Source organism: Mustela nivalis (genome assembly GCF_964662115.1).
Source record: "Mustela nivalis genome assembly, chromosome: 4".
In the NCBI taxonomy this organism is placed as follows: Eukaryota; Metazoa; Chordata; class Mammalia; order Carnivora; family Mustelidae; genus Mustela; species Mustela nivalis.
The window spans coordinates 100621380-100765558 of record NC_139023.1 but is presented as its reverse complement, the minus strand read 5'-3'; the positions used below and the strand labels follow the sequence as shown (position 1 = coordinate 100765558).

Genomic DNA, 144179 nt, shown 5'->3' with positions numbered 1-144179 from the left:
TTAAGTAATGTGCAATAAACACAGAGGTGCATATACTTTTTCAAATTAATGTTTTCGTTTTTTATGAGTAAATACCTATAATGGAACTACTGAATCATATGATAATTATATTTTTAAGTTTTTGAGGAAACTTTATACTGTTTTCCACAGTGACTGCACCAGTTTGCATTTCTACCAACACTGTGTGAAGGTTCCTTTTTCTCCACATCCTTGCCAACACTTACTAGTTCTTTTTTTGTTGTTGTTTGTCTTGTTTTGTTTTTTCTTTTGTTTTATAATAACCATTCTGACCATATAAAGTAAAATCGTATTGTGGTTTTAATTTGCATTTCCCTGATGATTAGATGATGTCAAGCTTGGTTTGTTGTGAGTGTGTGTGTGTGTGTGTGTGTGTGTGTGGTTGTGGTTGTGGTTGTTGTTGATTGTTTTTTAAGTGTGTGTGTCTGCTGGTCATCTGTATGTATTCTTTGGAAAAATATCTATTTGCATCCTCTGCCCACTTTAAATTGGAATTCTGGGGGCTTTTTGGTGTTGAGTTGTATAAGATATTTCATATTTTGGATATTAGCTCTTTATTGGATTTATCATTTGCAAATATCTTCTCTTATTTAGTAGGTTGCCTAGCTGTTATCCTTTAAATAGAAGGCCAATATAAAAATATTCCCAGAATGTTATCATGCAAAGAACCACTTTAAAACCTTTGGTGTGGGGGCGCCTGGGTGGCTCAGTGGGTTAAGCCGCTGCCTTTGGCTCAGGTCATGATCTCAGGGTCCTGGGATCGAGTCCTGCATGGGGCTCTTTGCTCAGCAGGGAGCCTGCTTCCTCCTCTCTCTCTCTCTGCCTGCCTCTCCAACTACTTGTGATTTCTCTCTGTCAAATAAATAAATAAAATCTAAAAAAAAAAAAAAAAAAAACCTTTGGTGTGGCCACTTTCTATTAGGAAGAGAAATAAACCCAGGAGGTCACTATGACATGTGTGAGAGGTATAATGAGCATTAATCACACACACACACACACACACACACACACACACACACATATCCAAAAGGAAAAAAAAAAAGAAGAAGAAGAAAGAAAAATAACTTATGTAACACAGAATATTTAAAAACCAGACAATTCTGTCTGATTAGCAGGGAGAGGGGTTGACAAAAAAAGATAGGAGCTTAGTTGTTTAGATGGAAGATATAAGTCATGAGAAGTTTAAATAATTGGTAAGAAAAAAATGGGTCTTACTAAGTTTGGGTAACCAATAGTGAAATTAAAAACAACAAACACATGATTTTTAAACCAACAGAAATAAGAAAACGCAATCTGCACAATGGAAATAGTAACCCTCAAGAAAGAATGAAAAAAAGAAAGAAGAAAGTAACAAGCAAAAGCAAAAAAAAAAAAAAAAAAAAGGAACATAAGTGAAAGTATGATGCTACAAATTAATTTCATTACAAGGTTACAAAATGCAGTACAAGAAATCTAAATGAAACATCAAAATAAAAATCCAAGATTGTTCAATAGGATCTAGGAAAACAAGTTTAGCAATATCTTGTCAATCAAGATTGTCAATCTTATCTATATCTATATCTATCTCTCTATATATATATGTTTTAAAGATTTTATTTATATATTTGAAAGAGGGTGAGAGCTAAAGAGAGAGAGAGCACACACAGAGGGAGAGGGAGAAAAGGGAAGAGATTCCCCGATGAGCAAGGCTTATTCTCAGGACCCTGGATCATGACCTAAGCTGAAGGCAGACGCTTAACTGACTGAGCCACCCAGGTGCCCCAGAGGATATACTTAAATCAGAAGAAAATATAAGCTAAAGAAAAGGAGAAATATGTACTGAGCAAAAGAAATATGTGGCAGCAATTATGTCAGACAAAATGGAATTTAAAGTGAAAACCATTACTGTGGGAAAAGAAGTCTGTAATGGTAAAATAGTAATAATCCTAGTGATACTAATGATAAAGAATACATATAAAATGATTATCATATATCAGGCTGTTCTAACCACTTCACATACACATTTAATTCTCATAACTACCCAACATTACAGGTACTCTTATTAACCAAATTTAAGAGAGGAGAAAAGTGAGGCCCAGAGAGGTTCAGTAACTTGTTCACAAGCGGAAAGTTATTAAAACCAGAATAAAACTCTGGCACCGTGGTTTCAGATTACATAATATTATCTATTAAATATACTAATCATGAACACATATGTAAGCAAAAACACAGAAGATTTAAGTAATAAGTAAAGCTATTGAATATATAGAGAGAGAACTTCACTTTCACCAATAAAATGTGTGTTCTTAAGTTTTCATACTTTATTTAAAACCATCTCCCTCATTTTTTCTCCAGCTCTCACATTTCTTCTGACCTGTATATTTAGCTTATGAGTCAACATCTCAAACTTATTTTGTTGAAATTTATTATTACTCCCAAACCTACCTTACCCATCCTATATTTCTTTTTTCTCTCACACTTTGCATCTGATTTAGCAGAAAATCCTGTTTGCATTGCCTTAAAACTATGTCCACAATCCAACTACATTTCACAACTTTTACTGCAATATCCATGATGCAATTCATCTTGACTGATTACCTTGATTATTGCTATAGTCTCCAAATCTTCTCCTTCCTTCCATCCTTAAGCCCACTAAATAGCCAGTGCTTAATATGAGAATCAGATCACTCCTGTGTCCCAAAACTTCTGTTGACTTTTAACTCTGTCAGAATTAAAGTTAAAGTATTTACAATGGTCTAAAAGACTTATCATTTGGTCTCCACTACTACACATTCCTTGAAGAGTCTGGGTACATTTCTACCACAGGACATTACATGGGCTCTTTCTCCCTGGAATGATATTTTTCCAGTTATCCCAATGATTAGTTCTCTCATCTCCTTTCATTTTCCACTCAATGTCATCTTTTCACTGAAGCAAACCTTGATTATTCTATTTAAAATTGAAATCCAGAGTGCCTGCCTGGCTCAGTTAATAGAACATAAGATTCTTGGCCTCCAGACGGTAAGTTCGAGCCCTACATTGGGTCTGGAGTTTACTTAAAAATAAAATCTTAAGAAAATAAACTTGAAATCCTACCCCACTTGTTATTCCCAATCTACTTTACCAAACTGTTTTTTTTTTCTATAACATTTCTCTCTGTCTTTTATTTATTAGCTATTGTTAATTATTTTTCTCTTCCTGTTAGAATGTAAACTCCATGAAGAAAGAGATTTTGTCTGCTTTGTTTGCTAATTTTTCCTAACTACTTAAAAAGGCCAGACACAGAGTATTTATTAAATATTTGTTTCATGACTAAACATGAAGCCATCAAAAATTAAATTTTGGCAATGTCATATAGAAGCCTAGTTATGTTTAAAAGAATGAATATTATACTGTATGTGTTCTCTGATCACAAAACAATAAAATTAGAAATTAATAATTCAAAAGAACTTTAAAAAAATCCCTAATGTCTGTAAAAAGCTAAGTAATGTACTATGAAAAAAAAATCTTTGAGTTAAAGAACAAATCTTTAGGGAAACTATAAAATGGTAAGAATTGAACAAAAATGAAAAGACCCTGAAAGTTATTATACACAGCTAAAGCAGAATTTGGAAAGACTATCGTACATAAAGACTATACTATAATTAGTCATAAAGCAAGCAATATTGAAATATTGCTAATTTCATTTCAAAAAAGAGCAGCAGAACAAGGTCAATGAAACAAGAAGAATACAATAAAATTAAAGTCAAGAATCATTTAAATAAATAGAGAAGAATACCAAAATGAAAGATTGATAAAAGATCAAAACTTTAGCAAAATTTATTTAATATAAAAATGGAAGATGCAAAGTAAAAATACACCAGGAAAGGGGAAAGTAATCTCAGCTACAACAGAGATTTAAAGCTACAGAAAACTTCCCTTAACTGACTGAGCCACCCAGGAACCCTGGAAAACTTTCCTAAAGAAAGAAATGAATTTAGGTACATAAGATCAGAAATATGATATTGATGTCCATCATCACAATTACTTTTTAGCATAATATGAAAGATTCTCACCAACTGCTACGGTCTGAATGTTTGCAAAAAATTGAAATCTGAATGTCCAATGTGGTATTAGTGGTGGTATTAGTAGTAGTGATGGTATTAGTAAGGAGAACCTTTGGGAAGTGAAATAGGTCATAAGGGCAGAACCCTTCATGAATGACATTTAATGCCTTTAGGAAAGAGATCTCAGAAAGCTCCCTTGCTTCCTACTGTTCTGTGAAGACACAGTGAGAATTCTGCAACCCAGAAGAGAACCCTTACCTGACCATGCTGGTGCCCTGGTTTTGGACCTCCCCCCTCCATATGCAATAAATGTCTGCTGTTGATAAGTCACGCTGTTTGTGGTACTTTGTAATGGCAGCCCAAATGGACCAAAACACCAAGCAGGGAGAGGGGTATGAAAATCATAAGCGAAGAGGAAAAAAAAATCTATGTAGATAACTCAATAAATAATTCATTAATGATAATTAGAAATTTCACCTGGATGAAAGTTAAACTTAGGAACTCAATGACATTATCAGCAATAAACAGCTAGAAAAGAAATTTAAAAATGGTGTTCCATTTATGAGAGATATTTAAAAGTGTATCACTTTTATTAAAAATAACAAAATTATAAAATAATACACAAAAGTTTTCAGAGCAAAACATTAAAAAATCTTAAAGAAGTGAAATTTTTAGAATGTTTAAAATAATTAGTCATGAAGGAAACGCAAAAAACCACAAAGAGATACCAGTTCACATTCACTAGGATGGTTATAAGAAAGAAAATAGGAAATAACAAGTGTTGGAGAAGATATGGAAAAGTTGGACTCACCATACCTTGCTAGTGGGAATGTAAAATGGTACAGCTGTTATGTAAGAAATGTTGACAGTTCCTCAAACAGTTAAATATAGAATTACCATATGACCCATCAATTCTATTTCTCCAAGATAGAAAGTGAAAGAATTGAAAGCAGGTACTCAAATACTTGTACATGACTATTCATAGCAGTGCTATGCATAATAGCCAAAAGGTGGGGAGAAAATGTCCATCAACAGATGAGTAGATACAAAAAATGTAGTATATCCACACCACAGAATATCATTCAGCCATAAAAAGGAACGAAGTACTTATATATGCTATGATATAAACGAACTGTGAAAACATTATGTTAAGTGAGAGAAGACAGACACATAATATCACATACTGTAGCATTCTGTTTATATGAAACATCCAGAATAAGTAGATCCATAGAGACGGGAGCAGATTAGTGGTTGCTCAGAGTTGGGGACAGGCAAGAATAGAAAGTGACTGCTTGATGAGTGTGAGGTTTTGTTTTTGGGTGATAGAAATACTTGAAAATTGATAGAGGTGGTCCTTACACTACACTGTGGATGTACAATCATCACTGAAATGTGTGTTTCAGCATGAAATTTTACATTAGGTGACTTACACCTCACTAAAACAATTTTTTAAAATAATATATAAGTAAAAAAATAAATATTAAAGGACTGAAATATTTCCAAATACATGGAAATATGAACCATGTTTATGAATGCAAAACTTTACCTTGAAAATGTCAATTATCTACAAATTGTCCATAAGTTCTACTCCACAGCATAACCAATTAATATCTCAACAAACTTTTTTATGGAAGATGCAAATAACAAGGAAAGGAAAATTATTAACAGCTATTAAGACATATTATAAAGCCATAGTAATAATTTCCAGCTTCCACCCAGAATGCAGAAAGATGGAGAAAACTTCACTCCCACTCTGATAAGAAAACCCCAGAATATCTACAAAATCATTATTGTCTTTTCACTCCTCAGTGAGCTGGGATTGCAGGGTGATCTATTTGCTCCTCCTCTGAAAAATAACAGGTGCCCTAACCCGTCTGAGCATATGAAAAAGATAGCACTGCCATACAAACAGCAGGAAGAATTCACAATCTACAAATTGCTAAAGGCCAAATGTGGGCAAGTGTGAAGGTATAAGATCCTGGGGCTACTATGAAGGGCAAGTTGGAAGCTGCAGGTACAGCAGAGTGTGCTTGAATTTGTAGGCTCTTCTGCACAGACTTCAAGTGGACACTCCTAAGAAAAACTGAAAGCTGGTCTGGAAAGCAAGAAAGCTCCTGTCAGTAGTGCAGGGTTGAGGAAGAGTCATGGTTCCGCTATAAGAAAGACACTAAATGTGCCAGAACTTTCTCATCCACAGAGCCCAAGACACAATGTTGCCAAATGGTAATTCTCCCCCGTGTGATCTCTACAGTCATTGTAATCCCAATAAAAATTCCAGAAATTTTATAAATTGAAACTTTTTCTAAAATATAAGCAGAAAGGCAAAGCAGCTAGAAAATCCAAATACATTTTGAAAAAAGGAGGGAAATGGACACACAATATGTGATTTCAAGACTTACTCGAAAACTACATTAATCAAGGCAGGGTAGTATCTGCAGATGTAGAGTCATAGAGAACTGTGGAACACAATAAAGAATCCAGAAACAGACCCACCATATGTTCAATTGTTCAGAGGTACAGAGGAAATTTAATGAACAAGGACAGTCTCTTCAACCAATAGCACTGGAACACTTAGATTTCTCTGTATGCAGAAAAATAAGTCTTGATCCATACCTTACAACATATACAAAAATTAATTTAAAATAGACTGTGGTTCTCATTGTAAAACTCAAAACTATAAAATATAAAAAAAAATCTTTGTGACTTTGAGATAGGCAAACATTTGTCACATACCTCTCCAAAAGCACTATTGATAAAAGCCAAATTTGATATTTCAGACTTCTTCAAAATTAAACATTTCTGCTTTTCTAGGAACCTTACAAGGAAAATAACTGTCAAGCTATCAACTGACTGAAAATTCTTGTAGAACGTGTATCTGAAAACCCACCTGTGTCCAGACTGTATGAATAACTCTCAAAACAGTAAGTAAACAAACAACCCAACAAAAAATAGAAGCAAATAGTTTCAACAGTCTTCACAAAGAAGATACAAGGATAGCAAGGAAACACATGAGAAAATGCTCAATAACATGAGTCATAATGGAAAAGGAAATTAAGATCACAATCAGTACCAGTATTTGCCCACTGAAAGACAAGAACAAAGAAAAGACCCAAAGCCAAGAACAAAAAGATAAAGAAACGCCAAAAAGAAAACTACTGGTATCAGTTGCTGGAGACAACACAGAGCCCCTGGAAGTTTCATATAGTGCTTGTTGAAGATGTACGTTATCAGGGCTCTAGAAAACAGTTCCATAGGCTATTATTCACTTAAACATATAACCCAGCAATCCTGTTCATGCAAAAACCTGTATGTGAATATTTATCATAGTTTATTCAAGAGCACCAAAAATGAAAAATGGCGTAAACATTCTTTAACCAGTGAATGCATAAATGAAGTGTGGGGTATCCAAAGGATGGCACGCTACTCAGCAGTGAAAACGAGCGAGCCACTGATATGCACAACTTGGATGATCTCAAATGAATTATGCTAACTGTAAGAAGTTATTCTCAAAAGGCTACATGATGTAGGATTCCATTTATGTGACATTCTGGAAAAGGCATCCTGGAGGGACACAAAATGGATCAGTGGTTGCCGGAGTCCGCATTGGGAGTATATATTGACTTCATAGGAATTACAAGGATATTTGGGGTAGGGAGTGAGAAAGTTATTTTCTCTGTCTTGTCTGTGGTGGCAGTTATGTTGACTCATGTATTTGTCAAAAACCATAGAACCCTACTTATGAGGATGAATTTCACTACTGGTAAATTATACCCTTATACACCTGACAAAACTGCAATGTAATAAAGCCACAACACTGAAAATATAATGAAACTAGCATAAAAATAGAAAACAGACACAGCCACTGGCAATGGAACTCTAGTGAGAGTTCGGAAAGAGATGCATGTGAGAACTTAGACAATGAGTTTTCACTACAGTACAACAGGAAATAGATGATGTTGGGAAAACTTTATCATCTAGGAAAAAACATGGCTCAATCCCTACTACACACCAGACACAAAAGTGGATTTCATGTAGTTTATAGCCTAAATGGAAAAGGTAAGACCATAGGCTAAAAGAAGAAAGAAGAAAATATTAGTCTGTGTCTTTGTGATTCAAGGTTAGGGAAGTCTTCTTGCATAAGATCTCAAAAGAGAAACCCTAAGGTGAAATCTGGATTTTACCACATAGAATTCATTGTTTTGGAATGGTACTTGGGAAATCCAGACGGCTAAAAGGTTCTTTAGAGAAAGAACACAACTCATTATCAGAGATCGAAAATGCAAATTAATAAACACTTGAAAAGCTCATGTTAAAATATTAATGAGTGAGAAATCAGGAAGACAAGAATTCCCTCCGTAAGCTGGAATAGCCGTTTTAGAACACAGTTGGCAGTTCTTTTGTGAAATGAAATATTGGCATATTGTAGACCAAGAAATCACAGGAGAATGGATGTTTCATAGTTTCGGACAGGTGGAAAATTTGAGTGGGCTTACTGCAGTAGAGCTTGGCACACTGGAGAGATGGAGACAATTTATGCCTCTGCGGTACAAAAATATGTAGAATGTGGTAGAGTAAATGCTCTTAAATACGATCCACCAGTGAGGAACTTGAGGATAGATGAACAAAAGTCACTTAACCTCCGTTTGTCCACATTTAAAAAGGAAGTAAGAATACATACACAACAGAGTTACTGAGAAGATAATGAGTTAATATTGTATCTTAGTCCATTTGGTCTGTTATAACAACAAATGTATTTCTCACAGTTTGGAGGCTGAAAGTCTGAGATCAGATCGCTAGCATGGTAGGGTTCTGGTGAGGGCCTTTTTTAGGGTCTCAGACTACTAGCTCTCCTTGTAGCCAGTCCCTCAATGCAGAGAGCAGGGAGAGGAAACAAGCTCTCTTGTGACTCTTATATGGCTCTAGTCTCATTAGGGGGCTCTACCCTCATGATTTCACTTAATCCTGGTCACCACCTAAAAGCCTCATCTACTAATACCATCACACTTCCCATATGAATTTTGCGAGGACATAATATATTCAGCCAATAGCATACAGTAGACAGACATCCAGACTTTAAGACAGTACCTAACAAAATTATAAATACCCAATAAATATTAGCTACCACTATTTTTAATATTGCATACAACAGTATGTCAAAAACAATTTTTTAAATTGTTAAGTGAAAAAAGTAAAAACAGAGTTAAAAAGGTTAAAAGAGAGAAAGCTGCACAATTCCTACCACTGTTAAGTCGGTGGATTCTGTAATTTGAGATAAAGCATTTCAAAGCTGATCCCCGCACCCCCCCCCACCCCCTTCTGGGATCTTTCTACCAACATCTCAATAAACCTTGAAGAATTGAAATGCCTTATTTCTCATCAGTAACAAAACCTTGGTGACTTTTTTTTTTTTTTAAAGATCTTATTTATTTATTTAAGAGAAAGAGAGAGAACACAAGCAGGTGAGGTGGCAGAGGGGGAGGGAGAAGTAGACATCCCCCTGAGCAGAGAGCCTGACATGCGGCTGATCCCAGGACCCTTAGATCATGGCCTGAGCTGAAGGCAGACACTTAATGACTGATCCACCCAGGCGCCCCCCAAAACATGAAGATTTTACAGTGAAATTTAACTGCATTGTCCTTTGCATGTTCACTGAACCACACTTTTCCTTCCTAGGCATTCCTCCCCTGTCCCTGTGCAGAGCTGAACTGTACACAAGCACCATTGCCCTCTGCTGGACGAACGTTTAGTGTCCCATGAAAAGTAGGGTCTAATTTTCCAGAGCTCTAAAGTTAAGCTCATGTGTTATGATTAACTCATAAAATAGTATCAGCGTTACTTAATGTAGCCTCTAAATAGAACTGGGCACTGGATTACACAGCAACATTTTTTCCCCTTTATTTTAGTTCAGAAAGTGTTAAAGTATTTCAACGGAATACGTTCAAGGAGATAGTTGAGTTTTCTGTTTCAGTTGTCCAGGCAATTACACAGTGAGTTTCACTTTGTTTGATGACTTCTTGGGATGTTGGTTTGTTTCTTTAATTTAGCAGAAAGTTTTGAGGTTGCTTTTTCCAAAAATAATATCTGCATTAATTCTGTCTTTGAAATCTGAATTCATGCTTCTCATTGCATATATATTAATATCCTATGCTCTTTATCCTCTCTTTAAATCAGTTTCTGACATTGAAACTCGACCAAAGATGGCAATTGGCTTCCTGGGAAAAAATGAATTCCAGGGAATGATGTTTTCATTGTTCCGGAGCTACTTCGATCTTAAATTTTCTTTTGGTTAGTGTCAGCTCAGCTAAAGTTGCCAAATTCTCTCTTAATATAATCATATCTGTATCAAATAACAAATTAATAAACCACTTTAAAGGTAAAGAATTATGATTTTTAAAATGATAAAGTTAGGAGTCTCATAAAGTTTAAATTTTCTTACTTTTTGTTTGTTTGTTTGTTTGTTGACAATGGACAATTCTTGTTTTTCTTAACATTCAAGAAAATTGAAAGCCTGGAAATAGCTTCCAGAATTTAACCCCCTAAAATATTTAATTTGAATTAACTATACAATTTTCCATAGACATTGCTTGTTAGCTTGTTAACTTATTTTGTTGTATCTTTAAACGAATTTTAAGAGCTGTAGATCATGAGTTTTTTTAATCTCCGCATCACATATTAAGATCATCACCCCTCTTCCACACACTTAACTGAAATGTCACGTGCCAATGACATTTCTCAACACAGTTGTTTTAGTTCTATTAAAAACTAATTGTAATTAAAATAGACAGTTCTAAGCCTCCAGCCTTGCGGATGAGTCAGAAGATGAGTAATGATCTGTGGTAGGGAAGGTTCTTTTTCCACCAAATCTTCTACTCTGACTCCTATGCTCCTATATGCCCACGAAGAAACTCTTAACTAAGACAAAGACAGAAATGGTCAGACAGGCCCTGGAAGGGAATTAAATGACAGCACGCTGATTTGCAAGAATAGAGTAAGGAAAAAGAAAGAGACTATCCAGGGGTGAGATGTAGGGAAACAGTTGTGGGAATGACCCACATGAAACTTTAAACAACTTCCCACACTGGCTTTCAAAACCCATGGCCTTTCTTTGAATCTACTTGATAGATAGCTCTTAAAGGTAGTTTATATGAAGTTCTATCTAGCAAAAGGAATGTGATTTTGGAGAATCTAGATTTCATCCCATTATGGGAATAACATTTAAAGTTTACCGTTTACCTGTTAGTGGGTTCTGAGACTACCTCAATAAACATGTAAAGCTTTACTGACAGACAGGACACAATAGCTGTGCTAAAATTGCTGGAAACTGGCTTTGTATAGCTTTAAAGAAGGGCAGTAAAAGTCATATTTGATGAGATATTTTTGTTGCTGGTTTGGTGAACCTCTTAGCCATCTTGTTCGACATTGTTTGGGATTTGGAAGGCTAGGACACTAGGGACAGCATCTGAATACAAGTGCTTGAGGCGGGCATTTTAGACCTTCTAGTTAATAATTTGAAAGCTTGCATCACTGATGAAGGCATGATCTTTGTAGAGAGTATTCTGAGGTCAAATATTTCCCCAAAAACCTTTGGCAAAAATCTCTGAGACTAGGGGAGGTAGTTTGTGGGGGAAGAAATGGAGATGTTACTAGAAGTCAGACATAAGGCTCAAGAAGGCAGGTGGCCACAGAGAATTCAGTGTTATAACACACATCCTCAACATGAACAACAGACGCCTAATATTAAAATTTACTGACTCATATGACACATTCTATTGGAGGTTAGATTTGCTTCTCAAGTCCATAAGACAAATACAAGGTTTCTAACTCATTACATTTTCCAACTATAATTGAAACCCAGTCTAAACATTTTTGTACTTTATTTCTTGGCAGCAAGTTTTCTATTTTTAAAACCATTATAATTAAGACTAGATCTCATTCTTTTTCCCATATGCCATGAATTTATTTGATTTTTGAGATTATTTGCCATTCATACTTAGGCTTTCTGGCATTTTCACCCATTCTTTTTCACTCCAGCTGCTCAGTGTGAAGTCTGAGTCAGGGTCACCCTGCTCCACAGGGCAACTAAATGTCTAAGTCTCTGCTTTTTGCCAGATTCAGATTGGGTGGGAAAATAAATCCACAAGTGTCTCTGGCATCTAAACAAAGCCTCCAGCATTCAGTAGTTGATGCTGGTCACATTTGTTAAGCTGGGAAATATATTTTCCAGAATGTCCTCTCTGCATGGATCCAGGTTAAACATTTGAATAAAATCTAGAAATAAATAAGAAATGAAGCAGATCTCTTTGCACTCAGATGTCTTTGTGGGGGCGGACTTAGGGATGCCCCTCAGAACTGGTTTATCCTCGCTGTCCTCTGCTGTATGTTCAGATCTTCTCTACATCAAGTCCTGCTGACCAGCAGTGGGCTCAGGACCACTACCAGGCACTTGGCCGGGATTCCGTAGAAGAGGAGCTACACCAAAAGAAGAGCTTCCCATAGGCTTTGCCATAAATTCCCCCCTTGCCTGGACTAGTGTGAGCAGCTGGGTACACCTGGCTTCTAGAGTACCTGGTCTATGTTCCAGAACTTCATTTTCCAACTCCTCCCACAACCAACTAAATATGATAATTATAATGAATTTTCTTTTTTTTTTTTAATTTAAAAAATTTTCTAAAAATTTTTATTAACATATAATGTATTATTATCCCCAGGGGTACAGGTCTGTGAATTGCCAGGTTTACACGTCACAGCACTCACCATAGCACATACCTTCTCCAATGTCCATAATCCAACCACCCTCTCCCTACCCCCCTACCCCCGCCCCCTACAACCGTCAGTTTGTTTTGTGAGATTAAAAGTCTCTTACAGTTTGTCTCCCTCCCGATCCCATCTTGTCTCATTATAATGAATTTTCTATAACACTCACTGTTTTTCTGCTACCTCCACTGAACACTAACAAACGAAATGGGAACTTACCATCTTAATTTTTTTGAAAAATTGGCTCACATTGTCATAACACTTTTCTCATTCTCTCTTCTTTTTCTTCAGTGTTTCAGGTTAGTCTTTATGAGACTTTAATACTAAAAGGGCCACTGAAACTACCACCACCACAAAAAAACTTTTGTGAAGCTTATTCCTATTATGTGATGATTAAAATTTTCTTTACAAAAAGCTTTGTCAGGGCTCTATTCATAGGTCCAAATGAAGCCTTAACTAACTAGTATGAATGAGTTATTGATGGAGAAAACAGTGACCAAGACAAATATGATCACTACTCATGAAATTTGAAACCTAATGACTAATTACAAGTGAATAAATAGTGAATAAAATGCAAAGTAAAAGTGTTATTACAGGGAAGATATAGAGGTAAAGTAGCATCCTAGACCAGGATGGAAGGGTCAAAAATACTTCCTAGGAGAAATGTGATCTATCTTGAGATATATATATTCCAGGGAAAAGAAACAGAATGTTCAGTAGCCCAAGATAAAAGGGAAATGGCACCTTTCTTAAGGAAGTAAAAATGTTTACTATGCTTAGAACACAGTCTGGGTGGCAAAAAGTAACAAAACAAGAAACAAGAGGTAAACAGGGAACTTTCAAGCTGTATTTTTCTAAGAGAATAGGGACTGATTAGAGGACATAAGTCAAGGAAGTCATATAACTGTATTTTGTTGTGGAAATATTGCGCTGTACATGAAGAAGTAAATTAGAATAAAGGACAGATTAACTAAGAATGAAAATAAATACCATAATCAGCCAGGCAATAATCCTGTGAATGATGGCCCCAAACTAACAACTATTCTAACAGATAACTAATAGGTAGAGAATTTATGAGATTTTGTGATTCACTGAATATAGGGGGAAATAGCAGTGAATGATGGTTTCTTGCTTGGGCAAACAGAGGGATGGTGGTGCCATTCACTGTGGTAAGAAACATAAGAGATCATCGGGTGTTTGCAAAGGAGGTAGAAAGATAATGAGTACAGCTTTCTTTAAATCAAGCTGGAGATCCTGTGGAATATCCAAGTTGTATTATCTTAAAGATAAAGGGCATAAAAAGAGATCTTGGTAGTAGATAGAGGCTTTGTGTTTGTGGTGAACAAGTGCTGTTTTGGCATCCATTCTCCCCAGCAATGGAATCTCATTTCTCTGAGAAATCACCACCACTCCACTCGTCATCTATGTTATTCAAAAAGACTAATAGCATTTACAGGTTCTGAGGGTGAACATGTGAACCATACCTGAATAATTATAATGACTGTTGTGGAATGGCTGAAGGCCTTAACTGATCCAACAAAAGTCAGTTCAGAACTTGTAATAAAACTATGGACAAAGAACGTTTCATTTTCTACTTAACTGCTATTCCAGAAAGAGATATATATCTGAAGCTCTTGGTGAAGAATTTTTTCCCAGATTTGGGAAAGTCTACCTATAGAAGAAATCAGAGCTTAAAAATAGAATCTTGATAGAAAGGACAAGTGATTTCTCCTCCTGCAACCTTCTCCTTCCAGGTTAATAGTAATTCCATCATTCTGGATTGTTCAGTTCAGAAACCGTTGTGTCAATCTCAACTCCCCTTTCTCTCAGATGCTACCTTTAGTTTTTCAGCAAGTTGTCTTGGCTCTACCTTCAAAATGTAGAGGATCAAATTACCTATTTTTAAAAATATGCTCTTGTGGATCGTTGGCCTCCCAGGCTACCCTCTGCAACATGATTTTACTACTTTTTCCATAAACTCATAGAATTATTTTCTGACTGGCCTTTGACTTGTTTTGGCCAAGAGAATGTAGCAGAGGTGACTGATAGGTCCATGGCTAGCTTTCACAGGTTTCGCACACTCATGCTCTGTCTCTGAAACCCTGCCACCACCACATGAACAAGCCCAGGTCAGCCTGGTGGAGAATAAAACAACATGAAGAGGGGAGGTCAGACATCCCAGCTGAGACCGTCAAAGGTCAACCAACAGCCAAAGGCCAACCAACAGTCAGCCAACCTTCCAAAATGTGGGATGCCAAGATCAACTAAGCTATCCAGCAGCTAACCACAGATGAGTGGGTGGGCTCAGTGGAGACCCCACCTAAAGATGAATAAGTGATAATTAATACTTATGGTTTTGAGCCCAGAGTTTTGGGGTGATACATTCATCAACTGGTCTTCCTGATTCCAACTTTGCTTCCTTTATATTAACCACCAGAATAATTTTGTTAAAACATAAGTTAGATCATCATGCTCATCTCTTCAAAACACAAGTCAGATTTCATTCAAATTAAAGGGCTAAAATCTTCACAAAGGTCCAAAGGTGCTACATGGTCTGCCCACTAGTTACGTCTCTACCTCTGACTGTCTTCATCACTCCCTTTTCTGTGGCTATCCTGTTACTCCCTGAAAGGTCTCACAACCTCTAGACTTACTCTGAGTATTTGCATTTGCCATTCACTCTGCCTAGGATGCTCTTTCTCCTGCTTCACATGGCTCACTCCTTTAGCTCCTTCAGAAGATCTTGACTCAAATGTTACTTTCTCAGTGAGATTTTGCCCTGACCAACTACTGAAAATAGTAGCCTTACTCTATCCTAGCCCTTCCTGTCTCCCTCCATGCCTTATTTTTCTCCTTAGCATTTACTAGCATCTAACATACAATATATTTTGGATGCTTTTCAAATTACTATATTGTTAACCACACTGTGTCAGAGATTGCTGTCTATCTGTTCACTTTTCTATCCCTGCTCCTTAAATTCTACTTGGCTTATAGTAGATCTTCAATAAAAGCTTTCTAAGTGAATAGATACACTGAACACATTTACAGTAGCTATGCCTAGGCTTTTTGGTTATTTTGGTCAATAAATAACCTTTCTTTTGGAAATTCAATTGGTTTTATTCGAATTTCTGTCACTAGTCTCTGAATGAGCCCTGATCAATCAGGAGTTACTGTCAAGAGGACAGAATCTGAAACCAAAGAATAGGACAAGATTTCCTGGGAGAGTCTGTAAAATATGAAGGAAAGAGGATCTAGATTCCCAAAAAAACATCAAGGTTTCCAAGCAGAAAGATAACAGAGTAGGAATCTGCACAGGAAATTAATATCAAAATCAAGAAAAGAGAAAATTTCAATAAGAGGGCATACAAAAGAGTGCCAAATGTTTTACCAACAGACCAAATAAAATACAAATTGGAGAAGCTGACTGGATTGTCATCTTGTACTCTCTTGCTTAGTGTGTAATGTTTTTGTGTATGAATATCGTCTAGGAGCTCTTTTTCCTCTCTATGATAGAATTGCTTTTGTAATATTTTTTTCTGACTGCCTGCACTCTTCTCACACTGGGATTGAACCCCTCCAAGAAATTTCTGAACTTTGCATCATTTTCTCATAGATAATCCATTTGGATTGGAACTCCATTGGAATGGTACAATTATAGAGACTAGAATCACTTCACCATAACTGACCTTGCATTTCTTTTCCTTTATTTTTGGAGCTTGATTCATGGAGAAGGATCATTCACCACCACCCCCCAAGTCACTTACAATGAATTTGGGAAGAGGATTTTTTTCCCCCTCTTTAGTAATTTTAGAAACCATGGAGACCACATGAGGACTCTATAAATGAACACTACAAATTAAAACAAAGAAAAAAAAACAGTGCAAAAAAAAAAAAAAAAACCCCACCAAATCACTTTATAATGTAAAGTGTTCACTTTTAAAGATGAGCAGCTGGGATTTCCATATCAGGCAATCAGAGCTAAACCCCTGTGTATTAACGCACTAATGCATCCTAAAAATTTTTAAAAAGTGTTTTACAATGGGGTTGTACATGTTCTCTCACTCTGTCTGGAGTCTTCAGGTGCACAATTTCTAATAAAGATGACTGTGGTTCACTCTTTCTCCTACCCAAGGGAATAGTTCTGCTGAATAAAATTTCTCAGCTTATTCATCACTTCTCCTCGAGGACTCTGATATGAAGGCTGCACATGAAATCATTCCATCTTTCCAAGTGATAAATTTTATGTTTCTTTATGTTCCCCAAAGACAGTATTAGGTTTTGGGAAGCACTCCTTCCAAACCCAAGTGCCCTGGAATCACAGGTCAGAATGAGAATAGGGTCTTGGCCACTACTTCTCCAGAGGTGACCACCAGAGTTCCTTCCACTCATTCAGAGATGAAGCCTGTCAGTACGAAGGGAAAGATGTGTCCCAATAGCCCTGAGTCTTTTTGACACAACAAAGACTGCCAGTTGGACCAAAGCTGTCCATTAGTTACATACTGGGAACTATAGTTCTCTGGGAATAGTGCCAAGACCACCAGACTCATTAACTCACAACTTTTTACCATCACATCATCAGAATGAATTCCCATCCCTCTGGTCAATATTGGATTCCAACCAATGTGAGTCAGGTGAAAGGTTACTAACTTAAAAATTATTTTGATTTTTTTTCTCTCCCTCCAATCCCTTCCTTTCATTCCAGTAATTAACTTGTATTTATCACTTCTTAATGGACTTTTGTATATCGCTGTATATAATAGGATTCCAGGGCATTGGTTGACAAATATCTGCTTATCTTTATATGGTTATAATTATTTAAGTTGAGAAATTTTAAGCCCATTTTGGAGAAGCTAGTTTATAGAAAAACTTTACAAATAAAACTAAAAAGTAACTTTAAAATCTGAGTCTCATGCTTCAAGTTTATACATAAAAATTTCTGAATCCCCCTGTAGGATAACTAAAGGTCTTGCCTTTCTGAAACACTAAAACGTAAATAGAAACTGTGACTTTGTTGCCTTGGCTAATTAGAGAAGTGCCAATAGAGAATAATTATACAGGGTGAGAATGTAAAATCAAATTCAAGGACAAATTAAATTCAATATAAGTCATCTATGCCTGCATGAATAATAATATATCTCGAAGTATTTTTGCTGCAAAATATTGTCAAATTATTATGCAGTATCCCACAAACTACCTCATTCTCCCTAAAAAATGTATCCTCTCCTCCATAAATTCAGCATAGATAATGAGCATCTTTAACAGGCAAGGGTTTTGATAGCAATTTTCATAAGTACTTACTGAGAACCTCTATTTTGTGTTGGAAATACAAATAGAAAACAACTTGTGTTTTCCTTTTAAATGAATGTCATTCCCCCACCCCCACCCCCCAGTGTTGCTGAGCTAAACCCTGCTGGTGAATTGAAAGGAATAGAGAAGACATAATGGGGGAAAATGTACTAATGCTTTCAGATTTTAAGGTCTGAATAAACTCAGAATATCCCATTTTTAACAGTACTACCACCTAAAGTAGCTGCCCAAAATACCGAAATCAACCTACAGCAACAAAAATGTGTCAATTCACAAGAAAAGTGAATATGTATTTTTTGCCTGATGTTTATAGAGGTTCACAATGGGTTTTTTGTTTGTTTGACTGTTTAGATTTGTCTTACAGATCAAGGAATGTGTTTGAGATTTTCCAGACAGTGCAGCACTTTTCCAGTCTTTGACCTCTCTTTTTTGAAGCAAGAAAATTGCCTCCACATTACTATCAAACATGGAGAAGGATTGTCTCTGTGCCAATAGAAATAGTTGCTCAGCAAAGGTCATACCCACCCACCTAAGAACCACTGTGACAGTATCTGGAAGGGTGCTCACTCAGGGCTGGGGAAGTACTGACCCATCCTCCCCTTAGCCAAATCTTTGGCCTATTCCCAGAGTATGCTTTCTTACCTGAAGAAACAGGCCTGGTGTTTTCCAGGCAGAACACTTCACAGGGAGTTGGGACTTCTGGATTCTATTCCTACCTACACCATTAGATGTTGCATGGAGTAACCTCCATGTGAGCTTCTCTGTGATGATGTCTAGATGGTTACTCATGCTTGGGGAAGTGGTAGGATGCATGTTTAATGTTTGCTCCAAGCATCTGGCCTGAAAGGGGTTGTGTGCTCTTTGAGAGAGGAATGTTAGTACATGATGTCATTGCTTCCAACATATGCTCAGATGTTAAAAAAGAAAAAAAAAAAAAAGCGGGGGGGGGGATAACTAAAGCAATATTATTTCTTAAGGCAAGGATAGAAGGAAGGACACACGGTAAGTAGGTGGCAGGTTGTGTTCCTTCCATAAAGCACAACTTTTGCATCATATCACTCTGACAAGTGGAATTTAAGGGATAGTTCCAGGAAGGTGTGATGCACACTGGAAATGTTTGATGAAAGTACATAGGGAAGTGATTGGGGACCTGGAAATATGGACTTGATTTGAACCCTTGGATGAAAATCCTCTTTTCTGGGTTGTTTCCATGACTTGTAATATTACAGTGATGACATTTGCATTCTCCAGCCCAGGATTAGCTAGAGAGGAAGTAAAGGCTCAGTTCAGTTGTTTTAGTGAGCACATAAACCATGACATCTCCTGGAAGATAAATCTAATTAAAGGATAGTAAACCCTAAGTCCATTTGCCTCTCAACATGGGTAACAGAATTATACACAATTGTGACATTTGCCTGGATAGAGAGGAAATTTTTCTTCATCGTCATCTGCATCCTGGTTTTTGAGTTGAAAGAAGTCATAATTTTCAGATGGCGATGTCAGATCCGTTCCCACAACAGAGATTAGACAATACCACAAACACAGATTTATGGTTTCATGGGAGAAATCTCCTGTTTTCAAACATTTATCTTTAACAATGGGCTACTGGCAGGAAGAGAGAGCCACCAGTTGCACGCGAAAGATACAATGTTTTGTTGCCAGTGATGAACAATACACAGACACAGATCGTAGTTGCTTCTGTTGCACCTGACCCCACTCAGGAACTCCATCTCTTGGCCATATTGAACATTAGCCATTAAATGTTGAACACCCATGAGATAGATGGCATCACAGTCCATTTGCATAAGAGAATTATCAAATATTCATAATAGTTAACAACAAAAATACATTACTTTGTATTTCTATCAAGGAAGTGTCTATATTCAAGGAATGAAGGACTTTTTAAAATCCATATTTAAGTTATGGAAATGGAAGCAAAAACATTACTTCACTTTCTCCCCCCATAAAAAAAAGATGAGATTTGACTAAAACATTAGAGCCCCTTCAAGATTTAAATTATTCCATTCCATGATTTTTTTTTTAACTTGGTAAAAGTTACAGGTTTCCTAGTGTCATCACACTGAACTTAGTAATTTCAGAATCAATTACTTTAAAAAACTACTGTCCCCATTTCAGTCTTTTATGGTGAGTTAGTGCTTTTCTGTGTGTATTTGTTTGTTTAGATACTATGCTGTTCCAAAAGGACTTGAGGGCATTTGTGAAAATGTACACAGTGAAGATGAATTGATAAAAGATGTCTGATAAAAGTAAGGCAAAAAGGAAATAAGGGATGACATTAGAGTGAGGATAGCATTAACACTTTCATAAAAGTTCCCATGTTTCCTGAAGCTGATATATATGGATCTCATCTTTCCAAAAAGCCAAAAGGAAGTGGGAAAATGGCACCACTTGTAAGATTTTAGTTTCTCTAGAGCAGTAGTTCTCACAATAATGCTGAGTTTACCTGAGGATCCTTTAGACCCTCAGGGAGCTGTGAAGTGAGACTATTTTCATAATAAGACAAAAACATCATTTGCTTTTTCAACTTTGTTCTCTCAAGATTGCACGGTAAAGTTTTCCAGAGATTGCATGACCATGACTCTGATGGCTCCATTGCTCTGAAGGTTAAGGGAATGCGTGCTTGTGTGTGCTTAAAAAAAAAAAAATGGCTTTACTTCCTAACATCGTTAGGTATGGATAGATACAGCTCACATAAGCAAAAGCATTTGGAGGGTCCTCTTTCATTGTTCAGAGTATGAAAGTGTCCCGAGAACTGCTGTTCTAAAATACAAACAGGACTCTTTGTTTCCACTTTCCGTATATTAAAACCTGAAACTTTCTTTCATAGAAGGTTGATATTATTTATTCTTCTTGATTATGTACCAATGAACAACTTTCAGGTGATGTAGGATATATTATAGTCATCAGGAGAGCAGTAGATCTTACTGTTCAAAGCTCCTTTATTTTTTTTTTTTAAGATTTATTTATTTATTTATTTATTTGACAGACAGAGATCACAAGTAGGCAGAGAGGAAGGCAGAGAGAGGCGGAGAAGTAGGCTCCCTGCTGAGCAGAGAGCCTGATGTGGGACTCGATCCCAGGACCCTGAGATCATGACCTGAGCCGAAGTCAGAGGCCTTAACCCACTGAGCCACCCAGGCGCCCCTCAAAGCTCCTTTGAAGAACTGATAAACACCGTGAGCCTTCTCAACCACACATAACAGACACACAACATTTTACAAAGAATTTTGTAATATTTTTGGACACCCTGAAGTCTGTCTTATTGATATCATGGGGGTCTAAGGAGTTCTGTACAAAGACAGAGAAAGAAACTCAGAGTGGTTTCCCATGATTGACTTCTTTAAATTGTTTTAATATATAGTTTTAAGGTTAATTTGGGTGATAAGACAAAGAGAAGCTTAATGAATAGCCGTTTTTTTCTCCCCGCTCTGTGTCTTGTCAGCTCTCTTTCCCCCACAGCATAAATTAAGTTGAAGTATTTCTAGTTATACTCGAACTCAGTCCACAGCAGAATATTGTTTCTTGTCACACTAATGCATGGGAGGTTTTGCAGGCTTACCTTTTCTTCCTTAGGTCTTAAAAATGATAACCTTTATCATATAACATACATCCATTTCCTTCAAATATTCTGATGAAGTCAACACAGGAATGTTAAAGTCTCATAGATTTTAAAAACTTGGCTTCATGCAGATAGGTAAGCTGACATAGAGCCTCTCAGGAAGACCACTTAGTTAAAAATACAGTTTCTGAATTCACTAAGGTGTATTTATTGAGTACCTTCTGTAAGACAGACCTGGGTACTGCAGGGGTTGTTTGAATACAGTATGACATTTGGCTGGGACTCAACTAATGTATAGGACATAATTCATAAATGGATAAGCATTATATATGTGGGAGATAGGGTAACATGATCAAAAAGAATGGTTAAAAAGAATTTTCTAAATGCAGAAATCTTGGTGGTTATAGAATTTACTGGTTGTATTGCTGGTCCAAATACCTTCATCTGGTCCATTGGATTGCCATAAAGAATAGTACCTGATGCATAAGGTTATTATGAGAATTAAATTCAGTAATGCATACAAAGCACAGAGAAAAGTGTGTGTCGTATAACAAGTGCTCAGTACATGTTATTACAAAAAGTGCTGTGGGATGTGATGCAATGAAAAATGCAATATGATTTCGGAGAAGGCTAGGATCACCAGGGGTCAGAAGGGTCTAAGGGAGAGTTCATGAAAGAGGTAAGACTTCAGCTGTGGGGCTACTAAGTGAAGTAGGGAGCTATAAAGTTCTTGATGCACAATAAATTTAAAATCTAATGGAGGGGAGAAGATCAGCCCCAATACGTATAAGCACAAGTGTCAGAAACATGGAAAGAATGCTGGGGTCTCTAGAGATATACATAGAAGTGCTAAAACACAGACGAGTGAAAAGGATAAAGAGTGGGCGTGAGTTATTAAAATGAGTGGAATGGAGCTAAGTATATTGCACTACTTATGGGACCAGATTTTTCCATTCATCCCTCCCAAATTAAATTTCACTTTTCTCCTAGGAATCTTTTGTGGTTAACGGTTCCAAAGGGAGGATTTGTCTTTTATTTATTTTTGACAAAAACACACCTTAGGCACACAGAAATACATGCACATACACACCTACACCCCCAAATGAAGCATGTTTATCTGCCCTTTAAGGTATTTGTGGTTTTGTCACTTCCTTGAAAGAGTTAAAAATAAATAAATAAAAGCTTAGGAAATAAATTTTGGAAAAGCCTCACAAATACATGTTAATGGAAACAGATATTTCTATGCAAAAATTTCAAGGATATTCTAAAGTAATGACTTTGCAATTTGTTCAAATGGTCATGATGACATATCTGGCTTTGTTAGTGCAGTTTTCCTGATTAAGAACCCCCATTACTCTAATTAAAATAACACCATCCAGTTTTAATACTGCACAATAAGTCTTCTACCTCTTAATCTCAGGGCTGAAGCAGCATTCACAGTCTGAACCATGGAGAGGTCAAGTGATATTAGTTCACTTGCAACTACAATTTATGGATTCACCGGTGGAGTCACCTGAAGGGTAGTGGTACTGGAGAGTTTAAAAAAAAAAATAGGTAGAGGATCCAGAAGAAAGAATAAGATACTTGTGGGCATACGTGCTAGATCCTCTCAAAATGGAGACCTTCACGTTCTAAAGAGAAGACCTTTTTGAAGAGATAGCATTTGATGGATCTCTTTGAATCCAGTGCTGGTGAGGGGTATATATGGGAACTATATACAAAATATATACTATATACAAAAGGACTGAAGAAAGGGTGACTTTGATGGGAACAGCCTTGGTGAGCTCAAGGAACAGAAAGAAAATAATCTCATCTAAAGTAGAGTGACAGAAAGGAGAAAGATAGAAGACTGGTCAAGAAGGTAAGCAGAGTCCAGATCACGTTGGATATAGAGGCTATTCTGGGAGACATAGTATAATGTAATGGGAGATGAGGTATTTGTAGCAGAGGAACATGTGACATTTCTCTTTTTTCTAAAAATACAAGAAGAAAAGCCCAACTGCAATATATCTATACATATACCATATATCTATACATATAGCAATGGATGCTCAAAACACGAGAGAGAGGTGGGAACCAAAAAGAGCTGGAGGTCTGAGAACTCTAGCTCCACTTAGCTCTAGGCAATCACTGATGCCAGAAATGCAGGCCCAGCATTTTCCTTTATTTCCTGGTATTTTATTTTGTTTTGTTTGCTTTTCAGGAGAATCTAGAAATCCAGATTTTCATGTAAGAACTTTCCATTTTCTCAATGTTAGCAAATAGTACAAATTCGCCTAAAATTAGGATACAAGCCATCACACTAAATTCAAGTGTTTAGTAGACAGCACTAAACATATATGAAAGCTGGACGAAGGCCTGGACTTGATAATTTACCATATATTTTTTTAAGATTTTATTTATTTATTTGACAGACAGAGATCACAAGTAGGCAGAGAAGCAGGCAGAGAGAGAGAGAGAGAGAGAGAAGCAGGCTCCCTGCTGAGCAGAGAGCCCGATGCGGGCTCCATCCCAGGACCCTGGGATCACGACCTGAGCTGAAGGCAGAGGCTTTAACCCACTGAGCCACCCAGGCGCCCTAATAATTTACCATCTTTATGATGTTACATCTCGACTTTCAAAGACTGTGAAGGAGAAGAGCGAAAAGGAAAAGCAGATTATACCTAGGTGGTATCAAGTGAGGGTCCTGACAGGAAACAGATGGCAGACAGAGATAAATCATTGAGGAGAGACTGATGAGGGTGAATTTATAATGGTGTAGGCAGTGTTAGGGAAAAGCAACAAGGGACGTTGATGTACTCAGGGCTAGGTTCAATAGGAGTTAGAATTTCAATGCAGGAAGGAATCATCCATGAAACCTGGAGAGGAGTCAGAGAAAGGTGCTCATCCCCTTCTATGGCATTTGGTGAAAGAATACAGCCACTATAAGACTATGCCATATCAGGGAAGAGCCAAAAGCCCTGTATTCTCACTATCAGATCCTCTCCAAGTGTCTTCCTTAGCCAAACTCAACAAGGAGTTACAGATTTAGGGAGACTTACTCATGCAGCTGATATCAGTCAATCTCCTGGGACACAAGAGGACAAAAGAAAACCATTCGTCAGGTATCATTTGTTTTTAAAGTGATTTAAAATATATTACAATTTAGTAATTATATCATTCTAATAAGCAACAAACATCTTTCTAACTTAGGACATTTTTATGGAAACCATTTACAAAATAAAAGTTGTGTGTGTTGGGGGGGGTTAAATGTATTTATTTATTTATTTATTTGAGAGAGAGAAAGAATACATAGGGAAGGATAGAGGGAAAGAATCTTCAAGCCAACTCCCTATTGAGCATAGAGCCCAAGATAGGACTGGAACTCACGACCCTGAGATCACGACCTGAGCCAAAATCAAGGGTCAGATGCTTAACTGACTGAGTCACCAGGTGCCCTTGTGGCTTTCTTTTTTAAACAGCAAATTATGGTCATTATACATAGTCTTTTTTTTAACCTCACGCTGATACAGTATTTATTTGTAAACTTTATAAACTATTATAGATAGATAGATAGATAGATAGATGATATACATATATATATATATATATATTCTTCTTGTTAGCAATGTCCAAAATACTAACTGGGCAAGTTTGTTCCCTGGGAAGAAATCAGTGAGAAGTATCTTTTGGGGAGACAGTGATATATTGTTAGCCCTAATTCCAGCACCAACTACTCTTTTCAGGGAAACAGGAGAATGGCTTTAGGATGTACTCAGTATGTCTTAGAGTGAAGAAATGTTTACAAAAGCTAGCCTACCCTCAGTTCTGATGCTCATGAGCGCTGTGTCAGTAGGCGAACCACAGAATCCCCATAATCATAAGAGGGTTGGTTATTTCCAATGGAGCCAGCATATGCTAATCATAAGAGTACAGACTCCTTCCTCAGAGAGTCAGGATCTCAAATCCTGACTCTAGCCCTCTTGGCTGTAAAGGGGTTGCTCTGAAGAATGACATGAGATGAACTGGAGGCACTGCTAAGCCAGTACCTGGTCCATAGTAAACATTCAAGAGAGACAAGAGTTACAAGCATATTATAAGGAAAAAAGTATCACACAGAATGGCATTCTGAGGCAATGTAAAAAATGCCAATTATTACCATGACTATTGTCTATATCCTATGGGAGAGTCCATATGAACATTCTTTGCCAATTATGATGAAATAAGAGCTGGGTTCTTGGTAGATGACCTGAAGAATAAAAGAGAGATGTTGAACTATCATAATACTCCATTTGGATAGTCCCTAAGTCATTGGCTTTTCTGTGAAGTTCCCATCCCTAACAGCCAGTTTTCGCCCAATGAATCCTCCTCTTTAAATGCTTCTCAGCCATCAGAAAGGATGAAATCTTATCATTTACATTGACATGGATGGAACTGAAGGGTATTATGCTAAACAAAATAAGTCAATCAGAGAAAGACAATTGTCATATGGTTTCACTCCTATGTGGAATATAAGAAACAACACAGAGGATCATAAAGGAAGGGAGGGAAAACTGAATTGAAAGAAATCAGAGAGGGAGACAAACTGTGAGAGATTCTTAACTGTAGGAAACATACAGGGTTGCTGGAGGGAAAGTGATTGGGGAGATGGGGTAACTGGGTGATGGGCTGAAGAAGGACGAGATGGGATGAGCACTGGGTGTTATATACAACTGATGAATTATTGAACTCTACATCTGAAACTAAGGATGTAGGCTAATTGAATTTAAATTAAAAAATAAAATAAAATAAAGAAATGTTTCCTTTGATTTATTTCAAGCCTACCAAAACAAAAGTTTCTTCAAAGAAAGTTCACATTCCCCTACTCTCTGAATGTTTCCTTGAATCGCCTCTGCCTCTCCTCCCAGATGGTCAACCTTTTCAGTCTATCCCACTCTTAACACTAGCAGGTTTTTCTTGAGATTGTTTTCCCCTGTTAAATAGTAGATAGCTATTCTGTTCTGAAGCCCTCATACTGTTTTTGAGCAACTTTACACACATCAAAGAAAGAAATTCCAACCACCTTTAAGTTATATTTATTGTTTTTATATTAAGGAAAGTTGTGGCAGCCTCCTCACATTTCTCCATAGCTAAGAATGATTTTTAACAGCCCCAAACTGAAGTCAAATGGTATAGTAGGGAGTATACTCTCCATGGAGAATTCAAGGTCCCTTGATACATGTAAAAATGAGTTTTGCTGTGTATTCCTCTCAGGCATTGTAAAAGGTAGCATCACTATATTTGCATCTTGGAAAGTTATAAGATGTGAATGTGTGTTAAATAGCTTGAAGGTTACTGTGAAATTTCCATAGACATTGCTTGGTTTTCCTGTTCTATAATAAGCTTTAAGTACGGCATACAATCAGAGAAAGAATAAATGGTCATTGCAGCAGACAAGAGTGCAGAGGTAAGGAGTTATAAGGTAGGAAAAGAAATGGAGGATAAAATTATCTCAATTTCATGGTCTGCCTGAAAAGCTTAAGTGGGACTTTGAGTATTTTATATGCATTAGTTGATCTGATGTTCTCCATCTGTTACTAGCCCCTGGAGGCTGACTGGCCATTAAACACAGAATGATGACTGGTGTAGCAGGTGCAGTGAAGTGGGAAGTTGTGGAGCAAATAAAACAAGTCCATGGCATCTATAAGAAATGTTGACCCCCAGGAAATTTTAAAAGGTTCTGCATTGCGGTATTCATGACGTATGTGTGAGAGGTATGATGGCAAGTGTATTTCTCATGAAACTACTTCAATTACTTGCATATTGTTTTTTTCTTTTGAATTCCCAGGTTCTACACTATACAATTACTTAAAACTCAAAGAGAACTATGACTTCCTTTGACAAATTGCCCTCTACTGCAACTCATTGGCTCAAAGTCAATGGGAGTGTAGCCTGCGCTACACCCTTTGCTTAAATAATTTTCTAAACCTACTGCTGTGAGTCAGCCATTCTCTTCCGGTAAGTTTTCCTTGACACTGTTTGACATCTGTATCAAATTGAAGTTTCTTATTAGCACCTTTCAGGATTTCTAGCATTCCACTTGATGCATCTCTCTCCTACATTCAGTTTTAAAACTCTCTGCCCATTCTCCATGCTCTGGTCCCTATTTATTCTCTTTCCTATGTCTTCCTACCACCCTCTCATTCTTCTGTTTGTCTGCAACTGCTTTTCTTAGTGCATTCAACAACTTCTCTCTTTTTGTTGATTCAGTTTCTCCTTTATATAATTTATTTCTCAAGCTCTCAAGATGGCTGGTGAGAAATTTGCAAAGGGCAATTTTCTAAAGAGTTGTCAACATTCTATGAGGACAATTCTTCCTTCAGATACTAAATACAAAGGTGCTGTACTGGAAAGAGCTCTTTCACCTTTTTTTTTTGTTCTTTTCTTAACAATTTCACAATGATCTTCATCCTCGGGCTAAGCTAGAGAGGCTCTGCTGTTCACGAAACCTGCATCCAGTCCACTGGCAAATCCAGCTAGCTCTACCTCCAACACACCCTAAAAGAACTGTCTCTCATGACCTCCAACTTACCTCACAAATCTAAGCCACCAGTGGCTCTTGCCTGGATGCTGTCTTCTTTCCTCTACACAGTGGCCTCTGTGAACCTTTGAAAACCTGTTAGTCCATGCTACTCCTCTGCTCAAAATCCCTCACTACCTCCATCTCTCTTTCAAAATAAAAGTAGTTATAAAGATCAATAAGGTTCTACACAATCTGACCCAACACTTCCTCTGACCTCATCTTCTCTCTCTCCCCTTTTACCCACCCCATCCAAGTCTTCTACTCAACTTCTTCCCAGTGTCAGATGTTTGCTCATGTCCTTTTTCCTGTGCTGCTAAATTTCCAGATATTCCCAACCCCCCACTTTACTCAATTTCCTACTCAAATTTGCCTTCTCTAAGAGATCTCCCCTAACCACAGAATCTGTTTCTTTATCCTGCTTCAATTTTCTTCATAGGGCTCATCTTCTGTCTCTTATAGAATTTATATAATTTTTATTTATTTTCTCTCCCAGGCATTGCCCTAAAAAATAACTGAAATGTAAAAACAATGAAAGGATGAACTTTTTTGTTTTGGTTTTCTCCTTCTATCCACCATGCCTACAAATCTGCCGGGCACATAGAAGGCATTCTCGGTGAGTATGGGTTGATTGAAGGAATGTAAGTTGGGAGTGTCTTCTGTGCCTCGGTGCACCATTTGTTAAAATAATTTTCAGGAGCATCGATAGCAGTTTTATTTCAAGAATGTGTTGATTTGCTTTTACAGCTTGAATAAATGCAGGGATGAGGAAATAAGTAATGCGTGAAGTAGTGGGAGCTGTCACTATGGCACACCCCTAAAAAAGATCAACTTACAAGATATTATGGAGGCCATACCACCAGACCAAACATATTCTCAAGCACTGGTGATTCTTTGAATAAGTTAGGTGGGTAAACAAAGAAGCCTCAATGAAGCTAATACCTAATGGTGAGTTTCTAATTTGACCAGTTTTACATGAAGGCAATAATGCCTCAAATACCACTCACTCTCTAAAAGTAGAAAAAATACACAGATGGAGTCTCCTGTCAGCCTACCTTATGGTAAAATATAGTGCTATATCTTATATCTTGGTGGATGTTTTTCCCAAGTAAGTTTAAGTACATAGGTCCTGGGTTCCAGAACTGATTTGGATTAGTTGACAATTTTTTTTTTTATTAGTTGACATTTTATTTAATTTATTTTTTATTTTCAGCATAACAGTATTCATTATTTTTGCACCACACCCAGTGACCCATGCAATCCGTGCCCTCTATAATACCCACCACCTGGTACCCCGACCTCCTACCCCCTGCCCCTTCAAAACCCTCAGATTGTTTTTCAGAGTCCATAGTCTCTCATGGTTCACCTCCCCCTCCAATTTCCCCCAACTCCTCTCTCCTCTCCAACTCCCCAGATCCTCCATGTTATTTGTTATGCTCCACAAATAAGTGAAACCATATGATAATTGACTCTCTCTGCTTGACTTATTTCACTCAGCATCATCTCTTCCAGTCCCATCCATGTTGCTACAAAAGTTGGGTATTCATCCTTTCTGATGGAGGCATAATACTCCATAGTGTATATGGACCACATCTTCCTTATCCATTCGTCCGTTGAAGGGCATCTTGGTTCTTTCCACAGTTTGGCAACCGTGGCCATTGCTGGTATAAACATTGGGGTACAGATGGCCTTTCTTTTCACTACATCTGTATCTTTGGGGTAAATACCCAGGAGTGCAATGGCAGGGTCATAGGGAAGTTCTATTTTTAATTTCTTGAGGAACAAGCAATAACAAATAGTTTTTTTGTTCTTGTTGTTTTTCTTTGTTTCTGTCTATCTTCTTTCACTCAGATTCCAACACCTTTGCTATGGTTTTTGACAACACCTTTTCATAGATTTGTTAACAGTGTATTGCCTGGTATATCTGTTCTAAGAGCTAGAGATTACCTTATTTTCTCAATGTGGTGACATCTTTGACTTAATTATATGTATCCAAAAATTGGTTGCACAATATTAAAAATTAATTCTCTCAGTGGAGATGGCTTAGTCAGTTGACTCCTGATTCAGGTCATGATCTCAGGGGACTGGAATCTAGTCTGAGGTGGGTTCAGTGCTCAGGGAGAAGTCTGTTTCTTCTCATGCCTGTCCCCCAACTCATGCTAGCACTCTTCTCTCTCCCTCTCTCTCACATAAATAAGTAAATAAAACATTTTTAAAAATTCAGGTCTCTCATTCCAGTGAGATACTGTCCTGGCCATAGCTGCTAAAAGAGTCCTACTCTACACTGTCATTAATAAACCCTCTGGCTAAGACAGGGCAGAATACATCACGTTGAGGAAGAAAAACTTTAGCCATTAACTTGAAGATTTTGAGTTTCAGTTTCTTTGGGCTCCTTATTCTAAAGAGAAAGATAACAAATATAGACTAAATTCTCTGGACTTCAACTTATTTTGACATTAGCATTCAAGAGGATTTAAATTTCATACATTAATTTCTCCTAGGTATTTTTTAATGGTACAGGATTTATATTCAAAAGTCTTTGAGTTGTTGGAATTTTATGATTGCAGTACTTTTTACACATTTTATTATCAGATACCCAATATGTCATTCAATCTCACTGCAGAACCACTGATAGATTGGATAATATGATGGGCATAATCTGAGATGCTAAAAAGAAAGAAGAGTTATTTTCCAACCCTGAGTATAGTGTGGTCTTGGAGTCAATTGAATTAATGAATTTTCTTCATCCATCTTGCCATCTCCTGGGGATAAAAATCTAAACTTTCCACTTCTGGTCCTAAGAGTATCCATAAAGAAGTAACCAGCAGTGGGGGAATGACCTCATCAGGTGTTGCTTTAGTAGGGAGCTGATCTATGGTGGTATGTTCACCATGGACAAATGGCTATGTACAATGTGTTGAAAATATAAAGATCTGGGGAATGATGTGGGGGAGAGTTTTTTTCTTTTCTAGTTCTTAACATTAGTTGAATGTGGAGTGTATAATAATCTTTGTCTCTACCCTTCACTCACTCCTTTCATGTGCTGTGAATTATCCAGTTTTACAGCATTTCAAATGAAATTCTTAAAGGAGAAAGGCATAGTACTCTTCTTTCCCCACCCTTCTTTGGTATAAATTGCCAGAAGAAAGTGTGTCACTCTGTTCTGCCCATCCGTGCAGTAAATTTTACCAGAGCAGCTCCCACAGATAGACATGATGTTGTCTGGTGTTGTCTGAGAATAGGCAACTTTCTAATATCTTGTTCTGGAACCTGGCCCTTTCTAGTATCCTCTGGCTTATGCTACACACCATACTCTCTGATAATTTTATCAGCCCAAGGAAATCCGTCATCTGCCTTTCTTTCTTAACTTTTTTTCCTCAAATGTCCTGAATTTGGGGGGGTGGAGAAAAGTGTTATTGATTGTTTCCCCCTCAAATCCTAGGGCTGTGATAAGGCATTGTGTTTCTTGGCTAAAAGGAAGTCAAGACAATTTGTAAGTTTTCAGAGCATCTCCCTGAGCTCAGTGGAAAAGAAAAATATTACCCATATGACTGTTATAGGCTAAAAATACACTGTAGTTAGGAAATACAAATGTTCTCAATTTGAGGAAATGAATAACTATTTAAGAATAACTATTTAAGTGCCTAATTAGAATAATGTGGAAGTTATTTCAGCAATACTTGAGGTATCTTCAACTCTGACCTCCAGCTATGGGACTGTTTGAGCTTCATTATGCTGCCATAGCTACACTTAATCCATCCCACTGTCACAGAACGTTTATTTCCCACATTTCCAGCCCATTAAGATCTCTAATACAACATGGCCTTCTACAACCACTCCCAGTCTCAAAATTGGTCAGTTTTGTTTATCAAAGACTCCTGACATCTCTGTATTTAGGAAGCAGAGGAAAGACTTTGCCAGGTAGCAGCTGTGAGTTTACTTAGGGCCAGGTAATTCAGTCTGTATCCATGTAGAAGTAAAGATATTCTACGGCTTCATTGTGCCATTGGGGAATGAACCAATATGCTAAGCATCTTGGTATCTCTGGGGAGATTTTAATCAGGCTAGAAGATTATAGGAAATAAGCTAGGTGGCTTCAAGTGTTTTGAAGAAGTTTGTGGAGAGTCCTTGTTCCATGATGTTCCAGAACACAAAGTAGGAATAAATGGGTAGAAAGCACAGCCCAGAATATTTTAGTTTAATGAAATAGTACCTTTCTAGCAATTATATCTGTCCTGCCATGAATAAACTGCCTTTAGTGATAATAAACTGTCTTGGGTCATCTCATGGTGATGTCATCCAAAGGATTCCTACCCCAACTGTCAAATCAGATTATTCATTTGAACTCTGAGAATCTATGATTTTGTGAAAGTTTTTCTCAAAAGCAAACCACAAGGAAATTTGAATTCCATTTTTGAAGGAGAAAATTTTAATATATTTTATCTTATTATACATTTTACCTAAATTACAAAGTCAATAGCCGCAAATATATTCTGCTACAAAGCTTTCTGTAAGAAATATCTCTATAAGAAAATACATCTCATTAACATTTCCTGTAAATAAATTACTTCAAATAATAATTTTGGGATGTACATAGGGAACTAATGCAAAAAACAGATTGTAAATGTGATTGCTATATAGGAAATGTTTGACTGAAATGTTCCATTTTCATGTTGCCAAGCTTATAGAAACCTGTTTGCACAGACTTTGGTTCTTGGATAGATTAGCTTATAATTTTTGTTTCAGCAGACATGTGGAAAAATGTGAATCTTAATCACCCTTGTAAATGTGTATGGGAAGCTGAAATTCTTAATAGACATGCAGGCTCAGATTTAATCTCTACTGGGAAAACTTGAATTTGAAACTGCAGAAGGGGTTTAAGTAAGAGAAAATTAAGGAGTGACTTGCAGTCTATAAAAGAAAAGGTCAAAAGTAATAACTATAAGATAACTTTTTGCTTTATGCTCTAGACATAGATATTTAGAACTGAGCAAACTAAGAAAAGGTAATAAAATTGTTTCAAAGAATTTGGAACTGTGGTTTCTACGGGTTAGCAATATGTAGATTTTACAAGTTATTCCATTTATAGTCTTTACTTTCAATGGCTGCGGAAAACAGAAATGGTATGTTTGGCAAAAAACAAAAACAAAAACAAAAAAAGAAAAACCCAGATATTAAAAAGAGAGATTGGTACAGAAATTTCAGATGGTGCCATTGGCAAGTTAGAAGTTGATGGAGGACAATAGAACCTTAAGATACTACCTGCCCTGCGAGTCTATTTCATGAGACTTCCTCATACTACTTTAGGACCTCAAAAAATATAAAATAAATATTTTGAGGTCAACTAGTGACCTACACAGAACTCATCTGCATAGTAAATATTGTGGTAGCACATCCCATGGAAAACTTCCATTTAGGCTGTGCAGCCTTGGGATTCCATTATGAATAATCAGTTTGTGCTTCAGATACATGATTGACATGTTGCCAAAACCTGGGCACTTGACCAAGTTTTGTCCATTTTCTTTGTGTCCTTCAAGTGCAGCACAAATGTAGATCAGTTTCTGCTTTCAGCTTTTCCTGACTGTACTACATGTGTAAAGAATAAATGGGTTTACCAATCTAATTCTATCAAACACACGGAATGCCAAAGCTTCAAAAAATAACAATCTGTTAGTGTTAATTATGTATCTTGGACATCTTAAATTTTTTTGCAATCTGTGAAATTCAACTCTTTACTATTCACAATTAATTGGGATACTTTGGAAAATAAAATATACTCAAGGTTGGAATCACATACAATCAAGAAAATGTACAATGCCATTCCTTTAGAATGTGAATGGACTGTTTTGTCTTATACTGGTTCTTGGGAATTACCAGTGAAAAACAACTTTTAAAAAATGTAAATAAACAGTTGAAAGCAAAATAAATTTGGTTTTTCCTAAAGGCATTCAAAAAAGCCTTGCAATTATTTTGAGATTATTTGGAAAATACTGACTGCCTTTTTTCTTGTCTACCAAGGCCTTTCACTGAGCCATATAAGTAGCATTCCAAACCAAAAGGTGATTCTGTGTTGCAAATTATCTATGTTCCAAGCTTTCATTTCCTATTTAACAACACTTTTTATGTTAGAGCCTATTGTATGCCAAGGGACTATTTTGTTAAACTATAACTTTGAATTAGAAATATGGCTTTTAGGTTATTTCTATAGGCAATCACCAATCTGAAGGAAACTGATCCTCCAGCACAACCTAAACTCTTGGAAAGTCATATGGTATTCGTCAGTAATTTTCAATATGTGCTTTTTTTTTTTCAGTAATAGCATTTTCACAAACGTGTACATTATTTACATAAACAAGTTGCATCATGGAAATGTATCAGTTGTACTACATTTGTTACCCCTTTCTTATCTGCTTATTCTCTTATCTTTTTTCTCTCTCTGTGATCTCTATATTCTTATCACTTTCCTTATTTGAGCCATTCTTCTGAGATCCAAATCCTATTTTCCACCATGCTATAATGCATTAAATACACAGATTCACAGTCTGCTAGGGATGATTTTGCTCAGAGGTGATCATATTTTCTGACACACGTGGAGTCTGGCTTTGGAAGAATATGTGGCATCTTTCCATACTTTACAGGACAGGCCCTTTGCACAGTCACACCGCTGGAAAATTTCCAGCCCATGAGAGCCCTTCTTGCGCTGTTTGGTACAGACTTCCCCCTGATGGAGCACTGGTTTGCAGATTTTGGTCCAGAAGTGGCGAGCGCAGCAAAACCCTTCGATGCAGTCTGATGATCGCAGGCAGGGGTCTCCTTCATGCCCTGCAGAGATGGTGACCAAAAGATATTATTATGACACTAGGAAAAAATCCTACTTTGCAATCAGAGGTACATACAATACTTTTACTTTTACTGTCTTCCATGAAGTTATCATTTATGATGGAAAGTCTCGGATTTCTATCACTTGACTCTCCCTCTAATCATGTCAATCCATTATTGTCTATTTTGATTAGTTGCCGTCTGAATATCAAGTTTCATGAAGAGCTAGGACTGTGCTTTGTCTTCTCTTTACTTTGGCATGGTCTGCTCTTACATATTTCTCCGATCATTTTTGTTTATGAGGTGAATGAAAAATAAATAAAGAGAACTACTTTCAAGGAAATTAACGTGATACCTTCTTGGAAGGTGTAAATAAACTGTTTCAAGGAGAATGCTGAAATTCTCAGTGACGCCTAAAAGCCTGCATCAGTGTCTAGCCAGGAGAACAGAAACTTAAGACGGAAGATGTTTAATGCAGAGAGTAGGCATGCAGGTGGTAGCAGGGCTACGAAGGACCAGAGGATGGTAAAGCAACAGAGCAGGAAGCCACTACCACATTCAGAATGGAGGATCCAAAGGTGAAGGTCATGTCAGCATCTGGGGCCAGGAATCGCTAGCTGGGACTGGAATCCCAAAGGCCCTCCGGACAGGGGGTCTAGTACCGTTCAGTCTCTAAAAAGTTGTGAGTCAGAGTAGAGTAGAGAAAGGGCAGGCAGCTCCAGAGTCAACCAAGAACCCATCATTTAAACATGTGGAAGAACAAATCTGGATATTTAATTCAGAAAAAATGGCCAAGTCAGCAAAGAGCAAACACACATCACAGCTGGGTTGATGTGTCACCTATATAAAGAAGGGATCAATAAACTTCTCTGTATTTTTGCCAGATTGTATATATTTAGGCTTTTTAGGCCATATGATCTGTCATTTCTCAATTCTGCTGTCACAAAAGCAGACATAAGTAATGCCTACATGAATCAGCAAGTCTGTATTCCAGCAAAACATTGTTTTACAAAAACAGGCAGTAGGACAGACTTGGCACACAGGCCATAATGTGTCAACCCTGGTCTAAAGGATTATCTGTCATCTCAGAAGGAACCAGTCCCACTGTGGGAAATGGACACGACCCACTAGCCATTGTCATAAGAGTTCTTCCTAGTTGCCATCAGAAAATTACACATAAAACTATATAAAATTATTAGTAAATTTGAAACTGTACTGTGACATAGCCATCTATTGGAATAAGGAAGGATACTCGTGTAGTGACAAATGCATGTGAATTTGGTGGAACAGAAATAGGAGACTGGGTAAAGACATAGGTCTTTAGGGAGCATAGACAAGGGATAATTGCAGAGGAGCTGTCAATCTTTTTTAGCACTATCCATGTCAACATTACTATTCCAGATCTGGCTAATAGGTCAGGTATTCTATAGCACACTAGCTCTGCAGAACATAAAAATGTGGGGAAATGTTTCTGTGGTCAAGAAGCATGGGGACATACGGTGTTTAAAAACCTTATCCAGTTTTCCTCATTGCTGGGTTTCTCAGAGCCCTCAATATACCAATTATATAAAGTTCCCAAACTGGGAGATGCATTATTACAAAACTCTTGAACACAGCACACTTTTATTTGCAGAATGTCTTAAAGGAGTGATATTCCACAGAATACACTTGAAAGAAGCCTCTTTTAAAGTTAGATGTATTTCATGCCTTCAATGTTTTACTATTAGTATATAATTTCATGCTTTCAAATTTTACTGTTAGTGATTAGGCTTCTCAAATATTTTGATGCAAGTAAAGAGATTTTATGACCATATAATCCTACTAGAAACCAATTATTTTTGATAAGTTGGTCTATAAATAGTGTATTACATGGTTGTTTAGTGAAATAAAATTTCTGTAAAGGTGATAAAAAGATTCAAAAGCTTAGGAATGTAATCATATGACTGCAAACATTTAAAGGGAGGACTGTTTAGAAAATGGCATGATTGATCAGGGGTGCTGCAGTTTTCATAATATATATTTCCTAACAATTTCACAGCTCTTAGAAACCTCCAGCATCCTAAAAATTAATAAATTAGTAAATTCAGTTAAAATCTTACCAACAAAGTAACTGGCTGTAATTGGTTTTTCTAAAACCAATGCAATGAATTATCAATATTTTAATTCTACTTCTCTTCAAACAAGAAAAAGTAAGCATAGAATTACAGATTTCCTACCTTTTATGTGTGACATCTTAGTGTGTGGTCTTCCTAGATTTTGCCATCCCAAGTCGTGGTTTGAGTAATGACCATGGTTTCGATCTCTATGTCGGGAGCCATCCAGAGCTGGGATGTGAGGGGTTAAGATGCTCTCAGTGACAGGGATGCAGATGCCTGGAGATAGCGAATAAGTGATTAGACTGATTCAATTCTATAAGTCCGATGCTTATACAGCCATTGTGCTGATGTGAGGTATGACGCTATCTCTTATCTATTTATCTATCTACCTGTCATCTATCTATCCTCTATTCATTCAGCTATTCTCTTATTTACATAAATAATATTGAATCATATTACATAACATGAAATAGAATTAAATCTCTGAACCTAAGTCAGGCTTCCTTAATTTGAATCTCGTCTCTCTCAAGACCAAGTGACTGTGGGCAAAAATAGGAATAAAAATACTTCATTAAGTTGTGAATACATGTGAAGTGTTTAAAATAATAACTTAGTATTAAATTAATATTAACTTTTTGTACTTTTAAAATGTCTGACCAGATATCCATCTGCAGGATTCCGTTTCCTTTGTTCATCAAAAATATAACCTTATTCTACATTGTAAACATCTCTAATGGCATGAGGTCTTCTTCCCTTCACCTGTCCCAGGTACTTTCAATAGGACTCTGCCCAGAGGTCAGGAGCATGTATACAGCCAGAAGTCTGATTATCTTGGTTTATATGACTATGTTTATGTTTCTGATCACCTTCTGTAATTTTTTAATGGTTTTATCCTGTGTTGTCCTTGAATCATTGATGAAATGATGATGTCATTTCACCATTATTGCTGAATTTTCTCCCTATAAATTCATTGAGACTGGGTGAAGTCATGTTTATGGAAAGGCTGAGGAACAGACTCCTGTGTCTCTGTTTGGAGGAACCACTTACTCCTTCACTATGAGTGTGGTGCAAGGTGGGGCCTTTAAAAGAAGACACCCTGAATATAAGAGTCAAGGTATGGACCTGGAAGGACTCACCACCGAATTGCTAAATCACAGCAGGTTCTTTGCTCTTCTTGCATGTATTAACTTAGATGCTCACATAAAACACTTCAGCATGGCAAATCCTAGATTGCCATAGAATATAAAATGTAGAAATAGAGCTCAGAGCCCAGGAAAACTAGAATTGGGGAGGTAATCCAAGTAACTATACACCTATGTAAACCATGATCCAATCCCTGCCAATTTGGAAAGGCTCCTTGCATTTCAGGGGTCTGGGTAAGGAGAAGGTAGTTGAATTAGCTAGACGTGCCTCCTACATAAAAAGAAAGAGGCCTGTTGACACGGAACTAGATCTTTACCATTATTGCAGCGGGTCCCGGGACAACACATGCCATCTCTATGGCAGCGCTTCTTTTTCCTTCGACACACCATGCAGGCCGAGGATCCTTGGTGGGGACTGTGGCAATATCTCCCAATTTCACATTCCTTATCACTGCTACAAGGGTAGGCCTGTCAGAAAATGCAACAACAACATCAAACACAAAGTAGATTAGATTCCGTCACACTATGAAAAGTCCGTGCAGAAAATTATGGTGGGAAATACATCACAGTATGTTTCTCGTCAAAGGAAATGTGCCATTGAGATCATGTCTGAGCACAGATCCTACATAGAGACATTTCCTTCATCAAGGACCCTATAAATATTGATTGTTGGTGGGGACAAAGATAAGAGTTGATGCCATTCCAGTATTTTTGAAGACACAACTTTGGAGCTGGGATTTATATTTTGTGTGAGTCCGTAGAGCTTTTAAGAGTAACTTTGGGGGCTCAGAAATAGTTGTAATTGTAATAATGACACTGATTTATGGTGTAAGTGAAACAGCTTCACTATTCCGTTTTTCCTCTACTAAATGGATGAGAAGAAGTTTAAATAAAACAACAAAGGACTGTGCTAGAAGCTAAAACACATCTCCTGCCTCATTAGGGAACAAATACATTAAGAGTGACTCTCCACAAATTCTACCCATGAGGATCATGGCAGAGAACCACTTCTAGAACTGTTTGAGGTAACTAGCTATTTGGCACAAAGAAATCAAGGAGCAGGATCCTTATTCCAAATGCAGGAGGTGAGCAGCAGTGGGGTTCTGAGTGGTAAGGGAAATGCTCAACTCCAATGGCATTGTGTTCTCAGGAAATGAAAAGGAAGGCTCTTTATATACAAAAAGAGCCCTAGGGCCTACAGCGCCTTCAATTTATACACAAAGGACCCAGTGTCTCCATTTCTTACCAAGTGAGGCTACTTAAACAGTACCCTAGATGATCTCCCAAAATAAAAATACATGCTCCACTTATGTACTCCTTGCCTCTTGGAAGTGTTCAGGACACTCAAAATGCCCCTGTCTGCAGAGACGGAGTTGAGAAATTGAACTGCCATGCCACACATCAAACTTCCTGATATTTTGAAGCATGTTGACAGGGAGACTTATTTATAAGTTGTTTTTCTTTTCTTTTTGTAGTTCTTTCCTGTTTTCAGAGTAATGGATTTTTTTTTTTAATTGAAAAATACAAAAAGTAAAAAGAAGCTATGTAGTTGTTTTTAAGCCTGCCTAAATGGTATGAATGCAAACCTATGGGCTAAAGTTCTCGTGACTCTCAAATAATTAGAGGGATTTGAGTGCTTTGCTTATGAAATGAGGTCTGGTGACCTAGGCCTGCATGCATTGTCTAATTCTTTTCCCTTTTTTTCTCCCTCTCTTAACTCTCTTCCTCCTGCCTCCCACCCTTCTACTATGTGTGGCTACATTCAGTGTCCCCATGTTTTTTGTTTCCATCAGATCTTCATCAGCTTAACAGAGGAAATAAATGTGAAGCTGATATGTAAGGTTGAAGACTACATATTCGACGGAGAGGAAAATACACTTTCAGCTTGATTACAAGAGGAAAATCACAAATTTCGAGTTGCAAGCGCTTTTGAAGGATTATATGGTGGTCATGTTTGATGCCTACATTACAATTGTAGCCAAATAAAGCTATAAAATGAATTTTCATATTATTGTCCCATTCTGGATCTCCATCATTAGGCTTAATGGAGAATCTGAATGAGGTTAAACTCAGAATATTGGTCCATTTTTCACGATTCCAAGACTGATGAAAACAAAACAAATGTCACTTCCCGCCTTGCCACACTCTTTCCCCCAAGCACTTTACTCCCTTCACAGTTAAACCCATTAATTTTAAGTGAAATACAATTCACATGTTTCTGATTCATTTACATTTATTTCATCAAATTGTTTTGCAAGAAACATTTGATGTCTTACAAGTTTTTTTTCTTGCTTCCTTAAAAATAGGTCATGCTCTTTCAATGGAAATACGCATGTGTTACCTAAAACATCATGAGCAATTTGCAACACAAACAACAAATCTTCAAGGGATTCTGAATACAGAATAATACTTAATTCCATCCCTAAAAAAAAAATAAAATAAAAACAATAGTCTATAAGGTAGCAAACACATTGTTTGCTAAAAATAGCAGTTCATTTTGCAGAAAATTGTAGAAGATACATCATTATTGTCCCATTCTCAGTTTGTGGGAAATGGGAAATGCTTGAAATGGAAAATATTTGATGCATGGCACACCTGGGTGGCTCAGTTGGTTGAGCATCCGACTCTTGGTTTCGGCCCAGGTCATGATCTTAGGGTCATGAAATTGAGCCCCACTATTTGTTCCACACTCAGCATGGAGTCTACTTTAGATTCTCTGCCCCTCCCTCTTCCTCTGTCCCTCCTCCCACTCTCTCTCTCTCTTTCTAAAATAAATAAATAAAATCTTTTTTTGTAAAAGGAAATATTCGATGCAGATGATATTGCAAAAAAGTCATATGTATGTATGTATGTCCTCTGAACGGGATCACAGTCAAATTCTCACAAGTATTTCCGAGGAAAGCTTAGTTGGTCTAAGAGATAAAATATGTTAGAGGAAATACAGTGTTATTATGATATTTTTGTAGTATTATTTTTGTAGTTTTATTTAAAGCCAATTTAAATAGAAATGACACAGGCAGAAAAAAATGCAGAATTTTATGTGATAAAAGATTATCGTTAATGTGATCTTGCACTTGAAATGCAATCCCAGGACATAATATTGAGAGCAATTCTTTGACTATTGAAATAAAATTTTAATAATCAAAATGCAAGTTTATATTATATGGCATCTAGTATGCTTATGAAACTCCTTGCTCCAATAAACAGCATTCAAATATGAATAAAGTAAATGATAAGACAAATTGATTGAAGCAGGTCTTTGGGAAAGCAAAGAAGACAGGAGCGTTCACCTTCTGAAATCGTGGTCTCCTAAACCAGATCTACTCAGCCATATAACTTCCTTTGGCATAACAATTAGCAATAAAACACAGAACATGGGAAAATATGGATCTAAACCATTAATAGCAGTTCTCATATTTTCAGCCTAATACATTATTTTTTAATAAAGAGCTTTAAATAAGACATTTTTGTCTCAAGGATGAGTTCTCTGCAGCTTGCTAGTTTCTTCCCACATTTTCCCCTTAAAATGTCTGGAAATGCTATCATAGCAGGCAAGAGAAGAGGGAGGTAGCCTGCAAAGGAGGGAGAGAGAGAGAAAGAGAGAATGGAGAGGAAGTACGTGGTTAAAGTAGTTATGGATGATTCTGAAGTAGTGAAGACCGTGGCATTAATAGGCCACTGAAGGGAATTATACACATTAATAAAAGTGCCATTCAGAAACTTTCCCATAGAAAAATCTTTATTTTCTGCTTACTTTAGCCTCAAAAGCTTGTTGCTTTTCCCATCTGATGAAGGTTTTATGGCATACAAAAAATAAATTTGAGTATCTTAGTGTAACTTTCCATTTAACGAAAGCAATAATATGCTTCCCTATTACTTATTTGTGTAAATTAGTAAGAAGACCAATTTTTTTACTTGCTATGGCAATTATTAATAGTGAATTTGCATGGTTCTCCATTGACTTGTCTAGATGAACAGTCTGAGGAAAGGTGACATTGGGCAGCATGAGCATCCAGAATACTTGCCTTGACGCAAAAATCATTCATGACTTAGCCTCAGTCACACTTAGGAGATGGGTTCATTTGAGATACCTAATAATAGCAGATGATGGGTCATGAATTAAGAATATATGAGAGCTGTCCATGATCAGGCCAAAAAACAAAGAAGTTTTGCCAACCCCTTTTCTAGGCTAAAAATAGAATGATTTCTGTAAATAGCAACACTAGTTAGACATGAACTAAAAAAAGAGTGAATGCATTGGACACAGCTTAAAAATAAAGTCCATCAAACATGAGCATTTCTTTTTAGTATAAAGGATTTTTTTTATATCCATTCCTCTGTACTAATGTTGAATCATTATTTAAATTTCTAGCAATGAAATAAAGAGAGCACAAGTAACTTCTGCAGATAAGTACTATGTGCTCAGAAGCAGAGAAGGTGGGGATTCAGGGTCCTGCCCTGGCTTTCTGGCCTCCCTACAAGGTATGGTGATGAAGAGAACTAAATCGTGACAGTCTGAACCACACATAGATAAGGGGTTTTCAGTGCTGACCTGTGTGCCAAATTCAGAGATGAGAAAAATAAACTTGGCCACTTCTCTCTCTAGAAGCCTCCAAATACCAACAACATGTCCTGGTGCAGCTGTTGGATACAGAGAATACTGGCGGACAACACGGGAAATACTGTAAACAACATTTTCTCGTTTCATTTCTCGACAACAGTTTTGTGCCCCTTAAACTCAATGTAATCAGAATTACAAGTAAAGGCCCATCATGCAATTAGTGATAATTAAATAATATTCTAAAGAATGAAATAAAATGAAATGTAACTCCATCTTATTTGAACTAATTGAGCCCCTCCATTTTTTTTTCAATTATTCTCAAAACTGCAGGGAGAAAAAGACCTGCTAATTTAAGATTAAGATTCGGGGTGAAATTTATTTTAATTTTTCAGGGCTGCCCATTGCTTTAAACATACAGATGTGATGATGACAGAATCAGACCCCTAAGAATAATGACACAGAAAAAAATTGTTTTAGGGATCTCAGCAGCACCAGCTACTGAACAAAACTTTGGTCACAGCACAAAACTTTGGTCACAACTAAAACCTTAGTGTAACTCCTGAGTTTTCAAAATAATGACCTTGTTCCTGTTTAATGATGAGGAGAAAAAAAGAGAGAGAGAGAGACATCACATAGTGTTCATGTGGGCTGGCCACCCATCCGGATTCTTGCAAGACCGTCCTAGTTTTGTTGTTATTGTTTTAATCGGGACAATCCTTTGTCCCCGCAAGCACTGTTTGTAACAATCGGAAGTTTTCTGGAGCCAGAAAAACATCATCAGCTGGGCAGGCAGAAGAAAGCCTGCAGGGGGACAACCCAGCTGTGGGAATGAAAAACATTCGGGGCGAGTGGATAGAAGGAGGTAGCAGCAAAGGGCTGGGGACTAGCATGTCTGGGGTCTCAAAGAAAACATAGCAGAAGGTTGACAATTATTGGGAAATTGACGCCATCAGACTGGCTTCCCCTAGGTCCTTAAAGAAAAGATTAACTTCTCTTGCTCTGACGTTCCATATGATAGTTCTCTGTTTCAATGTCTATGCAAGGTTTGCTATCCTTTAAGGTGGTGATTTCAGAGTCAAACCTTAAGACTGCAGCTTCCAGAGGTGTGGGGGCATAGAACTCAATCTGGCTAATGTGTGGTTGTATACTACATGCCAAAGGCTGTGCCATGGGATCTTTCTCTTTGTTCACAATTACCTATAGGGGATAAGGGTGTATCCTGGAGGATTCCTGAACATAAGGCCAGGATCCATTAAACTGGATGGGAGAAGTTCAGATAGTTCATGATGTTCCAGATATGTGCCATGGGTTCATTAAGGCGGTTGTTTGGTATTCATTCAATATCCAATAATTGTTTATTTATTGGATTTATTTATTGAACATTTATTTATTTATTTATTGAACACCAGCTGCAATCCAGACACAACCAGTTCTGTGATCTACAAACATTTTCCCTGAACCATCCCTAAAATAGTATATATCCTCTCATACATTTGACATGTAAAATTTTTCAGCATAATTTTAGTTTGTTTTATGAATATGTTTATAAGGTGAAATTCACAGTAATTTGACATGATTAAAAAAATAGCTTTTACCTACCTGATTGATTAATGCATACTGATTCTACAATAAGTCACAACACAGCCATGGATATTTTTCTTAGAAAAATTGGTTTTAGAAAACGTCTCGTTAACTCTTAAAATATACAAGTCATCACAACCCTGTATCCAGAATTTTCCAGCCAGGACAAAGCTTCACTTTTAATGACAAGACAAGGAAAGATGTGTTTAGGATATCCTAATCAACCTTTAAGAACATCTTTGTTAAAACCAAAACTGCAAATTTTACTTTAGTCTGTCATCTATAAAAGGTTTTATACTGCTGGTTAATGCAGTATATCAAGATTTGGAATGCATGACGATTTTGCCTTTCTTTCCACATAAAATGGCAAAAGACTTATTGTAAACACAGGCACATTCCCAGACAACTTTAAGAAAAAAAAAATCATGGGAGTTAAGGATATGGAAATTGATTTCCTGAAAACAATTCATGCTGTGCACACCATGGAAAACCTTTGAGTACCTTTTCCACATATTCATTTTAGGGCTAGGGTTGTTAGATATTTGGTTTTTGACATGGAAGTCCAGAGCTGAGAGAATTCTGCTCATGCTGCCTGGATCATAAGTTAGGAAAGATGGATCTCTGCCAGTGGTCCATTAACTTCCCCAGTGTATTCAGAGAGCCTCACTGAAATCCCAAGAAACAATAATTCTATGAAATCAAGGCAAGGTCCTCCCTAAATTGGTTTTTTCTGCTTTGTTCTCTGTATCTCATTAAGCTGCAAGGAGATTCCTGGGAATTCTCTACTTTGAACACAGAACACATTCTCATCTGTAACATGTACATTGTTGCTATTGATCATGGGGCAATGGGCAAAGCCAACTCTTTCCACACAGTCTCAGCATCTAGAGAAATCAACACCTTCTAGTTTGACTGATTTTTTTCCCCTTGTTTTTGACCCATTTTCCCCTCATTTGGAATAGACAGGACAAAAATACTTCTGTTCCATGTTCAAAAAGCAGCATCTTGGGAGTGTTTTTGCAGCAATTCTTGGAGCCCTTTATCCTCCACATATAATTATAAAAACTTTTATAATTTGGCTATTGGTGGAGTATAATTGCTCTAACCAAAGCAGAGGAAGAAGCCACACAATTTCAAGTTTTTGTTTTTGTTTTTGTTTTTTCAAAATCCAGGCTTGAATGTCTACGATATAAAATTTTCAGTGTAGCATTACACATTTTCCTGACCTCATGACCTTCAGAAAGGTAACGTGGTAGGAAGAATTTTGGAGTCATACTGCTGTTTGAATTATTCACTGTTTTAAGTTACTTAACAGAGTCTCAGTTTCCTCCTAAGTAGGACTGATATCATTCCTACCTTCCACAGCGTTTCCCTACTTACCTAATCTTTAAAATCTCACGGGGTTTCTTTAAAAACTATTTACTCACAGACTTCTTCTCACAGAGAATCTAATCTTCTTCTCACAGAGAACTGGATATGATCCAGGAGTCTGTATTATTAATAAAATACTGTCCTGGTGATCATAGATAAGGTAAGATAGGGAAACACTGCTCTATAGAATTACTGCAAAGATTAAGGATGCCTCTTGTATATATCTCATACAGAAAATGTCTGGTCCATATGAGATATGGACTCAATATTATCTTTCAGATAGACATGGTCTAAGTGGAAAATTGGTTCCCTGACACATGAATCTAAGTAAGAGATTCACTGACAACTATTTTCCGACAGCTTCATCTTTACTCCTACTATGTAGCCACTGTGCTTAGGAATAGGCTTGAGAATTTCTGAAACTATATGGAAAAATAAAGTAACAAATAACAAACACACCAGTGCACTTTGGGAGAAACACAGTGTAGCCTCAGAGCTGTCAACACACGCATTGTGGCTGGATTGTTTCGTATCCTCATGTGGTATACACCTGTGTCTTGTTGGCAATACACAGCTTTGCAGTTTTCTTTGCATCTTGTATCCTGTGGGTCTTACAAAACAAGTACTTTTCCTCCCCATATCAAGTATGATAAATAGAAGATGTGTGTTTTTATTTCCTATTTCTTGTAGAGCATCAAATTCCCTTTCTCATGAAAAATCATATTCAAAATTCAAATACTGAAGCCCGGGTAGTTATGAAAACTTAACATACTTTCAAATTGTTGTTTATGAAAGACCTTCCTTACAATTACAGAATAGTCTGTGTTAGTAACTATTTCTGAGCCCAAGTGTAAACACTTGGGAATTTTAGATGTTACATGAGTTTGAGCCATTTTTCACTTGTAATATCATGGTTTATAAATGAGAATAAAAATCCAGTGAAGATATAGGTTAATGAGTGTGTGAGTGCGTGTGTATATATGCACACACAAACATGTTTTTTTGTGTGTGTGTACAAAAGTTATCCAATGTATTACTTCAGAAAACCCAAGAAATGTATAGCAGAATTTACCCATGGGAAGGTAGGACAGAGAACTGAGAAAAGAGGAAAATTTTAGTTTCCATGTGAAGTCCTTTAAACATTTTCTAATTTGCACTAGATGCCTATATTATCTATAAAAATTATAATTTTTAAAAGAATTAATCTCATGAGATTCAGGGTAAAGTTTCTTATTCCTTGCTAATTTATGTTTCATAGTTTTTGTAGTAGGAAGGTTTGGAAGAACTTGGGTTTCCTAGAGGCAAAATTTCGTGCAAGAATATCAAGAATCCAGACTGAAGTTTCTTAATTAAAAATTTTGTGTTTTGTTTTATTGACATCACCTTATTAGCAGAATCAGACTCTTAGTATGTTTAAATTATATATAAACAATCCATTGTTCCAACAATTACTTAATTGAAGTATATTCAATTACTTAATTGAAGTAAAGTTATTCATTTAATATAGAACATCAAACTATATACTTCTCCAATCTCATTTAATTCTCTTCCATCTCCACTAGGAATTAGGCTAGACTAATAATCAAATGGTCACTTGCCACATTGTATTCTGATTTTGAGGAAACAGTTGATAGAAGCTAATAAAATTGAAAAGCTTATTCTTTTATGGTTGGGAAGATGGAAAAGTGACAACAAAATATAATCCTCAATATTCATTTGTGGTGAAAACACTCAGTTCTTAATTAAGAACTATTTTAAGCTCTGTATAAATATTGCTTGAAAATATAAAATGTTACCATTCAAATTTAGAGTCATGAACAAGAAGGCGGGCAGCATCATTTCCCTCAAGATGTGCTGGGAAGAGAAGCAAGGACTTGAGAAGAAGCATGGCCCAACGTGATTCTCCAGAGGGTTGGAGCAAGAGCTTTACTAAATCATGACAGACACAAAGATCATCTTGACTAAAAATATTTTGATTAAAAAAGTGGGATACCCAGGTGACTCAGTCAGTTAAGTATCTGCCTTCAGCTCAGATCATGATTCCAGAGTCCTGGGATTGCCCTGCATCAGACTCCGAGCTCAGCTGAAGTTTTCTCCTCCTTCTTCCTCTCTCTCTGCCCCCCTCCCCAATCCATGCACTTGCACATGCTCTCTCTCACTCACAAATAAATGAATAAAATCTTAAAAGAAATTATTGAAAAAGAAAGGGGAAAAAAGTAATGCAGAGGTGGTTCACAAATTTAACAAGAATACTGCCTAAATAACTCATCTATTTCTGTCTCTGCCATGTGGAAGAAAATGTGTGAAGTGTCTTGGACTGGAGTCATTAGGACATGACACACTAGTGACATATGGAAGGACTAAATACAAGTTACATGTGCAGCTGGGGGAAGGACTTTAACTCCTGAGCTTTGGATAAGCCAACTTATCTGCTACCAAAAGAAAGGAATGGAAGTCATTTAATCCATTATTTTCCCATCCCAATTCTTTCCCATTTCCCAGCTTGAGTCCTTCTCTAGTTATCTCAAGCTAATATTTATATAGCCTATAAAACAGGTTAAGAATCTGTACCCCATGCCCAGGTTTCATTTTGAGTTTTATGGCATGTTCAGTTAATGGGACAGGCCTCACATAGAAATTCACAAGAGGAACACACTAAATAGACTCATATCATCATTTCTGGGCTCCAAAGTTCAGGTCAAACTGTGTTGGAGAGAGCTGGAACCAGTCTCAGGTTCTCTAACAGAAGTGTTAAAGCATCTGGGGAGAATAGTTGCCTGGCTTCCTGATGGATGAAATTACAATAGCTAAGGCTACTCATTTATTTCAGATATTTGCAAGATGATTGGCTTCAAAAGCCCCAGCTTGGAGAGTACTTTTATTTTTAGGGTCTGATAATAGCAATTATGTGACCACATGTTGTTTATTAAAATAAAATGTTTTTCCAAAAAACAATCAATATCTCAATACACACGTGCTCTTACTTACCAGCCTTCCACCCCCATGAACTAATTTAAATTCTTACTGTGTGGAAGAAGGAAGAGAAGGTCAGCACAAAAGGACAGAGGAACTTATTCAAGCTAACAGCGTGGCATAAAGACATCACTCATTGGCGTATAATCTACTTCTATCGAAAAATTCTATTTAAATGCTTTGTTACAGGATTGGAAAGGGAGGAAATTATAAGCCAGATGACAGATTCTTTGGTTTGTGTGACCCTAGTGTTCAAATATCAGCCTCAGAAATGTGGTACATCTTGTGATGACATATTCAATGTGTTAGTAATCCCAAAGAAAACATATTGAAGACGTTGGTCCCCCACGCCACCCACATCCCATACATCTGCTTTGCTGTGGTGACCAGCACATTCTCCACAGTGCAAGGGAGGTCAGATGATTTGTAACTAGATGGAAAAAAAAATGAAATCCTGTCTCCAGTTTTAAGTCCCTTCCCCTCCATCCCTCTGTCCTTCTAGCCTGTGCAACGAGTATGCTCCTCTGTATTTCTGCTCCTTCCTTTGCTGGCCCATGTTCATTACTATGAATCCCCAGATGTACTGGCATTGGACGCTTTTTAACACCTCTGTGTCTGGCTCACATTCCATACTCTGTGGAAAATACAGGGCTTTAAAATGTGAGACAGGGGAGGGAGGGTGGGAAAGAGAAGTGGAAAACAACTAGGAAAGGGAGGACCACCCCCGCAACACACCTGGCCCCGAGGACTTGGGGGAGAGCTCTACCACCTCAGTACAACCCCAGGGCTATTGGATTGTCAGAAGTCTAGGTGAACAAATGGAATAGAAATCACTAGCCCAATGGCTAATAGAGTTTTTAGACAATTTTGCTAGGACTGATCTATAATACTATACTTTTCTTAAATTTTGTTTTCCCTCCCATACAATGCTAAAAAGTTTCCAGAACTATGTTTGGAATACTATCTGAAATCTGTCCTGTTTGTTTGTTTGTTTGTTTGAACTGAAGGAGGCAGCTGTGTCACAGTAAAGAAGAACAGAAGACATTTCTGTTCTTACCATGACATATGATTGCCATCTCCCTTCCCAGCACTTGCACTACACATGCCAGCTATATGGGGCTACTTGCGCATCCGTTAGCCATACTCCCTGAGGACTAGGCATTTGCACACATTTCCTTTTTTTATGCCAAGAATACCTTTCCTCCATTTACTTCACATCCAAATAAAACCAGCTCACTGTTCAGAGACTCTATTAAGTAACTTTACTTTGGGAAAACCTGGGCTGGCTCCTCACGTCCAGCTGATTTGGATGTTTCATTTTATCTGCTCCCTGTTAACACCTCATGCTTATCTATACCATGATATAGACTATGCTCTGTTCTTCCTCTGCCTTCTTTATATTCTTTGATTACAGAAATCATCTTTCACCTCTGTATCCTCAGTGGTCACACTGTGCCTCGAATAACAGCATTCTGCATTTTGCCTAGTAATGAATTAATGAATGAGGTTTTGTTGTAAAACTGTTTGGAAATTTGTACCACAAATTGATAAAAATGCTCATATAAGTATGCATCCACCAAACGATGGTAAAAAAAAAAAAAACTACAAAAACTTGGAAATTATATGGTGACTTTTTCGTATATATTTTGAAATGGATTTTTAAAAATCAGCTACATTCTACATAAACCACTTCTCATCTAGCACTGTATCCCTAAGGACATCAGATGTGTTTCAGAAGAAAGGAGGGTGGTTGATAAATAATTTTCCAGCCAGCGACTTGGCTTTCTATTTTATGTGAAGCCTCAGACTCACATTTTCAAGTACAATCAGACATCTTCTTTATATTACATTCCTGTAGATGATATTTTTCACATGTAAATTATCTAAAATGAAAAGTAGGCTCTTTCATTTCTAAGTGGTGTCAATGGTCTCTGCCAGAACGATCATGCTAACCTACTGGTCCTTCACAGCACTCACTCTGGATCTCACCGCTTCTAATTGTCCTCAAGCAATTGTTTAAGTCTATTGGTGGCTTGGAAACTATAACTCAGCACTTCTGAGGATCAGATAAAGCTGGTGACAATCCATCCTAGATGTTTCTTCCTAACTTTTCTTTGCCTTTCGCTCTTACTACTTTTCTCATTGGTGGATCATATTTGATAGTTTGCGTAGTGAACCCCACCTTAATGACATATTATTGCAAAGAAGCAAGAAGGTGAGAGAGTAGCTCATGACAGCTTCCTGTCAACATGTTGGAGGTACACAGGTGGAATGCTAAGTGGATTCCATCTCTTGATACACCTTAGTCACAGCACTATAGCAACCAGTATATAACAACGAAAGTAATTTTTCCAAGTGCGTGCCTCATGGAATGCCCCACCAAAGTATTTATTGGATTTCTGACTTGTTTATGATCTTAAACAAATTGAGGAAACAAGGTTCTCACCAGCCAAGTTAAATTAGTTAAGTCTCATGAGCATGTCAATTTTTACCAGAAATCATGGACAATGCCTCTAGACTTTAACCAAATTCATTTCAAATCATGTCTATAGTTCTTATACAAACCCATCCAGCTCCCTCCATTGTGTCCCACACATCAGAATTTTAGAGACACCTGTACACTTTTCACACCCACTCCCAAGTTTAAAAACTAAAAGGAATTTATGAAGGCCTTTATTCAGCCTAAGCTAGGTCTGTATTTGGTATTTGAAAAACCATGAGATGGGCCTATTCCCTGGACAAAGAGGTAAGAAATAAAAACTCTACTTTCTAGGTTACATTTTCTAGATTAGATGTTTTCTACATGGTTTGAGTCTAGGCAGGAATGTCACTGTGTATTTTACAAAGCTGAGTCTCTGTCTGACTCCTGTACAGTTTAGCTTCCCAGTCTCGAGAATAGAGTCATTGGATCCCCTTATTCCATAGAAAGAGGAAAGACACAGCCACACCTGGGCACAGCAGGTATCAGACAGGATGGATTATGGGCTGACTATAACATTTCCTGGGTTTAAATGAGATCACCAGGACTTCATTCACACAAGCAAGTCAAGTTGTTTCCACATTAACATTGGATGAAGTGATTTTTATTACAAAACCCAGTGCACTAGCCAGGCTCTTTCTGAGGGCAGATCAAAAGCATAAGGACTGGTCATGTGCTGCTTTTCATCTCCTCTCCTTGAGCACAGCACTGTCTAATACACACTGATCAAATTCTGCCTGGGATTTTAAAGAGGATGGTCTGGAAAAGTCAAGAATAAGCTCTTGAAGTAAGACTGCTCAACCCACCGTAACAAGGGTTGGAGCTATGGTTTTGTAAATGGTACATTGAAAACTGTTTACCACTTGCAAATGATGATTCCAAGAAACATTAACATGCCTTCCTTACAGAGACACATTAATAACTAACAGCAAATTTGCTAAAAAGTCCAGTTCTGCTTTCTGGAAACCTTCCAAAAAGAAATTACAGCTCTTTGAAACGCAGTTTCACAGAATGAATCAGTTAAAAGAGTAATCAGCCAGTTACTGATTATAGAATAATAATTAATATCAATATTTAACAATAATCATACATAGAGCTATTTGTCTTCAAAGTAGCAAACTCCTTAAGTATTAACAAATTAGTTCTCTCTGTCACAACTGCCAACATATGTTTGGAGAACTCTAGGGAGAATTTTATTTTACATTCTGTTCTGTTCTGATACTATCTGCAGGGCGATCTTTCCACGGTTAGATAAACATGTTTGGATGTACAGAGATGGGGTAATAATGCACATCTATGTCCTGCTGTCTGGCTAGTTCACTGCTGAGTCCTCAACCAATACCCGATCAAAGGCAAAAATGTGTTTCCAGTGATAGAGCTGTATGGTTTTCATTGAGGACAGACTTTGCCGAAAATAAGACAAAAATTGTCTGGGAATTTGGGTGCATAACCTGGGTGTGGTGAGGATGAGCTTTTCGCATTTCTCACTAAAGTTCAGTAACTCTCCACATAACCTCAGCCCAGCCGTGGAACCTTAAATCCATCGTCTGACCAGCCAAAAACACTCCTCCTGCGAACAGATGCCACAGTGGCTAGAGCTACTCTACAAACTGCACATATTTTCGTGAGACCCTAAAAATAACAGGCTCCTGGAAACTACAAATATTTTGCAGATGTGCTTTCCATCCAAATGATTTCACAAGTTGCCCAGGTACTTGATCGGTATGCCCCTTTATAAATGAATGAAGACCATTCTTCATTACAAATCACAAATTTTGATGGTAATCACCTCTTGATAAGTTCCAAAATTGTAAGCACTTGAGAATTCTATTAACTGGATATTTCATGATTATAAGGAAGTGTTGTTAATTTTTAGTTCTAATCATAGTATTGCACTTATTTTAAAAAAATATTTCTTTTCTCTTGGGGCACCTGAGGGGCTCAGTCAGTTAAGTGGCTGACTCTTGATTTTGGCTCAGGTAATGATCTCAGGGTCATGAAATCGAGTCCTGTTTTGGGCTCCACACTCAGCAGGGAGTCTGCTTGGGATTCTATCTCTCCTTGTCCTTCTACCCCTCCCTCTCCACCCCCACTTTCTTTCTCTCTAAAGTAAATTAAAAAAAAAATTAAAGTTCCTTTAAAGAAACAACTGAAATATTTGTGGATAAATAATATAATATATAGGATTTATTTTTAAATGCCTTGCAGAAGGTGGAGATGAGTTGGACAGTGAGGATGAAGTGAGATTATGCATGAGTTTAAAACGACTGGACTATAGGATAAGCACATGGGGAGAGTCATTCATACTATTCTCTCTACTTTTGTCGACATTTGAAATTTCTAGTAGGGAAAAAAACTTAGAATTCCTCTAAAGTAGGCAGAACTCTAAATCTAATCTTCACAGAGCAGCCAACTCCAGGCACCATCTGAAATCCCTTGGTTCCACAGAGAGCACAGACAGCATCCTGACAACATGGAGTCAAAATTCTCTCCTCCCGCTTCCAACTTCACCTTGGAGAGGCTGAAAAGGCAACCTCTGATAAGGCTGCATCAGGCTACCAAGACCCCCCGAGAGCGTGAATAAACTTCTGAGCTTCCCTGAACTGGACTATTCACAATTTACTAAGTGGAGGTGGCTCTGCATTCATTGTATTAATGAATGAGTGCTCCAGCTCTGAGGTTCCAGTCTCCAGAGTGAAAATTAACCCAGGAGTTCACAGGAAATCACTCATTCCAGGCCATTGCCATCCATTGAGTATTTACTACCGGGCTGCTAATGTAGGCACCTTAGGCGGTTAAAGATACATACGATGTGGTTCCTGCCCGTGAGAGAATCACAGAAGGCAGACACAAACCATTGCTCATGTAGCTGGTCACACCCAGGTGGTAATAATACATTCTCAGGCCATCTTTTCAGGGAGCACACAGGAACCCCATTATCTTAGAAAAAAAACGACAAAAGGAAAGACTCGGTATCAGACTGAGGGGACATTTTCTAAGTACCTAGAGTGTCTTAATTGTTTGGTTTTGATTTTGGAAGAACTCGAATTCTATGTATAACCTGGAGCTGTAGAATTGTATCTCTTGATACCAGCTACATGGGTTTCAGCTGGTGTTTCCCTCCACCTACCCCAAGTTCATCCCATGACAGCTGCTTTGAGAAGTATTATAAAGATAAAATGTTTTCTTTAATATGCCACATTATTTGGCAACCCTTGCTAAATGTCTAATTGAAACGACAGGGCTCTCTGTTTTTCAGGAAAAATAAAAGTAGCTAAGAATAGTTACTCTCTGAATAGCCTTCCCACAAACTCACATCTGTAGAGCACCTTCTGGTTGGCATGGAGCCTTCAAGCACATTTTCTCATCCGACAAGGGAGGTGAGTTGGGTAGGCAGTTCTTAAAAAAAAAATTACTGATGTGAAATTCACATATAATAAAGTTCACCATTTTTAGATGAATAATTCAGTGCCCTTTAGTACATTCACAGTGTTGGGCAACCACTACCTCCATCTAGTTCCAAAATATTTCCATCACTTCAAAATACACCCCTTCCTCCCCAAACCCAATAAGCAGTTTGGTTTGGCATCACTAACTTCTGCTTTACAAGGGAGGGGGGTTACTCAGATGCTGTTAAGTGACCTCCAGAGAGTAAACGCCTGGATACAGAACCCTGACATTCTAACGCTGTGCTCCTTACCAGAAAAGTGGTTCTCAAACTTCAGCCTACGTCAGAATTGCCTGGAGGATATGTTAGACCACAGATTGTAGCACTCCAACCCCAGAGTTTCTGATTCACTGAAGTCCGGGGTAAGGGCTGAGTTTTCGTTTCTACTAAGTTCCCAAGTGATGCTGATATTGCCTGTCCAGAGCCCACACTTTCAGAACGCTGTGCTACGCTGAGTTGCCTAGTGTCCTACTTTCTAATTTTAGATTTTGCTAATTTCAAACAGGGATGTTATATGTTTAAACAAAATAGGCTAATAAGAGGTATCTGCTTTCTCTGCTTCACAGGCTGGATGAACAGCAAAATTAAAACCTGTACTTGAAAGCACTCTGTCAGCTTAAAAATGACCACGTAGATTAGAATCTTATTGCTTGCGGAAAATCAGTCCTTTTTCTTAATTAGCAAAGCATATTATCTCTTCCAGCATGCCCAAGAAACTATGAAAACTGTGTGAAGTTTGTGCTTCCAAAATGCCAGAAGGAGAGGTACCTCCCATCACGGGTCAGACACAGCATGCCTGGTATAGAGTAGTTGTTCATTGTTGAAGTAATTAGTTTCAAAGGTGTGAATCAGTATCAAAAGTAAGAGGGCTTCCTTTAGGACGACTTGAGGCGCTTCTAAATACAGGGCTGTATAAGCGCCCAATGTTCTTGACACGTGGACAGAGCTTTATGCATAGGTTAATTCCTGTAAAAGTCAAGTTTCATGCCAATATCATAGTCTAACTGCACTGAAAGGTCTTACAGGCCCCGATTTGAGCACCCCCTCCTCTCCTGGGTCTCTGCATCATGAGTTGATGCCATCGTTTTAGCATCAACCCCAAACCACTTTCTTTGCCTGCCCCTCCCCCATGCGTGTACATGTGTACAGATGACAACTTGTAATACAGCCAACTTGTATTCCAACATCTGCCTACCAGATCTGTGCACGCTCTCCTGGTCACTTAGCTTGAGGTTGGGCGAGGGGGAGCATTGCAGGAGAGTAAACGGTAGAGCTGACAAGGTCTTGTTTCTAAAGTGCTGGGATCCTTTAATCTTCTTTCTTCCTTTGATGTCTGAGATTTCCTTCTTTATGCAGTGACACTGGGACTAAATGAAACACCAGGAAACCATTTACTAGTAAAGGGTGTGTGTTACAAACACCTGCAGAGCCCATGGTACCAGGTGACTTGAATTACCCACACATTTCTAGATCTCTGCTCTGTGGGTGGGTGGCTATTTTGACTCTTTTTAACTTTGGGGGAAAAGATGACAGCTCTGGTCACACTGCTACGACTTCTATTCATTTTCTGTCCGTACATCAAATAACAGTACAAACAATTGGGGGAGAGAGGGAGAAAGCCGCCTTTGTAGCTCCGATGAATAATAAGCAGTTGTACACGTAGAATCTCTGTACAAACAGTGTTTTGGCTCAAACAAAAGAGATAATATTGTGGTCCAAGTAGCTGAGGGCCAGGAAACTAAAATCTGGGTTCAAGTCCCAACCGTCATTGGTTAGCACATAGACTTTGCACATATCACTGTGCGCCCCTGGTTTGCCATCTGCAGGATGAAGGAAATCACCTTAAAAATTTTTTTTCTTTGTTTTTTGTTTTTAATAACCTAGCTGTTGCAACTAACAAAAAACTTACCCATTTCCCAGGGCAATTTGTCTTTAATCTCCTTTTTATTTTTTTCATTACAGAAATAATATGAGACCTCCTTTTATGGTTTGTTTGCACCTAGTAAAACTAGATATCGAAATAGAACATTTGATAAATGCATAACAGCATCATTGTTAACACAGCCTGGCATTACAAAAAACTTCTAATCATAGATGGTATTTACTGAGAATTTACTACACAGTGCTCTCTGTGCTAAGTGCTTTACAAGCAACAACAGCCACATGAGGATCCTGCAAAGCATAAACCATGGCTTGGATTGCAAAAACTTTGACAAATGGATTCCAAATTGGAATGTCAATGAAGTCCCAGTCGATACATATGTTTTGTGAAAATCCACATAGGAAGGGGTGACTGTCCAGATTTTCAAATAATGCTGCAAATGCTGCTCCATTTCTTCACAGCAGTCTTCCCCATATCAGTATGTGGCAAGTCTACAGCGCAGTGGTCAGGCTGAAAACCTTGGAGCCAGCTTGGATTCCTGTCTCTTACTCCTAACTTCAAATGTATCAGCAAATCCAGGCAGCTCTATCTTCAAAGAGTTTGTAGAACGCAACCCCCTTCTCGCCATCTGCACTGCTGCACTCTGCTCTGAGCCTCCCCTCTTATCCCTCCAAGCCAGAATTCCTTTACCCACCTCATTTCCAACACAGCAGCCCTAGTGGATTTGTTGGAATGGGAGCTAGATCCTGTCAAGTGCTGGGAATCACTGTCTGTGGGCTTTGCATCTCATTGGGCACAACAGCCCAAGCTCATTCTGTTTGACATGAGCTTGCCCTGCGCTTCTTTCTTGCTTCTCACCCCTTCCTTGGCTCACCCTGCTGCAGCTACACTGGTCTCCTTGCTATTATTCCCACACACCAGGCATCTTCCAACTTGGGGCCCAGAACTAGCTCTTTTCTTTGCCTGAAAGGCTTCTCCCCAGAAGCCGCATGTCAGACACCTTCCCAACCTTCAATCTTTGCTCAAACATCACCTTATTATTATTGAAGCCTTCCTGACACCCCACTCTACTGGTCTCTTGCCTCCTCTACCACTTTATTTTCCCCTATTGATAGCACTTCCTACCTGCTGGCATGCTATCTAGCCTTAATGTTTACTTGTTTATCATTTCTCCCCTCACTGAAATAGAAGCATGATAAAGGCAGGGATATTTTTCATTTGTTTTGTTTATGACTGCATCTCCAAGATCTAAGAGTATATCTGGCATAGGATAGATGCTTAATCAATGAAGAAATGGATATATTTTCTAAACACAGTTTTCTACATCTAGCATTAAAGAGGTCCTTTTCTCCTTCTCACTGCCTCTTTGAGGCCCCATAGACTCTCCCTCTCCCAGTTGCTTTTCCTTTCTTCTATAAAACTTTGCTCCCCCCACCAGAATAAATTGTGTTCCTGAGTTTGACTAGTGAGAGTTTTGTTAAAAAGAGATCATGTCATTTTTATTTCTTCCCACCCACTTGCAAATTTTCTTTCCCTTGAGAAAGAAAATCTATTAAAAAACGAATCTCTAACAACGTTCTTTCTTTCATTGGCAGATTTCTTGGAAGAATGCTTTCCACTTGTAGTCTCCTCTTTCTGGTTTCGTGAATCATCATTTAATCTGAAATCTGATGTTACCAGCATGCAGAAACTCATCAGTCCTGGGTATACTCACACCTTCTAACAGCTCAGTTCAAGGCAACGTTCTCTACTCTCTCTGGACCGGATCTGCCTTTATAAACTATCATTTTCTCCCGAGATTCTGTCACACACCAGTCTGGTTCTTCACCTTGTCTTGCCCGAGTCCTGTTCATCCTCTCACCTAACACAGTAATTCTAAACAGTCCTGGCCTCCGACTTTAACTGTTTGTTTAGGATCTTGTACTACAGAGCCCTGCCCACATCTACGGCTTCAGCTCTCTTGTGCAGATGGCATTCTATACCATAATGACTTGTGACTCCAGACATTTCCCATTCACTGCCTAACATATTCTGGATCTCTTCTGGCACCCTAAGTGTTGCGAATTTACATTTGCATTCACTAATATTCAATCGATACCATTTCTTCCTCATGACAATCCCATTTCTCCTTAAGCATCCTCCAAAAACTTAAAAGGAGTGGTTCAAAATGCTTAAAAGAAAAACAGAAAAATGGAAAAACCTGTGACTAAGAGAGTATGAGATGAGATAAAAGTGGGAGAGAAGGAAAGGGAAGCAGTGTTCAGAGCATTCTTTTTTTTTTTTTTTAAGATTTTATTTATTTATCTGACAGACAGAGATCACAAGTAGGCAGAGAGGCAGGCAGAGAGGAGGAAGCAGGTTCCCTGCTGAGCAGAGAGCCAGATGCAGGGTTCGATCCCAGGACCCTGAGATCATGACCTGAACCAAAGGCAGAGGCTTAACACACTGAGCCACCCAGGCGCTCCATGTTCAGATCATTTCTTAACAATAAAGTTAAACATGTTAAACTCTAACATTTTATTTTTAATCAAATATAGAAAAAAAAACATTAAAAAAGATCCTAATTCTAGGTGATGAAAGTCAGGGGTTTATTCTTTAAATTTTTAGGGTTTTAAAATATTCTCCAAAAATATTGGCTCTTAAATAGGTGATATATCTACCATTTGGGAAAATATTTGCATTAAATGGAAAATAATGTGGTCAAATATTTGCTTGTTTTTTTCTAAATGTCATTAAACAAAAATGCAAGTCTGGCAATAGCTACATGTTTGGTGTGGCACTGAATAAACAAGGAAACTAAATCTTGGATTTGGATATGAGCTTAGCAATTATTTAACTCACTATGAAGCTTTTACTCAGCATCTTTGACAAGTGGCCATTCAACCTTGGCTCTAGTGAGGAAATTATGACCTCGAGGGGCTGTCCATTCCACTTTGGAAACAAATCCCAAAACTGTTCTTCCCTGTATCAAGTAAAACTCTAATTCCCTTTCTGTTTCTGCTCAGTTTTTCTGGTTCTGCCTATTAAATCTACTCACTGCAAGTTTTACACCCTGATTAGTCCAGTGGTCTTATTTAACTTTCTGTAATTGTAACTTAAATCACAAGAAAGCCTCTATTTGGCTTTGATCAATGCCCTTATAGACAAGGACCTATTTCTATTTTAAATATTCTGGATGTCACCTAGTATGAGAGTACGTATAGCAGAAATCTAACCAAAGAAATTGGGAATTTAGTGAATTTTCCAACTTAAGAGATGAAGGTGAAGAACAATCATTATGACTCTGTTAACAACTTTTTGTAAACAATCAGATCCTGTGCCCTTATAAATGAAGAGTAATGATACCAGAACTCTTCATTTGTATTAAGGATATGACTTAAAATGGGCACTACTTCAATGTCAGTATGTTCTCGGTGAGTCCATAAAGTACACACAATCTTCTCAAAAATAAAAGAACCTCAAATCCTTCAAATATAATGATACCACATTTAATTTCATGAATAAAAATAAGTTAAAAGTTATTGGTCAACCACTTCTAGGGGAATTTTCGAGCATTTTCTAATCTTTGTATACCTTATTTGTATACCTCATTACCTTACAATGAGTTCTCAAGGGGCTTAACTGAACTGATAATCATGGTTACCATTTCTGCTAGGATTCACAGAGACTCCAAAAAAATAGTCTGTTTCCGTTAGTCCAAATTCTCCAAATTTAATCAGGTCTTTCATCTTCCCAACATGTTGGTCAATTTGCTTATAAAAAGAATATAAAACTTAACTCACAATCTTCATCTTATTTAATTTTGGGGAGACACATTATCTCTTATCCATTTTCTAAAATCTCCGATATGTTTCTCTCCGTCTTTTACAAGTTGCATTTAATTTCCTGCTTCAGCTTAGTTATTTCTTGGTATTCCTCCTAGGTAACCACTTTTATTTTGTGGTATTCCCATTTGTGTTTCAACTCCTTATTCAAATTTTTCTGTAGACAACCAGCTGTTAGGCTTAAGAACACCAGATGTTAGTGTAAGATTTGAGATGCTGTTACCAGGGCAACCAGCACTGAGTGCTGGCCATCGCCATCACTGTATTCACTACTCCAAAGGGGGACTGGGCTTCACCTTTCTCTATGGAAATAAAACAGACAAAAACACATTTGTAGCACAAACTTAAAGAGGGGGCTAGAACATTCTTCTGGTATGGGCCCTATTCATACTTTCCCAGTGATTCTGCTCTACATGAAAAGAAAAAAGTAACCAGTGTTTAACAAAGAAAAAGGGGAGACAAGGAAGGCTTTAACCATAACCAGTTAGAAGATCAATTACATTTTGATGGTTTTCAAGATTATAGATGAGTTGTCGCACTTAGGAGATGAAAAGGTCAAGTTTTTAAATACCCCATCCCACCTTCCATATCCTCAGATACTCAGAGGCGACTGAATTTCTTTTTTGTGTCCACATGAGACAATTCCTTCCATAAAAAGAGAAATTCTACATTTAAGTCACAATATAGCCCAGCAAAGAGATAAGCAAGAATGCCCCCGTAGGAAGGGTAGTACTTGAGCCACCTCTAACATTCTAGAATCACAGAATCATACGATATAGAATTTATGATAATGTAACACAGCCCTATCACTTTCAGGTAATGAAATCAAGTATTTTAGACCTTAAATCTGTACTGACTTTATGATTCTAGTCAATTTACCTATAAGCTCTAGACATGTAGTTTTCTTATGTCATAAGAATCCTGCTGTGCAGTATGGTGAAGAAAATCCAAGACACTGCTAGAGTCTAAGTATATCTCCTGCAAATTATCAGCCAAGCTACAGCTTCTACAAATACACAGTGTGTATAATAGTAACTACGTTTCTGTTTGCTACACCACTGAGTGGTCAAATGAGGTAACATGTTCTTTAAAGTACATTGCAAATGATGTGAAATTGTTCGTATTCTCAACAATTTACATAAAACCCCTAAAATAGAAAAATCACCTCTGATGCAAAGTTGTCTCCTCCCCCAAATGGAGCCAAAGTCACCACTGTGTCAGCTAAAATTTCACAGACAGACTTAGGAATTTAGCTATTATCTAAAAGTGCTAGGGCTGTGCATAAGGATTTTGAAGTTTCGAAGAATTGTTTTGTCAGTTGATTCATTATCCCTGACATAATACTATCATCACTTTCTTATATTTTTCATTTAGAATGCCTAAAAGTTTATTTTTATCACAGAAAAATAGGAAAGGAAGAAGAGATGACTACTGCAATTGCATTTAATCAAGATGAAATACATTCTCTAATATACCACTTCATTATTTCAAAAGACAGCCTAAATCAAATTTGAGAAATGCCCATTTTTATGTGACAGAGAAAAGCAAGTCTTTGGCAGTTCATGGTATCCAGAAACCACCATCATTGTTAAATAGAAGGCCACGTCTGTACAAACTGGAAAGGAAACATTTCCAAACAATGTTGAGGGGTTTCCCCATTGTGGAGTATGACCTCACAGGTTCATAATTAATAATACTGCTTTGCTTCAACTGGAGAGCCCTGGGAAATCACATAGTGAGGCAACTTTGCATGTATCCTCAAAAGAAAATTTTTTATTCGTAAATCAAGTAATAATGAACAAGACAGAGTGTTACAGATCTTAATGTTAATTCTCCTTTTAAATAACAACTTATTGGGAATGTCATGGGTTTTATTTTCTCTTTCAATGTTGTACTGATGTCCTCCCAAATACTAAAGGTTGAGTGGCTTTGATGCCCCCTTCCTTACCCATATTTTCCTTCTATCCTTCCAAAGTCAGAAAGGTAAAGTATCTGGGCACCTGGGTGGCTCAGTCAGTTAAGTGTCTGCCTTCGGCTAAGGTCATGATCCTGGGGTCCTGGGATTGAGTCCTGCATCTGGCTCCTTGTGGAGAACCTCTTTCTCCCTCTTCGTCTCCCCCTGCTTATGTGCGCTCCCTCTGTGTCGAATAAAAAAATAAAATCTTAAAAAAAAAAAGCAAAGTATCCATATAGCTAAAACTCTTTCAAAGTAAATGTAAGGTGGATACATTTTAAAAATAGGTTAATCTCTGACTCTACTTATTAGGTTAGAGCATGAAATTTGGGGAGTTTTTATAGGGTAGGCAAAGGAACCACTACACCAGAGTGTGTGTATGGGATAATTGTTCTCCCTTCTGTGGAATCACACCCAATATAAATAATACATCATCCATGAAATCAGCATAATTCATTTTTTCACCCCTAACAATACCAAAAGAGAAGTCAATTATTACTTTTTTTCTTCTAGTAAACATGGACAATTATCTGGTGTACCATGGAAACTTTTGGTGAAGTTGCAGATAAACCTAGATATGCCAAAAAGATTTTATTTGTCAAAATCAGAAATACGAAGAGATTAAATGAAATACATTTCTTGGTGGTAAACCACCGCTATTAACACAGAACACTGATAAAGAGAGAAATCCTACGTTTAAGTTACAAAACAAGTTATGTTTAATTCAGTGAAGAGTTAAGTGGATATTGCCCCTCTGTGAAGCCCTCTTCCGTGTCCTCCTCTTGCACCCAGCCCCAGAAACAGAACTCCTACCCCTGCTCCAGTTGAACTCAGTTCCCTTGATTGCATTTCCACATTCCACTGAGGTTGTTTGGAAGTGTCCCTGAAAGCATGCAAGGTTTAGCTCATCTCTATATGCAACCTCATGATACAGTTCTGGTGCATAGAAGAGAATCAGTGAAAAGCTATTGAATACAAGATTTCTGAAGACAATTTAGAGTAAGAGAATGTAGCCCACATATATATTTTTTGTAGTCCATATTTTTTAAGATGCTCCTCTCTAGCACTTTTAAAAGGAGCAAGAACTCTTCGAAAAATGTAGCTGACCACTTCTATCAAAGTAAAAGAACTGAGAATTTATTCAGAATTGTCTGCATTGCAACTGTTCATGCAGTTACTATGCTCTAGGATAGAAATGATTGATAACATGATAATGTATATTAAAATGTATATTAAATATATAGATTATATATAGATGGTACTACAAGGTCTTTGGAGTGGATTGGTTTACTTTTTTCTTTGTTGGGAGCTTTATTAACAAAATACAATTATCCCAAGCTCAAGTATGAATAGTAATCACAATCCTTTTTTAAAGGATCAATCAAAAATACATGCAAATCTAAGATCTATGAGAATATGACTGCATTACACATTGCCTATAATTTACAATATATGCATGCATATTCAAGAAATGAGTGTAATACTTGTGACTCTTAATCTCCCATCTATATTTCACCTAAACCACACATACAAACTAAAAAAGATGAAGTCCTCTTATAATGACTATATATGTGGTAGGCACTTTGAAGGACATCTGAATTCACGGATGCATGCCTGGCATCATTTTTAAAGGTTATAGCTTGGTAAAATTTTAATTAATCCAACGGCAAAAATTCTGCCTGGGGCAGGTTTATGCTGCTTCTAATTTTTGGTAGCCAGTTCAACCAACTGTCCTCCTGTCCAATAGATTCAGTTTTCCTCATGTTCTTACCATTCCTTAAATTAAACAAAATGGCCAGAAAGGTTATTATTAAGAATTTCAGAGATGAAAAAGCCTGAAAACTGAAGGCTGGGTGGCTCTTACGTCCCCTTTCCTTACCCATATTTTCCTCCTATCCTTCCAAAGTCAGAAAGGTAAAGTATTTGGGCGCTTGGATGGCTCAGTGGGCTCAGTATTTGCCTTCTGCTCAGGTCATGGCCCTGGGGTCCTGGGATCGAGCCCCACATTGGTCTCCCTGATCAGCAGGGAGTCTCTTTCCCTCTCCCTCTGCACCTCCTCCCAACCCCACCCATGCTTTTTATGAAATAAATAAATAAAATTTCTAAAACAAAAATAAAGAGGAAAATAATGGCATTAGATGCAGATATATGTTTCCATTTCCCTTCTTAATAGTTGATCATATCAAGCAGACATTATTTTGGAAAGCCAAAAATATATGCCCAATTACTGTATCTGGCTTTCTGAAGTCACAAAACGTCTAAAAAAAGATTTTATTTGCCTGTGTGGGAAAATATTCCAAACATAAAAAAGGGCTTTCCTGGTGGATTAGGAATGAAATAGCCCAAGTCTCTACATCACAAAAATTCATCACATTAAGCTGTTTTTGAGTGCCCGATTGCCTCACATAAGTTTATGTTCTTGACTGATCTCATTCTTCTTTCTCAGGGACTTTAGAAAATTGGTCTTCCTTGCTATTAAGAAATGATTGGCTTGCAGTATGCAATGCAAGAAAATTACTCCTTTCCCTTTCATGTAAATCTCTTCATCTATCTGGGAAGTCTACTTGATGCTTTATGCCTTGTTTTTCAAATGACTCTTAAGAGGATGCAGAGATTGAGACCTAGACCACAATTTATTAAAAGTTCCCATAAGTAACTTCATTCCTAGAACAGAATGGTTACATTTTAATGGGAATTTTAAAAATTTAATAAGGGATATACCTAATAAAAAATAAGGTAAAAATTTTTTTTTTCATTTTTTTTAAATTTTTTATAAACATATATTTTTATCCCCAGGGGTACAGGTCTGTGAATCACCAGGTTTACACACTTCACAGCACTCACCAAAGCACGTACCCTCCCCAATGTCCATAATCCCACCCCCTTCTCCCAAAACCCCTCCCCCCAGCAACCCTCAGTTTGTTTTGTGAGATTAAGAGTCACTTATGGTTTGTCTCCCTCCCAATCCCATCTTGTTTCATTTATTCTTCTCGTACCCACTTAAGCCCCCATGTTGCATCACTGAGCAAACCCATAGCAGTAGTAGTTTGCAAAAATGAAATATATTTTAAAAGTTATGGTTGGCAGGAAGTCACTCTTCTTTCTCTTATTCCTTCATTCATTCAGCAATTTCTTTTGCCCCTTATAAAACCAATTTGTCTTTCCTACCTTAAAGTGTGTAGATATTTGATTAAGCTCAGACACAATGAAGCTCAAGTGATTTTTTTAAAATGTGATTTCTGAGTTTGCTCAACATGTCATCAATTTATGAAACAATTTGTTCACTAGCATGAAAACTGAACTGGAGAGGGTGCATCTTTAAACAAAAGGATAAAACAAGTTATGTGCAGAAAGAACTTGGATTCTAGATATCCATTATAAATTTGTTTTTTAAACAGTGATTCATGTCTCATTAAATAAATGGCCAACTAGCCTTAAGTCACACTGCCTAAAATTTTAAAATGTTTCATATTGACATTCACATTGTTATAAGATGTGTAAACTTTCCTTCACAACAGTTATAATTTATAATTAGAAAAAAATGCTTATAGATAATTAAATTCTCTTGCCTATGAATCTTAACAATAATAAATAATTAAATTGTAAAGGAACAATGAAATGGGTAGGTTTGTATTTTTCCTACTTTCTTCTTCCCTGCTCTTTTCTTCATTCTGTTGTCATTGGCCTGCTCTACATAAGGAAAAGGATTTAATACTATGGTCACTGTACATTTATTTTTCATTATAATTATGCATATTTGTGGAATCTAAGCATTTTATTTTTTCTTCTTTTCATATGAATTTTTCTCTTTTGACCAGAATATGAATAGAATATGAAGAGAATATGAAGAATATGAAGAGGTTAATTCCATTTAAAGAATTCATCTATTTGTTAGAAGCTTAACTAATATTTTGATAAAAGAGAATGTTTATATTAAGTACTAATTTTAGCTCAACACTACTTATGGGTCCTCATGTGATCTCACTTCCCCTTCTCCAGAAAATTGAGTTGACTAAATTTCTATGTGTTCTAAAACAATAAACCCAAACTCATTAAATCTTTCAGAAAAAAAAAAGTATTTTGACTTTGTTGAAAAGTTGGTACATGTTGTGGGTTGTCTATTTTACAAAATTTTTAGAGTTGAAAAAATTTAATATTTAATTATAGTAGCTGTGTTTTAACACCATATTAGTTTTCCTTAATTTTTAATCCTATTAAAATTTCTAAGAGTTTAACATTTTCTTAATGAAGTGGTTCTAGAATTCCGACAGAGTCAAACAACCATACAGCAATAAATTTTAAAATGTTTTAACCTTGTAAAGAAATTTTGAACTCTTACATTTGCAACCACTAACAGCTTGTACTAAAAGAAAAGAAGAAAGTCTGCTAATAGTTAACAGTCACAGACTTTCTTTGTAAGCATGGGTTTTCTCTTTCTTGTGCTTCTGACATGAACAATTTAGTTACAATAATTTATAAATTAGACAACAGTAACCCCCTTATGCAAATTTATAGATATTCAAAATATAACTTTTTCTATTGAAAAAAATTTCTCACATAATTCTGTCCTTCCATTATTTACTATACAGCTCAGGAAAATACAAAGAAACAAGCTATGAATTACAGTAGATGCATTCCAAGACCCCCTGTGGATGCCTGAAATCATGGATAGTACAGAACCCTATATATACTATGTTTTTCTTATACATATATACTATGATAAGGTTTCACCTATAAATTAGGCACAATAAGACGTTAACAATAATAATAATAAAATAGAATAATTATAATACACTATAATAACAATTATGTTAATGTGTTCCCCTCCCCAAAATATTTGCTGTATTGTTCTCACACTTGGGAGATAATAAAATGCCTACATGATGAGATGAAGGGAGGTGAATGATGAAGGTGTGGTGACATAGTGTTAGGCTATTATTAACATTCTGATGATATGTCAGAAGGAGGATCATCTGTTGTTGAGCGTAGCTGACTGCTGGCAACTGAAAACACAGAAAGCAAAACCATGGATAAAGGGAGACTACTAGATAGCACAATAGTTAAAAGACCTTGATGGACCTGGACGAATCACCTAAAAAACTGTATGATTGTAGGCAAGTTCCTTCACCTCTCTGCGCATCTATAAAATCTTACCTTATGAAATTTTTTCTAAGAATGACATGATGTGATGTATATATAAAACACTTTAGACAATGTCTGGCACTTGATAAGTACCATAGGTGTTAGCTAGTGCTAGTATTATTCTTGTCATCCAGGCAAAACTTGAGAAATTAAATCCATAGATCATCTCCAAGGCTCAGTTGGTCAAACCAATATTTTTTTCCTCATCAAACAAGGAACTAATTCCTTTTTTTTTTTTTTAGATTTTATTTATTTATTTGACACAGAGAGAGAGAGAGATCACAAGTAGGCAGAGCAGCAGGCAGAGAGAAAAGGGTAAGCAGGCTCTCTGATGAGCAGAGAGCCAGATGTGGGGATCTATCCCAGTACCCTGAGATCATGACCTGAGCTGAAGGCGGAGGCTTAATATGCTGAGCCACTCAGGCACCCCAAGGAACTAATTCTTAACCAGAGGTCTCTGAACTTGGTTGGGAAAATATGACATTTTTATTTTCACTGAACTCTAACTATATGCCCTTCAACTGTGAACGCACACAATGGATCACAGTGCTATTAGCAGTATCTGTGACTTTGTCAACAATAGAAATCATAGATACATTCATATCACATTACATTGGTTATTTCTAGATCTCAAAATACTGTTTCCATTCATCACCATTTTAAAATTATGGTAGCTATTAAAGGTAAAGCTAGATCTTGTGTTTCAATGTATAAATAAACACCACAATATTGGTTAATTATATCTCAATATAAATGATGTTTTTCTTAGTTCTACTATTTTATTTAAACATTATTCTGAGAAGGGGTCCCTAAATTTCATCAGCCTGCCAAAGGAGTCTTGTGTACTTGACCTACTGATGAAGTACACGGATGGATAATGTGATCTTTATTTACTCTCTTGTCTTTCCAGGTCTTAGATGAATGTACAGATACATAACAAAATAACTAAAAGGGTGAGCAACTAAAGGAAGAAAAGAAAATTAAAACTGCTTTATTTTGAAATTTAAATTAAGAATATGAATTGAATTGCCAGCATGAAACAGAGAAAAGACTTGGAGACTAATAAGGCAACTTGGTGCTTGTGATGGTTTGTTTTGTGTTGACTTTGGTAGGTTAATATGCTCATTTAATCAAGCACTGATCTACCTAGGTGTTGCTGTGCAGCATTTTGTAGATGTGATTAACACCTACAATCAGCTGTCTTTAAGAAAATTATCCAGAATAGTGGGAGTGGGCCTCACCCAATCAGTTAAAAGGCCTTAAGTGCAAAGCCTACGTTTTCCCAGGGAAGAAAAAATTCTACCTGAAGGCTGCAGTATCACCTCTGAGTTTCCAGCCTATGGATTTCAGACTTAGTTCAACAATGATGCCAGCTGATTTTTTTCAAAATGTACATAGATATAGACATAGCCATTTATAGGTTTCTGGTTAATATAGATTTATATGTTTATATTTATATCTAGATAGATACAGATATAGATACATACATAAGAATATAGATCTATATAGAATCTATACAAGGTCTATATGTCTGTCTCTATATTTAAATCGATAAATATATACATCTTCTGTTAGTTCTGTTTCTTTGGAAAATCCTGAATGACTTATGTTTATTACTACTCAATCTACTTGATTTAAGATAGACTAAAGCTAAAAGAAGAAAGCTTTTTCTCTTCCATATTTTTCTTATATTCCTTTGTCCTTTTTACTTTGTTATAGAATTTTATTTCTTGACATTTAAATATCGCCAAAAAAGCAGTTTTAAAGAAACAAAATAAAAATATACCTATATCATGTTTTGTTGATATCCAGATATTATATATATACTTACATATATATATACATATATATGTGTATGTATGTATATATACATATATATGTATTTTTTGAAATAGCTAATATCAACCATTGTGTTAAAACTATAGCAACGTATCTTTCTATGAACCTAATGAGTTATTTTTAAGTTTGGTAGGAATAGGTTTCCCAAGAACATCAAAGCCAAGAATTATACAAGTCTTCCCAATTAAAAAGCAATAAAAACTATTTGAAATATCCCACCAAAAATAAAATTTGATACATGCAAGATATTTTGCTTACTTTTGATCTTTATATCATTCTTTTAATTTTCTCCAAAGAATATTAACACCACTGAGAAGTCCTTGATTGCATTTGAAGTCCAGTGAAAAGTCCAGTGATACATAAGTTACTTTAAGATTTAAAAATAACTTGGGAAAACATAAAGGCTTTTAAGTACATAGTTTCAAATGAACTTAGATTTAGAACTTTGTAATAAGACATGGCTAATTAATATAAGGTGATGTCAGGTGATTGAAATTATGAGATAGTGATCAAGCAGTCATTTAACACAATAATCCACCAAAAAGCAGTAGCTAATATACTAACTCTAGGAAAAAGTTGCCTTTTAGGACATAATATTCCTTCACTAAAGAAAAACAGCAAATGTTAACCAAACTTTGGAATCAGACTGTGAGCTTAAAGAAGCATGCAGTCCATTCATTTTCTGCATACACAATGGAATTTATGTGGGAATATGCATTATAGGCCAAAATGTACGTAGCCTTACTCACAAGTGCAGCAACTGAATGCAACCTCATCGATATCCTGGGGTTTTCTCAATAGTAGCTAACTCTCCATCCCGTCTACATTTTCACCCATTCTAATTTTCTCAAGAATGTACTTGTGTTTTTTATTTAAATCTCATCTGTTAGGAAGTAAATTAAATGTCTTGACCATTGTTCACAAATAGTCATGTTTGAAAGAGCATATTGTAAGCCTCTGGGTTCTTTCTTTCTTTAGACAATATGCATGTTAATGAACAGCTTGCAAGTCATAATTCTCTGGAGGCTGTCTCAGAACTACCAGGCTTTTCAGCCATAGGTTTCTAGTTAATAATGGATTACAAGTAGAAGAAAGGTCACAATAAGGAACTGTCTTCAAAGAATTATTTTCATTATTAGAGTCTGTTTGTGTAGTACAGAAGTCTACAATTTTTTTTTAAATTTTAAAAGCATACTGCCTCTTTTTTTTTTTAAAAGCATTGCAAGAACTGGTAGGGACAAGAATTGATGACAGTCAAGTGTGTTGGAGGATCTACTCATTCATACATTCATTCACTCACTCACTCAACTAATAAATATTGAGCACTTATCCTAAATCAGGCACTGTGGGAGACGCTGGCTTCACAAGGATGGAAGAAGACGATGTTTTCTTATAGAGTTTGCTGTTTGGTGGGGTAGAGATTAATAAATATGTTAAACTTAGATAAGTACTCTGAGTGAGTGGGGGCACAGTGCTATAAAAGCACAGAGCAAAAGAACCTCATCTAGATGAAGGGTCAGTGAAAGTTTTTCCAAAGAAGTGATTTTTGAGTTGAGATCTGAAGGGTGCCTAGCAGTTAACTAGCTGAAGGGAAAGCCATGCTGAGGCTAGTTCCAGAAAATGGAAATGGTTTGTGTAAAGTCCCTGTGGCACGAGACTGCATGACATAAAGAAGGATGAAGTATCCCAGGGGATGAGAACAAGGTGGTGACCCATGAGATGAGACTTACTCAGACACTGGTTTAATGTAGAAGAAACAGGAAATAACAGAAGGGTTTTGAAGAGAATGATGACATAATCCTAGGGCACACATCTGTCTTCCCTGCCGGGGGCTTTGCTAAATACCAGAAACGCAATGCCTGACACTTAATAAAGTTGATAAATGAAAGAAAGAAAGGAAGAATGGGAGAGGAGTGAAAGGGAAATAATAGAGAGTGAGACAGAGTAGGTGGTATAGATTTGAAGATATCTAGGTTAAATAGAATCCCTACCCACTGTTGTGGCTCCTCAGCTTTTTCCAGAGCTTGTCTCATTTCAGTTGCTGTCATCATTTTTATAGATGGTGTTAATAAGGCCAGGATAGCTAAGTAACTTGCTTGCATATCAAGTTGCTATGATAACTTGGTATAACCAGTTACGTTATACCTAGTTATAACCAGGTATATATAACCTAAGTTATAACCAGTAAGGGTCTAAATACTGGGGCCATGATTTATATATATATATTTTTAAAGATTTTATTTATTTATTTGACAGAGAGATCACAAGCAGGCAGAGAGGCAGGCAGAGAGAGAGGGAGGAAGTAGGCTCCCTGATGAGCAGAGAGCCCAATGCGGGGCTTGATCCCAGGACCCTGAGATCATGACCTGAACCAAAGGCAGAGGCTTAACCCACTGAGCCACCCAGGTGCCCTCATGATTTATATTCTTAAAATTATTGCAAATATATTTGCTGTTAATTCAAGTTGTTATGAAACACAGAGTGCCCAACAGATAGATATGCATAATGCATAAAATAGACTGCATAATGAGGTAATTTATTTTTCATTTTCCATATGGCTTTCTGGGCAGTTTGGCTCTGAATGTGTTGGCAAGATTCCTGAGCTGTGGTCACACTTGAGATTTATACAAAATGGAAGAGCTGGCTCTAGTTGTAGTTCCTTCAGGTTAAAAAGAAAGGAGTTAATATATTGACTCCCCCGCTGAAGAGAAGATAAAAAGACACTCCCTCAAGATATATGGTCATACTCTTCATCCCTTTCTCCTGTTGCCAATTTGGATTTCACAGAAGCGTAACTTGGTCAGCTTAGAGACACTCCCAGAACAAAACTAAACTACTCAGGAAGAAATTTTAGCATTTGACCTAAAACAAATATCAGGTTCTTTCTGGAATTAAGTTCAGGGCTAGGTTCTTGGAGAAAAAATTTATATATAAAAATGAATATATATATATATATATATATATATATATATATATATATATATATATTTTTTTTTTTTTTTTCAATTGCCCCGAAGAAGCAGGTTCATGATCATTGCTTGGAATTCAGTCCTGGTTGGAATTCAGTCCTGGTTTCCCTCACTCTGCCTCTGCTAAAACTTTTACCTCCAGTTTGGGATCTGCATCCTCTCTCTTGCTCCACACAACCAGGTAATCCCAGGTACTCCCACCTCTCCTTCTTTAGGACTATTTTCCTGGGCTCCTCACTCTTAGGACCTATTCTACCAGTAGTGCCCATGCCCCCTTTTCCTCACGTCTCCCTTCCCGTGTTTCCTAGCCCTCACCCCAAGAAATTCAGTCTCATGTTGACTCCAGAATTTAAAAAGTTTTCCTCTGAAAATTAATTACATAACTTGTACCAAGTATAGCATTTCAGTGTGTGTGTCAAGGGGTAGGGTGGGGAGATAGATAAAAAAGAAAAGAAAAGAAAAAAAAAGAAATAATATGTTTCCCCTGTCTTATACTTCCACCGTCTCTGTTGTTTTCTGGTCCTTGGCGGATACCACCTCTGAAAGCTTTTGACATTTACTTTGAATGCTTGTTTCAGGTGTGAGAAATATTGATTGTACCACTCTCCCAACTCAAGAATGCAGGGAGGAAAAAACCAACTTGGAATGATTCATGGTGTCAATGGAAAGGAGCTGACAAGGAAAGACACAGACTCCTCAAGAGCACAGAAAGGTATCAGGAGTTCAACTTGGTCAGAAACCTCCATCACCCTCATTCAAACCTTCCTGTCAGCTCTGCTGGATGGACCAGACCCCAGGGACAGAAGCCCTGGGGAACGTCCCGTGTCTACGACAGAGCTGGCTGCAGAACACGGGAGGGAGATGCTTATCATCCAGATTCAGAGATATTATGAGTTTGATAGAACTTTATGAAAACCCAGCCACTGTGATTATTTTCCTCAGGACACGTATTTTTGAGTTTGGGTCAAATGTTAATGTGCTTTAGCCAGGTGCTTGGATTTGAATCCCAGTTCTACAATTTTCAGAGGTGTGAATCTAGCCTCACTTTTCACATTTATAAAATAGGGACATTATTTCTACCTACTTCACATGGTTATAGTGAGAATTAAATGAATCAATTGGCATAAAGAAATGAGAACGTTTTCTGGCACCCTATGGAATTGCTCACTTAAGACTATAAATAAACAGAAATTTGGGAAACGTTCCGACTGTCTGTAACTGCAAGCACGAAGCTGTAGGCCATTTAGAAATGAATAACGCTTCTCTATCTTTGCCATTGTCATTCTGAAGATCCAACAAGAGGATATATGTGAGAATCTCAACAAAACAACTCAACAGTTGCTTTTATCCTTATTACCATTATCATCAATATCATCAGCATGTATTAATTTTGTCATTACTAGTTTGTCACCTGCTGTATCTGAACGGGGCCTATTGTACCCATAGAATATTAAGATTGTGGCAAAACTGGTGATGCCGATTGTTGGGAAAACCTTTAATCGAGACAGTGCGGTTCCAAAATTTCGAGTCAACTCCTAATACCCATATAACTAACTTGTATCTAAAGGGAGAAAACATGACCACAATTTTCATCTGACAACATTTCTTAGGAAATCTTGCTGCTAAATGCAAATGACTACTTCTTTGAGAAGGACTAGAAAAGTCAAGTTTTTAAATGTTAACACAACTATTTAGAAACAGGAAGAAAAAAGAATCAAATAGCTGTTGTTGTTAGGTTTCAACCTTTTAAAATACCAAATTAGGTTTTGTTTTGCTTTGCTTTGTTTTGCTTTACAGAAGTAAACATTTGTTTGGGTGGTCATCTTAGAACCTATTCTAGCACTGACTTTTTGTCATAGTGAGCAAACATTTTCTTGCTTTGTGTTTTCTCTGGGTAAACATATTGAGAATGTTATTTTCCATATGTACCCTGTCATTTGCATTGCACTGAGGGATTTGATTTGTCTGAGATATGCAAGATCCCTGAGTCAGGATAAACCCAGCCACTAACTTTCTAAGTGATATTGAGATATTCTCTCTGGATATCCAATTTCTTTGTATCTCGGATTTCTTTCTCCTAAGAGAAAAACATGTTATGTTAATCCTCTCTGTATTATTAAAGCAAAAGTAACTGCATGATTCAATTTATTTCAAAAATGATCATTAAAAAACTACATCTCTACTCTGTTGAATGCTGGAGGTGGTAAAGACCAGAAGATTAACAGCACACTGATGAAACAAGCAGAGAAACTCCTGCCTCCAAGTTTATCAAAACCAAAGACATGTACACAACTACCTATAATGTAGGCCAGACCACATAAATGTTAAAGCGATGCTTTAAAGTCTTCTCAAAAATAATGCCTTAACTAAATAAAATCACCCTAAATCCAGAGTATGGATGATGCTGTTATTACTTATTTCTACTGTCTTCCATCTATTTTATGGTGTTCTTTGATCCATACTTTGCATTATTCTTGTCTGAAAGTAATATTCTTGATATGTGTAATAAGGAGACCCCTCCTTTGTTCCTAGATGCAGTGGCTGCTGATCCACAAAGCCATTGAAGGACTTAATCCCTTAAGCTTGGCACTACATCAGTCTGGAAGTAGTTTACATGCAAGTCCTTTGGAGTAAATACTCATTAGAGGTTCTGTTGGCTCATTTGGTCACCCACATTTGCAGTGGGTGGCCCAGTTGGTATCCTCCTTATTTTATTTTCCACCCTTGAAAAAAATCCAGCTGTAGCAACCTGAGACTACTTTCCCTGGTACTCTAAATCCATTGTAATGGAGCGTCCATTCATTTGTGATGCTAGTTAATAGGTACAAAGAAATAAGTGCCTCAGGCTGGTAATGCTATAATAATTTTTTTGCTAATATACCTTTTTCAGTGCAACCTCCTGAATGCAATCTGATCACTTCAAGGATAATTCACTGGGAGTTTCTCACACCTGACTGTTTAAAGAATTGTGTCCTCTCCCTTTCTCCTTCGCGTTCTTCCCCTTTCCTTTCTACCCCTTCTTTACATCACTGAACAAATCAGTTCACAGAAGCAAAATTTATCAGTTATTCACAAATTACAGAGCAAAATGATTGCTTTTTTACTTACTACCTAAATAGGTCTTTACTACCGAGAGCTTCTTCATTAATACCTGGGTCAGAGAAGCAGAGTTTCCATAATGCCATCTCTAGATTTAGCAATGAAGGTTTTCAAGAGGAAAAAAAAAAAAAAAAAAAAAAAAAACACCCAATATTTCTTGACTGCCTATGAATTGCAAAACAAAGTGTTGTAAAAATACAAATAACAGGGCGCCTGGGTGGCTCAGTGGTTAAGCCGCTGCCTTCGGCTCAGGTCATGATCTCAGGGTCCTGGGATCCAGTCCCGCATCAGGCTCTCTGCTCAGCAGGGAGCCTGCTTCCTCCTCTCTCTCTGCCTGCCTCTCTGCCTACTTGTGATTTCTCTCTGTCAAATAAATAAAATATAATATAAAAAAAATACAAATAACAAAGACATGTCTTCTTCTTGAGCTTTCTTGTTATAAAGTCAATATAGGTAAGATGGTACATTTTTCCTCATAATTATTATGAGCTTCTGCAAAATACTTGTAATAATATCTACTGAATGGATTATTTATCAAGGCATGTATTCAAATCTTAACACAAGTACAGCTCTGGGGCATCTGGATGGCTCAGTTGTTTAAGTGTCCAACTCTTGGTTTCTGTTCAGGTCATGGTCTCATGGGTTATGAAGTAGGATCTGTTGGGGTCCACACGCAGCAGTTAGTCTGCTTGAAGATTCTCTCTCTTCCCATCCCCCCACTTGCTCTCTCTCTCTCTTTCTCAAATATATAAATAAATTAAAATAACATATATAAAGTTCTCAGAACAATAGTTTATTTTTTATAGGTACATATAAGAGAAGCTATTACATTCTTCTCAATAAATTAGCATCAATTTTCAATAAGAAAAGATTTAAATTTTTTAATTTTAGAATTTATTTTAAGAATTTTATTTATTTATTTGACAGAGAGAGTGAGAAAGCACAAGTCGGCAGAGCAGCAGAGGGAGAGGGAGAAGCCGGCTACCCACTGAGCAGGGAGTCGAATGTGGGGCTCAATCCCAGAACCCTGGGATCATGACCTGAGCTGAAGGCAGTCACTTAACCAACTGAGCCACACAGGCGCTCCTTTAATTTTAGATTTAATAAAAATAAGAGTCTTTGGTTAATTTCCCTGTGGATAATGGGAAATATAGTGGAGATACAGTATTGGACCATGAGGGAGTATGACCATGTAGTAGATGTTAGGCATTGTATTATATATTTATAAACATTATCTCACGTAGTACTCAAAATGACCATGCAAGTTATATACTGTTTTGTCTATTGTGGATAATGGGAAATATAGTGGAGATACAGTATTGGACCATGAGGGAGTATGACCATGTAGTAGATGTTAGGCATTGTATTATATATTTGTAAACATTATCTCACTTAGTACTCAAAATGACCATGCAAGTTATATACTGTTTTGTCTATTGTGCAAAAAAACTAAAACATGGGCCAAAAAAATTAAATAAAGAGCCAGGATTTGAAGGCAACTTCAGCTGGCTGAAAAAGTCATATTTTTCTCATTCCTTAAGTTCTGATCAGACTACTTAATCTCATTTTCTTCAAAGACAGGAAGACTATAGGAAGTATCCTGTTGCCTTGTGCAAAGTTTTACAGTATCTTGGACTGTAACTTCTCTAAGATTTAATAACTGTAGAAAAAACAACCAGCAAGGTATCCTCCTGTGTACCATAAATAGGCCACTCCAGGGTAAATTACATCCTTGTGACTTATCCTAGAAGGAGCCCCACATGGCTGTTGGACAGTGCTGCTGACCAAAACCATAAGGGCTCGCATATGTTTAGGGTCTGCTCTGCTAAGTGTGTAACACACTCAGCTAATGCTGTGCTATTCCCAGCCTTACTGCCAACTCATTCACACTCACTGCACTTGTGCACAGATGCACTTCTGTCTTTTCTCATCCATCACAGTATCCAGACATTTGTTTGTTAAACCTTAACATTTAGCCACATAAGACTTATATAAATGATCAAAAAGATTCATAAGTGGAAAATTCGTAAAACTAGTCACTTCAGTTTATTATCACATCTTAACTTATTCATCCACATACTTACACATAAAATTTCATTTTGCTGTCTATATTATGGTATCTGGCACACCAGTCTATATTACAGAGAGCTCCTCCCATCTAGAATGCAGTAAGAACTCTGAAATGGTTTTAATTTTAATAAGGCAATTGTTGTAGAGCTACATGTTTGTTTTGTTTTAATGTGATTTGAAACTCAACACATTCTGAGGCACTAATACTGCTAATTTCAACTGAGACTATATGGTTTTATACCTATAATGTCTATACATCTATATACTTACATATATAGATATATAACCAAAGATACATTTGTATGTACATATATATACTTGTCTATTTGGTATCAAAACTTAGGTTTGAAACTTTGGAACTTAAACTTTTTAATTTTTCTGCATGTTATATACTGACTATTATATCATGTATAATGTCTGCTTACACACAAATGGAAGACATGTAATTTGATTTTTATTCAGCATGACACTATTTATCATATCAGAAGTATAACAAGGAATAATTTAGGGTACAAGTAATATGTCTTCTAGTATAGATGCTTTCTATGATTAAATAAGATAATTACATACTAAATTCTTTGTAAATAAGTTCATAGAACATTTATTCATCAATAAACTTATTAAAAAGATTCTATGTGTAAATGTCTTTACACATATACTGTGATACTATTGCTATTTTCAGTAATTCTACCAAAACAAAACAAAACAAAACAAAACAAAACAACTAGGTGCTCTATACCAGGTAGTGCAGAAGGCACTTGGGAAATGCAAAGATAGTTGAGAGGTAGTCCAAGCCATCCTAAACTTTATTACCTAATAATATTAAGATAGCACTCTACCAATTTTCTTTAAAAAAAAAAGAAACATGCACGATATTATTCTATCCTTATGTCAACAATATGAAGTAAATGTTATTATTATCTCCCCACCCAAAGATGACAAGTGACTTGAACAAAGATTCAATATGGGTCAGGACTCACAATTCTTTTCTTTCCTTCTTTTTTAAATTTATTTTCAGAAAAACAGTATTCATTATTTTTGCACCACACCCAGTGCTCCATGCAACCCGTGCCCTCTATAATACCCACCACCTGGTACCCCGACCTCCCACCCCCTGCCACTTCAAACCCCTCAGATTGTTTTTCAGAGTCCATAGTCTCTCATGATTCACCTCCCCTTCCAATTTATCCCAACTCCCTTTTACTCTCTAACAATTCTTAAATATGCTGCTATTATCAGAAGTCAGCCTATATCGGGAAAATAGACTGAATCAGAGTAAAGCAATATTTTGCCCTATGGATTAATGAAGGAGCAGTCTGAATTGTTTTTAGAGTGAACTGGAGCAACAATAAAATTATTGCTATTTCAGGGGTGCCTGGGTGGCTCAGTGGGTTAAGCCTCTGCCTTTGGTTCCAGTCATGATCTCAGGGTCCTGGGGTCCAGCCTTGCATTGGGCTCTCCGCTCAGCAGAGAGCCTGCTACCCTCTCTCTGCCTGCCTCTCTGCCTACTTGTGATCTCTCTCTCTGTCAAATAAATAGATAAAAATCTTTAAAAAAATTATTGCCATTTCATGTTGACACATTATGCAAACAAGTACTTTTAGCCTTTAATGGGAAAATATTTTTTCTTGTAAACCATTACATTATATCCATTATTCAGTCTAAAATCTTAAAAACAATTACACAAATGTAAACATTATTCCATCCTACTTAGACCCTAAATCTCTGAATTCTTTTTGAAGCTAGTGAGTATAGGGTCCAGGTACAAACAGGGATCTTCCCACAGCATTCAAAATGTGTTGTTGTGCATTTATTCCCTTCATATTTAAATCTCCTACTGTTTAAACTATAATGTCAAAAGTGGTATGTCATCCCTGAAACAGAAGCTCTGTGTTTTCTCTGGACACTGAACCTCTCTTATGGCAATCATCCTCACGGTCCTTTATCTCTTTTGCAGTCTTGAACTATTTGAAATCCTGCCTCCACTCTAAAGTTTGCCGCAAAGCCCCTCTTTGTTGCTCAGTATTGCCTTCCCACACTCACTCCCAACAAAAGGGACCTTGCCTCTTCACTGAGCTCTTTTTGTTTTTAACCTTTACTGTTCATTCTCTTCATACAACACTTATTTAAGATATTTATATATTTTATGTTTATTCTTATCTCTTCAGGTAAATTATAGATTCTTAGGGATCAAAACATGCATTTTTTTCTCTAAGGTTGTATCAGCAACTAGGACAACTTTGGTATACTCAATAAATATTGGGCAAATCAATAAAATATTGTCAATAAATTTGACACGATATCATTCTAATGACACATTTTGTAATTCTAATATTACATTCTACACAAAAAATATTCAAAGATACGTAGTATCCCCATGTGTAACTGATAAAACCTTATGAAATGGCATTGATTCTGACCTGTAATTATTTCATTTATGTACTTAATGTCTTCCTCTTTCATTAGAATAAGACCTCCATGAAAGCAAAGACCTTGCCTACTTTGTGCAGGTAGGGAGACAGGCAAGGACAGAGGAAAGTATAGGCTCTGTTTGCCTAAGTTACTGTTCTCACCACTTTTGTTGACTGGAAAGTCTCCTGTGTCCCATTTCCTAGTTTCTAGGGCCTCCCAATACAGCAGAACAGGAATAAACTCAGAGGAATTGGTGTTGCTGACACTGGATAGGTACTACAACAAAGAGAGGACTAAAATATTCTACCTGTTTCCATCTGTCTTTTGTTCATTAATTAACACAACTCTCGAAGTACGTAATTTTTGGACCAGGAAAATGCCAATGTAGGTGTTTTATAAACATAAGAAAGGTGTAAATTTGTGACTCCTGTGGACATGTTGAGCATCAAACTTCATAGCACAAAGTGCTGAAACCTTCGTTTACACAAAGAAAAACCAGCCACAATGAGATTCTGTAGATTACGTAAAGCAGTAGCCAAAAAGAAAGAGAAAAAGGAAGGGACGGAGGAAGGAAAGAGGATCACTTTAAGGTAATTAAAAAAGTTCAATGGAGTAGGGATAGTGTTTTCTTTTTTTTTTTTTTTTTTAAGATTTTATTTATTTATTTGACAGACAGAGATCACAAGTAGGCAGAGAGGCAGGCAGAGAGAGAGAGGGAAGCACGCTCCCTGCTGAGCAGAGAGCCTGATGTGGGACTCGATCCCAGGACCCTGAGATCATGACCTAAGCAGAAGGCAGCGGCTTAACCCACTGAGCCACCCAGGCGGGATAGTGTTTTCAATAAGTGGTACACGATCAACTGAATATTTATGAGGAAAAAATATTAATTTTGATCAAAATCTCACACTTATACAAAAATTAACTCAAAATGAACCACAGATTTAAATTTAATTATAATATTATACAACTTCTGAGGAAAAAAAAATTCTCTTCTAAGGAGAAATTTTTGAGATCTAGGACTAGGCAAAGAGTTCTTATACTTGACCCCAAAGTATAATCCACAGAAAGAAAAAAAAGTTAAGTGGACTTCATCAAAATCTTAAAATTTTTGTTCTATGAAATTAAAACAGGTGACAAAGTAGGAGCAAATGTGCAAATTACATCTGCAACAAAGGTCTAGTACAGAGAGTATATAAACAACTCTCAAAACCCAACAGTAAAAAGACAATTCAATTACAAAGTAGACAAAAGACATGAAGGGGTATTTCACTTAAGAAGATATACCGATAGCAAAATGCATCTGAAAATATATGTAAAATCATTAGTTCTCAGCAAAATGGAAATTAAAACCACAGTGAGATATCAGTATGCACCTATCAGAATAACTAAAATTTAAAAAAATTGAGTAACAGCAGCAGATGTTGGTGAGAATGCAGAAAAACTAGATCGTTCATACATTGGTGATGGGAATGAAAATGGCACAGTACTTGGGAAAACAGTTTAGCATTTTCTTTAAAAATTAAAAATGCAACTATCATATGACCCAGGAATTATAATTCTGGGCTTTTATTCCAGAGAAATGAAGACTTCTGTTCATACACAAACCTGTGCCCAAGTGTTTATATATTCCCTTTTCATTACTGTAGTAAAATATGCATACCATAAATTTTACCATTTTAATCATATTTAAGTGCATAATTCAGCGACATGTAAATATATTTGCAATACTGTGCAACCATTACCACTACACATTTTATAATCCCAAATGGAAACTCCATACCCATAAAGTAATAACCTCCATTTTCCTCTCCCCTTCAGCTCCTGGTAACCTCTACTCTCCTTTCTCTCTCTATGAATTTGCATATTTTAGATATCTCATATAAGTAGAAGTATATATGTCCTATTATATCTGGCTCATTTCACATAGAACAGTGGTTTTTAAGTTTCATCCATGATACAGCATGTATCAGAATTTCATTCCTTTTTAAGGCTGAATAATATTTCATGCCACATATATACAACATTTTGTTTACCCATTTATATGTTGGTGTTTGTTCTAATTTGTTTCCACTTTTTGTGTACTGGAAATAGCACTGCTATAAACATTGGGATGCAAGTATCTTAAACAGCTTTATTCTTAATGGACAAAAATAGGAAATAAACCCGCCTTTCAACAGGTCGATGGTTAAACAAACTGGTATTCCATACAATGAAATATTGCTCAGCAATAAAAAAAGAATAAACTATGGATACACACAACTGCCTGTTGTGAACCTCTAAAGAATTATGTTGAGTAAGAAAAGCTAAACCCCAAATATTATATAGTGTCTGAATTCATTTATGGAACATTCTTGAAATGACAAACTTAGGGGAGAGAAGTATATATGACTCTAAAAGGCCACATGACATAACTGCAGAAGGGAAATGTTTCGTGTCTTGACAAATGTTAAAACCTGTGATACTGCACTATGCTTTTGCCAAGATGTTACCACTGGGGGAACCTTGGCAAAGTTACCCCAGATGTCTCTATGCCAATTACTACACCTGCATAATTATCTATAATTATCAGACCAAAAAAAAAAAAAATGTTTAAAAGAAATGAAGAGAGAGGGGCGCCTGGGTGGCTCAGTGGTTAAAGCTTCTGTCTTCAGCTCAGGTCATGATCCCAGGGTCCTGGGCTCTCTGCTCAGTGGGAAGCCTGCTTCCTCCTCTCTCTCTGCCTCCCTCTCTGCCTGCTTATGATCTCTGTCTGCCAAATAAATAAACAAAATATTAAAAAAAAAAAAAAAAGAAGGGAAGAGAGAAAGGGAGGGAGGAAGAGAAGGAAGAAAAAAATCTCACTCACATATACAAATTCAACCTGAGTCTCTGATGCGACACAGCTTAGATCGGTCTGCCAAGTCTCCCCCACCTCACCCCCAATGGTGGCCCAGCAGCACTGTGTGAATTTTTTTTTTTTAAAGATTTATTTATTTGACAGAGAGAAATCACAAGTAGACAGAGAGGCAGCCAGAGAGAGAGAGAGAGGGAAGCAAGCTCCCTGCCGAGCAGAGAGCTCGATGCGGGACCCTATCCCAGGACCCTGAGATCATGACCTGAGCCGAAGGCAGCGGCTTAATCCACTGAGACACCCAGGCGCCCCAGCACTGTGTGAATTTTAAGATCTTTCCAGAATGGAAAGGGCCATGACTTAGATGTCAGTTTAGTACCCACAGTGAACTGCACACAGTACAGTTATAAAATGGCATTTTAAGTTTCTTTCAACTATATTTATTTAAAGAGCTCCCTGAGAAGTTTTTGCAGGAGCTGTATCATCACACTAAATACCTACCCTCAGCAGAGGACTTTCTTTTCCTGGGTATGTGTTGTGGAAGCAGAGGGCATACTCTGTTCCTCCTCATATTGTATACATATTTGTCTTTTACTGAAGATTTATGATGAGGGAAATAACTTTGAGTCTTATGTTAATTGTTTGAGGCCTTGCTTTGACAGCGCTAATTGTTTAGTTTTAATAGAAGACATTGTTGTGAAGTGAAAGCAGAAGTTTAAATAAAAAAAAAAAAAAGAGAGAGAGAGAGAGACAGAGAGTTGGTTCCTTTTAAGTTCCTCATGTTGTCATGAAGTCCATAAGCAATTTTAAGCCATATGTAACTAGATTCTTTCTTAATGTTCTTTAAAAAGTTACAAATTTCAATGCATACTGGCAATCTTAGCATGGCAAAGTGTCCCACAGAATATATTCCTCTATAAACTACATCAGGAAACTGTGTTCTAGATTTTCTGTTTGCACATAACTGGAGAGACTTAGTCACACACTCACACACACACACACACACACACACCCCATCAATGAACCCATGTCAAAAGAGTTCTACAGTCTCTCTAATTTGAAGCAGCTGGTGTATTCTAAATATGGAGAGTCCAAGCTTCCAGCATCATCAGTACCATCATTAAGAATCAGAATCATTGACTTAAATGTTCTTTATTATTCTCTCTATTGAGGAGTTTATATCACATAGCTGTTAGCTCTTCCCTATTGTTCCCAGACTGTCATGCACAAATGTCAACAAGAGTGTATTTAATTCATACTCTAAAATTAAATCCTTTATCCCACAATTAGCCATAATCATGACCACATACGACTATGATTTACCATAACTAAAATAGATGGCGTGGGATTTATTGTGTTTGAAATGCAAAGGCAGATTTTTGAATTAAATAATTGCATGCTAACTATTTGGGACATAATTGCTACTTACGTTGTTTTCCATGTATCTCCATCAAGTTAGATAGTAAATTGTTACAATGCCCCACTAGTAAAATTTAAGGGACTGTTGTGTGTGTGTAAAATAATGCTCTTTGAGAACATGACCATTCCTAATAAAGAATAATATACTGGATTATAAACTGTTTCTTTTTTTTTTTTTAAGATTTTATTTATTTATTTGACAGAGATCACAAGTAGGGGGAGAGGCAGGCAGAGAGAGAGAGAGAGAGAGGAGGAAGCAGACTCCCTGCTGAGCAGAGAGCCCGATGTGGGGTTCGATTCCAGGACCCTGGGATCATGACCTGAGTTGAAGGCAGAGGCCTCAACCCACTGAGCCACCTAGGCGTCCCTGAACTGTTCCTTAATGACAATTTTTTAAATCATCTTTATTGACAACTTGCTGTCACTGTGTGTACCAGTACCAATGATCTCATTTCAATGGCATAATGATTCTATGCCAAGAGTCTGTAAAATATTTCATTTCTTTTATTTTTTCGATACTCATGTCCCTTTTCTTGATAAGAGCACCCTGATATTTTATTTAAGAACTCAGTTCTGTGTGGTTCAGTCGGTTAAGTGGCTGCTTTTGGTTCAGGTCATGATCCCAGGGCCCTAGGATTGAGCCATGAATTGGGTTCCCTGCTCAGGAGGGAGTCTGCATCTTCCTCTGCCCCTCTCTGTGCTCTCACTCACCTTCTCTCAAATAAATAAATAAAATATTAAAAAATAAAAAATAACAGGAACTCAGTCTCTCTTAGTTATTGCTCCCTACATTCTCCTGCCCTCCCTTGGCCAAGGGAAGGAATGCAGGACCCCAACCAGGCCACAAATTCTTCCTGGGAATTTGCAGCTTGAGTAGAAAGGCCAAAGGATGAATTTGACCAGAGCTTTCTCATTCTGGTCCAGGTACTCTAATAACACCCACCAGCTTTATTTTCTAGAACCCAGGCACTCCATCAGTTTATACTCTTCTGAGACCCAATTCATTCTTTCCTTGGGTTCTTCCAGCTACCTCATATACAAACAGTAAGTTCCCTACAAAAAAATATTTATCATAAGTCACTTAAGAGTTGGTTTCTGTTACTTACATCTGAATAAATCTAACTGATATGACATTACCCTCTTTATGCTGATAAGGAAATTGGGGTATCAAGAGACAAAGGAAATCCTGCAGCATTTAGGTAACACAGCTGAATTGACATCTGCTTGATTTCAAGACCGGCTTTTAATCCCTCTGTTTTTGTCTTCAGAAGAGTTTAGATGACTGGATATCTAGTTGGTCACACAGTCATATTAGATTAGACCAAAGAATAAAATGGATATAAAAGGAAGCATCCTTTTTGTCACTATATTTAATCAGATAGCATTTATTATGCTGCCAAAGGATTCTTTGCTCTAAATAAGAAATACAAAATGATGACCAACTTTTCAGTAATCCTTTAGGTTCCTATCATTTCCTTCTTAGTGCATAATATCACAAAGCTGTGGACAATTCCAGACTGAAAGTGGGTCCAAGTTCAGTCCCTACCTGCATTTAAAAATTATTTTTATTTCACACCCACTTTTTTTAAAGATTTTATTTATTTATTTGACAGAGAGAAATCACAAGTAGATGGAGAAGCAGGCAGAGAGAGAGAGAGAGAGGGAAGAAGGCTCCCTGCTGAGCAGAAAGCCCAATGTGGGACTCAATCCCAGCACCCTGAGATCATGACCTGAGCCGAAGGCAGCAGCTTAACCCACTGAGCCAGCCAGGCGCCCCTATTTAACACCCATTTAATAAGAGAGGATATGTGAAGTCCAGTGCAACAACTGCTAACATGTGTGTAAATATCACTTTAAAACTCCCAAGAAGTTGTAAATTTAAGTCAATGCAGGGGGATCAAATTATACATAGATTGGAAATAAGACTGGGAGACAGCACTTTAACATCTTCAGCCCCAAGTCGAGGACCTTCATCTCTTTTGTGACTTGAGTACAGTTTCCATTTCCAGAGCCTCTATTTCACCTTTTCCCAGTGTCACTAAAGGGAAGCAAGACTGTCTAAGGGTCCACATAAGATTCTGATTAAGGATCAAGAGTGGGGTAGGGGGGTGTGAGACAGTGGCTGGGCTCAGCACAATGCAGTCCACCCAAAATTGTCTGATTTATTTCACCACCTCTGGCTCTATCTTCCTGCAAGTGGTGTGACAAGCCACCCCTAGAGGCAACTTTTCATGGAAGTATTGTAAGCTATGGTCTTTTCTAGAGCTGTTCAAAATTGATTACCCTTGGTGCCAAGGAAGAAGTGGAATGTGGTGTGAGAGTTTGAGGAGGGAAAAGGAGGTTTATGGGTATCTACATTGCAGGGAAAGCTTAAAAATCAATATCTAGTAAAATCAACAACTCTCCTCTCTAAATTTTGTTTAAGATGCCTTAGAGTAAGGAATATTTTTTGCTTATTGTGTTAGAATGATCCTGGGGTATAAAGTCAAGTAAATCTGGGCTTCATTTTGGCCTCCATGCTTACCAGCTCTGTGACATTGAGCAAGTAAATTCTCCATGCCTCAATTTCCTGGTCTGTAAAATGAGGGTATCTCAAAATTCCTGTCTATCAGGATTATTGAGAGAGTTGAATTAGACAGTCTACCCCAAAATTATCTGGCATATGATAGCTACTTAACAATATTAATACTTCCTTCCAGCTGGGAAATATTTTCAAGGATTATTCCACTAGACCACATTGTAAAAATTGTTTAGGAAACATCGGAAGCTAAACGTCACCTAGTTAATAGTTCCCACTAGATACATTCCTCCAAAATAAGCCTATTTCTTTTCTTTTTAAAAAAGAGAGTGGTACCATAGCCAAACTATGAAAAGAACCTAGATGTTCATCAACAGATGAATGGATAAAGAAGATGTGGCATATATATACAACTGAATACTATGCAGCCATCAAAAGAAATGAAATCTTGCCATTTGCAATTACATGGATGGAACTAGAGGGTTTCACACTTAGAGAAATAAGTCAATTAGAGAAAGATAATTATCATATGGTCTCCCTGATATGAGAAGTTGAGATGCAACTTGTGGGGTTTGGGAGGTAGGAAAGGAATAAATGGAATTAGGAGGGAGACAAACCATAAGAGAGTCTTAATTTCACAAAACAAACTGAGGGTTGCTGGGGAGAGGGGGGTTGGGAGAAGGAGGGTGGGGTTATGGACATTGGGGAGGGTATGTGCTGTGGTGAGTGCTGTGAAGTGTGTAAACCTGGCAATTCACAGACCTGAACCCCTGGGGCTAATAATACAATATATGTTAACAAAAAATAAAAAATTATATTAAAACGAAGAGAGTGGCAATTTAGCTCATAAAGAAGAAAAAATGAATTAATTTTTTAATAGATTTAAAATTAACAGATTTGTTGTTGTTGTTGTAGTGGTGGTGGTAGTAGTATCAGTTGGGTTCCACCAGTCAGAAGCTAATGGTATGTTTAAGCTGTGTATTTGAAAAGAATATAAGGGATACCTGGGTGGCTCAGTGGGTTAAGCTTCTGCTTTCTGCTCGGGTCATGATCTCAGGGTCCTGGGATAGAGCCCCACATCAGTCTCTCTGTTCGGTGAAGAGCCTGTTTCCTCCTCTCTATCTACCTCTCTGCCTACTTGTAATACCTCTCTCTGTCAAATAAATAAATAGATCTTAAAAAAAAAAAAAAGAGTATAAAGAGGCCATTCACAGTAGTGTAGGCAAGGTTTATAAAAGAAAAGTCTAATAGTGGCAACCACTATTTAGAATTTTCTAGTAACCACATTAAAAAAGTAAACAGAAAAAGGCAAAATTACTTTTAATAATGTATTTAGTTTAACCCAACACAGCCAAAATATTATTTTAATATGAAATAAATGTAAGGAAGTCTTTAGTTAGATGTGCTTCTTTTTTTTTCATATCAAGACTTTGAAATCTGGTGTGTATTTCATCTCAGTTCAAATAATGTCTCAAGTAAAATGAAGTCCTTCCAAAACAATAAAGTTGTATTTAATGGAAAAATGTCTTATACTATTTCTGTTTCTAAAATTTTAAGTTTCATTTAATTTTAACCAAATAAAATTAAAAAGTTCATCAGATACACTATTATGAGAGTCACACACCATCAGTTGGTCAATAGCCACATATAGCTAGTAGCTACCATATTGGATGGTGCAAGTTTTGAGAAAAAAAGGAGATGGTGCAGAAGTCTAAGGTGAGCAAGGGAAGAAAACATCATGTCTTTTAAGCCTGAAGAGGAAGCAGTGGCTACAGGACCTTGAACAGTGTTGTTGTATGGAGAGAGTCCCCTCCATCCCTCCATCCACCCTCCATCCAACCTTTGGTTGAAGTACATAGCCAGCTTCGATGGCAAGGAAGCAGAGGGAATGAAAGGCATAAGTAGCTGGATACACACTTTCTTAGTGGTATGCTGGCAAACTGATTTTCCAAAAATGAAAATCCTGATTTATAACATGTGCTCATTTCCATGGTATAAATTCTCTTATCATGGCTGATTGCAAGATAACAACAGGATGCTGCTGAAAGCAGAGTTGGGAGAAAATGGGCAAAATTAGCTGTTTTTTCCAACATACCGCTGAATCCCCTCCTATCATTCAGCCCCCTGCTGGTAGTGTCTTCTGATAGCCAAACTCAACTGGTAACCAGAGGCAAGGAACTCCAGATGCACTTCTTGCAGGTCAACCTCCTTGGGCACTGAACGGGTTATTGAAGGATGAGAAAGAGGTGGAAAATACACTCAATGCTTTAATAAAAGGGCCTATCTACATTTTTTTTTCTTTTCTAAGTGGCTACCACTTGGGAAAAACAATATAGCCTTACAGATGATCAGAAAGCACTTTTTTTTTTTTTGCAGTGATTAGGAAAATTCCTTTGTGAAAAGAATTTCAACAATTATTGAAATGTTACTATTGGGGTACGGTACAAGGACTTATTTATATTAATAGTAAAATTATTTAGTATCTTGAAAAAATTGATGGTCCACATAAAGTGAGGTTCAGTGTCAATTATTTCAGCCTCCATTGTAAGAATCACCCAGGTTGGTACACCTCCATCTCCTATGGCTCCTTCACCGTTACACCCAGAAAACTTTGAAGCCCTTACTTTTAATTCCATTCCTCTGCAGTCGGAATCCATGTCTTCATCATGGTGCACTGGTGCTTGTACCAGCGGCATGGCCCTCTGCCTTCTCTCTTTCCTTCCAGATAAGCCCACCTAGCCCCACTAGGGGAGTCCTCCCAAGATGATGCTTTTTAAGTCATCCCCACTGCTCAAGAACTTAAAGAGTTCTCTTTTGACTACTGAAGAAATTCCAATTCCAAATTCTTGGCCTGGCCTGCAAAGAATACGATAACTTGATTTTAACCTACTTTGCTGGTTTCAAGTGAGCCCTTCCATGCATTGGATCAAGTTATTGCAATTTCAGGAACACAGGTTCAATTTGCCACAGTGTTTCTGTTCCATACTGTCTCTTTTTGGCCTGGCCTCTAACAGGCGCACACACACACACACACACACACACACACACACACACACACATCCCAGAGTACTACTTTTCCTCATCTGTAACTTTTCAAATCCCACCCGTCACCAAAGTTCATCACTGAGGCTCTTAACTGTTCAAAACCTTCATAATCATTCAACCGTTCTCCTCAGCCCCAAACCCGGAACTCCAGCAGCAGTTAATTCCCTCACTCACTTTGCAACTTGGATTCTCTCTCGATTGTTTCCATGGACCTTGCAACATTTCTTTTGTTTCCATCCTAATACTACACCCTAAAGCGATCCCATGGAGCTAGAAAGGTGAACAGATTTTTAATCTAAGTCACTTGCAGAACCTCTCCTCAGAGATAAGCAGCAAGCCTGAAATGACCAACAACAAAATAAAATGAAATGACCAACAATGAAAGACCAAGAACTCTTACCAGTAAGTGTAACAACATTACCGCTGCTTGAACAAATCGATCCTTTTATCAGCAGCTACCTGATGCCAGCCTGCCCTAAATCCTGGAATCACCATATTATTCGATAAAAGATTTGCTTCAAAAGTGGCAGAAACACTAAAGGTTTGGGTTAAGTGCCCAGCTGTGGTGAAGTGCCAAACTTTTCATCAATTTATTTCGGCATTGGCAAACAACGTTTTGATTGACATGTCAAATGCAACTTTGGTCACCTGAGCCCAGGGTCTTTACTATGGTCTCTAGAATTGATGGAATAACATCCTTCCCCACCTCCTGCCTCTTCCCCACCTCCTAACCATTAAACATTTGCCCAGGGGTTTGCTTCTGAATTCAGCTGTTATGAAAATCTGGAACCATGATCTTCAATCTGTTCTCTATGAGATGTTAATACGTGTTACTGGAGATGGGAGCATACATTAGAATAAATTCAGAATGTGCTGGCTAAAACAAAGCTGTTTCTTTACTGCAGAATTTCTCAGAGACTTTATTAGGCTGATGTAAAATGTGAATCATTAAAAAGAGAATATAGTAGGTCACACTTAATTCATCTATGGGAATGGGAAAATGCCCCCCACTACATCCTGCCCCCAGAACAGAGAATTTACCTCCTAGGCTTGTTGTGAAGATTGGAATGAGCTATTACATGGAGAGTAATTAGAACAGTGCCTGACAGAAGATGAAAACTCTAAGGGCTTATTGCTATCATTATGGTCACAAACATGTCTAACTGAGGCCTCACCAAGTGATCCTGTCCCTCTGAGAAAAAAACAGGATTGCATGTAAATTGAAAGGGGATCTTTTCAGGAACTATGAAGATCCCATACAAATACTGCACAGAACCTGTATATACCTCTCTTTGGGAACCTTTGAATCTGAAACCAGTTCAAGTGCAAATGAAGTGTATTATTTTCCATTCTTCCCAAAACCTGGCTAACTGGGGTTCAATTAAATAGCACAGAGTAATGATTCAGAACACAGCCTTTGGTGTTTCAAATCTTGGCTCTTTTATTGGTTACAGTATACTCTTGGGCAAATTGTTTAAAGGAGCTGTGCCTATAAATCTATAAAATTTGAAAAATAATATTCATCTCTCTGGCTTATTGTCAGTAACTCAAGAGATTATGCATTTGAGGTATTTGCCCCATACCTGATACATGCTGAATTCTTAATAAATGGAAGTTCCTAGGTTCCTAAGTTCCTAGTTGCTTCGATAGAAACAATAGACTCATTTCTTTAGTTTATTTCAACTATGAAATAGTAGCTAAGTTTACCCATGTAGTCACTGCCACAGTATCCACAAGGACCAATTTTCCTCACGTCCAATAGCAATTTAGGAAATATGTCAGCCACTTGGATTGTGGACTAATTGGACTGCTGGATTAGGCCTCTGCGGCCAGCGGGGTAACTTTTAGGAGCTGAATGGGGAAGCCATTTAGCTTCCTTTGGGCAGCCAGAACGTGCACATTAGATTTCACAAGATCAAAAAGGAATCTCAGGAGCAACTCCAGTATTCCTTTTTTTTAAAAAACAACAACAAAAAAACAAAAACAAAAAACAAACAAACCAAAAAAAAAAAAAAAAAACCCTATCAACAAAACCTTTATATCAAACCTTTATATCATACATAAAGGTTTAGTTCCAAGTTAAAATAAAAAGTATTCCCAAGTCCACTGTTTTGATTATGAAGGTAATGAATAATCCTGAAGTTATGTACAATTCAGTGGTCGGAAGCTGTGGGAAAAATAATTTTAATTTTAGATATTTCACGCAATGCTGCTAACGTTATCTATCCTGTTTGGGCAGGGAGAAAACTGGCAGGCCTTGTGGGATGGGGAATTTGTGTGAGTTAATGGAAATGTTGTGGCTGACCAACAAAGGAACTTCCCCAGCCAAAATCAAAACAAAGATATTAACTTGTGGGGGGCGGGGAGCCTGCGGCATAATAATATCATGCATTGAAACCTTATCTAGTGGTTGAGGAAATTTGGTTTGAAGAACTTAAAGAGCATTTTGTGGTTTATGGAAACTGCCAGCAGACACTGTATTTAGCAGCCTCTCCACTATTACGCTCCCACATGCCTTCCTCTCTTCTCACCAAGTGGGGCCATTTAACTTCCCTTATCTCTGGGTTGTTACCAACCCATCTGAGATCTCTTAAGGACAAAAGCCAAGCTTTCAGAGCTGGCAATGTAATGCCCATGCATTGCTGGCTATTTCCAAACACCAGAGTGGCCCCAATGCATCTGAGAGTTTGCTTACATTTGCTGAAGATAATTTTTCAAAGTCCACTTACACAATTTCAGTCCAGGATTTTGACACATCTATCCCTCTTCCTTCCAGAAAGGAGTCTTTCAAAACAATCACACACACACACACACACACACACACACACACACGCATCCCATACTTACTGCAGGTTCACAATTAAACCTCCTAATAATTCTCAGTTAAATAACTCAAAGAGTAGGTTGTTCTGAGTGATCTAACTATTGCAGATAAATAATTTGAGGGTTAGAGACCAATTCTTTTCTTGCCTTTTATCACTCAGTATCATGGCTTTCTTTGTGTAAATAATAGGAGAACAACCAGGGAAAAACAAGGAGACCTTGCTAAGGAACTTACCAAAATAGCACTCTCGTGACTACCACTGGCCCCATCTGGCCCCCAGCTGCTCCCCTTTGAAGTCCTGGTGCCCCTTCAAGGACTGTCCTGTGCCCCTGAACCTACAGCAAGTACTACAAAGGCTCTCAAGAATTTAACATTATTAAATGCTCTATTAAAATTAATTATAGTTCTAATTTTATTTTCTACACAATGTCCTTGAAAATTATTGATTCAGGAATTAAAATACATAGTATTTTTTATCTTTTTATTTCATTTTCCTTTAGCTATGGAAGTTCTGAAAGTCCAGAAAGTCTTTTTCCTACTTAAACTATTTTATATAAGTTGAAGTTATTTTATATAAGATGAAGTTAAAGTTAAACTTCATCTCAGCAATTTCACCAACATCCTATTGTTGTCTTGTTTTTTTCATTTCCATATTAAAATAAACATCTTGGTGGATGTTTGTTCTATTTTTTTCCATGAAATAAAATACAGAGAAATAATGTATTTTGCTCTTACTTACTTTTTGCTGAAGAAGCCTTTAAAAAATAAATTTGCCAATAAGAATTTTCATAAACTTACATAGTGTTGTAGGGAAAACAGACCATTCTCAGGTGTAGAATAAGGCCACCAAGGAATAAGACTCTATGTACCTATAAGTCCCCTTTTGCCATGAGAAATTAAAAAAAAAATCATATTTTTTACTTAGCCATGTGAATATCTGTCCCAAACTTAATTCTGTGATACTGAGAGATCTTAAAGGGGGTCAGGGGTAGCATTACGTAACATTAAATGAATGCATTAAAAACCAGAAAGGTCTACTATAGAAATCTTTCACTTGAGAGTCAAATAGAATGTATAGAGAAAGTATATTTGTCATTCTGGATCTTCAAGTCACATCATCTCTTAAGTAACAAGTGTTCAGATACAAAGCTGGCCCCATCTACAATAATTTATAGGTCAGATTCTAAAAAGAGCCTATGCTTTGATTTAACAAAGACATTATATGCAAATATAGGGGGGAAAGTATAAACTTAGAGATTTTTTATTTCAAGTGTTCTGATACACATTCATTCTATTTCCAGGAAAGGTAACTGAATGCCTTTCAGACAGCAGATTATAAATTTAGTATGTTATGAAGAAAGGTTTTTGAATGAAGTTCTTTGGAGGCCAGAATTCTAAGATAAACTATGGAATCACGTGGGTGTTGAAGCTGACAGATCTTGGAGACCATGACTACCTTCATACTCCAAACATCAAAGAAAGGGCAACGTCTGGTGTTTAACCTCACACACAAAATTACTGGGTCATGGGCTGGAGACAGGTTTTCATAGTTCCCTTGGTGACTTTTTTGCTAGTTTAAAAACTAGCAGGATGGGGAAAAACAGCTGCAGGACGTTGGCTCTCTCCTTTCTGAGAAAGGTGTGACAGCAATACAACTGGTAGGTTTGTTTCCTGCTTCTCTGAAGAGTGTTTGACACCTAGTTTAGCCTTATCTGTAGGCCAGGTTTAACTCTGAAAAGTCCTTTTAATTTGACTAATAATAAATTATACGTGATTTTAAAACTAAATCATTGAGTTGAGAGGAAGCATGGATGTTTTCACCAACTACCATGTATGAACAATTCCCTATAAATTGGCACACAATTACCTGTAGAACATGCCTACAGAGTTTTGTAACTTGAAATAGTCTATTATTTTATAAAGTCTCTGATTTTAGAAATGTGCAAAATGCAAGTTTGAATCTCTGTAATGCCTCCCCATTATTCTCAGTTCTTTCTTCCAGTTACAAAATAACAATCCTCATCATACTAGCTATAACACAAGAGCTCTATCTCCTCAGCCTCTAGCACAGCCGTAACACACAGTAGGCTCTCAAGAAATGTTTGTTTGGGGCCCCTGGGTGGCTCAGTGTGTTAAGCCTCTGCCTTCAGCTCATGTCATGATCCCAGGGTCCTGGGATTGAGCCCTGCATTAGGCTCTCTGCTCAGCAGGGACCCTGCTTCCCTTCCTCTCTCTCTGTCTGCCTCTCTGCCTACTTGTGATCTCTCTTTGTCAAGTAATTAAATAAAATCTTAAAAAAAAAAAGAAATGTTTGTTAAATAAATGGTTGAATGAGTGATGAATGAATGAATGAATGAATAAACAATCATCCCATGGCAATACTAAAAATATTGCTAAACATTCCTTCCATATTAAAAAAGTTTCAATTATTTGTTCATCCTGTAAAATGGTTTTCAGATTTTTTTTTTACCAGCCATGAGTCTGAAGATCCAGAATAACAAACAGACTTTCTCTTTATAAGTTCTATTTGACCTTCAAGTGAAATATTTCAAGTGAATAGATTCAATTCCTCCTGAAATATAGGAAATTATTGAGGGTATCAACAAGGTTATCTGAGGCCAGTGAGCTGTCTAGAAACACTTGAGTTGTATTTATTAATTTCCTTAGAGTTCAATTTTTTCCTTTACCATGCCAATGAAAAACCTTTCTTGTAATTTCATTCAAAAAAAGTTTTTGGAAGTTGGTAACTCATTAGGTCAACGAACCAAAGCATCCTTGATAAAGGTCCAGGTAGCTTAAACACCGATTTTTCTTCTGAAAACATCTCTAAGACTCAGGTGTATTGAAATGAATATTCAGGTATGCAATTATGCATGCATGCATAATCAGTTACTCCGACACTTTTTAATAAGCATTATACTTCCCCTTCTCATTTTAAATAGTTTCTTCTTTTTCCTTTTTTATGGTTTACCAAATTACATCTGACTAAAGGTACCTATTTAGTGAAAATGGATTTCATTAGAGCATAATCTTACCCAGCTATTGTTTTCTTCTGGAGGAAATAATGGAGAACATGTGCAGATACTTAATACCAGGCTTCTGTTTCTAGAATTACAGTCTTAAAGGCTGTCAGGACTGTTCAAGAACAAGAATGCTATGGAGCTCCTTCGGCATATGAAACACCATTTTTGTGAACATTTAAACAGGTGAGGCAGGAAAATGCAAACAACTGGCATGGTGAAATATCCAAGCCAGGGAAAGCTTTCTTTTCTTCTCAGTTGTCAAGACATCCTGTTTTCCCACAAAATAAAATGAATCATATTTTCTAATCTATTTTGAATGTACTGGGTTTTTCTAGTCCATTCTGTTTCAATCTCACAATGTGGTAGCCCTCCATCTGGCCACCAAACAAGTTATTTTGCTTAAATTCCTTCTGGAAGAAGAGTACCTAAAGTATATCCATATTTTTCTGCCAAATTGTTATAATTACTTTGGGTATGCAAGGGCATAAAGGTATATTTTCATCCCTTTTTTTACTTCAGTAAGGACAATCAGTCAGTGTGTCTTCCAAAAGCAATCTCTGGAGTGGATGTCAGCAGCAGTTTACAGTAAATCTCATTTAATTCAGTAGCTCTAGTCAAAAAAGAGTAATGATTTTGAAATTACGATAATTTTTAAAATTATGGTAATGATTTTAAGATAATAACTATGATAGAATTTTAATTTTTTAAATTATAATAATAATAATCAATGGATTCTCCCATGAAAGGAACAGTTCTATAAAATATCTGTACTACTTCCTAACAACAAATTTGTTGTCAACTTTTCTTAAGTTGAGCCGTATTGTGGTGAGTGCTAGGAATTGTGTAAACCTGGCAATTCACAGACCTGTACCCCTGGGGCTAACATTATATGTTAATAAAATATATAATTTATATATAAATATATGATATAATATATTAACATATATAAATATATATATGATATATATATTTATATATGTTTATAAATATATAATTATATTAATATAAATATAAATTATATAAATATATAATTATATAAATAAATATATAATTAACATTACATGTTAATAAAAATTAATTGATTGATTGCTTTTATTTAATTAATTTTAAAAGATGAGCCATATTGAATAATAATAGCTAATCAGAAAAATTACCCTATTTCCTGTTTAGAAAAAGAAATCAGTTTATTTATGCAAATTACAGAAAGCATTAGTCATTCATTTTGAGGACCATATTAAAAAGCTTATGTTTGAGACAATGAAATCCCAAGTAATTTTGTTGTGACATACATTGATCCTATTATAAGCATGTGACTTTGCAACTGGTAAAAATATCTTCCTGAATACTATGTGAAAAACTTTCAGAGGAACAAATGAAGCACTGAAAATGGAGATCATTGATTTAACCAATATGCAAGTAAAGTAACTCCTTAGAGTCAACCATTTCAAGTTTCTCTAGGGAAAATAAAAGGCAGAACTGGCTACAAGGAAGCTACAAGGACTCTCTGGAATCAGAGTGTCTTGAATTAATATATGGACTTCAGTGCTTAGTTTTTGTGTTGTTAGGCAAATTACTTTATTTTCTTGATGATAACCCTATTCCTACCTTCTAAATTTGCTACAAGAATAACCACTGAAGTATATGAATCACCTCACACAAGACCTGGGTCACTGCAGATTATAGGGTTTAAGAATGCTTTTGATGGGACCCTACTTCATGAAAAGTATTTAAATGCATGTGGGAGCATGTGGAGTGTAGGTGGGTATGAGCATACATATATATCCATATATCTTTTTTAAGGGGACTTCTTTTTCTGGTTCCATCTTCATTCCTTTAGCTAGAAAGGATATGACTGCATGAAAGACAAAGAGCTAATTAAAAAACCTAAGTTCAAATTTTTGTATTTTTGTATTTTTTTAACTTTAATATTCTATAGACAGATATGTCATGGAAATTTAAGTATAAACTGGAGCATTTTCAGTTGGTAAAGTTTCAACTCTTTGAATAATTATGGTAGAAAAAAATGGTGCTTGTGAACGGAAGGGGAATGTTTTGAAGCCTTATCACCAAGAAAATGAATAAGTGTGATGATGGAATACATAATGTAAAAAGAAATACATGAAGCAGTGATAAGAGCATATGTAACTGGATGGGCGCCTGGGTGGCTCAGTGGGTTAAGCCGCTGCTTTCAGCTCAGGTCATGATCTCAGGGTCCTGGGATCGAGGCCCGCATCAGGCTCTCTGCTCAGCAGTGAGCCTGCTTCCTCCTCTCTCTCTCTCTGCCTGCCTCTCTGCCTACTTGTGATCACTCTCTGTCAAATAAATAAATAAAATCTTTAAAAAAAAAAAAAAAAGAGCATATGTAACTGGAGAAAAGGAAAGTGTGTAAAGGGGTGATAAAATAGAAATCTAAAGATCAACAGCCTAAAATACTTCAAACAATGTGCAGTTTTATAAATAAAGTTACATTGTTAGAGATTTCTTCTTTTAAGAAGAATAGTCTTCGACTTGAATGGGAAACTTGCTTTTATTATGGATTTTTCTTTGCTAGTGTTATAAACTGCAAAACTAGTTTAAAAGGTTTGGATTGATGCTAATGACCAGAGATTAAATCACAGTGTTTCTGTTTAATTCGTTAAAGATATAACACTTGTTTCAATTAGAATAAAGAATTTTGTTTACAACATTGGACAAATGATTATGGGCTTTCAATATTTGTAAAATCTGCACCACCAGTTGTGTAGCACTGGACATTCCACCACTTTTAGCACCCAAAACATTGCTCATAACTGAAGCTTCAACCCAAGGAGCAGAAAAGCTCCTTGAACCCGCATCCATTGATTTGTTATTCGGTAACAATTCAGGATCTTTCATTTGTATTATATGCCAATTGCAGTTCATTTTACCTCTTTCCTCTTTCTATATGCTAAGAGAGACCTCCAGTATCAGATATCCTGCATTGTGACCCCTTTGAGATACAGCATACCTATGGAAGCCAAAGGACAAAGAGAACAAACTTCTATGGCCTATTATGTACCAGGAGTGATGCCACGCCCTTTAAATGGATTGAAATTGAAATTTGAATTAAGTCTCCTGTCCATGGTGACACAACTAGGAAGGTTAGATCTCACCACCTATAAAATCTGTGAGTTGATGTAAGTAGTTACTCTTAGTCCCCCAACTACCTGACCTGTAGCAACTGCAACCTGTTCTAAGATGGTAGACTTGAAGCTTCCTGGGAGGAAAAAGCAGGTATGACTGCTCTGTGGATTGATTTCTCTTTACTTGTCCTGTATCATATAGATAGGACTCTTTGCTCTGCTAAAAACAAAACAAACAAAGAAGTAAAAATAAAAACGTACTCTCAGCTTAGAAACATAAAGCCTCAGTGAGACCAGTGGTCATTTTAACTCTCCATCCCCAAACCTGAACAACATGCAAAGGTACTTACAAAACTAAAGAATGCCAAGAATTGCCAACAACTATCAGAAGCTAAGAAGAGGTCCTTAGAGCCTTTGCAGGGAACATTGTTCTGCCAACACCTTGATTTCAGACTTCTTCCCTCCAGACATACTAGGAAATATGTATTGTTACAAGTCACCCAGTTTGTGGTACTTTGGTTCAGCAGTCCTAGGAAACTAATAGATCTTAGTAATCCTAAAGGCTTTCATCTTCCAAGAATCTTCTAAATAAACATTTTAACTCTTACATGATGATATTTATATTTGCGAGACTAAATTGAGGAAATTGCCTTTTGAGGCAATGAACTGGCGTTTAAATCAATTAGTACTGATTGCTGTGAGGATTAAATAATATATCTAAAGCTTTTAGCCAAAAATCTGGCAGGTGTCTTATGCTTGGTAAAGAATAGTGCATTCGTTTTCTTTTCCATTTCTCTTAACCCCGACTATTTGCAGGTTTTAGGGTCCTAGAGGGCAGAGAACATGGCTTGCCACCATTCAGTGCCTTGTCATTCCTATGTGTACAAAAGAATGAACTATGTTTTTTTTTTAACTTAAAGGATGAAAATCTACTTGTCTTCCATAAGGTAAGGTATATAACAATACATAAAGACAATTTCTAGAATAATTAGGAAAAATACAATTTCTAATTGACAACAGACAAAAATCATTGTCCTTTGGAATAAGAAAGTCTTATCGTTCTATTACTGTCACTGTACTACCACAGACCTCAGATCCAGAAAACCTACTGGTCTTTGCTAACAAGAAATATGCCCATCCAATCAAAGATAAGCAGGAAGTGAAATGTTACGTGCCATGAAAATCTTACTCGGAGCTTAATTTTTTGCACTTGGTCCATAATGACTTTTCCATCTTCCTTCAAAGAAAATAAATCTTCGATTTCAAAACCATGTGTTGGAGAGAGAGAAAAAAAAATCTGTCCTGAATTATATCATTCTGAACTAGCTACAGGACACTGTTTCTTTGCAATGGCTGATTTCACAGTGCATAGATATGCAAATAAATTGTTCAAATCTCTTAAGTCTACATTTTTACATTCTGAAACTCTAAGTATCACTGTGTGGCTATACAGTTAGCAGACGTACTGGTTCTCCCTGCCTTTTACTTGCTTTTTCCATAAGCAGAAGCTGGATCTAATTTCCAAATGAAAGACTTCTTCACCAAAAATTTATTTTTATGAAGGAATGGCTTTACAGTGTTTGCCATTTGGGTTCTTTTATTTGGCTTTTTTATTCCCTTCAAACTGTGAATGGAAAATGTTTATCTGCTGGAGGGCTTCACATGCTTCTGCTTTGCTGGCTAAATGATTTCTACTGCCAAAAAGAAAAAGAAGAAAAGAAGAAAGAAAGAAAAAGGAAGGGAAAACCACTAGTCATTGAACAAATGTTGAGCCAACAGCGAAGCTGTTATGTCCTAAAAATGGTATAAAGATTAAAAATCAATCTCATTCTAATACTCAAATATCAAATATACTCAAAAGAGTTGGGGTTCTGGGTTGACTCCCTGTTGAAATGTTTTCTATAGCACAGTGATTAAAATTCCAGATCCTAGAAGAGCACAGATGTATTTGAATTCAGCTGTGCCACTTAGAAATTGTGTGATCTTGGACAAATCATTGGATTTTCTCACCTTTTGTTTCATTTTCTTTAAAATGAGGTAATGTCAATCTCTGGGCACCATTATAAGGATTAAATTAGATAGCATCTATTAAATGCTTAGTATAGGTCAGATAAGTTATCATATTCTTCAAATGATTAGTAGTATATAATTCACACATCTACTATAGGATTATGGATGAATTGAAGGTAAGATCCCTCATAGCTTAAGTCCACCAAAATCTTGTTACTTAAAGGTGGTAGCAGAGTCGGTTCCTTCCAAAGGTGATAATGGAGAATTTGCTTCTTGCCTCTCCCATAGCTTCTCATGGTTTTTGGCAATTTTAGCAGTCCTTGGTTGTAGATCTCTGCCTTCCTTTTCATAGGGAGTTCTCCACGGTACCTGCTATCCTGAGGAAAACTTTGAATGAAACCAGCTGCTTGATGACTCAGTCTTTCTCCCCTTTATCTTGGTCAGGTGAGGGATCTGCATAAGACTTGCTCTAGACCTCCACCAGACTTTCCTCTGGCTTCATTCTGCTCAAGCATCATTTGCCATCATTCCAGTCTGAACAGAAGTGCTCATGCTTCAGTCCCTCACCCTGACACCAAATCACCCATGTGCCCTTGACCAACTGGAGAGGCTTTGGGATTGATCTTATCTCAGCAAGCAATCCCATCAGCCTTCATTATCATTGAGCCAAGGGCTATACAAGGCTTGGTGACACTGCCCTACAGTTTTGCCTCGGTGGGGTTCTGACTTAGAGGCATTCAGTCATAATTCCATAGGTGGTAGTTTTGCTCCTCTCGTTCCTCAGCCAAGCACAAACACCAAGTGCCTGTACCTGCAGCTTCCTTTACTACAGAGTTGGGTTACTGTAGCAACAACACATCATTAGCAAGGTACAACTAATATATCTCAAACTGGGTCCATCATCAACACATCACCTTCTTGTTGAAATAAAAAATTTTAGGCTCTATCCCAGATCTGCTGAATAAGGGTCTGCATTCTAATAAGATCCCCAGGTAATTTGTATGCACATAATAATTTGAGAAACATAGCTCTAGAAGTTGTAAAAGTCTTGCATTCCAAACTGAACTATGGGATGGGGGAAAAACTCATGGGGACGGAATTCATACTTCCTATTTGTTTTACTTATCTTTTTCCTTATTAGCGATGGTCAAAATTCAAGTTGATGAAGCAACATGGTTCAATATAACTCATATTTACATATGAGTTATATAATTACTGTGTGTATTGAGAGAGAGAGAGCAAGAATCTATAAAATAGAATGCAAGAGAGAGAAAAATTTAAATTAAGTCCAGCACTCCAGACCATATGATCAGAGTGAGTAAAGGATTGGGTGTATGAATAGGCTATTGAATTACTCACTCAGTTCCAACATGCCTCTGAGTTTTAATATTACAGTGTCTCACTTCACTGTAATTCAAATGTTTAGAAACATACAGTTTTCATCTACTAACTACCTAGTGTTTAGGCAGAGCACAGTGCTGGTGATCTATTCCAATAGTGAAAGAAAAGCACACACACACACACACACACACACATATATATATATAAATTATAAATATAAAATATACATATTTTATATTTATAATTTATACATATTTCATATAATAAATATAAATTTATAATATATTATATATTATAATATATGTTATAAATATATATAAAATATATACATTATAAATATATAACATATTTTATATAATAAATATAAATATGTAATAAATATAATAAATATGTAAAATAAAATATGTATAAATATATATATATATAAAACATATATATCTTTAATATTATGAATCCTAAGCTAGGTCTATATAATATATATTATATAGGTTATTACTGAGTTATAAGTAATAACCTATATAATAGGTTATAATTACTATCTATTATATAGGTTATTACTGATTAGATATTGATTATTAATATAGATTATTATTGATAGACCTAGCTTAGGATTCATAATAATGTCATCCTAAGAAATTTTCAAGGGTGATTTAGACCAAAGCCCCAATTAAGAATCTATTAACATCTATCTGACCACTAGCCACAAGTCATCTGCTGTTGACAAAATACACTTCTAATAAAGTTCTTAAATTTACTTCCCTATGTAATTCTTATAATTCTTAATATTATAATATAAATATAATTTATATTACACATCATAATTAATTTATATTATAAGTAATATAATATAAATCCCTGTTATAATTCTTATAACTCAATAAAATTATAGAAGATGTGGTATACAAATTACTGCCTAAAGATCATGCATGCTGTAGTAAGCAGAATTAAGGCCCATAACTGTGTCTACAACCTAATCCCTGGAATTTGTGAATACATTACCTCACATGACAGAAGGAGCTTTGCAGACATTAAGGAATCTGGGATGGGAAGATTATACTAGAATATCTGGGCAGGCCCAATCCAATCACATAGGCCTTTAAAACTGGAAGAGCTTTCCAGGCTAGAGTTGGAAAGACTATAAAACTTGGAGAAGTTTGTTACTAAGGAAGAACGGTCAGAGATATGGAATATGAAAAGAAGACCTTCTGTTACTGGCATTGAAGATGGAAGAAAGGGGTCCCAGGAGTCAAGGAACAAGGGCAGTCTACAGAAACCAGGAAAGTCCAGGAAATGAATTCTCCCCAGAGCTTTAGAAAGGAACTCAGCCCTATTGACACCTCGATTTTAGCACAACGAGACTGATGCCAAAATTCCCGATCTGTAAGAAAATTAATACGTTGATTTAAGCCACTAAGTTTGTGGTCATTTATTATGGCAGTAGGAGAAAATAAAAATAATAAATAGAAAATTTAAAAATGTGAAACAGCAGAAAAACCTAGAAAATCTGTTTCTTCCATCTCAAGGCCTCTAATACAGTTCTCCCAAAATATGTTTAGATATTTTGGTGATGCTCTATCATTTCATTCTTTCTTCCTTATATAGTATTTGGTATGCATCTGCTCTTAACTTGCCTGGACACCCCAAGCATCCCATTTGCATTATTATTTTGAACTTGCAATTAAATAGACAGAGGGTATTTTCAAAGATTTTTATAAGTGGGGAGATAAAATGCAGAGGTTTTTATTTAATTTTGGGTTTAGTTTCTAATGGACGCATAGCTCCTTGTTAAACAAATTATAGTAATGATCATACATTATCGGTGGAATTCTATGAAGTGTCTTCTTCCACTGATTAAGGTAGATTCCTTACAGGAAGAACTTTTTCCATCTCATTTAAGAAACACTTTTGTTTCTAGAGCAGTGACTCCCAAATCTGGCAGCATACTCGAATGCCTGAAGAAACTCCTCAGCACAGACCTTAGTCTGCTGTTTTAAGACAGCACAACGATACAGAAACTAGAGTCACAGTGGCAATGGGAATTTAAAATAAATAGCACTCTTCTGTGTTTAAAAAAAAAAAAAAAAACCCAGTGTGGCTTCAAAGAGCAATTCCAACACTTAAGAAAATGTTGGAAATAAAAACTAAATCGCTATGGCGGTAATCAAAGAACTAGAATGTCCCTATTGAGCTAGAAGATAAATGTCGGAAATAAAAATTAAAGGGCTAGAAGGTAATGGTTTAAGGGCTCCCATTAAAATGATTTGAAAAAAAAAAAAACAAGCAGTTTTCTTCTGTTATTAATGATAATCATGTTTGAATACATAACTTCGGTGATGTGGGTAGTGTGTTACTGCATGATTCAGAAGGAGAAATTTCAACATCTCAGTAATTTCAAAGCAGCCTATTTTTCAATATACCTAACTAAACCCCAGCAGGAAGTTGTCCCTGGTTTCAGAGCCTCTTTCCATGCTTAGCAGCACCTGGTTGTGGGAAAAAGAATACTTTCCACAGTTTCTTGGTAACCAAGAAGGTTTGTTTATCTGAACCAAATTTCGGGATCTGGCTAAAATCTTTAGTGACTCCCAGATCATGTTAAGTGTACAGTATTAGTCAAGTATTACATTCTATATAATTCATTTGATGGCTGAATTGGGTACAAGTAGTTTCCACTTCTCTTTTTACTCTCTGCTTATCCCCTCCCCCACACCCATACTGTGTACCTGTCAGTCTGACCCCAGAGAGAGAAGTGAAAGGGCAGGCGACAATCTCTGCCTTGTGTTCTGCTTTTGTACAAAGCAAAGCCAAATGAAAATCAAAGAAACATGTATCTGTTAAATAAGAACCTTTTGGCAAGAATATTGTTCTGAAGTTTGATTGAGAAGTACGGTATTTTAAGAGTGAATTGAAATGAAATCTTAACCTTCTTCATTGTAATTATTTTAAAGGAGAAATTGAAGGGAAATAACTGTTAGCAGGACAAATATATCAAACATTGATAGACTGTAAAGGGACAGTGTTTTAAATGTTGTAAAGTGAAAAAAATTCTTTAAAATAAAGCTTCACTCATATGTTCAGAGCTAATGGATAAAATAAATAGGTGTGCTTTCCTATAGCAATGACTATCAGAATAACTTTGCTTTTTTAAGGTTAATGATTTTTTCCCCAGTGCAATAATCTTGAATTCATTTCTAAAAATAGGATAGTTGCATGGATTTTTAAGTTTGTCCTTAAATTGAAGCTCCTGTATTGGACCTTCAATATCCCCTCTGGGTTAGCAGACTCCAGAGTAATGGAGATTCTATTTCCTCTTTATATAATCTCCAAAATTTGAGGGTTTTTTTTCAGCATGGATTTAAGGAAGGTGGCAGTAAGGAAGCAGATTATTTTTTCATATATATTGCCTTTCCTTGCCAAAGTAGTCATTTATTTCAGCACTACTAAATGTACTTAGACTGATTTCATTTGCAGTTCCATTAGAATTTTAAAATAAACATAATTTTAAATTATACCAAAACAAAAAAGAAATGTTTTGTAAGAAATCAAATACCTTCATGTGATGGTGCTATAGTTCACCACTAGAGGTGGTTTTCTAATCCAACAATGCCTTTCCTTGAACATGCTCATGGAGTTTACCATGATTCCAAATTAACACGTCTATTGTCATCTTCAAGTGCAGTGGATCTCAAATTGGCAGCACATTGAAATTGATTGAAGAGGTTTAAAAACTAAGAATGTTTGGATTTTACACCAGATTTGATTTAATTGGTCTGAAGGGGAGCCTGGGCATCTGCTGATTCTAGTATGTAGTGAAGTTTAGGAACTGGTGTGTAAGTGGATGGAAGTCATGCCATGTGTCAAGTGTGGACATACAAGGGCATACTTGGTATTGTTAAGAATTGAGGGAAACAACAGGAGGCAACTGCATGTCACTATACAGGTTTGTTAATTCCTTGGAAACAGAAGGTTTCAAAGTGAGAAACTTCCCAAACTAGACCCCCATATCATCTCTTGTTCTTTTCCTTTTATGGTTGCACCTTTCTGATTCAACTCCAAAGCACTCCTCTAATTATGTCCTTATCCATGTTTCAGCCTCTGATAAAACGGGGTCAAAAGGAAATAACTATTCTCTAATCACCACCATTAAACACGAAATGGACTCCATAAAAAACAATGTAGAATCATGCTGCATATGACTGAGAGGGACTTCAAAGAATTTATAATTCAACATGTACTCACTTATTCAAGTAATATTTGCTACACATCCACTTTGTGTCTGTTCTTGTGCTAGACCCTGGATGTACAAGGGTGGAAAAGATAGAATCTTTTGGTCTAGATGGGAATGAGCAGTTAAGAATAATATTGACCCAACATATTCAGAAGAGCAACAGTTATAGTTAAGAAAAAATACAGGCTGCTATTGGAACTTAACAACATTGTCTTGTCTTAAGAAGTTCAGTAAGGCAGGCAGGTTGAATTAATTATCCAACTAAAACATGGAATAGGAAAAAGAAACAGCACTATGTACTAGGTAAAGATAAGTGCTCCTGTAAATCATAGACCTGGGTCCCATGAGAACTTTATCTTAAAGGGGAGAGGCAACATCAAATTTGTAGTTTGGAAAGCTCACTCCAGCCACAAAGTGGAAAAACAAAGGGAGAAAGTCAAAGCTCCTTTAATGTTTCATACACACAATACCTTATACACACACACACACACACACACACACACAGACTGAACCTTCTCCAGTATTTGAATGATTTATTTAATGTCTAATTAGGCTTCAATTTATTTCCAAGTGTTTAGGGCTTACTAGTCTGAGAAAATTATAAGTCAAATAAAAATAATAGTTCAATTGGCCCTTGAACGTCATGGAGGTTGGGGTGCCAACACCTGCACAGTCAGAAATCTACCTATAACTTTTGACTCCTCCAAAACTTAACTGCTAATACTACTTAACAACTAACTTAACTGTTGACCAGAAGCCTTACTGAGAAAATAGTCATTTAACACATATTTTGTACATTATATGTATTATAACTGTACTCTTATGATAAAGTAAGCTACAGAAAAGAGTATGTTAGACAAGCATAAGGAATAGAAAATATATTTACAGTACTTTACTGCATTTATTTTTTTAAAGATTGTATTTATTTATTTGACAGAGAGTTAGAGAGAGAGAGAGAATGAAAGCACAAGTAGGCAGAGAGGCAGGCAGAGAGAAAGGGAGAAACAGCCTCTCCGCTAAGCAGGAAGCCCGATGCGGGGCTCGAGCCCAGAATTCTGGAATCATGACCTGAGCCAAAGGCAGAGGCTTAACTCACTGAGCCACCCAGGTTCCCCTACTGTATTTATTATTAAAAATCCACATATAAGGGCTCCTGGGTGGCTCTGTTGGTTGGGTGGCTGCCTTTAGCGGGTACCGTGGTCCTGGAGTCCTGCATCGGGCCGCTGGCTCCATGGGGAGTCTGCTTCTCCCTCAGACCTTCTCCCCTCTCATGCTCTCTCTCACTGTCTCTCTCTCTCAAATAAATAATATCTAAAAAAAAAAAAAATCCACCTATAAGTGGAGCCACGTAGTTGAAACCTGTGTTTTTCAATGGCCAACTATAGTAATAACATAGAAGGATTTCCTAGACTAGATATTTTACTAAGCAGAAATGCTCAAGACACTTAAAAGATGACCAATAAATACAATCAAAACCAGACTATATAAAAAAAATATCAATCCATTATTCTATGATCAAGAACATCTGATTATTTATAATGTCTTTTCATAAGCTGACCAGCAATAAAGAATCTGTTTGCAAATTTAACAAGTGAAACAAACATATACATCAAGTGTTACCAAAGTAGAACCAAGTGTGTCTTCTCAATAACTGAAATGCTTTCATATATTTACATTTTAATATGAAGGAATTATGAATTGTGTACCAAAGGATTAGTTCAAAAGTTAGGATGTCCATTGTCTTCAAGCACAAACAAAAATTTCTCCATAATTTCAAAATAGGGTATTATAACGGGCCCTTCGTGGCTAATGCTCATTTAGTAATGTTTTGAGGACAGAAAACCTCAAAAAATTAAATAAAAAATAGTGGAATTTAAAAGTAATGTTGCAGCTGAGGAAGAACCTGGGCATCTACTCTCCACTGGCAAGATTCAGAACCACAGAGAGTCAGGACAATATGTGGGCTTAGAAAGAGGTACTGCAGAATCTGAACTTGTTCTGTATTTATGAAATATTACAACAAATAAAAAGCTGAAAACAACCACAAAAGGGCTAGAAATGTGCAGTTGGGAGAGTAGAGGGGTGAAGAAGAGTTCTTATTATTTTTAAACATATGTATTAATTATCTCAAAAAGCCAGGTAGCAGTTTGCAGCTGGAAGGGATAGAGCAAAGGAAAAATAAAATTTTGTTTCAGAATAAATTTATGAAATCATGCTTCAACAGGGAACTTGCAGCTGGGGGAGGGCAAACGGACAGCAATATTTTTTAAGTAAGTCACTTTAATAAAATACGTAAGCCCTCACTTTGACATAGTATTGGAAGGGACATTCTTGAATCAGTATCAAAGTAGAATAAGGCATTTTGTTATGCAAAAAAACAGTTGTAGGCTCCTTGGCTAACAGATATTTTTCTTTAAATGAGTACTTGCTAACCAGTCTAAATCTCTGTAATTCTGTGGGAACTCTTCTCGAATTACAGGGAATAAGAATTTGGCCCCAGGTGACGGTTCCTCAATTCCTCAAGTTTATACTTCAAAAGGATTTATTTTCCCCTAAGGATCCCAAAGCATTTTGCCATCTGTGAAGTTTACCATCATTTTATAGACTTAAATGAGCTGCTTTTTTCACTCAAACAAAACAAAACAAAACAAAACAAAACAAAACAAAACAAACCTGTGTGTTTTTCCCTTCCATTTCAATGATTTAACTACAAGTAGGCTGTCTTCCTACAAGGATAGGAAAGGGGTAACTTAATGATGTCTATACTCAGTGTGTATGAGCTCTGAGAGAGTACAGCCATGATTCTTGGTTAAAACCCCATCAACCTAAAACTATAAAATGTCTAACAAGTTCTGAAGTCCCTTCAGAACTATAGGTTAATCTTTATTAACACATAGCAAAACATAAGAGTGGGTGGGCAACAAAAAATGATAAGTAATACTTCTACTCCTAGTTTTTAACATGAAATAATCTACCAAGTATATATCAATGTTTTCACACAATCTTTCAGTGTTATTAATTTAAGCTAAATCAAATATTTAATTTAATCTTTCACTTGTATCAGTTTAAGCTAAATCCGATATTGAAGTTTACACATACTTTTTAGAGGAGTTCACAGATGTTTGTGTTTTTCTTTTCTGTATTTCTAGTTCTAGGACAATACTTATGCCATAGAAATTTTTAAATAAATTTTGTTTAAGAGAATAAATGTGGGATTCAACCTAAGTAGAGGCATTAAGTCTCAGAAACTAGAATGTTAAATTAAAGAGAATAGATCAAGTTGCCTTCCTGGTTCTCCTTTAAGTTCTGATACTCCTGTAAATTTTCTCTTTACTTTGCTGCTAACCACTGGAGAAGAAAGACTGAGAATTTGCATAAGTTGTTCTCAAAATTTTGAGTTTCAGGACCCTATTGGTGTCTTAAAAACTATTGAGGTTTTCAAAAAGCTTTTGTTTATGTTTGTTCTATCTATCCATAATGACCATATTAGAAGTTAATTTTTTAAAATATTTATTAATTCACTTACAAATAATATAGTTTATGAAAAATAACTATTTTTAAACACAGAAGAAAAATATAGTGAGAAGCATGGCATCATTTTACATTTTTTAAAATCTAACATCTGAGTAGAAGACAGCTGGATTCTCTTATCTGCTTCTGCAGCTAATTTCTTATGATATGTTGTTTTGGTTGAAATAGATTTTAAAAGACCTGGCTTCTCATAGATATGTAGTTTGAAAGAAGAGGAGTATTTTAATAGCTTTTTCATATGATTGTGACTCTTCCTTGATTACTACACCAGAACTTGACAGATGGTAGTTTCTAAAAAGGTTAGTTGCAGTATGGAATCTGAAGCCATGTCAATGAACCTTTCATACTTTAACACATTAAAACTCTTTGATCTACTTTGCATTATGATTTTTGCAACGTTATCCATTGATCACTTAGAAAATGTTGGTTAGGGTGCCTGGGTGGCTCAGTGGGTTAGCCCTCTCCCTTCAGCTCAGATAATGATCTCAGGGTCCGGGGATAGAGCCCCACATTGAGCTCTCTGCTCAGCAGGGAGCCTGCTTCCCCCTCTCTGCTTGCCTCTCTGCCTGCTTGTGATCTCTCTCTCTCTCTGTCAAATAAATAAGTAAAATCTTAAAAAAAAAAAAAAAAGAAAAGAAAAGAAAGAAAGAAAATGTTAGTACAGTTATGCAGACCTTGAAAGCTCTAATGTTATCATGGCAACAAATGTCATGAACTATTTTTCTTGAAGTAACAGGTTTACTTTGCTCAATTTTAAGAAAGTATTTGCCAAATACTTGCTAAATCTGAATAACCACAGCTTATTTTTCAGTCATTCTTTCAGGTAAAAAAAAAAGACGTTCCAAAAAAAAAAAAAAAAAGCAGCTAGTTCAACTTGCAACTCATATATTACAGTCATACTGTGGCATTCAGTAGCAAAAGTACTTTATGCATACTTCCTATTTCATCACACAGAATATTTAAAAGATGGCTTTTCAAGGATCAAGATGTAATAAAATGAATTAATTTTCACTGCTTCATCAAGGGCATTTTTAAGGGAAAGGACAAACATACATATGTGTGTATAATTTTATTATAAGCCTATTGATGCAGAACATAATAGCACCGAGTACAGTTTGGTGCTGCTACCATGATTCATGCCAAAGTAACAGCAATTTTACCCACCATTTTTTTTTTTGCACCATCAATAACAATTATCATCATAGTGAAGAAAGGAAAATAACATCTTAATGTTATTATGAAAAAAGTTTTGATCTCTAGATTTCTTGAAGGGTCTTGGAACATACCCAGGAATCCATGGACCAAACTTGGAGAACCACTAGCATAAAGCAATTTTTTTATGTCAATAAAATAGAAGAATTATTTTACTTCCTATTTTGCTCTTAAAGAAAACAGTTATAGCACCCCCATCATCTTTAGAACAGAAAGTTGCTAACTAAATATAACTTACCATTTAAATAACAAAAATTGGGGCACCTGGGTGGATTAGTGGGTTAAAGCCTCTGCCTTCAGCTCAGGTCATGATCCCAGGGGAGCCCTGAATTGAGTTCTCTGTTCAGCGGGGAGCCTGCTTCCCTTCCTCTCTGACTGCCTCTCTGCCTACTTGTGATTTCCGTCTGTCAAATAAAGAAATAAAATATTTAAAAAATGAATAAATAAATACATAAATAAATAAATAATAAAAATTATTTAAGCTACACTTTCCAATATGCAGAATTCATCAAAACCAAACCACTGAAAGATCTCATACCAATGCATATAACAGTGCTGAGGGGAAAGTTTACACAGACTTTAAAGTGATTTTAACCTGTTTTACTGCAGCTTAACAATTATTTCACTTACTTATGGAACATAAGGAGTAACATGGAGGACATTAGGAAAAGGAAAGGAAAACTGAATTGGGGTAAATTGGAAGGGGAGATAAAACATGCAAGACTGTGGACTCTGAGCAACAAACTGAGGGTTTGGGAGGGGAGAGGGTGGGGGAATGGGTAAGCCCGGTGGTGGGTATTAAGGAGGGCACGTATTGCATGGAGCACTGGTGTGGTGCATAAACAATGAATCTTGGAACATTGAAAAAATAATAAAATTTTTTAAAAAAGAATTACAACCTATTTTACAAGAAAGGTATGCAAGGAACAAGTTAATAACACTCCAAGTAGAATCATTCACCAACAACTTTTTGTAAAGGTGATTAAAATAAACATCATCCAATATTTATGTTAGTTTCAGTGTTGAAACTTTAAAATTCATTATTCTCCTCATTCATTATAAGTAATTTCATCTCTATTCACTATCCTAGGATGTTAAGCAATAAGGTAGAGATACATTTTAGCAGAAAGGGGTGTTTATTAAAGCCATAAGTACTTCTCTTAAAAAAAAAAAGTCTCTACTTTTCTGGGTTAGGTGGAAAATATCCAAAACCTTGATGTTTTCAAAGACAATGAGTAAGCAGGGAGATATCCAGGTTTATATATCAGGAGAATATTCCAGAAGGTAGGGATATGACAGTGGGAAAGGGGTTCATCATTAGTTGAGAAAGAAATTCATAAAATCTTTATCTATATTCTCTAAGGTCAAAGTTCTACTCTTAGACAACTTTCTCTAGTACTGTTTTTCATAGTGTTGCCAAAAAATGACCTCTAAAAGTTACTTTTAAAGTGACAATATTTTTCAGAGGACATGTTCAAAGATGTCTACCCCCCTCTTGAATTTCATCTGCAGATATCCCACCAGAATAGAAATCCTTAAATTATACTAAGATTCTCATTTTTCTTTTATATTACTTTTTATTTTTTTATTTTTAAATATTTTAAAATATATTTGACACATGCAAAATATATTTAAGTATTTGTAATTTATCAAACACAACTGTGAACCCATCTTTCAACCCAAGAGCTAGAACAATATCAATATCTCGCCTCTATTTAGTATAGCTTCTATATACCAATTACCTGACTCCCCCCAAAATGAGCACTATTCTCAAATTATTCATATTGATTTTTCTGTCACTGTTATATATCAAAGCTTCATTCATGCTCACTTCTCACATATAGTTCATTTATTTATTTTCACAGTTTTATAACACTCCACAATATTAATCTACCATGATTTATATATCCATTCTCTTGTTGAAAAACTGGATAATTGACTTTTTTTTTTAATAATATAAGCAATGCTGCTTCATCCTTTTTATACATATCTTCCGGTGCACATTAAAAAAAAACATTTTTCTGGGTTATATTCTTAGGAGTGGAGTTGCTAAGTCATAGCATGTATGAATGTTCAGAATTACAAGATATTGCCAAGTAGTTGTAGTAATTACACTCCCCATGAACCATGTAATAAAGTTCTGTATGTATTTCTGCATATTTTGTATTATTAAGGTCTTAATTTTTGATCATCCAATATGTATGAAATGGAAGGTCAATATCTTAATTTGAATTCTCTTTGTTATTAATAAGATTGAGGTCTAGTCAAATATTTCTTGGCCATTTTATTATGCTTGTGCCAATTGCCTGTTCATGTGTTTTTCCTATTTTTATTCGATTTTTTAACTTCCTTTTCTTTTCTTTTCTTTTTAATTTAACTTCCAATATAGTTTACCTCTCTTTCAATTCTTTGTTGATTTATAGGGATTTGTTGAATATTCCAGACACCACTCCTTCCTTCCTCATATAAGATTTGTGCTGGCTGCATATGCTTAGACATCTTCTAGCCAGTGGTCTGTTTTCTACTTTGTTTATGGTGTTACTGGGTAGACCAGTGTTCTTACTTTTAATACAGTCAAATTTTTCTTTTTTTTTTTCCTTTTGGTTAGTGCATTTCTTTAAAAAAAAAATCTCTTCTTACTTTGAAGATATTTACTGTATTTTCTTCTAAACATTTTTATATATTTTTTCTTTTTATTTATAAACACTAACCCATTTGGAATTGATTTTTACATGAAGTAAGATAGTATTACAATATCATGTTTTTCCCATATAAATACCCAATTTTCCCAGCATAGTTTTAAAATGGTCCCTCTACCTCTTAGTAGTTGATGTTCCAATCTATATCTAGCCTCTAGTGTCTGTTTCATTGGTTGATTTGTCAATATCATAATGTTAATTTTGTATTTTTCATCTCTCTTGAGACACAGATACTAAGTCCTGTAAAGGAGATTACAGAATAACCTAAATTTTAGACAGAAGAGGATACTTATAGTTACTGAAATGAAATACAATTTCCCTCCAATGTCTTTGCACCAACATGACAGATAAATCATATTGGTATTATGACAGAATAAAGGAGAAAAATTTGATTTTTATGATAAAAATTGGGACTATGATAAATGGTATGATAACAATATCATAACACCTCTTGTGCGGTATCATTTCTCCTTTCCCTAAAGAATACTTAAGGTTTGTCTTCCCAGAGAGTCAAATTAAAGCAAAGTGATTTGAAAGTCTGAGTTTGGGAAACTAAGTCACATCTCAGTATAAGACTGCTAGAGAACATCATAGCCAATCCAAGAAATCATTCTCCTGTGTGTTTAGTGTCTACTGCTAACTATATGAGTATCATAACATAGAGAAAAACTAAACAAACAAAAAAAATTGGAAAATGTCAAGAAAATATAGATGATATATGGGTTTTAGTTATCTAGTCACTGTAAAAAAATTATTGAAGAATCCTGTCTTACTAACAAAGAACAGGATTTACAAAGTGTTGTTGTTGTTGTTTTTTATAGAGTATGGCTAATGAATGCCACTTCAGTAATTTTTCCTGTACTGGCAAAGGCAGACTTGATAACTGAATTGATTTCCAAATTTTTTAAAGTTTTGAATTTATACAGATAAAACACCTCCTAGAATATAAACTAAATATATTTCCCCCATTTGTATGTATGATGTTATTTTTCTTGGAAGTTCTGCTCTGCTCCATGTGTATCTTATTCAGCCAAACTGAAATTCCTAAGTCTTTCCTATGAGCTACTATTAACTCATACCTTTGTTGAGATGCCTGTTGATCTATGGATATATTTTGAAGATACAAAGGTGATTTCCTGATGAATGAGGGAAAGAGATAAATTACAGAGGAATCCAGGCCTTTGGTTGAGCCATTAGAAAAAGAAAATGACCATCAACTAAAATGAGGAATCCATGAGTGCAACAGATTAAAAAAAAAGGAAAATATGGGATTTTGACATGGTCAGTATGAAATATGTGTTAATGGAAATATTAGCTTGGATATATTATTCTGAAGCTCAAGAGAGGTTTTGCCTAGAGATACAAATATGGGAGTCATTGGCATATATTGGTATTTAATGCCATAAAATTGTGAAGGAAATGACTGTAAATGGTAAGGATTAGATGTCATACTGAGACCGAACCAGTTCCCTTGTTCAAGAAATTAAAAAACTAGTTTGTCATGATTTATCCTAAGTAAACTGTGTTATTTCTTTGGTATATCTATTCCACTAAATACTGAATTTCATAATCTACATTGTAATGCAGTCTAGAATCAATATCAAGTCATTCTTATAGGATAAATCTTCACTTCTTGGAAATCAGAATATTTCTTCCATATTATATTATCAATGGGAATGGTTGAATTATCTTAACACAGTGGTATAAAATCACTTCTGTGTAACAAATTGTAGTTCCTCCTTGAGGTGAGTAATTATGTCTGCTTATCTAAAGGCAGAGCCAATTCGTTATGTAGGGCACACTTGAGTAAAAATGAATAGCTTTTCACAAACAAGACATAATAATTTTCAAAATTATATTTTGTAAAAGAGAACACAAGAACACAATCTAAAGCTTGAAAATGTGATACCATCTAACTTCCTTCATTATTTCCCCTAATGTTTTTCCTACCTAGCCATATTCATTATAAGCAGTTGTTAGGGGCAGCTGTTACTAAGATGGAAAGAAATGGGAAAGTTCTTAAATATTATACTTTCTTTAAAACAAATAAACAAACAAACTTCAAAACATCTGGGCTCTGCACTGACAAAGAGTTTTGGAGAGACCGAAATAACTATGTAAGAGATTATGCAGAAGGAATATCAACTAAATTTCTTCTTTGTTGCTTACAGTTTTGAAATTGCCTTTTACTTTCACAGTAGTTTTTGTCAAATGCTATGAAAAGTTTAATGAATTTGTCTGGCTTTTCTCATTTTTAAACCCTGAAGATTACTTAACATTGGAATGTGGTTGCCAGATATTTGCCAGTGATTAGGAAAGCCAACCATTTGATGTAGAATGTTTAGCTTTGTTTGTTTATTACAACAGCATTTCCCCCTTCACGGGACTTTCCCACCCTTCTGAGAAGTACCCAAAATTCGAAGAGGTGAAGGGAGGAGGCATGAATGACAAAACACAATATAAAAGAGGAAATCAAAACCAAAAAGTTGGCTCAAACTCTTAGGACAAACCCCACGCCCTGAACCCCAGCTAAATATGAGTTAGAGGGTTGTGTTATCACCTTAGTCAGAGCTGTTCCTGTTAGGCCAGTATATCTGTTGTCACTAGAAAATAGCATAGCCAAGTCGTACTGCTCCCTAGAGGAAAGTGTGGTGTCAGAATTTCAAGAAAGTCCAAATCAGGACACCTGTGTGCCAGATAGGCCCAGCTGCACATGTGGGCTGGGCAGTGCAGCAGGACGCCATCTGCTCAGCACATGGAATGCCAGTTCCTTTGCCGAAGATGGGTTTGAAGGATGGGATTCTTTAAAGAGGAAGCTCACAGCTCGACTGTGACATCCTTAGCCTTTCTCACATTTTAAAATAAACAATTTTAGGAAGAGGGGATTAAAGGCTTATGTCTGAGGGATGACAAGTTGGGTATATGGCTAGCTCCAGAAGAATTGCTCAGAAGTTCTCCTTCAGATCGGCATTTGGCTTTTCATTCTGGTGACTGATGAAGTATGACTGTAAATCTCAGAAAATTCCAGGTGCTAAGCATGTGCACATTCCAAAAATGCTCTATGTTCTTATCCCTGGGTTTGCAACAATCAGACCAACAAGGAAATAGCTCTCTTCCTGAGTCTTTCTGAAACATAAGAAGATATTTGGCCCACACCTTGACTTTCTGATTGTTAATGAAAATCTGGACAGAGAAAACAGGGTGAACAATCCAGAATCTATTAAACAATTAGTATTAATTGCCTTTGCTTCCCCATCCCAATAAATCTAACATTTAAAAGTGTATAAATTAACACTTCTTTGCAATTTGGGGGACTGGATTTCCCTCAAACTATCTATATTAAATACTTGTTTAGCAATCTATTACCATTGCCAACCATTAGTAATGATCAGGTATTTAAAAAGTTTATTTTTTTCCTTAATAGATATTTATAATCTCCTCCTCTTAAAGATTATGGAAATTTGGGTTTATTCTTCAGAGATGAGAAGATAAGCACTTTGATAATGTTTCTAGAGTTTACAGGCACAGTTCTATGAAGTTGTCAAGCTCCTAAAAACAAAACAAAATAAAATCTCAATATGGGGAAAATAAACTCATTCACTATTTCTTAAGACTGATGGGAAAATGGAAAGGAAACTTAGATTTCAAAATATAGTTATAAAATATATAAAATAGATATAACATAGTGACAAATAAATTTGCAGTATCATCCTAAAAATGCAGTAACTATAACAAAGATTTCACAAAACCCATTTGATAGCTTCTAATTTGACCAAGATCAGAGTATTCACCTTAATTTTCAGGCACAGGAATCAACAACTCATAATATTAATTAAACCAATAATTAGACCGACTTGAGAAATTATTTTCAATTTAGATTTCATGCCACTGATCATTTTTCTTTCTTGGTTCATGTAAGGCCTGTTTTAGTAAAACATGCTAATCTGTTTCTGCATAATTAAAAAATATCTTGTATAAGAAATTAAGCAAATAAAAAAATAATCAGATAAACTTGCTAAACTAATTGCATATGGAGTTGTGCCAGTTTCTAGCCTCAGTGATTGGATTATGTATCTCCAGTTCTTTTTTAATTCTCCTACCCTGCCCCCCAGTAATCACCAATCTGTTCTCCACAGCTACAAGCTTGGTTTTTGTTTGTTTGTATGTTTGCTGGTTTCTTTCTTTTTTAGATTCCATGTGTAAGAGACATCATACAGTATTTGTATTTCTCTGACTTATTTCACTTAGCATAATGCCCTTGAGGTCTATCCATGTTGTCACAAATGACAGGATTCTATTCTTTTTATGGCTGAATAATATTCCATTATATCCAAATGTTCTATTTATGGCTGAATAATATTCTGTTTTATGTGGAATTTTATATAGTACCCATTTCTATAAACAATTTCTTTATGCATTCATCCATTAGTGGACACTTAGGTTGTTTCCATATCTTGGCTATTGTAAATAATGCTGCCACGAACGTAGAGGTGCATATGTCTTCTTGAGTTAGTGTTTTTGTTTTCTTTGGATAAATACCAGAAGTGAAATTGCTGAATTATATGATAGTTCAATTTTTAATTTTTTGAGGAACCTCCACACTGTTTTCCATAATGGTTGCATCAATTTACATTCCCACCAAAAGTGCGCAAGTATTCCCTTTTCTCTACATTCTCATGTATACTTGTTATTTCTTGCCTTTTAAAAATAATAACTATCCTAACAGGTATAAGGTGATATCTCCCTGTGGTTTGGATTTGCACCTCCCTGATGATTAATGATGTTGAGCATCTTTCATGTACTTTTTGACCATGTATACAATGGCCTGATAACCCGATAGCCATCTTAATGTCATTCATTACAAAAAAAAAAAAAAAAATAAGTGTTCTCCCTACTAATTCAGCAAGGCAAAACCATTCTACATTAAAACTGTAATCAAATAACTCTGAAATTTTTTTTAGAGAACACAAGTAGGCAGAGTGGAAGACAGAGGGAGAGAGAGAAGCAGGCTCTCTGCTGATGAGGGACCCTCATGTGGGGCTTGATCCCAGGACCCTGGAATCATTACCTGAGCTGAAGGTAGAGGCTTTAACCCACTGAGCCACCCAGGTGCCCCCAAATAACTCTGAATTTTAAGCTAAACCATCTCAGGACCAGAGACACCATATGCTGAGCTTGCTCATAATGTAACTGTTCACTTTTCCAGCATCTTTTTCTTGCCTGTCTTTCACAAACATTTACTGAGTGCTCTGCTCATGACAGAAGCTTATAAGGCATTGAGAAGATTAAGTGAGATAATATGAAGTTCTTGGCATGAAGTAGGTTCTCAACAAATATTAGTGCCTCTATTTTCTAGAAGCAAGATATCATGTATTGCTCAGCGATCTGACTTCACTAATGCTGGCTGGAGGATTTTGTTAAGAGTACACTAGAGATATGGTGAGTGCTGTGAAGTGTGTAACCTGGTGATTCACAGACCTGTACTCCTGGGGCTAATAATATGTTATATGTTTAAAAAAAAAAAAGAAAAAGAAAAGAAAAATTAAAAAAAAAAGAGAGTACACTGGAGAAGTATAGTGATACTACACTTAATGTCAGACTGCATTATTCATGAAGAAGCAATGATGATGATTGAAAGGTCAGCTTATTTTTCCTGCTTGATTTTGTGAATGAGTCATAAGTAGCTCTGAATCATACTCTTCCTTTTCATGCTGTTTAGCTGCAGATCACCACTCTTTCAAATCCTTATACTAAATCCCCTTATGATGGTTGCAATGAGCTCATCATTAAGCCTGAGAGTTCTAAATCTGATAATGCATCCAAAACCAATAATTTGTTCATTGTTTTGGTCACCCTGCCTTGATTCCCTAAGATATTTTAAATGGCCCTTGAAAATTCAGAACATCTTGGTCCCTACAATCAGAACATTCTCTCCAGTTAGTCTCCGACTCTCCCAGAAGTGGAGTTAAAAACAACAACAATAACAACAACAACAAAATTACTAGTGAGGTTGGGCTACATTCTTCTTTACTGACGTTTATTAAAACCAGAATTATGGGTTTTAGTCTAACCTAATTTTTTTAAGTCTCGAGACATCAAATATAGTTGCTATTTTGTGTTGAAAACTTTTATTTTTCACACACTCCAATTCAATTTGTAATCAATCACTGGGATGTCAGTGGCATAAGACCTGAGTGCTGGTCACTTGTGCTTTTAACAATAAGAACCAATAGAGACTAAAATTCAGTTACAATGTGTTGCAGCTGGTGTGTCCAGGACCTCACTGGAATCTAAGTTCAAGAAGATTTTTCTTGTTAAAAAGAAAATTTTTTCTCTGAAAAGTGTTGGGAAGATAGCAGCAGGGCAAATAAGCAAGCAATAAATTTATAAGGATTTCCAAAGAACATTTTGGAAGCATTGTATTAATTTGAATTGTTGCAAGAACATTTTCACTGAAGTTAAGCAGTTTATCTCTGAAATTTTAATAGAATGTTTGCATTAAAAAATAACTTTTGACAGACCTCTTTGTTTTTCTGACTTCAGTGTACATGATTTAACTAAGTGGCATATAAAGTAATGTGTATCGCCAGACAGACTCTAGGGAATTGCCATGGGTTTGATTTGTTACTGCCTCTTCTTTCAGGAAAAGAGTGGGTTTTGGGTGGGGAACATACTGCTAGCTTGCACTCATTAAATGCTTCCTGAACACCATGATCCTATGAGAAATAGTAACCATATTACATAAATTCTGACCAGGTTCTTCTAATAAAAAAGACCTAATTACAGGATAATATTATATATATATATATATATATATATATATATATATATATATATATATATATATATTTTTTTTTTAAGACTATAAACCCAATTGATGGTTTTCCACCTTAAAGCAATCAACATTGAAGGGTTTACAATTGAAACCACAATACTGATTCCATGACTCAGAATGTCTTTGAAACTTTTTGGAATTGCTTTCAGAAACTACACCACATTTCTTTGACATCCTTACCTTCTGTGGGGTTTTTGGTTTATGGAAATAACGTAAAGCCATTCAGAGCCAAGTATTTTAAATGTGGTATGTTAATCAATATGAATAACATTGTTTGTGGTCATAAAGTTATGACTTAAAATAAACATGTAAACTATTTCTGAAGTTAGTTCCAACAGAAAAATCTAAGTGGCAATATCAAAAGAATGAGTTTTCTGCAGAGACTAATTTGGAAAAATAATATTTCAGTGTGGTTGTTTAAAAAAATCTATGACATCATTTTAAACTTGTATCTTTAACAAGTTTCTTCGTTTGATGTATTTTAGCACACATTCCATCTCTCTTCCCTACCTGAGGTAAGATCTTGTCTACTTTACTGAACTCACCCTCTCTGCAATTCTATTTTTAGGTCACCAGACTCCTACCCTCCTACTAGTGCAACTTTGTTATTTCTTGCCATTCTTCTAATTCCTCCTAAGCCTGCCTCTTCCCACTAATGTTTCTTTAGTACTTTATAAGTGATAAAATTAGGATCAGACCTCCTCAGGGAATAGTGAGGCATTTACAAAGAAAAAAAAAAAATCTAAATTTAATTCCTTGCAAAATATTTAGAAAATAAAAAGCAGACACACCTCTTTACATTATCACCATAAAGTCCAGCATGACCAGACTTTTTTCTTCACTGTTTATAGAGATGGTCTTACTCTTCCAGGTCAGCCTGACTGTTCATCAGGGAAACAGAGTATAATCTATGAAGAATGACTAAAATTATTTGATTACATTTTCCCTTAGTAAGGAAGGGATCCTACATAGAAATTGATATCCAGGTTTGTTTTATTCATGCTTCACTTAAAACAGAACTCAGGATGTTCCCATTTTTAACATAATTAAGGTTAAGATAATCAGATAACTAAGCAATGCAATGTAAGTGTTCATTCTCAGAAATCTTTATAAAAAGGAAAACACAGCAGGTTGTCCAACTTTCACACTGTATTGGAAATAAAGGAATGAACTGGATCATTTCTGGATACCTCTTTCAATCTTAAAATTCCAACTGGATTCCACAAGAAGACTGCTTTTGTTTGTATGGCTACCTATTCCAAGGACCCAACATGGCATCTATGTCAAATGAATGTTTGTTTACTATAATTATAGCTTCTAATACACCTAAGAAGTAAGTAAGGAATTAGCAAGTTGACAGATCTAAAGAATTTAGTCACATCTGAATTCTGAAATGTACCAATAAAAATTCTCTAGCTGATTTCTTTGGCTTCCAATTTATATGAAGCGGCAGCATGACACAGTGATTGAGCAGACAGACATAAGAAATACTGCTTGAGTATAAATCCCAGCTCTTCCACTCAACAATTATGTGACCTCAGGGACAAAGTAGAGAGAAACAAGTAATTGATGACACTGTATGCCATGTCAAGAAGTTTGGACTTCTGGGGCGCCTGGGTGGCTCAGTAGGTTAAAGCCTCTGCCTTTGGCTCAGGTCGTGATCCCAGGGTCCTGGAAGAGAGCCCCGCATCATGGGGCTCTGTGCTCAGCAGGGAGCCTCCTTCCACCTCTCTCTCTCTGCCTGCCACTCTGCCTACTTGTGATCTCTGTCTGTCAAATAAATAAATAAAATCTTAAAAAAAAAAAGCTCACCTTAGAAGTAGTATAGAGGAGAGTTTAGAGAAGTACAAAACTATTATAATATTGTAATAGTCCGTCAGGAAATGGTTATGGTCTGAGTCAAAACAATGAATATTAGATGATAATAAAGCAGCAAAAGAGTTCAATATTATGGAAGAAGTAGAATCCTATAAATTAGAGAATAATTGCTTTAGAGCAGGGATAGAAATCCGGAAACCTAGACTATTTTTAGCTTAGACAAATGGCTGGGTGAGATTCCAACACTTGTAACTATGAATGATCAGAGTTATTACATTGTTCACTAGGAAATGCCTCCTTAGCAATACAATATGTTTCCAACAGTTCGGAAAATACCCACTTTCCTGTTTGAAGATTTTTGACAAAATGTTTTTCCTCTGTCACAGTCCATGTGATTCACATCCATACAACTTGACTCAGTTGGCTATTTCCCTGCACTTTATCCATTCTAAATCCCATAACCTATAATGTGTCCAAAATATGACCCTCAAGTTTAATTTCAAAGCTTTAAAAATGTTCTTACTTCTACTTTTAAGACCCTTATCAAGCCTTTCCAAGGTAGAACATATAACTAGTAACACATCTCTGACATGATAGGGAAAAAAAAAAAAAAAAAAGGTATGGAGCTCTCCTTGAGTATCATGGACAGGATATTCTTTGTTTGTTTGTTTGTTTGTTTGTTTTTTAAGATTTTATTTATTTGATAGACAGAAAGAGATCACAAGTAGGCAGAGAGGCAGGCAGAGGGAGAGGGGAACCAGGCTCCCCCCTGAGCAGAGAGCCGGATACAGGGCTCGATTCTAGGACCCTGGTTCATGACCTGAACCAAAGCGGAGGTTTAGCCACTGAGCTACCCAAGTACCCCATGGACAGGATATTCTAACAGCAAACAAGAGAGCAGTTTATAGCATGCAAGAATAAAACAAAAACAGAAATAAAAACTAAGTTTTAATCAGAAAGGTGAAAGTATTACCGCTGGCACTGAAGTTTTTAAATAAATCCAAGAAAATGAAAACAAATAGAAAAAAAACCACACACACACGAAACAACAACAACAAAAACAAAACCCTTCCACTTTTAACTTCCTACTTACAAAAAAAAAATCTATCAAGACACAAACTGAATTTATGACTCCAGAATCACAAAATCCAATTCAATGAGCTCATTCTTGGGTCGATTTTAACTAATTCATGTTTGTCCTTCATAAACTCAGAGTGGAAGGTTTTAATTTTGTTTTTTATAAAATAATCTCTAATGATATTAATAAGCAATATTTTATATTTTGCAAAAACCAAGGAAAATACAGTATTATTACTGGGAACTAACATTTTACTGATGAGATAACTAAGGTTTAAAGGTATCAGGTGATTTCTTCAAGGGCAAGTATATAAAAAGATAAGCTAAGCAAGTCTTCCGAATCTATATCCTATGCTCTTTGAGGTGCACCTTCTATCCCACAGAGGCATTGTAAGCTTCTTCAACTGCATTTTCTCAGAAATAAAGTATGATGGTGCACATGGAAAACACCCAAAAAAGAACAATACTAATGTAGGATAACAGATTCTGAGTAAACATGTCTGAAATATCCAAGTACAGCATGCAGCATTGTTATTGGTCACCTATTCTTAGAAGTAGAGAGAGGCAGAGGTTAAGGAGGTCTCAGGTGGAGAGGTCCCCCACATATAGGCCATTGTGTCAGAGGCTGACACAATGTTGCAGAATAGAAAGTTGGAGAGGTCTGAGACACTGCATACTTCTGTCCATGAAAACCTACCTGCTCTGCTTTCTACCTCCCCTTACTGGGGCTGACGGTAAAGTACTGCTGATCTCCAAGCAGAGTACCCTGAGTTCTCTGCAAGGTGAGTATCAAATGAGGCAGAGGTATTTAAACCACAGGTTTTGATCAATCAGTTCAATGAGTCATGACCAGCATTTTAGAGAGAAAGAGAGAGAGAAGAAAAGAGAACAGAAGACTAGCATAGAACGGAAGAGAAGGGCTAAAATTTTAAAAATGTCTCACTGCTTTATCCATCATAAGAATATTTGTTCGAAGCTTTTGTTTCAGGTGTGTGTGTGTGTGTGTGTGTGCTGGATCACAACATAAAGTGTGTCTCTTTTTGTGCACTGCCGTCAGAAAAATTTTAAAGCCATTAACCTCTATCCTAGATGATGCTTGGACAAAGGTCAAGCAATCTGTGTTCCCAGAGCCCACCATTATTTTCTCCCCTTCTTTTGTGTGTTCCTGCTGTTCCTGCACAGACTCTCTCCAGCCAGGTTTTTTGCTAATCATGTCACTAAGTATCATGACTGAAAAAATGAGCAAGGACAATACATGCAAAGCCACTCTCCTTCATTAATTTTGTTTAAATCCTACTGACACAGTTGTCATCGTGACATTGTATTCTTTGACAATACATTTTGACATATAAAATTCAGAGCTGAAAAAGAGCTCTCTATATAATTTATCTCCCATTAGCTTTGAAACAACTGAATTTAATTCTTCTGCAGAGCTTTGCTATTACAGATTTAACAGAGAACATTGTTTTTGATTATTTGGAAGACTTGTGTTAGAAGTCAAATAATCAAAGTTCCAGGAGAAATTCTTTTGTCACAGGCACTGACTGTAGTACATTGGGGCAGATCAAGAAACATCTTCTGGTGTGGTTCCCTCATACACAAAATGAGTTAAAATAGGTGATTTCTACTGTATCTGTCAGCTTCAACTATGCCCACTTTAGTCTGTGGTACAAAGTCTTGATATACTTTATGATAAAGCTTCTCTTGGTTCTTTCCATAAAAAGTTCTCCATCTTCAATAATAATGAATAAGTACATTTGAAGAATCCTCTTACATAGTTATCAAAACACGTTTAAGTCGGTCAGATTGAAAGTAAATGTTAAGGAGGTTTTCCCACACTGAAAATTAACAATTATTTCTAAAATAGCAAATAGCATAATAATACTCTGTGGTCAGTAGTTCAAGCTACAAAAATAAACATTATATATTGTTTAAAATGTGCATGTACATAGTATAATATGTAATGTTTAATAAGTATAAATTCTAGATTTGTGCACATTCTAATCAGACATGAGTTGTTTTAACAAACAGGTCTATCATAGAGAAAAAATGTGGAGGCTATTTAAATCCCAAGCACTCAAATATGTAGGGGGTTCATGGGAATCTACACAGCTTTCTTTCATCACCAGTGAGTGATGAACCTACCAGGGCATGAGAAGAATTTGGGCAATGAGACTTGATTCTTATGGCCTTCATTAGACTAACCTAGGGTACTTTTTACCAGGTTTTATTGATAGTCTGAGAAATCATGAAGACTTGGTTGTCTGACTCCTGACAATTCAAAGTTAGACATAAAATGTATTTTTTTTATATTTTTGTTTCTTTCTGGAAAGACTTCCCAAACTGGTGAACAGGTAAGGGGGCTCAGGAGTTCCAATGAAGGGTAGATTTCTGCCTATGTGACAGATGGCTCCAAAGAAGGAAATCGTATCAGCCAAGGACAGAGAGTGGAGCAGAAAAAGAAGAGGACTAAGGAAGGGACTTGAGGAAATGTCCACATTTATGGGCAGAAGTTTGAGGAGGGATCAGTGAAAGAAGGAAGGAAGGGAGGAGAAAGAAAGGAAGGAGAGAGAAAGAAAAGAAGGAAGGAAAAAAGAAAGAGAGGGAAAGAGGAACAACCCAAAAAGGAACATGGAACTATGTAGCCACAGAAGTAAGGGGATAAATAAAGTATGAAGGAAAGACTACAGAGTACAGAGGATGATTTTTGGAAAGAAGACCTTGGATTTCCAGACATAAATTAACCCAATGCCTGCTGAGCCAAGTTTCAAAGGGTTAAGATGAAGTGAAGCTAGAATGAGCAAGTGAAGACCATTATTTGAATGTGAGCTGTCATTTCAGTTAGTTTTAAATGACAATTCCCCCACCCATCCTCCCATTTGAATGTAGTCTTCTAGCTCATTATCAAATAGAAACACCTACTGGCAAACAGCTCATTCCAGATACATTAAAAGAAATTGATCACATACTTCAATGAGATGACTTTCACTCTTCATTTAACATTGTGAAGTTATTTCCAAATGACGTGCATCATGAAAGAAATAGCTCAAATAAAACAAAGAAAGTGAAAGGAATGGAATGGGAATAATGAGCTCCAAATTTCTGAGTCCTCCTGGTAGGACAGCCGACACTCAAAGAGGCTTGTAAACCTTCCAAATTCTCAGCAAGCTCTCTGGGTTCCAGACTGTGCAGAAAGTGTCGAGAAACCTGCCTTTGCAGAGGCTATCTTACTTTGGAGAATATCAAATTAATGCTGTTGGCAGCAGACTCTAACATGTTGTTCAATTATTTTGGTTCCTGTGGTTAAATATTGCCATGCCGGTTAGGACCTTCACTTACTGCGATTGTATTTTAATGTCTGCTGTACCCTGGCTTCTGTGTAATTTCACCAATTACTCAATTACATGCTATTTTGCTTACTTCGTAATAGACAGCACTGACTCGCCATCCCTATGTTCACATTTGATACAAGAAACGTGATAACATACTTTTGTGTTTATTTATTTTGTCTTGTTTTATTTTAAATTCCAGGCCTTGGTGTAATTGAGTTCATTTGTTTCCCTTATGACATCACATGCATTTATTTAGTTAGCCCTGCCCAATTTGTTGGGAGGGCAGGGAAGACTGTACAGCCACTTTCTCTTTCGTGCCTGAGCCCTTGGCTTACCTATTTCTGTAATGGTAGTAGTAATAATGACATTAGCACAGTAAATAAGTGTACTTTCCTCTCCCTCTGGCTCAGTCACATAAGTGTTATTACTTTTATGGTTGCTATTGTTATTGTATCCTACTTTACATATTAAAAAAAGAACCAGAGATTGAAGTGCCTTTTTCTTTTTCTTTTTTTTTTTCCATTTTATTTCTTTTCAGTGTTCCAAAATTCATTGCGAAGTGCCTTTTTCAAACACATTAAATTGGTCAGTGGGTCAAAAGTTAGAACCTATTTGGAAACTACAGTGCTGTGGTGCTGCTACAGCTCCTCTCACTCTCTGAAAGGCAGCTAGGAGGAGTCAAAAGTAAGAAAGATGCCACAGCAATAGTAGGCTCTCAACCTAGATAATTTTTCCCTATCTGAGCAGACTATGAGTGATGCCAGCCAAACCAACTCAGAGAAGTCCCTGAGAGGGCCTCTACCTGTTGTCAGTGGGTACCAGGTGGCACTCAGATGCAGGAAGATGGATACTGGGGAGTGTGTTTTGTCTTTCTCTTTTTAATGCTGTGTGGCTTAAACAAACTGCATAACCTCTCTGTGCCTCAGGAAAATCATTGTTTTATCCTTTATAAAATATTTCATTATTTTTAAAATAAGGATGATAATAGGACTTGCTCCTTGAAGGGCTGTTAAGAGGTTCAAAAGAGTTAATTAAAATGAAACATCTGGAGCAATGCTCACTCACTTCCTTCAGTTCCTAGAAAAAAGAACCTTCTTATTTGGAATGATAAAGCATAACATGGAGAATTAACATCTTTTAGGAAATGTTTGGATAGATCTACCATTTTAAGAAATCAGTCCTACTAATTGTGATGCTTTGGCTTGTTTTGCCACTTACTGTACTTATTCACTCATTGATTTTATATATTTGTTTGTTTTAGACAGGGTGGGATAGTTAAAATTCATTTTGATTATGATATATGTAACTATTCTCTATACCAAATTATAATATATATATGGAATCAATTAATTTAGCACTGTAATATATTTAAAAGGATATCTGATGCACATTTGTCCCTTTTATTTGTGGAGGTGAGAGAAGTAATGGGCTTTTAAAAACTTACTACTTTTATGTTTTTTTCTGATTTCATTTCTACATTTATTATTTGGAGCACATAGATAAATCTAGACTAGTATTAAGATCTCATAAATATAATCTGTTATACAGATTCAGTGGTTGTAGAATCAGTATCAAAATAATAATTCTATTTTTTAGTGCCTACATAAGCTAATTAATTGAGTTAAAATACATCATTTAAACCTGGTGATTCACAGACCTGTACCCCTGGGGATAAAAACATATGTTTATAAAAAATAAAAAATTAAAAAAAAATACATCATATTAGATATGCTATTGAAATCCCTCTGCCTTGAAGTTTTCTCTGATTCAGTTTATAAGGATTTATGGGATGAGCTCTCCCTAAGGACATTTGATTAGAGGTTGGTACCATTCAAGTCATTGGTTTGAACCCAAAGAAGTGGGCAGTGACCCAAAGTCGCTAGCATGAGAGACTCGTTGGGAAACTACTACTTAAAATATTTGGGTGGTGACTTTTCTTCCTGTGGACAGATGTTCCTATCAAAAAAATCTCCCGTATTTTATATTAGTTGACCTCTCTCTTCATTTGGGAGAATGACTTATTTGTCCTGAAAAAAAAAAAAAAAAGACAATAATTAGAGAAAAATATGTTGCTGTTCTCTAGTTCCTGGCACGACTGGACAGAGGAAGAAGAGAAAATTAACCTCTGCTTACCTTACATGATAATACTAAATTTTCATTATTCATTTCCTATTTAATCTTTCTGTGCTATCTTAAAGCAATCCTACACAATGCAAAAATCAATCCATTAGCTATTATTAATTTTGTTTCCTTTTGCATCCTTCCAAAAAACTAGGAGCAGTTTTATCTCCTTTACGGATGAGTACAAGTAACTAGACTACCAGGGAATCACAGGTAGAAATAAGATTATAATTCATTTTGATGTTACATCAATATCAAAGTATGAATAGCCAGAAAAGAGTGAGTCTAAAATGTAAATACATTGAGTATTATAAAAGACCTCTGTAATTTAACAGGTTATTTTAATATCCACTCAAATTGGTTGTGCAGGGAAAAGAAGAGGAAGTGGCAATATTCTCCTAGAACAGAATATATCAATTCCCTTTCTATTACATTGTTTTCTCTACTTTAAAAACTATAAGATCTGAAACATCTTGGGAGGAGTTTGCTTTAGCGGGGAGTACTAAAGAAGATTCTGGTAGGGTCAAAGTCACAGCTGGAGTGAGTTTAAGTAAACTTGTCCCTTGCTCTCTCTCCTCTAGCACAAAAATAAAATGATGGATGCTCAAAAACTATCGTTAAAATACTTTTCTTGCTATTCACGGGGTCACCTTCCACTTATACCAACGATCAATATTTCTCTATTATTCACAGTGAAGGAAGAGGAATCTTGCTGTGGATTGTTTCAAAATCTTTCTATTTTGGAAACTTTAAATTTTGAAAATGATTTGCATTCCCGATTATACTTAGCGTCAGTTGATGTCCGGAGGAAATTGTGTATATTTACTCTCTAACAGGAGAAAGTTGGGCTGGGGTTTAAAAAAAAAAAAAGTCACGGATAATTTCAAAAGCGAAGTGATCACCTACAGAAAATAGACTATCTAGTTTACATATAGTTGATTTCATAAGTGTTTACGCATACAAGTAGATGTGGCACTTTTATTAAAGAAAAGGCAATACACAAATATTAGTGCTTTCTAACAGACTCTCTCAAGCTTCTGTTCCGATGCATTTCAAGCATTCTTTTTTCACAACACAACTTCATCCAAACCTATCCAAATGTCCAAGTTATATGAGAAAATCATGGAATCTAAATTTTTTTCAAAGCAGTTTTCAGTTTCTTTTTAGAGACACATGCCAGAAGGCTTTATTTACATTTAAAACAATTATTTTCCACTGTTCTATTCAAAACTTTTATAAATATTTTAAAATCCTATAGCATTACATTCAAAGTAATATGCTTATCTCAAAAAGGCAAAGCAAAAAGTAAAGAAGACTAAAAAAGTACTTTCAAACACAAATCCAAAAGGTATTTCCACTTACCAAAAAATAAGAAAGTGAACTGCAAAGATAAACTGAGTTTTTAAATTGTTTGCTTTTTAATTTGTTCTTAACGGTGGCCGATAAAATTTGATTACCTCAAACTCCAGGGGTGATGTTGAGCAACAGTGTACTTATTCAGAATTCATGTATCCATATATTGAAGGTTTTATTTAAAATTCTTTTTAATTTAGATCATTTTCAATAATCTCTTTAAAAACTGAAATATATTGACGTGTATATACATTAGTTACAGTCCACAACTTAATTTATCCCATATACCTATACATATATACACTATCCTTTAAAACCTGTAAGCAATGGCTGAAAAAGAAAGTCAAATTAAAACATATGTGTGAATAATTCAGCAAAATCATTTTTGCTCTTTCTGTATCAATCACCTGAATACTGTCATATTCAATTTTCTATGTCATTTTCCATTATAACTTAAAACTGTCTTTGAAAGCAAACCTAAAAATGAGAACTGTAACACCTCTGGAGAGCAATCCATTGCCTTTCTAGGCTCTCTAAATCTTTCTTGAAATTCAAAGCCATCTTTTCCAGGAGTGACTTACAAATAATCCACCTTGCCTTCTGAACAAATTGAATTCCTATATTCTATATAGGAATATATTCTATAAATTCTATATTCAATATTCCTAATTCCTAATGCCTATATCCTATATTCCTTAGAATGTTTACTTCATATGAAAACAGACTACACTGAATCAAGAAAACATTGGGGCCCATTTTGTCTCATTTTCACTTTTGTAGATTAATGAATTATTAAATCCCTTCAATAATTTATTCTGCAATCACAATAAAATCTTTATTTTAATTATCTATTCTGAAAGTAAGTCAGAAAAAATAGATAATTATTCAATTTTCACTTAAGGAAAAGAAAACCAAAGACTAAGTTTCTAAAGTGCCTCCTTGAATTTGCATCCTACAGTTTCCTGTTCCTGTATCCTGTATCTCTGAAACACATATCTTTCAGCATCAGTAATCAAGAATGGAGAGGAGGAGAAAAATTAAATGATCAGGCCTCAGGATGACACTACATAATTAGCTGGTTTGATCAGCTGATACTTTATTTCCGATCTTCTCAATCTATCATATTTTTCTATTTCTGATGGATAAAAACTCAGCTCAGCTACAATTCAATTCTAGGTTTTGTTTTGTTTTGTTTTTTCTCCAAAAAAGGATGTGGCATCTTCCTGTTTGAATAGACTTTCTAACTTCCATTCCATTACTTGAAAATTAGAGTCCTAAGAATCTCAGAAACCACATAGCTAGTAGAATAAAGAATGTAAAGAGACACATAAATATTCAAAAAATTCCTCTTTCTACTTCAAAGAAGATAGATTTTTTTCTGTTTGTTTCTTCATAATAATATATATTACAGATCACCCACTAAGCACTCCAGAAGCCAGAAAATAACAAAAGATAATCCTATTTTCCATCTATTTTACTTCAATTCAATTCAGTGTTTTATGTTACCACTATCTCTCATAAATTACCATTTTCTCACAAACCCGCCATCAAATCTCAAGGATATATAATTAAGGAAATATAATGATATATATTCCAGGAAACTGCTAGGTTATGGAGAGTATACAAGAATTTTAACTTGAAAGATGGAAAGAAAGAGAGAAAGAGAAAGGAAGGAAGGAAGGAAGAGAAGACTAAACTCATTTGTAAAACAAATAAATTTTTCCATCTGAAGACATGCAAATAGAGTTGCAACCTCTTTAAGGAGCAGATATTTGGAGAGAGCAAAAGAGACATATCAAAACATAAGGCATAAGCTAGATTGTGGGCGGCAATCTTCAGTTTAGTCCATGTAACCCCACGGCTAATGACAGTTTTGACATAACTGATAATTTGATTCAGGAACATCAAGTGTTGGGGCCCAGTGGTGACAGAAGCAGAAAGCCTTTTATAGAATCTCACAAATGTACATGGATGAGAATCGAAAGGAACCTCAAAAGGTCCATCTCTCTGTCCTTGGCTGAACTAAATAAACACCTAGCCCTCTTCAACAACTGATAAGATGAAATTTGAAGTCAGTAGTAGCATTGGAGAAAAGGCTTATGATTTGGATTGACAGCATCCTTTCTTTCCAACCTTTGCCTCATCTCATGACAATAGATATCTAAGAGAACGTTATGTCCATCACTATCGAAAGTATCAGGGTGTTTAGGAGAGAAGAGTAAAAGGGAATGAAAATGGTCACATGAATGTGGAGGTAGGTGCACATGTGTGATAATGTGCAAAGGATATGTATGCTTGTAGTAAGTATGTGTATATATAGTTTATTTCCCTTAAGGTCTTAAAAAAAAATCTTGTGATTGTAGACTTTGTATTTCTTTGAAAAGATAGCTGAAATGGTTGCCATTTCAAAGCCTAAGCCAAAGAATTTCAAAACCATTTCAAAGCATTCTGGAACTGCAAAACTAGCAAAATTGTCCCCGTGAGAGGGCAGTAGGGGACCAAGCGCTGGGCAACTTTTCCCTCCCTGTCCATCCAGGACTGGCCCTTGCTCTCATCCCTCACCTGCCGTCTGTGATAGAGGCAGGAGCAATGGCAGACACCGAGAGCTCGCATGGGGGCTGCAGCAAGCTCCTCTGATAAAACAGAGAAACCCGGGCTCCCTGGGGCAATGAGCCACTTCACGCGGTGACAGTTGTGCTGAGAGGGGCGAATGCTGTTTGGCAAAGGAGCTTTCACTTTTGGCTTCCTACAAAAGGAGCAGAAAGGGGGAGCTGTCCTGGTTCCCAGTGCCCACAAGGCCCCCCTCTCTTGGCCATTGCGCTCCGACCACAGCAATGCGGAGGGTGCACGCTCGTTATACGGTGTGTATATGTTTGTGTAACATTTTGCAAGCAACTGTCAATGTATCTATCTGTGTGACAGAGAGACTCCCTTTTGCAAAAATGCATCCGGGGTCCACCTTGCTATATCACAGGCACACGGTCGCCCGCGTTAAGATGCTGTCACTGTCCCTTCGTCAGATAGCTCCCACCTGAATGATTTATTTATGAGGCTAGAGAAAGAAGTGAGAGATGGAGAGTCTATTCAAGTTTTCTGCCTGTGACCTCACTTCTTTGAAGGAAGAAAGTGGTTGGGAGGGGAACAGAACCTGAAAGGGGGTAAATTCTCCCTCTAGATTGTGAAATGTAACGGTTGAGAGACCAAGATTTGGCCCCTGACTGTTCGGATTGGAAGTCCATTCTGCCACTTAGCATTAGCTTGTGCGCTTTGGGTAAATCTCTTAATCACTCCGTAACTCAATTTTTTTTCATTGGCAGAAGGGGGAAAGTAACAGCGACTAGCTCATAGGGTCGGGAAAATTAAATAAAGGTAAGCGCTTAGAATGGTGCCTGGCACAGAATCTTTGCTGTGTGTTAACTGCTATTAACATTATCGTCAGCATTGCCGTGATCATTTGGAGAAGGACCATTCCCCACCGGTACACACTGGATCTGGATCTTGTACCTGCCCAACTCCCCTGACAGAGGTGGGAGAACCCCAACCCGCCCGCTCCACGCCCCCCCAGCACCAGCCGTCACTAGCCACCCGCACCCACGAAGATCTGCTTCTGGGAACCCCTCCCCAGCTGTGGTGCGCGCCCACACGTGGGGGGCGCACTTGAAAGGTTGAGGGGTGCAAAGGCTCCAGAGCGCTGGTGCCTACCGCTGTTGGCTGTAGAGTGTATTTGGAATGTTTTCCTACCTGCCCCAGGTTTTTGCCCTTCTTACTGCCGCCGAAAGCCAGTCCTTGGTATGTGCCCGCTGATCGATTGGCGGCCTGGGCAGGCGTCTCCCCGCCCAGAGAGGACTTGATGGAGTTGAGTTTGGCCCGCGAGCTGCCGAGCTGTGAGCTCTCCACCATCAGCACCGCGGCCAGTAGGAGCAGACAGCGGGACGAGTCCTTGCCCCGCATCAGCGCGGCCATTTCCCGGCGAGGGGTCCCCGGGGAGGCACAGAGCCCGGAGTGGTGCGGGTGCAAGGGAAAAGAGGACCCCAACACCGGGGCCCCTCACTCGGGGTGCGGGGGCTCGCAGGCTCTGTTCCCCCGACCCCACTCGGCTTCGGGGGCCCAGCACTGTGTGAATTCAGTCTCACGCCTCTGACCAGGAGCGAGAGCGACCCAAGCAAGACCCGCTTCTCCACCAGGGCAGGAAGTTCTGCAGGAACTGGAAGCAATCAAAGGCGAGGCGCCTTCTCGCCAAGGAGGCGTGACCCGAGGTGCAAGAAGACCCAGCCCCACAGACCGCACTGCTTCAGTTGCTCCTTGCCCCGCACCACGGTGTTCCCGCCGGATCTCCGCCGTCCGGTTCTCTTAATTGGCTCTGGAGGGTCACACCAGTTCCTTCAGCCTCAGTTGCTTTTCTCTCCTCTTTTCCTTCCCGACCCTTTAGTCTCAACCTTTGCAGGACACAATAATAGCGGGCGCTATTGGGGGGGGGGGGGGTCAAGAACGCCCCAGACCGGACTGTCGAGGTCTGAGGAGAGCCGAGGTCTCCCACGCGCGCTGGCACAGTCTCGACGAAGTGTCGCTCCCGGATTCACACCCGGCCGCCTACCGCAGGCAGAGGCGCAGCAATGCCCTGGGAGCGGTCGTGCGCGCCGCGCGGTCTCGCTCTCTCCGTTTGCTCTCTCACCGCCGCCCCCTTTGCTTTTTATAGCTTCCCACAGTGGTTTTTTTTTTTTTTTTTTCTCCGCCCCCAATTCAAGAGTGACAAAGAGTGAAAACGTTTCTCTCACCCCCCCCCCACGTTCCCGCCCCACTCCTCTGCTTCTCCCTGCGGCTCCCCCTCCTGCCTCTCCTTTTTGCCCCCCTCCCACACCCTTCTGCTCTCCACAACAACTGAGAAAATGGGATTCATTCCCAGGGGAACGTGAGGCCTCCTAATTCCTGACAACAGCTCTGGCGGGTGGAAAGACCTTTGGAAACAGACGGAGGGCAAAAGTGGAAGTGGAGAGGGGCAGGTTGCCACCGCCCTTGGGAACCGCCAGCGCCCTTCTTTAGGTTTCCCAACCCATCCCCGGTACTTGACTCCTAGAGGAGCACTAGAAAAGCCCCATGGAAGGTTTGGAGAAGTGAGCATCTGGGCGTACAGAGCATGCGGTCTGTACGCGCAAGGGCCCAAGCTGGGTTTTAGTCTGTGCCTCCCAGTGTGTATGTGAGGCTGCGCTATGTTGTGCCAGGGGGTGCCCAACTGACGTGGACGGGGACTTTGGCACCGGGGAGAAGAGGACCAGAAAAAAAGGGAACGATGTACTTACGCTCACCCGGGAGACGTTTGGAATTTTCTAGTCTCCACCTTTTGTACCCCGCAAATTCACGATCCCACCACACAGACGCAGCGTACGTTTACGTCTCCGCGGGGTTGGGAGAAATGGGGTGCCTTGAGTAGTGTCGGAGGATTTCAGTCTCAAAGCTTTACCGGGCATCTTTACTGCGCTAGAGGAAATCCCAAACGGGAATGATGGGAGGCAAGGAAGCCGTGGAGGTCCTGCCTTCCTCAGCTCCCTGCCTCTTAGCCTCTGAGAATTTCCCGGGAAGCCTTCCCTGCCAGCCCCCTAGGCTCCTCAGGTCCGATTTGCCTCTGAGAAGGTGGAAAGAGGTGCAGAGAGGGACTGGGACGCGCTGGCGCGCAGCGCTTGGGGGCGCCAGTGGCAGCGGCCCGCCGGGGTGCGGAAGCACTGGCAGGATATAAGCTGTCCCAAGCAAGCACAGGGCTCCGGTTTGGAGCGGTTTGGTGGTTAAGCGCCAGTGTTTCTACTGCAACGGGAAGGGTTGTTGGGGAATTGTTGCATTTATCCTTTTCATGATCTAACGCCTGTGCGCAGAGAAATTGAGACAGTGCCACAAGTTGGTAGCTAACAGCTGGAGAACGAAGCTGATCTCCTGAACCGCCTTATAGATGGACCTGATCTTCAGAGCCGGGTTCCTCAGTTTTCATACCTGACGCAGATTGCACACGAGCATGTACAGGAGAATACATTGGACATATTGTCTCTACGTGAGAACGATAGTGACTCTTTTACCCAAAAAAGGGCTGAGTTCTAAAGTGTGAATTTATGGCTGGGTTCTCCCAGACAGGACCCACTTTGCATATTTCCTGCCCTGATCTGTAAGTCTGTCTGACATGGAATGCTTCAGTTTCAAATTTATTTATTTATTTATTTATTTATTTAAACACCACAAGCAAAAGGGCATTAAAATTTAATGAACCCTCTAGAATCTTTCCTTATCTTTGACTTGCTTTTGTGCTTTCTTGGGTTAGAGATTTCCACATTGATTTTTTATCCCACTTTTTAAAAATATCCCTAGGAGTGGATTTGTAAGGACAAAGGAACCATTTCAGGCACTAATGGAAGGCAAGAAAACTATTAATAAGTACTCGTGATTCACTGTTTACACCTTAAAGAGGGTATTTTCTTTTCCTGGGATATTCCAGTTGGAAAACATTTGAGTAAAGGAGAAAATTAAGTTAGAAGACTATTAGTTAGGAATTTTTCAAGAGTATTTTAGAGCAAAAGGAAAATTCAAAAGACAACTAAATATGTAGGGAAGAAGTCACTCTACACCCATTTGAAGGTTGTAAATATCCACCATCAGCTAAAGAAGGAACAAATGAACCAAGAGAAAATCTGAAGATACTTTGCCTATTTCCATCAGTTCCCTCTTTCCTTACTTCCAACCAAAGCAGGATCCCATATAGTCATACCTAACTCTTGTCAATGCTCTGCTGAAAAGAAAAATGATATCAAGCTCAGCTTCTTTACTCTCACAAAAGCCTTCAGCTTTTGAAGGCTTTGAGATTATCTCAGAGGCTTACCCAACACCTTACAAGCTCCAAAAGCAATTTTTTACAAACCAGAGTTGAAAATCAAAGTTCACTTTTATGTGCACAAATATTTTCCCCCATATGTAAAACTAAATCACACTATGGAATCAAATGCTACCACATACATGATTATACCAGAAAAAGAGGTAAAAACTAATTGCAGTCATGATCCAAATGTCCTCTGTAAAACTGTATAACAGAAACAGACACACATAACCTACATGTAGATAAATAGATATGCATACACAAAATCAACTAACTGTAAATAAACATAATACTTTGGATTATTGTCATAGCCACACATGTGTGTTCTCATGTATGTTTTTATAAGTATGAAGATACAAACTTTATATTGTACTTGGAAAAACATACTTTTATGCATTTTGCAATAACTTCATTAGGGAGTAAACATATAAAAGCAACACTGTACAGAAGTAAGGATAGGGTTTTCTTATTCAGAAGAAAGTACCTCTATGAACACTTTTTCCTTTGGCCATATTTTCCTTCTTTGCTCCTCCAGTCAGCTTGGTTCCATCAAAAAAAACCACAAGTATCTTAGTAGTTGTTTCTGGGTCCTGGTTCCCTTCTGACTACTTAGCCTCAAGGTGAGCTAAGGGCATACACATAATTCCTTTATTTTTGTTTTCTACCCCATTCTCTCTCTCCCTTAATTGGTAAGCACTTCCTACATAAGTCTGTTTAGCAGTTGTTCATCCGTTCATTTCATATGTATTAAGTTTATGGTCCTGAAGATGCAAAGGTGCTAAGTCAGGGCCTTGGCTATGGAGAGGCTTGTGGTCCATGGTCAAGGCCTTGCCTCACTGAAATCTGCCTCTTGCCTTTCTCAGGAGCCTTCCTCTGTTCTCATCTGCTACTGAATTCTGCCAACCTCCGTCTCTCAAAGGGTATCAGGAACTTCTGCATTAGATTGAATTCATGTGACTGTGGAAATAAAAGAAATTAGAGATGTCCCCCAGAGTTTTTCCTTTCCTTATAAGTTGCATGTACACTTTTAGAGTGTACAAAGAGACAATATTCTTACATTTATGGTTGAACCCAAAGAAATGACACTAGTGTGGTCATTTTAGGTTGGTAAGAACGGAAATATGGTATTATGGCAAATTTGGGAAGGGAGAGTATATTTTAGTAGCTCCTTTAGAACACCAAATCATCTTGTCCACACAGAATAGACACGACAGACCTTCTTCTTGTTGGATGTTACAAGATTTTGAAAAATATGGTTATGTGGGTTTCCTCTCTCTGTAGTAAACAAGGCCACCTGGTTCTCTATTCTAGTAATGCTCAACTCTTTGGATCTTATCACATGAGAATTTCATATTTCTCACTCTGCCTATAAAATAATAGTACCATATGTTGCTGTCACTTACATTTTAATAAACCTTCAGTAAATGTAAGTTAGCACTGGTATTGTGAACATTTTTTGTGTTTCTTGATAGGACTCATTTCCATACCAGATAGAAAAATTTGCATTTCCTATTTGATCCCTGCCATATTTTCAGCTACTAACTCTTTTCTTCCTTGATTTCATGGACAACAAGACCAGCTAATGAGGAAAAAAATGCATCACTCACAGTTTAGGTGCTAGCTATACTTGACACAAACACATACAAGTGATATGGTTTAAGGGATTTCACAGTGAACCAGAAACATAATTCCTTAGTTAATGGCTTGGGTCTTGATCCTCAACATATAAATCATTTTCTCAATATGTTATCTGCCACTCCAATGAGAATTATTGAACAGATTCCCCCTAGCAGCTGAGCCCAGCTAATAAAAAGTGAGCAAATATCATAGTCAAAAACTCAAGTGGATTAAACTCTACTGGTTCTTGTGCATGTGAGAGGCCTTTGGTGAAATGGAAATTAGAAACATTCTCCAAATGTTGAACATGAAGCCTTTCCTTTTGCAATGTGCAAATTTCTGCTTGTTCTAGATACTGCGAATCCTTCCTGGTGGTCCATTTACTCCCACTGCTGAACTCTGGCAGGCTGTTTCAAGATTCATCTTTGGAAACTACTACACTTGGCTGTGAAAGGAAAACATGTTTAACTCTTAAGAGAGGTTCATTGTAGAAATATCATCTTGGTGAGCAAGAAAACAACTTCTCAATAATCTGGACCAGGGGCTTCCAAACTCTGCTTCTTAGGTCTCAAGAGTTCTAGAGAAGTTAAAGCTGCTGTATTTTTTTTTTTTTAATAGAAAGGGCTCCAGAAGCGTGACTTTTTAAATATCTGTTTCTATTGTTGTATCTATTTGGGGGAGGAATGTATTGGTTGATTGGTTGGTTTTAATCACAGTGAGTTAGGCAAAATGTTCTATGAGCCCGCAACCTGCCAACAACACGATGGATTGATTTCTACCCTGTTATTATTACAGATTATTTCTAAAACAAACATTAGTCAAATGGAGAAACTATTGAAAGTCTGGCAATTTATCCAGTCAGAAATGATTTGGTCACTTGAAGCAGAGAGTCTTAAAAAATAGAAAGGCAGGGTAGCTAATCCAGTCATGGTACAGTGTGTTTTTTCCCGTCAGTTTTCTGAACCTATGACTAATGACCAAGGAAAAACTTTGATTAGAAAATAAATTATGGGGCGCCTGGGTGGCTCAGTGGGTTAAGCCGCTGCCTTCGGCTCAGGTCATGATCTCAGGGTTCTGGGATCGAGTCCCGCGTCGGGCTCTCTGCTCAGCAGGGAGCCTGCTTCCCTCTCTCTCTCTCTGCCTGCCTCTCCATCTACTTGTGATTTCTCTCTGTCAATAAATAAATAAAAAATCTTTAAAAAAAAAAAAAAAAAAAAAAAAAAAAAAAAGAAAATAAATTATGGCATAGACTAAAAAATAATGTTATAACTATTTGCAAAAAATAAGAAAATAGGTTCCCAAGTGGCAATTTAAAAATCTGTGTTTGAAGCATAACTAGGGCTTGGTAACAGGGAATGTAAATTGTGTTTAGTTTATTTTTGATGATCAATTTCCAGTAGATCCTACTTTTTTATACTGTAGGAATAGGCTGCAATGCCCACAAACAATCCAAGGTATGAAAAGTTAAGATATTAAACTACAGCTACCTTAAGGAATTTTATAGGTATCTGACTTGGACTATATAGAAGTAATAAAACAACAATAATAAGCACAATATATTAAATGCTTACTATGTGCCAGCTTGTGAAGTACTCTACATGCATTGCATGTATTAGCTCTTTTTTTAAAAAATAAAGATTTTTATTTATTTATTTGACAGAGATCACAAGTAGTCAGAGAGGCAGGCAGAGAGAGAGGAAGGGAAGCAGGCTCCCCCCTCCAGGGTCCCGAGATTGAGCCCAATGTAGAGCTCAATCCCGGGACCCTGAGATCAGGACCTGAACCAAAGGCAGAGGTTTAACCCACTAAGCCACCCAGGCACCCTACATGTGTTATCTCTTATTTGGGTCCTTTAGTTCATGCCTTTAAAACAGTGTCCAATATTAAAACAATACTGAACAAAGAGTAACTGGCTCTCATTTTAGATGTAATGCCCAGTTATGGCAACAATGTGGAGCACACCTGAAAAAGGAGAAAATTCCATCACTGCAACAGAACTTAACACTGATTCCTCTGCAGGAGCTTAACTTGGTACATGACTACAAATAACATCAAGAATAGAAGTAGATGGGTACGTATATTACATCTTTGTCCAATGTAGTAAAGCCTCATGGAAACTGGGTGTTCATTTAACAGAGAACCAGAAAAGGCTCTCTGCTCTAAAGATGGTGTCTTAATTTGTTCTTAGTCTGCTACTATAACAAAATACCACAAACTGGGTGGCTAAAACAACAGAAATTTATTTTCTCATCGTTCTGGAAGCGTGAAGTCCAAGATCAAAGTTTTGGTAGGTTTGGTTTCTTCTCAGGCCACTCTTCTGGGCTTGCAGATGACCACCATTGCCCTGTGTCCTCACATGGCTGTCCCTTTCTGTATTTGGCCAAATTTTCTCTTCTTAAAAGGACACAAGTCATATTGCATTACGGCCTACCCTAAAAACCTCATTTTAACCTAATCACCTTTTTAAAGACCTTATCTCCAAATGCAATCACATTCTGAGGTACTGGGGGTTAGGGTTTCAACATACGAATTTGTGGGCAGAACATAATTCAGCCCCTAACAGATGGATTTATAAACATAGTGCATATTAAAACATTTGGACATTTGGGGAAGGAGTAAAATTTCTGGAACTCTACCAAAGTTCCTAAACTTAATGTGGGAGATGTGTCATACGTCCATTTAAAAATGTTATTTAAATTTGTCCTATTACGTTTTACCTCTGGCCTGTGTTAATGATATTGAGTTCCTCACCGTGCTTCTGTGTGTGAATTATGGCTGAATATGAACCCAGCTGACTGGGTTTGAATATGCTTGTCAAAGATTCCACTGGGGCCCTGATAAAGAACACAAAGAATACAAGCTATTTGCCAAGAAGATAAGGTCATTGTTACATTTAAAAACAGCACTTTGTTAATGAAAGATGGAAACAATAAAATACAGGAGTATATGATACGAAAATGAAATCATTGTAGATCAAAGAAAAAGGAAGTGGCAATCAAAAATAGAATGATCTAGCAATCAGCAAGTTGTTCTGTTACTAACTTAATTTGTCCATTTATTTAATTTGATTTGTTCCATTTACTCAGTAAATTAATAGCCAGTTGGAATCACAGTACCTTTAATTAATTCAAGGCAGTGCTAAATATGTGGAAGCAAAGGGAATATCTAATTTCATTGAAACTGCTCTTGAAATCATATTTTAATATATGTGCACTTTGACCACTTAGTTTTTAAATTATCAAGAAATCTGAGAATAAGCTCAGATTTAGTTCCGGTTTTGTTGTTGTTCTTTCTGAAATCCATAAAATGCTATTTTTATTGTCAGTGTCAAGAATATATGTGCAGATTTGTATATATCTAAGATCAAATAAGATGGAGAACATAACAACTGTTTCTATGTTCTAAAATTGGGTTAGCATTGTTCTCCAATGCCAGTGTTCTATTGCAATTAATAAGAAAATGAAATTCTCAAGTCTCTTATCAATGGGCCTTTTAAGTATCAAAATGTATTCTATATCTATATGTATGATCTTAACATTTAATAGAATTATTCAAATTTTGAAAACTATCCTTTTGTTCTACAATACTGAATATATTTCTTTCCTCCACTTAACACCAGAGCTGGCACTGGGGCCCTTTCTAACATGAAAAGCCAAGATAAAATTCTAACCTCGTAAGTACTATTTCAAATTCAAAGAATGGTCTGATTTTCCCTCTACATGTTTGCATAATTCCACAAGGTGGTTCATTTAAAAAGCCCACACTTGTAAGTTCTGATCAGAAGTTATGCCTATTAAAATCTGCCATATTTCATTCTCTTTAGTCAAGAGTAGATACAGTCTAAGACTGTTAATTATAAGTTAATTTGTATACTATCTGCCACTCATTTGTAAAGCAGTTTCTGAATATAGTATACGTGGTCATCTGCTTTTCTTTTTCCATGGCCATTTAATATGAAAATGCCTCTAAGGAAACCACTCTAAGTAATGCCTCTAGGTAAATCTATACATATCAGGGATGCATATTCTCTGACAAGAGATGAATTCCTATCAACTGTTAGAAATGGACTTAACAACAACAACAAAAAAAATCAATGATCCTACACAGTTATTATCAGTCTACAAAGACTAGGAGAGGTCCAAGTTAATGCAGCAGAGGGCAGTAATGCACAATTATCCGTAGTAAGAAAGATGAAGAATTGGAGATCATTACAAAGTAACTTTTTTGGAGAAAAGTATTTAGACCTTTCCTATGCCAGGGTTAATGGAAGGGAGAGTCCTGATGAAATAATTCGTCTGTTTTTCTCTTGAAGATGTTTTAATACTTCTGAATCCTAGATTTAAAAAGATCTTTTTTTTTTTTTTTTTAAGAAAGATTTTCCTTACCCAGCTTACACACAAGGAGCCATCTTTCTTTAGCAAGGTCAGTGCAGTGGTTGCCCATGTGGCACTAAAGTCTCCTGTAAAAATTCTTCCTAACAACTCAAACAAAAGCAGATAAACAATGTTGAAAATGGTCTAATGACTGTGCAGAATGCGTTAGAAATGAACCACACAATTTAATCTTACTACCACTTTATTTTCAAACTGTCTTTGGCTACTTGAAAAAAAAAAAATGCAACAAAACCCCAAGACCTTCTTTTAGCTTTTGTGACTGCCCACCACCAACACAATATTTGCATCTTTTTTCCCTGGCTCTTTACAATGCTACTTCAACAAGCTGCCTCCCTCCTCATTCACTCTGTCCTCACTTTGTCCCATGTTCTACTGCTTGCAATAAACATCAAATAAAGGGGCCCCCACACAAGGGTTAGTGTTATTCAAAAAGCCTATAGGTAAAAATTTGAAGGTAGAGTCTAGGAGTACATTGTGGTGTGTTTTTCAAACTCCTGCTATATAAAACCAGGAAAAAAAGAAAAGGCATTTAGGATAACAAAATCAAACAAACAAACACAATGACCACCAAAACCACAAGAACAACAAATCCCACAGATGACATCTAGAATAAAATCAGGCAATTATGTGAGTGAGCAAAATCACTCGTTGTTACATGGTCCACATAATATCGATTTCCATGAAAAATGAAATTGAGGAAAGAAATGGGGCTCTAAAAACAGAGAATCCCGAAGTCTCTATCAGGTCCTCATTGGAAAGAACACAGCCAATCTGAGAACAGTAGATGTAACCAGGAGGGAAAGGGTTCTGCAGGCTTGAAATAAAAAAAACGAAGTTCCTTAGTGGGGAAAAACAAAACAAAACAAACAAACTTAGGGAAATAAAATCCAAATTGAGAAGGCCAGTAACAATTGGACAAAAAGAGAAAGTCTAGATTAAAATGAGCAAAAGGAAGTAGTAGATATGAAGTTATTTTTAAAACCTCTTTAAAAACACAATAGAAGGGGAGTGCTAGACCAATGCAGCTGGAAAAGTTATTCTGGCTCATTCCTCTCTTGAACAGCAAAGAAAACTTATTTGACTTAAAAATGGGCAATAAAAAAAGACTGTGTCCAGTCCTA

At 36.8% G+C, this 144179-nt stretch overlaps 1 protein-coding gene and 1 long non-coding RNA gene across 2 annotated transcripts; one reads left to right on the top strand and one right to left on the bottom strand.

Annotated features, from left to right (window-relative positions):
* Nucleotides 1-32628: 32628 nt before the first annotated feature.
* DKK2 (dickkopf WNT signaling pathway inhibitor 2) lies at nucleotides 32629-134880 on the bottom strand. The gene is made up of 4 exons (XM_082728587.1): nucleotides 133939-134880; nucleotides 38597-38747; nucleotides 37258-37413; nucleotides 32629-35044 (listed from the first exon to the last, which is right to left on the bottom strand). The coding sequence occupies exons 1-4, from the start codon at nucleotides 134158-134160 to the stop codon at nucleotides 34794-34796; spliced, it is 780 nt and encodes a 259-aa protein (XP_082584713.1). The 5' UTR covers nucleotides 134161-134880; the 3' UTR covers nucleotides 32629-34793.
* On the top strand, nucleotides 72375-74671 carry LOC309862982. The gene is made up of 3 exons (XR_014310832.1): nucleotides 72375-72483; nucleotides 72881-73014; nucleotides 74503-74671. It is a non-coding gene; the product is annotated as an uncharacterized lncRNA (long non-coding RNA).
* Nucleotides 134881-144179: the final 9299 nt, after the last annotated feature.

Coding starts and splice junctions, on each gene's coding strand:
- DKK2 (XM_082728587.1), bottom strand. CDS start 134,160: ATGGCCGCGCTGATGCGGGGCAAGGACTCGTCCCGCTGTCTGCTCCTA. Junction 38,748..133,938: donor AGGGCAAAAACCTGGGGCAG/GTAGGAAAACAT, acceptor ATTTTCTGACAG/GCCTACCCTTGTAGCAGTGA. Junction 35,045..37,257: donor TAAGATGTCACACATAAAAG/GTAGGAAATCTG, acceptor CCATCTCTGCAG/GGCATGAAGGAGACCCCTGC.